Source organism: Mobula birostris, chromosome 19 (genome assembly GCF_030028105.1).
Source record: "Mobula birostris isolate sMobBir1 chromosome 19, sMobBir1.hap1, whole genome shotgun sequence".
Classification (NCBI taxonomy): domain Eukaryota; kingdom Metazoa; phylum Chordata; class Chondrichthyes; order Myliobatiformes; family Myliobatidae; genus Mobula; species Mobula birostris.
The window spans coordinates 46,491,719-46,614,810 of NC_092388.1; the positions used below are offsets into that span (position 1 = coordinate 46,491,719).

Consider the following 123,092-nt stretch of genomic DNA (forward strand, 5'->3'; position numbering starts at 1 on the left):
TCTCTCATCATCTTATACACCTCCATCAGGTCACCTCTCATCCTCCGTTGCTCCAAGGAAAAAAGGCCAAGTTCACTCAACCTATTCTCATAAGGCATGCTCCCCAATCCAGGCAACATCCTTGTAAAGTTAATATGTTTGTATATCATGAATGAAAAATTAAAAATTAAGAATACATGTAGCTGTGGGATATTGTGTGTTTGTTAAATTCCTGATGTATGTATGTTTTTCCCGTTCTGTTGGTGCTTACAGCAAACTTCAGAATCCATTTAATGAGATGTCTGTTCTTATTAGGCTGTTTTATGGAAAAATAACCTAGTATTTTATTTGAAGGAGGTTCAGCTGAGGCCTTGGTCCTGTGCAAATTTAATGGAAATCCATACATGAGCAAGGAATTTCTGAACCATGACCTGCCTTGAAGCTTTGAAATCCATTCTCAAATCTATGCTAATAGGAAATCTCTAAAGGCTTCTCCTTCTCCAAGAATCGATCATGAAAGGAATGCAGCTCCTTGAATTACATTGTTCAGTGCATTTGACTTCATGGCATAATTCATTGATTTCACTAACTAAAGCACAGCTCGAGAATCTGATAACTCAATGAGTACCTTATCTGGCAATTAGAGCCAAGTGTTTACTGAACTAATACAAGAAGTATAACAGTAAAACATGAGATTAAGAGTTTAAAAAGTGTTATTTCCAGTTTGCTTCACCCAAAGCCGTTCCCGGTGAAATGGAAGGTTTTGCCTATGCAGCAGATACAATGAGACTTTAAACTTGTTCATGAAAAATAGGCAATGTGACTTTACAGTTTTCTTAGGCACTGAGGAAGTCCTGATATGTCATTCCTTTATTGTATGGGGAGAGGATAATGTCTTCCTCAAAAGAGATGGAGAATGAGTATATTTTTCTTTCTGTCAGATGTTTGAATCCTGAGTTATCATGGGAGAGATTATTCTTCTTGTTACTAGAAACTGCATGTTCTTCCTCTGGAGAAGCATTGATTGCAAAGGGTGGGTTGAATTCAGCCTTCACTCAGTCAGACCTCCACGACGTGGATCAGCATGTTAACGTCAGTTGGAGGTTTGCGTGCTCCGAGGCGATGGCAGCTCAGAGCCACCCACGTTGGAATGGCTGCGGATGAAGATGGATCCAACCCCGGCTCCTGAACGGACAGACTTGAGTCTGCCCCTCCCGGGCCACACGTCATTACGCTTCATCAGCCACGGATAGACTCAGAGGTCAGCACACCATAACAGTACAAACTCTACACCGATGAGGCACCTAACGGGCCTGGCTTGCCCCTGTAGTGCCCCAGCCCAGAACGTCCTCCACCTGGCCTGGACATGCCCTATTACGAGATGGCTTTGTCATGGACCATTAATGTGGCCACGAGCTGGAGGGGCGGCTTGACAAAAAACAATTAGAAGGGTGAGGAGAAACAACAAACTCAGACAGAGAAACTGTTAGTGTCCTCTTTTATTACTTACTGTTATGTGAATGTTCACACTGTTTATGTAAATGATAGATATTATTCACAATGTGTTCTAGTCTCAAATTGAAGTATTGTGACAATTAGCTCCTCTCCTCAGCTGCATCACCAGCTTTATCTTTCTGTGTTCAGTGCCATCTGTTGAAAACCAGGATGACGCTGAGGGTTTGGGGTGAGGACGATGTTCCCAGGGCTGATAATGCAGCCCTGGTGAGCAGGGGAGTTCCAAGGGGGATAAAACTGAATTTGACCTGCTAACTCTGTTTGGTTCCTTTTGGTATACCTCTGAGTTTAAGTTACATGCCCCTCCATGGACTTAAGTACATAATCTAGACTGAGACTTCCGTGTGGTATTGAGGAAGTTCATTGCCTTTGACACTAAACAGAAGTGTCATTTGTTCTCTCAGATATTTGCAAGGGATCCAATGGTGTGATTCAAGTAAGAACACTGGAGGTCTCCCACTGTCTTGGACAATATAAAACCCTCAAGCAAAATCAGAAGAACAGTTTACCTTGTCTTAAGACAGATGGTGGAGATTGGATCATTGAATGTATTTAGAATGGAAGTGAATAAACATTTGATAGATTGAGGAATAGAAAGGTCTTTCACATTTGACCGCAAAAGTGACTCCATCTCTAAAGTACTCTGTTACCTGCAGTGGGATTGGGTACATCCTCAGGAGCTGATTCCATTGCTCAATAAATGCAAATGTTTCCTTCCTTTGATTTTCCAAATTTCTTGCAAGACATCTAAGCACATTTTTGGATGTGACCTGATATCCCTAACAGCTGCAGGAAAAGGAAATGGGTACAACCTCTTCGAGGTGAAGTGAATGCTTTAGGGGGTAGCTTTCTGAGCACCTTTACTGTTTTCACATTTATCTTTGACTCTCACTGTTTCAAAAGAGAGTCCCTATAAGGTGTGTACAGAGTGGTTGATATTGCTGGGGAAACAGAACCCGGGTCAGAATTGTTGCCTAGATTCCAGGCCTCCTTTCTCATTAGACAGAAATGTGCCATAACTGAGAGTGACTGACTGGCTCAGCCAAAACCCGATCATAACCCATAGACTTGTTAAGGAGGATGTCAATTCTGTCGTGTTTATACTAGTTTCTAGTATAGAAATCCCAATAACCTGTCCCCCTCCAACTCCCAACTTTCCCCAAAAGCCTGCAAATTACCTTCACAACACGCTGGAGGAACTCAGCAGGTCGGGCAGCATCCGTGGAAAAGGAGTTCCTCCAGCGTGTTGTGAGTGTTGCTTTGACCCAGCATCTGCAGATTATTCTGTGTCTGCAAATTACCTTGTTCCTTTCCAATTCCCTTCGATTCTGTTTCTTGGCAAGCAGGGGAGTCAGATTTCAAGTACTCCCTCACCTCACAAGACTTTTGCAGGGAACCCAGTGGAAGGGTGTTCAATGCTGAATTTTGCACAATCTAATTATGCTCTGGTCACACTTGTGAGGGTGAAGAACACTACCCACCTGTTTCCTCTGGTTCCCAGTAATAATTGAGATTTTAAAAAGCAATTTTAATATCATATTCACAATCATAAAGGCCAAAAATATGTAATTCAGAAAATGGCGTGATTTGGCAGAAGCTAAAGAAAGGAGACAGTTATATTTATATAATTGCCATGGAGGGCATTGGCTCAGAGCATATTTTGTTTCTATTGTTTATCTCTTGTGTTGTCCTTTGTGTCATCAGAAAGTTGATTCTTTCTACCTCTCAGGTTATTATGTTATTCCATTGTCTACCATCATCCAGCAAGTAAAAACGACCTCTGACATACATCCAGCAACTACAAACACACTGTAGATTGATATTAAATTCATAGGTAATGTCAATGGAGCAGTAACAATATTTGGGCATAAAGCAAGCTAGATCCACAAGGGAAGCATTCTTGTTTTATTGATAAACCATCTTTGCAAGGAAGGCGAGCTCTCTGGAGACAATCTGCTCAGATAATCTTTTCTTTTAATTTGGATGAAGACAGCATAGGGAGAAACGGATGATAAAAATGGTGGTTCAGTTGTTCAAGCATGCTTTTAAAGAGAGTCCAGCTTCATTAAAACAAGATGGGAGAAATCTTCCTGGCTCTAGATAATTAAAATAAGACTGAAGCTGCTGTCCTGCAGGACTATCATTGATCTGTTTTTGAATTTTGAGTGGATTGCCTCAAGGTACTTGCATGAATTTTGCAAATTGCCAGACCTGTTAAAAAGATATTTTTTCCTCTTGCGGACGTTTATTAAGATCCTTAGTTAAAATCTCACTCTTTGATAGCAATGGGAAAATGTCAATTCTTTCATCACTCTTTGGCAGATCTGGCTGCTGTGTTACACGGTCGGGTTTCAAAGACGAGGTTGGCCGAGGTGTTTAGAAGCACTGCATATTGAAATATTTAGTAGAAATTTCTGATAAATAACACAGTTCTGACTGTTAATCAAATTCATGTCAAGAAGTTGTTGGATCCCCACTGAGGGGTCATTGGTGGAAAGTGTGAGCAGCTTCAGGCTCCTAGGTGTCAACATTGCACCGCAATATAGAAGATTGTACTGAAGTTGCCAGCAGATATACTTCATTAGAGGTTTGAGGAGACGTGGCATGCCACCAAAGACTCTATCAGATTTCTACGAAAGCATTCTGGCTGGTGGCATCACTTCCTGTTATGGAGGCCCCGGTGCACAGGATGAAAAGAAGTGGCAGAGGGTTATAGTCTCAGCCAGTTCCATCATGGGCACATCGAGGACATCTTCAAAAGGAAGAGCCTCAAGAAGGCGGCAGCCATCATTCAGGACCCTCCTCATCTGGGACATGCCTTTTTCTCATTGTTATCATTGGAGGAGGGAAAGGAGCCGGGAGACACACACACTCTATGTTTTAAGAACAGCTTTTCCCCCTCTGCCATCAGATTTCTGAACGGTCCATGAATACTACCTCGTTGTTCCAATTTATTTTATTAATGTAACTTACCAATTTTTTTCTGTCTTGCACTGTACCAGTGACACAGAACCACAAATTTCACAACATACATGAGTGATAATAAACCTGATTCTGATTCTGATTACCGAGAAAGCTTACAATGCATCTCCCACATCACCAACAGCGACCAAAGATCAAAAATACTCCATTAGCTGCACAAAGTTCTTTGGATTATTCTAAGATTGCTCAATCAGAAATGCATTTTTTTCTCCTCTTTAATACTGACTACAGTTCAGAGTCATAAACTGGTTGTGAAGCATCAAGAACATGGTAAAGCATTAAATAATGTTCTTGCCTTCGAAATTACATAGTTTGCATGCCAGACTCTTTTGTAATGTGGCTGATGTGTGTTTGCAGTCAGTTAAATACTAGCTGTTTCGTTAATGCAAACAAAAGCTGAATGTCACAAACGAGCTAATGGAAAGGTGCAAATAAATCATTCCCATAGTTACCAGTAGCACAATGAAGAAGCTTTTTCTCTTGCATTATGTGGCCCAGGCTTTCCAGAGGCTTGTCGTGGACATTTATTACCAGAGAGTGGTATTGTGCAGTAGAGACAGATTGATAGAGGACTATAGTCTTGCAGACATTTAATGCAGGATCCATTCTCTTGTATTCTCAGTGAATTTGGAGCTCAGCTTTTGAATGAATGCATATGCAAGCACCATCTTGGATTGGAGTGATCGAGTTTATGGAGTGAAGGTAATGTAAATTGTAAATTTCCCATTTATCCTTGCAGACTAGACTCAGTTCAAGAGAAAGATTGTTAAGGGTGATAAAAAAGGTTGAGAAATGACCCTGATTTGAAGCCTGGCTTGAATGTCATTGTGTAGCAGACAGAGATGGTGATGAATTTTTGTAGACAGCAAATTTAAGGATTATCCATAGTTCCTCTCAGTGGAAGGGTCAAAGGTTTTTGTAACAGCGAAGTTCTCCTTCAATACTGATGACCTCTCACACTTCTTCCAAAATAACAAGTCCTTGCACCTTTATCCTTGGAGACCACCTCTTCTTCTTTAACCTCGCTTCCTCTACAGGCTCCTCTGTCACCCTGGCAAGACCCTATGCCCATCGTTACTGAACTCTCCAAAATTCAATTCCTACAGTCGGTTTTAGCAAGAAAACTAATCTTCCATGATAATAGTCAGAGTTTCTCGTGCAAGACCCAGACGACAGGGCAGAACGGTGGTGTAGTGGTTAGCACAACGCTTTACAGTACAGGCGACCCAGGTTCAATTCCCCCCGCCGCCTCAAAGGAGTTTGTATGTTCTTCCCATGACCATGTGGGTTTCCTCTGGGTGCTCCAGTTTCCTCTCACAGTCCAAAGACCTAATTGTCCCATGATTATGCTAGGATTAAATCGGGGGATTACTGGGCAACATGGCTGGAAGGGCCTATTCTGCACTGCATCTCAATAAAATAAAAAAAGTATCCAGGGAACACTTTACATTCTATGTGACTATAAAAATAGGGATCTATCATTTCACAAGTCACAGTGTGTAGACAGGAAGCCGCACACTAGCCCAACTGTCGAAGCCTGACATTGCTGTTAAATTCCTTAAAGAGACATTTCCTGATTGATGCAATCTTTTTTTAATGCAATAATTATTTGCAATTATAAGCATCCTGATCTATCAAAATGTGGTCAGCAGTTTAACTTGTGGTCAAGTATCTTTTTAGCAGTATTAATCCTGTGGAATTTTAAACCTGGGAGAGAAAAAAATCCCCAAATTGGAGTTGGGTAATCTGCAATTTTACAGAAAATCAGAAAAATCATTTTTTTCTAGGATGAAAATTGAATTAGCAACGTTGTATAATACGCAGGATATGCAGAATTGTCAGATAGGTACTATTTCTTACAATACAATACAGCCCATCATTTTTGTTAGTGTCCTTTAAGATCTTAAAAGATATTCCTGTCATAAACAAATATTTACTGTATAAACTACCTCCATCCCCAGGGCACATACAGACCTCCATCTGTCCAGTCAGTCTTCACATCACTTGAGTCTTCTGGCTCTCCACATCTTGACCTCTGACAATTGTTGTTTTAACGTTCAATGTTCTCTTTCTATGCTATTGATTGCTATGAATAGCTTTTGCCCTCCTTAAATATTTTATGATGGAACAACCCCCGAACCTGAAACAAAGTTTTCATTTTGCTATTTTTCGGTGCACAGTTACTGAGTTACTTGTGGATAACGTGCGCCTGATCAGTGACTTATCTTGTCAGTTTTATCTAATCTTGTGCTCCAATCACTTGTGGATTTTGTAGAGTGCCCAGCTGGTGTGAACAAGATTACCTTTAAACTAGTAAATTGTCACATGTACGGAGATACAGTGAAAAGCTTTTGTGTGCATGCCTTCTAGACAGATGATGCCATACACAAGTACATCAGGATAGTACAAAAGGAAACTAGAACATAATGCAGAATGTAGTGTTACATTTAGTTACAAATATAGTGTTACATTTAGTTACAAAAGTGCCAATAATTAGTATGCAAGGTCCATGACAAGGTAGACTGAGAGAGAGTTATTGGAGATGGATTGTTCAATTTTTTCTTACATCAGTGGGATAGACACTGTCCTTTAGTGTTGTGGTATGTGTTCTCAAGCAGTTGTACCTTCTTCCCAAAGGGGGTGGGGGGGGGGAGAAGAGAGAGTAACTGGGGTTGGAGAGGTCACTAATTATGTTGGCTTTTTCCCAAGGCAGTAGGAAATGTAGAGTCATTGGAGAGAAGGCTGATTGATTTGGTGTACTGAGGATACCATTTTCAATTAAGTAATTTTGAATAATTAGTATTTCTGTTTTGTGTCAGTTCTGCTGAAAGTTACATTTGTTTCTCTCTTCACAGGTACTGCCTGTCCTGCTGAGTATTTCCAACTTACTCTGTTTTTATTTCAGATTTCCAGCTTTACAGCATGTGACTTCTCAACTTGGAACCTTATTGCTTTTTATTATCTTTTTTTCTGTTTCTGTTCTAATTTATCTCATTCTCTTTATACTTTAACATAGATCAGCTGTGATTAACAATCCTTCACCTCCCACTCTCAGCCAACATTCCTTACACTTCTGCCCCTTGTAAATAGAACCAGAAAACACTGGGAGTACTCAGCAGTCAAGCAGCGCTTTGAGGGAAGAGAAACAGAGCCCATATTTCATCTCAAAGATTTACAGTGCAAGTTACTTATTGTGACATACAATCTCTCCTGGCCTCCAGCCTATCGCAGACATTTCATTCATTCCCTCCACCCTTCCACTTCACTGTACCTTAAAACTTGTTTGAGTTCTAAACATTTTAGTTCTAATAATAGGTCACCAACCAGATCAGTAGTCACATTTCTCTCCCCACAGATGTTGCCTGACCTGCTGAGAATTGTTAGCATTTGCTGACCCATAGCTCAGATACCGGTTTAACCTAATCTGAAGCTTGGCATCCCCAAGGCCTGAGAAATATATTCCAAAATCAGTCTAGATGTTGTAGTCAATTCCTGGAGTGAACCTGGAGCCCAAAACCTCCTGATTCAGAGCCAAGAGTGCCAGACACTAAGACACAGGGGACTGCAGATGCTGTGTCTGAGTCAAAAAATAAACTCCCGGAAGAACTCAGAGGGCCGATCAGTATCTGTGTGGCAAACATGATGGTCAATGTTTCAGATCGAGACTCTGCATCACAACTGCCGTCCCGTGAGGTTGGCTAGTATCTGAGCCCAGCAACATTTCACAAAAAATGGGGAGATTAAAAAACAAAATTCTGTATGTGTATTGCATATGGCAGGCAGGTATAAATGTCAGGAATTTCAGCTCAGACTATATCCATTAAATCCTTGAATTTATTAGGTGATTTTAAATACCAGTACTCTTCTAGTATAATCCAAACTGTAGATATATCAGGTACCTTTGTCTAAAAGATAATCACAAACAAGAGAAAAATATGCAGGTGCACCTCCTGACTCCCCAAAGCCTGTCTACCATCTACAAGGCTCAGGTCAGGAGTGTAATGGAATACTCGCCACTCGCCCGGATGAGTGCAGCTCAATCAACCCTCGAGAAGCTTGACACCATCTAGTAGAAGGCAGCCGATTTGATTGGTTCCCCTTCCACAAGCATCCAATCCCTCTACCATTGATAAACGTTTGCAGCAGTGTGTACTGATGTATTGTAACAACACACCAAAGTTCCTAAGGCAGCACCTTCCAAAACCACAACCACTACATCTAGAAGGATGAGAACAGCAGATACCTGGGAACACCATCACTTGGAAATCCCCCTCCAAGTCACTCACCATCATGACTTGGAAACATATCACTGTTCCTTCATTGTCTCTGGGTCAAAATCATGGAATTCCCTCCCTAACAGCACTGTGGGTCTACCTACACCTCAGGGACTGCAGTGGTTCAAGAAGGCAGCTCATCACCACCTTCTCAAGGGCAACTAGGGATGGACAATAAATGCTGGCAACACACACAAAATGCTGGAGGAACTCAGCTGGCCAGGCAGCATCAACCTGGTCAACTGTACCTTTTTCCTTAGACTCTGCCTGATCTGCTGAGTTCCTCTAAAAGATAATGTTGGTTTCACATTTATTGATTTCTTTACAAAACACTTTGCAAATAATTTACTTACAGAATCAGATGCTGGAAAACCCTGGAAATAGTCAACAGATCATTTTCTTACTGTGAATGCCTGCAAGAAAATGAATCATTTTCATAGTATAGTATACATACTATAGTATACATAGTACACATACTTTGATAAATGTACTTTGAACTTCAGATCAGGATTACATGTGGAGAGAGAAATAAACCGTCATCAAAACTTATATCAAATGGAACATCTGCAGATATAAAATAACTGAATTCACCATGATGTCTAAATGATTATATCATGCCTATCATAAGAAGTCTGCTATTCCTTGAGCTTACCTCAGGCAGACTTGAAATGGTTACCTTTTGTCAGGATAACTTTGTTCATTTATAGACCAACTAATACACATTCCTTCAAGTTTATTGTTCGTATGACTGTGCTTCTATTGTTGAATTAGTATCCAGGGAAGATGGATACCATGACAGTTTAAAAACATTGAATTTATTTTAAAAGATTTTGCAAGTTAAAACGTGGTGTCAGTGAAGGAACCATTACATTGGTTGGCAGTTATAAAAGATGACTGGTTCAATACCCTACAGGGAAGATGATTGACATAAGATACCAATCTTTATCTGGCTCCATGCCCATTATAATGGGCCAACTGTTGCCTGCCAAAGCTGCCTAGTAAGACACCTAATGATATCCAGTTTGGGATAGCTGGCAGGAACAATAGAAGTCCCTTATTGACTTCTTAGGAAAAATCCTAAAAATAATTGAACCATTGAATATTGAAGTCATTATTAATATTGACTTCCTGCTGTTTGAAAAATTTTAATTACTGTACTTATACACCAATAACAGTTTCCTATGGAAATCAGAAAAATTAATTGTCAATTTATGCACTGCTCTGCAGATTATGAAACATTCTTTGGATGACTAGCCACTGAAGGGAAAGAACAAGCAGAAACAATAATGAATGAAAAGATTTACATGCTGTCTCTGGGTATATTGCACCTTGCTCTGCAAATTGCCAATAATGTTTAATGCTGATTTTTGTAGAACAACTAGCAAAGTTGTCTGCGGTCTGCACCTAAGCACATATAACGTAACTGTAGCATAGAGTATAGACCATAAGACCATAAGATATAGGAGCAAAAATTAGGCCATTTGGCTCAGCGAGTCCGCTCCGCCATTTATCATGGCCAACCCATTTGCCTCTCAGCTCCAGTCTCCTGCCTTCTCCAATATCTTTTCATGCACTAACTAATCAAGAATCTTTCAACCTCTGCCTTAAATATACCCGATAACTCAGCCTCTACAGCCACTGTGGCAACAAATTCCAGAGATTCGCCACTCACTGGCTAAAAACTTCCTCCTCTTCTCCATTTTAAATGGATGTCCCTCTATTCTGCGGCTGTGTCCTCTGGTCTTAGATTGGTATTCTTTGAGAAGATTACAGGCTGCAGAAGGACTTAGACAGATTAGGAAAATGGGCAAGAAATACAGTGTTGGAAAGTGCATGGTCATACACTTTGGTAGTAGAAATAAATGCGCAGACTACTTTCTAAACATGGAGAATCCAAAAATCTGAAATGCAAAGGACTTGTGAGCCCTTGTGCAGAACACCCTAAAGGTTAACTCGCAGGTAGAGTCAGTGGTGAGGAAGGCAAATGCCATGTTAGCATTCATTTCAAGCGATCTTGAATACAAGAGCAGGGATGTTATGTTGAGGCTTTATAAGGCACTGGTGAGGCCTCACCTTGAGTATTGTGAACAGGTTTGGGCTCCTCATCTAAGAAACAATGTGCTGGTATTGGAGAGGGTTCAGAGGAGGTTCTACTACTACGTCAACTCAGGCCTAGGGGGCCGGCATCGGGCACGATGACGGACTCTCCACTTCTCTCTCTCCCTCATCAGTTTGTTCAGTTCATCTACATTAGATGCACCGCTGTCTTCTAGGAGCGTGTTGACCATAGTCTTGGGAGGGCGCCCAGGGTTCATCCTCCTGTGCTTGGGCTCCCATATGATGACTAGGCTGGCAGGTAGCTCGGTGTGGCGTAGACAGTGCCCCACTAGTTGCAGTCTTCTTGCCTCAATTTTAGTGGTGAGCATCGGTAGGTCGTCATATAGCTCAACGTTCATCATGTGCTGTTGCCAGCTCACATCAAGAGCCATCCGGAGCATTCGTATATAGCAACCATCTAGAGACTTTCACATAGTCTTGGTGAATGTCCACATCTCGCATCCATACATGAGAATGGACTCTATGACTGCTATGAAGATCCTCTTTTTAAGCCCTCTGGTCAGGTTCGACTTCCAGATTTCCTTCATGTCGTTCATAGCCCTCCACGCCAGCGCCTTCCATATCATGTCTTCACAAGGATGATTCTGGGAATGAAAGGGTTATCAAACAAAGAATGTTTGACAGGAATACTCACTGGAATTTAGAAGGATGAAGGGGGATCTCACTGAAACCTTTCGAATGTTGAAAGGCTTAGACAGAGTAGACATGGAAAGGATGTTTCCCATGGTGGCGGAATCTAGGACAAGAGGGCACAACCTTATGATAGAGGGGCGTCTATTTAAAACAGAGATGTGGAGAAATTTTTTTAGCCAGAGAGTGGTGAATTTGTAGAATTTGTTACCACAGGCGACTGTGGAGGCCAGGTTGTTGGGTGTATTTAAGGCAGAGCTTGATAGGTTCTTGATTGGACACAGCGTCAAAGGTTACGGGGGAGAAGGCTGGGGAGTGGGGCTGAGGAGGGGAAAAAGGATTGGCCATGACTGAATGATGGAGCAGACTCGTTGGGCCAAATGGCCTATTTCTGCTCCTATGTCTTATGGTCTTATAGGAAAAGAAGAATTGCCTCCTTTAACTATCACACGCAGACAAGGCAGACATCCCACTGACCTTGAATCATTCATTTCCTCGGAGGTAAAAGAACCAGCTGATGAAGTTGAAACCCATGTGTATGTAAGATTATTAAAATTGGCAATCAGAATGCTCAATACAACGGCACGATTTGATAGATTGCTGATGTAATGCAAGGAGTTGAGATAAGGGACTAAGAGGGATAACAACAGCAGCTCATTAAAGAGAAAGGAAGAATCAGCGAGCAGAGATAGCATTTTGTAATTTAATTTCAATTTACTCAGTGATAGCAAATTAGGTATTGGCTCAAATATACAAAAATGATGGAAGTGGACAGAAACTGAAAAAATGGAGATCTTTGAGGAGCTGATCAAAATCTTATCAAAGGAATATAATTGAAAGAGTGTCTTGAAGGAGGAGATGTAGTGAGCCAAGAGACTTGGGAAGAAAACTCTAAGCTGAATGACCATTGTAGCTGCAGTTGCCAATGGTACATGGTAAAATGGTGGGGACAGGCAGGAGGCCTGTTGGGAACTGTGCGAAGGAATTGTGGAAAGCAGAAGTGAGCAGTGTTGGTGGAACAGAAACACAACGTGCTGGAGGAGTTCAGTGGGTCAAGCAGCATCTGTGGATGCAGGAAGATGGTCCAGTTCCTGCAACAATCTGCCTCTTTTTTTCCTTCAGATTCCAGCCTCAGCAACTCCTCGTGTATTCCAGCCTCAGCAACTCCTCGTGTCTCCAGTGTTGATGAAGTGTACAGATCTGGGCAAAGTGAGTTAAAGGTGAATGAGGAGGCACGGGTAGAGAGAGCTTGGAGGCCGAGGAATTACATAACACTTGGATGTACTCTTAATTGGGGATACTAAAGGAAACAACAGAGGCAGGAGTATTTGGGAATGGTGCAAGGTGAATTAAGACAATGGTGTATTTAAATGCTGGAGGTTAGAGGATGCAAGATAACCAGAGGAGCTTTGCAATAGTCAGATTGGGAATCCACAGAGGTATGGATGAAATCATAACTGTATCTGGCCAATTGTTAAAAGAATCCTCCATCTTTTTCTGCTGAGACGTGTTCACTAGTGGGAGAGTCTGAACAAGGGGGCACAGTTACCAGAGAAGGGATCAGAGATGAGGTGCAGAGGAACCTCTTTGTGCTGAAAGTGGTGAAACACTGGAAATCTCTGCCTCAGAGGTCTGTGGAATGTAGCTCATTACTTAAAGCCAAAGTAGATCAATAGTTGAAAGTGTGTGGATTTGAGGACGATGGCGAACTGGGACAGATAGGGAGTTGAAGCCAGGTAGATCAGCCATGATCATGTAGATATGTGACACAGGCTTGAGGGACCTTGTGGCTTACTCCTGCTCCTATTTTCTCATGTTCTTGTTGTAATGTTTTGTAGCTCCAAGACATCAAACTAATTTAAAGATGAAGATGCGAGCCCAAGAGATGTCCTTTGCTTTAAGCACATATTACTTCTTCTCCCAGATGGTCATGTGAGTGTGGAACGAGCTGCCAGAGCAGGTGGTGCACGTGAGATCAATTTCAACATTTAGGGGAAGTTTAGATAGGTACATGGATGGTTGGGGTGTGGAGGGCTATGGTCCCAGTGCAGGTCGTTGGGTGTAGGCAGTTTCAATGGTGCAGCACAGACTAGATGGGCCAAAAGGCCTGTTTCTGTGATGTACTTTTCTATGACTCTGTGACTTGCTAATGTCATGATTCACATATTTTTACATATAACCATAATAATGAACAACAAAGAATCAAACACTATCTTTCCAAGATTACTTAAATATTAAGGTTCGTCCATCGTCATCGATGAAGACCTCGACACCATTTGATAGCGTCGAGACTTGCGCTTGATTTGGATTTAAGTGAGGGACCTTACTCTCTCTTCCCAATTCCCATCTGGATCCAGTGGCAAGACAAGAGTCAAGACGACTGGAGATGGGACTAGGCGCAGTGGATGACCAGGACGTCTTCTGTGTCTCGTCCTGCTCTACACGTTCCACGACACTTGCAGAGACCGCCTTCTTGACCATTGGACCTTCCATTGGTCTCTTCCGCTCAATCTGCCGGAGTCTGTCTTCACATGCCGGGATAGGCAACTCCCGAACTCACCGAGGGTTTGAGACCCGTCGGCTACCCTCACCTGGTTTAGCCGGCTTGTCGAAGCCATTGCCCGGGGTGTGGCCGTTGTCACATGCAAACAGCTATGGGGAGCCACAGGTGAGAGCTGAGTTCCAGGTGGGGACCAAAGGTGGACAAAAAATATTACTGGAACATTAAATACCTAATACTTGTACGTTTATATGTTGCCATGCGGAAGTTCCAATATGATTTGAGGCAGTGGTATGAAAAGGCAGGGAACGCCTGGCAACCTGTGATTACTACTTTTGTCACCTAATGCCACTGAATGAGTAAGCCTACCACCACTGGTTATAAAACTATCTATCTATCTATCTATCTATCCATATATATACATTGAGCAGGCCAGGTCTCATCTATGAGAAGGAAGAAAGTGTTAGTGTTTCAGGTCAAAGAAAGTTCAAACAAAATTCTCAAAGTTTTTACTTGAAACAATAACCCTGTTTCTCTTCCAAAAGATGTTATCTGACCTGCTGAGCTAGCATTTTCCATTTTTGTTTTAGATTCCTGCATCTGAATTTTTAAAATTTTTCGCTTGGTTAAACCATTATTTAGTTCTTAAGTACTGGAAATATGTGATAAAAGAAACCTTTAAAATCTACAATATCTGCTTTGTGTGCACCACTTTCCCACTGTCTGGTTACAAGTTCTAGACAAATGTTGAATAATAATCACAAATAAAAGCAGGCGAAGGAAGCACGCAATATAGTTAATGTGCCGGGGAAACTCATGCATATATTTTCCTGCTTTTGGTCTAGATAATTGAAAACACACTTTCCTCATGGGTCGCTCATAAAGCAAAAAAGATTCAAGAGTACTTTCATTCAGTAAAATGATAGATTCAGTTCATCATGAGTGGGAACAAAGATGATGAAGAAAAAGCTTTTTCAAGGGACTCCTATTGATCTCCTTCTCAAATGCACTCTGCTGGCTGCTAGATAATATATCAAACTAGTGTACTGTTAGACCAAACTGGAATAATAATGCATAAGAATGTAAAGAATAATACTGTGTCTCAGATTTCTCATATTCAGCAAAATCCAGTAGATTACATGCAGAATATATAATAAATCCACCTTAAAACACTAAAAATCATAAGAGACTACAAAGGCTAGCATCTAGAGCAACAGACCATTTGCTGGAGGAACACAATGGATCTAGCAGCATATGTTGGGGGAGAGGATGCTTTGCATAAGCATCCAAAACACATATACATAGATCAAAATTCAAGATTCAGCTTTGTTTATCTTGTGTATAATGAAGCATAGAATGAAACGCATCTTTTGTGTTAACAACCAAAGCACGTGAAGGTGTGCTGAAGGCAGCCTGCGAGTGTTGCCACAGGTTCCACGCCGACATTGCACGCCCGCAGTCCTTGACAGTACAACACAGAATGCAGCAAGCAACGAAACAACAACACCATTCCTCCCTCCCACCCCTGCACATACACAGTCCTTTAACCACAGGACGGGCCTCCAGTTTCCTGCGGACTTGCAGACATTTCCTGAAGCTATTAGGGTTCAACCTCCCACAGAGATTCGCAGACTTGGCTCTGGCCAACAGGCCCCGAATTCCAGACTTCTGATTTGTCCCTCAGGCCTTAATCCTCGGCATTGATCCCAGGATAGGTCAATGGATAATTGGGACAATAGATGGGACAAAAAGTTGAGAAAAGAACATACAGTAGCAGTAGACCACAATCTGAAAGTTTAGATTAGATTATTTAGATTAGATTATGAGGCCACACAGTCCTCTTTTATTGTCATTTAGTAATGCATGCATTAAGAAATGATACAATATTCCTCCGGTGTGATATCACAGAAACACAGGACAGACCAAGACTGAAAAACTAACAAAAACCACATAATTATAACATATAGTTACAACAGTGCAACAATACCATAACTTGATGAAGAACAGGACATGGCACAGTAAAATTTCAAAGTCTCTGGAAAGTCCCACACCTCACGCAGACGGGAGAAGGAAGAAAACTCTCCCTGCCATACCCGACCACAGTCCAACTCTGAGTCGTCCGAAAACTTCGAGCTCTGATCAGCCCTCCGACACCGAGTACCGAGCACCATCTCTGCCGAATGCTTCGACCTCAGCCTCGGTCGCCAGCAGCAGGCAAAGCCGGGGATTTTGGGGCCTTCCCTCCGGAGATTCCCGATCGCACAGTAGCAGCGGCAGTGAACTGGGCATTTCAGAAATTTCTCCAGATGTTCGTCTGCTTCTCACGTCTGTCTCCATCAAATCTTAGAATTTCGTATGGCATCCTACTTACAAATACGATATCATTTCACCGGAGAGCTGCGCGTGCTGCGTCACGCCGCCATCTTCTCTTCCCGTGTACACCTATAAAATGCACTTTCTATTCCAATCAGGTGCTGCTTAACCCACGTTCTCATTAAAGAAAGAGCTTGTATTTATTTAGTCCCTTTTATGATTACACAACGCTCGGGGGTGCATAAATATGTATACTGAAGTGTAATCAGGTTGGGAAATCCAACCAGTAACATACAGATAATGGCTACAAGCAGCATCATATAAGCAACTAGCTCATTTACAAGCTCTTTTAGTGGTTAATAGAGTAAAAGTTGACCCCTGCTGTCAATATTTCCACATCACGAGGAACCTTTAGATTGATGTTTTCTGATTAAATATAAAATTGACGGTGCTGTGCAATAACAGCAGGAAGCATCCTGTTCTCATATATGGAAATAATCCTCCTAAATAGAAACACTCACTGTATATATTTGCAGCTGCTGTAAGAGGTTCCGGAAAGTCATACCTGAGAGTGACTGTCAGTGTGTGCCTATTTACACTGACCCCGGACCTCTAACTAACTAGCAGAAAATCAACGCAGAATATCGTGTAGTTCTATTGGCAGCTCTTGTTCTAGTTCTAGTTGCCTAGTGGTGGGTGTAACTTGGCAACAGATAAGGACTGGGAGAAAGGGAGTAAATTTGGCTAGTTCTTCTAGTGACTTAACAATGTGTTAATTATAATTTTGCTTTTACAGTGCTCTGCTAGCTTCAAGCATTAGATAGAGAGAAGGCATAAATGCACTGTTTGGCAACTAGAATAACAAACATAACTAGGATGGTATGATGTAGAAAATTCACAGTGAATTAGTTTCAAGTGTGGTACGCCCAGCTACAAGTCGTCAATTCTAAGTGTATGGCTCATTAGGGTATCTACCCAAATGCGCCAAGCATTGTTGGTACACCCACAGCGTCGTGAACTGAACTTTGCATGTAGGCTTTAATAAGATCACAAATGTTAAATGACATATTGTCACAATGGAAAATAATCAAAACAATCATGCCATGCACACAGGTGTCAGGGAGATTAATGCACATATATGCCTGGTTTCGGTCTAAATTATAGTGGAAACACTTAGTTTAATAATAAACACCAAAGCAAAGGAATTCAAGAGTCCTGTTGTTCATTAAATTCATTACCAATAGTTTCTGGCATTATTGACTAACATGAATAACAGGGGATCAGTAACTATCAATGAAAAGTCTCAGCAATGGAATATGTCATGTTGCCCCTCAGCTATCTGCAAAAAGAGAATTTCTGATTACGTTTGTACACAATGCTTTAGTGATATAAATGTTCAAGGATTGTCCATGGCTGTTGTCGTGGATTTCAGCTGTAGCAGTCTAAAACGGGAATATTTGATGATTTCCACTAGAACTGCTCGCACAAGTCATCTTCTTAATGGTGCCCGGAAGTTCCTAGGTGTCAACATCTCTGAGCATCTATTCTGGGGCCAACAAACTGATGCAGTTACAAAGAAGGTACGAGAGCGGCTATATTTTATTAGGAGTTTGAGGAGATTTGCTATGTCACCAAAGACACTCAGAAATTTCTACGGGTGTAGTGTGAAGAGCATTCTAACTGGCTGCATTACTGTCTGGTATGGGGATGGGAGCGGTGGTCACTGTACCGGATCGAATTAAGCGGCAGAAAGCTGTACGACTCAGTCAGCTTCATCACGGGCACTAACCTCCCCACCATCCAGGACATCATCAAGGAGCAATGACTCAAAAGGTCAGCGTCCATCATTAAGGATTCTATTCACCCAGGAGTCTGAAGGTACACACTCAACAGCTCAGGAACAGCTTCTTCCTCTCTGCTATCAGATTCCTCATTGGACATTGAACCCATGAACACTACCTCACTACATTTTTGCACTACTTATTTAATTTAATTTATATTAAACTGTGAACTCTCACTGTAATTCACACTTATTATTATGTATTGCAATGTACTGCTGCCACATAACAACAAATTTCACAACATATATCAGTGATATTAACCTGATTCTGAGAAGGATAAGGGTGAAACAGCATCTAAAAACCATGTTGCCTATTGACAAATATTGTGTGCAGTTTGGCATAAAGGAGTGTTAGTGCGAGGCCAAGTGGTTAAGGTGTTCCTCTAGTGATTTGAAGGTCGCTAGTTCGAGCCTTGGCTGAGGCAGCATTTGTGTCCTTGAGCAAGGCACTTAACCACACATTGCTCTGTGACGACACCGGTGCCAAGCTGTATGGGTCCTAATGCCCTTCCCTTGGACAACATTGGTGGCGTGGAGAGGGGAGACTTGCAGCATTGGCAACTGCTGATTTTCCATACAATCTTGCCCAGACCTGCGCCCTGGAAACCTTCCAAGGTGTAAATTCATGGTCTCATGAGACTAACGGATGCCTATTACTATTGGCATAAAGGAGGCACAGCACATGGTACATGAAGCTTCAGATCAACAGTGGTTTCATTTGTAATCTCCCCTGCCTTCTTCAAAAGGTTACAACAACAAATTAGCAAATAAAAAAAAATGATTTGTAATGGATGATACAGGCAAAGGAACTCTCAGACCTTACTTTGTCCTGTTAAATATGAACACAGAATACAGAAGTTGAAAAGGCTACTAGGAAAAACTGCGGTGCATATGAAATCTTTATGCATATTTACATTTTAGAAGAAAGACTTTCCCGATCCAGTTATAGCTTGAAAATCAAAATATGGAAATTGGGAAAAAAGCTGCACATGCTGTAAATCCGACATAATAACAGAAAATGCTGAAAAATAACTCAGCAGGTCAGACAGCATCTGTGGAAAGAGAAACAGTTCAGATGAAAAGATCCTGCAACAGAACTGACAAGAAGAGAAAGCAAGAAAACAAACTGCTGCAAGAACTCAGCAGATCAGGCAGCATTTGTGAAACTGGAGGGATGATTGACACTTCGGGCCCCAGACCTGCATCAGGACATCAGCTTTGTTGTAACCTCCAACCCAATAGCACATTCGGGCAGCCACACTCTCTATGTGAAACATGTGCTGCCAACATCTCCATTGACCCATATCCTTCTCACTTTAAATGCAGGCTCTCTACTATGAGACATTTCAGCCGAGGGAAACAGACATCAGCTATCTATCTATGCCTCTCATAATTTTATAAGCTTTTGCTAGATCTCTCCTCAATCTCAGCCATTCCAGAGGAAACAGCCCTGATTTGCCCAACCTCTCCTTATAGCCCATGCCCTCTAATCAAGACAGCATTCTGGTAAAACTTTTCTCCACCCCCCACACCCTTCTGCTAACTGGTGACCAGAATTGAATGTGGTACTCCATATGTGGCCTAACCAGAGTTGTATAAAGCTGCAATTATGGTTTCTTATTACAAATTTTCTGAGAGCAGGCCTGGAGTTGAGAGGGGATTCCTTGGCAACCATGCTTCTTGATAATTTTCTTAAAAGCAATAATGGAAGGAGGACTTAGAAAGGTCTTATGCCCTTTATTTCTGAAATATCATGCTGGCTCCTGTAGCCATTACAACGGAATACTGCGCAACTTCTGCAGCAACATGTTAATAATCACAGAGAAACACAGTATGCCATCAAGCCCTTTGACCCACTGAGACCACACTGTCAACCATCAACCATCCATTTACACTAATCCCATCTTTCTGTCCAGGCTCAGAATCAGAATCAGGTTTAATATCACTGTTGTGTTGTGGCAGCAGTATAGTGCAATATATAGTAATAAAAAAAATTATACGATACAATAAGAATATATGTATATGTGTATGTACTGGGCACGTGGCCAAGTGGTTAAGGCATTCTACTAGTGATCTGAAGGTCATGAGTTCGAGCCCCAGCCAAGGCAGCGTGTTGTATCCTTGAGCAAGGCACTTAATCACACAGTGCTCTGCGACGACACTGGTACCAAGCTGTATGGGTCCTAATGCCCTTCCCTTGGACAACATTGGTGTCGTGGAGAGGGGAGACTTGCAGCATGGGCAACTGCCGGTCTTCCATACAACCTTGCCCAGGCCTGTGCCCTGGAGCGTGAAGACTTTCCAGGCGCAGATTCGTGGTCTTGCAAGACTAACGGATGCCTTTACTTACTTTATATAGCAAATAAAAATAAATTAGTGCAAAAAGAGAGCAAAAGAAGAAAAAGATGTTCATTCAATGTCCATTCAAAGTGGAAGAAGCTGTTTCTAAAATATTGAGTGTCTCTCTTCAGGCTCCTGTACCTCCTCATTGACGGTAGCAATGAGAAGGAGGCACGTCCTGGGTGATGGAGGTCTTTAATGATGGATGCAGCCTTTTCGAGGCATCACCGTTTTTTTTGCTGGGGAGGTCATCCCCCTGATGGAGCTGACAGAGTCTCAAGTTCTGCTCCCAGATTCAACCACTCACTTACACTTTAGGGGCAATTTACAGTGGCCAGATCATTTGAAAGTGTATCTCCATCAGGGCAGCAGTTCCTCAGTGTTTAGAAATTAGATTGTCTATTCAGACACAGCAGGTGAACATCCAGCCATTGGACAAAGCCTCTAAGTCTGCTGTTCTGTTACTCCAGTTAATTATAACCACACGCACTATAATGATCATCTCATGAAACATTACTGTTGTAACCGCATTTAAAGCATTATCAGTCAGAATAGGCAATGCTGAATAGATTCCTGTATAATTTCAAGGAGCAGCATTATAAATGGGAAAAGTTAAATTATTGATTGTCAATCAAGATAGCACTGAGCTGCGGTTCGTTGTCGAGGTTGGGGCTCAGACAGTTTTTTTAGATTTTTTAGGTTTATGTTTTGGGGCAGAGGAGGGAGTTAGGGGGCAAGTTTGGGTTTAGGGAAGGATTATGGGGAAATTAGAGGACAGAACCTGCATGTTTTGAAGACCAGTGGCATGGACATGATTGGATGTTGGGCCAGCAGACTTGGGGGAATGAGGCTTCTGTGTGGGCAGGAGTCATGGGCGTCAGTGAGCCCTTAGTATGAAAAACCATGACGCAGGAGTTCAAGACCTCATTCATCATTATTGGTGAGTCCTGGGTTGATACTGAAGATTGAGTACTGATATCAAAGCCCAAAGGTCAATCAGAAGACCAGATGGAAGCCTGGAGATAGATAGGAAGTCTAGAAGTTGAGGCCTGATGGCTGGAGTCCTGAGTCAGGCCTCTGCGAGTCTGCTGGGGAAGTTGAAGGCCCAATGCCTGCAAATCCATGAGTCCACTGGAAGCTGGCAGGCAAAGCTGGCCTGTCCTTGTATTAGAAAATAGCACGTGAATGGGTGATGGATGGCTGGGAGGGAGGAAGGAGCCAGACTTGCTTTGCCGCTGCGGTTTCTCACCTTGTATGTTCTGTGTCGTACTGCTGAGCATAGTGGCCATGCTATTTTGGTGTCGGAAAGTGTGTCAACACTTGCGGGCTGCCCCCAGTACATCCTTGGGTGTGTTGTTAGTGCAAATGGTGCATTTCACTATATATTTCCAAGTACATGTAATAAACAAACCTGAATCTGAAGGGCCCTAAAGCCAGGAACAGTGGAATGATACTGATTTTGATGTACATGCGATTAATAAATAAATCAAATCTAATTAAGAGATTTCCTGGTGCAACATGTTGACGCTATGTCCTGGATATTTCTAACTAGTGAGAAAGAATGAAAATCGTGAAAGAGCAAATGGCTCTCTATATTATCTCAACATCATCCATTGGAACTTTATTCATAGGACCTTCATATTGTGTGGGTGCGAAAAAAACTGAGTCACTCATCTCTAGTACTGTTTTAACTACCAGGTCATTTATTTTATCTGGAACATCTATTGTGCTTGTTGGCTGATACGAGAAAAATCAATTATCTGTATAAACTTCCATCCATATCTTTGCTGAAAGGCACCACTCTCAGCATGTACATTAATCTATCCAAGAGCATCTGACTAAGCACTCAAGGTACTGGTGCAGTTCTTGCTTATGAATCAGAAGAATACGAAGCAAGGACAGTGAAAAATGCTGTAAATTGATTTGAAGTGGTAACGATGCTGGTATTAATAAATCTGCTCTTGTGTTTAGTGCTTTTGTGTCAATGGTCCACTTCAAAGTATAATCATTTTATAGAGTTTGAACATAATTATAAGGACATAAGACCTAGGAGCAGAATTAGGCCATTCAGCCCATTAAGTTTGCTCTGCCATTCAATCATGGCTGATTGATTTTCTCTCTTAACCCCATTCTCCTGCCTTTAATGCCTTTGCTAATCAAACATCTTTAGACCTCTGCTTCAAATATACCTATGACATTTGCCTCACAGATGCCTGTGGCAATGAATTCCAAATGTTCACCACCACGTGGCTAAAGAAATTCCTCTTCTCTGTTCTAAAGAGATGCCCTTCTATTCTGAGGCTGTACCCTCTGGTCCTCGACTCTCCTATCATTGGAAACATTCCCTCCACATCCACTCTATCAAGGTCTTTTAATAATAACTGGCAGATTGTATCACTCATAATTAATCATGAGCAATGCCGGTGTAGAAGAAGTGAAGAAAGCTAAGGAGGAAATTCCATACCTCCGGTGGAAGAATTTGGAAACAGCTGTGAAAGAGATTGTAAGCTCCTTTGTTTCCGATTAGCTCCTAGAAAGTAGGCAGTAATTTTCTGAACATACCTAGATGTAGGCAGAAAACATCTCTTCCATGAAACATTTGCACAACATGAGCTCTTTGCATGTGGTGTGCAGGAATTAGATTTTCACATTTACTGCCTGGCATTTGGGCCGAGAGTTTTAGTAACCAAATAAGAAAAATAACATAAAATAATAATCAATTTCTCTTGAAGTTTTTGTTTAGAATACTTCTTTACTTCTGTTTTAGCATTTCAAAGTAAGCAGTTGAAATGAGTACCAATGAAGATCACTTTGCATAATCATTTAGAATTTCAAATACACTTCCCAAGTTTCTTTACTATCACCCCAGCTCCCCTCTGCAATTGCAGTAATTTTGCATGTAGGTAACACGAGGTTCCTTCAGATTGTCATAGCCAAGGTGGGGCAGAGGTTGGGGGAGTGATTAGTGGGGATAAGATCCCACTGTCTATTAAAATGCTCCCAATGGCGGCGTGCGTCTCAATTAACCTTTAACAGCCAAGTCCAGCTACTGGCCTTCACGCGCAGCTTAACTAGTAAGCCCAGCGGAACCGTTTCTAATGACAAGACAAGGGACAAAGGCAAGTTACTGGCACCTTAAAGCCAGATGCTTCAGGCAGATAGGGCTTCTCAGACGTAGTTGGCAGCTAGAAGGAAAACTCAGATCTCAAACCTCCATTGCCTTGTGGCTATACTCACTTAAGTGGAAGGCTTCAGGAGTAAACCCCAAGGAAAAATCTGGAGCAGGTGTCCCTAAGCCAGTCCTACACTGAGTTCAATGCTGACTGACAACTCTGCTGCTGCCAAACTGCATTGGTCTCTGCCGTTCCTTTGAGTTCATCTGCTATGTGGACAGGGCAAGCCTGTTGCATGGGCAACAACAGAACAGAAATGCGGAGAAATTTTTTTAGTCAGGGGGTGGTGAATCTATGGAATTTGTTGTCACAGGCAGCAGTGGAGGCCAAATCATTGGGTGTATTTAAGGCAGAGATTGATGGGTATCTGAGTAGCCAGGGCATCAAAGGTTATGGTGAGAAGGCAGGGGAGTGGGACTAAATGGGAGAATGGATCAGCTCATGATAAAAAGGCAGAGCAGACTCGATGGGCCTAATGGCCGACTTCTGCTCCTTTGTCTTATGGTCTAGATATTGAAATGTAATTAGATCTTTCAACTTGTTCTTGCATAAACCACACTGCTGCTCTCAAAGAAAGATAACTTTTCCAGCTGGATTTCTTATTAATTTTTTTTAAATTTTAGATAAAGCTGCACATTTTCAGCCAGATATTTCCAGGTATAGGACTTAAAATGATAATACATAAGGTGACTTAAAGCAGAAAACCTGGTTCTATTATTTTGCTCTAGAAATGAGGGAAACTCTGGCAGGCAGCATTTATTGCCTTTCTTGTTAGTCTGAGGCTATTAATCATCAACTGTGTAACACACGGGCTAGAGTAGGTGTTGTCATTTGCCCTGAAGAATGTGCAAAATATCAACTGAATTTTTACTTCAAAATGAGTATTATCCTATATGTTCTACCTCCTACAATTGGCAGATTTTATTGAATCCAAATCATTACCTTTGAGTTACTAACCCAGTTCCAAGTCACCATTTCTCTTTTCATAAATATTGCACTTTCCTTTTCAGCTGATGGTAATAAACCTATTTAAATAAATGTCTGGCAACATTTATGCTTAAGACAATCCCTGCAAGGAAAATAATTAATTGTTAACTTTTAGCTAAATCCCTTGGTGACTTGCATTCCAGACTTCATGCAGCAAGATAATGGATGGCTTGGTTCTGATGTTCCAGAATTCCTTAAGTACCAGATCAGTCCACATGGACTGGAAGGTAGGAAATTTAAACTCTGCTGTTCCAAAGGGAGAGGACTAAAATGTTCTGAAATCAGAAGCACAAACAGAATTTTACATTTGCCAGCTTCTGGAAGGAAACATGCATGTCTATGAGTGTTTCACGGAAAATAAAAATGCCTGAGGCAACTCATAACCAAACATATTGGGCAGGTGACACCATCGATTGCCCTCCGTGTTCATTATCCCACTTAACATTTGTAGCAAAAAAATGTTAGAATCTTATTAGCATTAATTTCGTTTGTAAATCATATTCTAATCAGTTCTATAAAAATGTGCATAACATGTTCACATTTGTTGACTAAACAAAGTGTCAGAAGGAAAGTAAGCCATCAGGATGTTAAAACTAGTTTACATCCTATTTCTGTAAAATGATTGGACAATGTGGCAGATAGAATAAATGATATGAGGACCTAAAATACTTCTCTATAAAATTGCATAAAAAGTACATTAAAAGGACTAAATTTATAGGTCGTCTGGGATATTTGAGAAACCCTGAACAGAAATTAGAGAGTAAATATGCAGGTAAAACAAGTACTTTAATTATATACCAACCTCCTAGAGTTTGAAAAGTCTTTATTGGCTAAGTTACAGCAATGTACTGAAATAATAGCAAAAATAGCAACTATTACTTTATTAAATTAATAATTTTAATGGCTCATGCAATTAATATTTGATAAATAACCAACAGAATAAAAATAAAATTCAGAGCCCAGAGGGACAAGGAGGGAAACTTTAGAGCAGATAAATTTGAGTTTGTATTTAATAGATAGTGGGCACTTTTGTCCTCTTGAAGGCACTTCTAATGTTGTGTGAAAACTATAGCATATTCCTCATGGCACTGACAGCCATGTGCAACAAGGACTGTCAATAGAAGCAGCTCAAAAACTGTGAGACAGAACGTCAGTATACGAAGAACCAATTCTACACCATGCATTAGAGAACAGAGCAATTGGGAAATCAATGCAAGGCATATTTCGGGGCTCTAGGAGATATTATCAGGAAGAGGAAGCTTCCTGTGAGTATGGGATATCATTGCATGGGCTTCACAGAGCAAGGTCTCGATCTAAGGGGGACCAAAATGAGAGGAGACCAGGACCTGCAGCTTTGGTATTAATGCTGATAATGAAGATGAGCATACATGCAGCTGATCTGCAGGAACATGTATTCCTTCTCACACACATGGACTCAGCACTGGACACCTTGCCAACTGCTTCCCTCCTCACTTCCCCTATCAGTCACTAGTGCCTGAGCCTGGTTGCCCACTTGCTTACCTTCTGGATTAAGACTTCAGCCACACTCAGCTCATGTATTCAGCCCCAGCCACAGACTGGGCTCACGTCTTTGAGTGGTGATTCCAGCCACACATCTGGTCCACACCTCTGATCTGATCCCAGCTGCCCACCTGACCACCAGCCCCTCCTCCCAGCCTCCTCAAATGTTAATCTCCAGCTTTGGCAGCAGACCTGTCACGGGATAAATATCAACAATGCTACCCATGCAACATCCACCAGATTTCCAAATTCGTCAACAGCACAAGCAAACCAACATCAGTATCCTCTCCCAGGACAATGTCCCTAGCACTGGGGCTCTTTTACCTCTCAGTCTAATGGGCTGCATCGCTTGGGTTTGAAGACTCCTGAAACATATATTGTATTCCGAGCTCCATAGTGGCATATTACCAAATAGAAAGAGGAAAGAATTCAACGACCTCAAAGCATCTTTGAAGAAATGTAATATTCCCACTAATGTCTGGGAATCTCTAGCTAAAGTCTGCTTAAAGTGAACAAGCATGAGGCGTGGGCACAAGTGCCTCAAGGTAATGGATCAGGAGCATGCAGAATGTGACATAAGTGAAGGAGGGAGTAGATCAATTCACAAATTATCCACTTACTTGCTTCATCAGCCACCTGTGAAACCATAAAACTGGAGTGGATCCAGATGGAGCTCCTCTCAGTAGGAAGACAAAATCAAGTTTGTCTTTTCTTGCTGAGCCCTTTTATTGGTATTTTGTCTCCTTTGCAATATGGAAAATGGCTGCCAAGGTGTCAGATGACTAGAGACAACGTGATGACAGAAGATTGAAGAGCTGAATCATCTCCCTTGCCAGTCAAGTTTGCACCACTAAAAGATCATAGCTGGTGCTGTGCTGTGCTTCAATCCACTTTACCACCCCGTCCCCTTGGAATTTACAGAAGATAATTCAATCTTGAGCCTCAAAATCCAAAATGGTTTTAGCAGCCTTAGAGATAACAGGACAATTATTTTTTTAAAACTTAAGGACAGTACTGAAAGAATCCTTAATAAGATGCATTGACATTGGATGGAGTTGTTAAGTATCCGCATTGAGTTACGATATGTTGGACTCCGTAAGACATTCTAGGGTGGATAATATCACAATAAAGTTTCCTTTCTCTACCAATTATCATATTCGGGTCACCCTTTGCCAGTTGTGTAATTTTTGCTGACAGCAGCTCAAAGCAAGAGGCAGTGGACTGGACTATCGAAGGTCAGACGTTCCTCTCTAGTTGACAGCTCTCACATTTATTTGTAAAAAAATAACTTTCACGTATCCAGTTTATCACAAAAATCTATATTTTATACTGATGAGGAAACATAGAACATAGAAATCTACAGCACATTACAGGCCCTTCAGCACACAATGTTGTGCTGATTATGTAACTTACTCTAGAAACTGCCCAGAATTTCCCTAGTGCACAGCCCTCTGTTTTTCTAAGCTCCATGTACCTATTTAAGAGGCTCTTAAAAGACCTTGTTGTAGCCACTTCCACCACCGCTGCCAGCAGTGCATTCCAGCACCCACCACTCTGTATGAAAAACTTACCCCTGACACCCCCTCAGTACCCATTTCCAAGTACCTTAAAACTATACCCCGTACAGAGAGGAAATTAAGGACTTGGTGGCATGGTGAAAAGACAATAACCTATCCCTCAACGTCAGCAAGACGAAAGAATTGGTTGTTGACTTCAGAAGGAGTAGCGGACCGCACAACCCCATTTACATCGGTGGTGCACAAGTGGAACAGGTCAAAAGCTTTAAGTTCCTTGGGGTCAATATCACAAACGACCTGACTTGGTCCAACCAAGCAGAGTCCACTGCCAAGAAGGCCCACCAGTGCCTTTACTTCCTGAGAAAGCTAAAGAAATTTGGCCTGTTCCCTAAAACCCTCACTAATTTTTATAGATGCACCGTAGAAAGCATTCTTCTAGGGTGCATCACAACCTGGTATGGAAGTTGTCCTGTTCAAGACCTGAAGAAGCTGCAGAAGATCATGAACACAGCCCAGCACATCATTCAAACTAATCTTCCGTCCGTGGACTCACTTTACACGTCACGCCGTCGGAGCAGTGCCGCCAGGATAATCAAGGACACGACCCACCCAGCCAACACACTTTTCGTCCCCCTTCCCGCCAGGAGAAGGCTCAGGAGCTTGAAGACTCGTACGGCCAGATTTGGGAACAGCTTCTTTCCAACTGTGATAAGACTGCTGAACTGATCCTGACCCGGATCTGGGCCATACCCTCCAAATATCCGGACCTGCCTCTTGGTTTTTGCACTACCTTACTTTCCCTTTTCTATTTTCTATTTATGATTTATAATTTAAATTTTTACTATTTACTATCGATTTGTATTCCAGGGAGTGCGAAGCACGGAATCAAATATCGCTGTGATGATTGTACGCTCTAGTATCAATTGTTTGGTGACAATAATGTAAAGTAAAGTAAAGTGTTAGCCATTTCAGCCCTGGGAAAAATCCTTTGGCTATCCACACGCCCAATACCCCTCATCATCTCAGACAACTCTATCAGGTCACCTCTCATTCTCCATCACTCCAAGGAGAAAAGGCTAGGTTCACTCAAACTATTCCCATAATGTATGCCCTCCAATCCAGGCAACAACTTTGTAAATCTCCTCTGCACTCTCTCTATAGTATCCACATCCTTCCAGTAATGAGGTGACCAGAACTGAACACAGTACTTTAAGTGGGGTCTGACCAAGCTCTTATATAGCAGTAACATTACCTCACCATTCTTGAACTCAATCCCATGGTTGATGAATGCCAACACACCATACACCTTATTAACAATACCATCAACCTGTGCAGCAGCTTTTAGTGCCCTGTGGACACAGACCCCAAGATTCCTCAGATCCTCCACACCACTAAGAGTCTTACCATTAATATTATATTCTGTCTTCAAATTTGACCTACCAAAATAAACCACTTCACACTTATCTGGGTTGAAGTCCATCTGCCATTTCTCAGCCCAGTCCTGCATCCTATCCCTGTCGCGCTGTAACCTTTGACAACCCAACACACTATTCACAACACCCCCAACCTTTGGGTCATCAGCAAACTTACTAACCCACCCTTCTACTTCTTCATCCAGGTCATTTATAAAAATCACAAAGAGAAGGGGTCCCACAACAGATCCCTTTAGAACACCACTGGTCACTGACCTCCATGTAGAATACGAACCCTCTAAAACCATCCTTTGCCTTCTGTAGGCAAGCCAATTCTGGATCCACAAAGCAAGGTCTCCTTGTATCCCATGTCTCCTTACTTTCTAAAGGAGCCTGGCATGGGGAACCTTATCAAATGCCTTATTGAAATACATATACACTACATACCTTCATCAATATGTTTTGTTCTTCCTCAAAAAATTCAGTCAGGCTTGTAAGGCATGACCCACCCTTGACAAAGCCATGCTGACTATCCCTAATCAGATTATGTCTCTCCAAGTGCTCATAAATAAAAAATTGACAGAATTCATGGCATACATTGATTATCAGTTGCCATAGGAAATATTTAAGAATGGAAGTTAGTATTAAAGGAGGAACAGACTCTTAAATATAGGTCTAGCTGTGAAATCATAATTCAATTAACTGCAATTTTATTTAACTAATTTGCATTCTTAATTGTAACCAGTGTCAGGAGATTACCTCCTAAAATTAAATTTACATAGAAAGAAAAAACATTGATAAAATGAATGCCAGGAACTAGACCATGAGATATGAATCTTAGACAATTTGACTAAAACAGTGACTGATCTGCTCATCAATGATTAGAAAATGAAGATTTAAAAGTCCAAACAGTTTGTGAATCCACATTTCTAGGTATTGGTGGGGGATGGAACAGCTGAATGGAAGTGAAGCTGTTAAGAATGGAGATGCAAGATGACAACATGACTAGAGCAGTGCAGTACTATAGGAACTCAGTGTTCATGGCATACATTGATTATATGCCATGCATATGCCTTTTATATTCTCTGCTTTATTAGATTTATTTATCCCATTTTGTTAGAAGTGGGATAAATAAATCTGGTGTTTATTGCATTAACATTTTCTAATTTACAATAGTAACTGTAATTAAAAGTTACTTCATTACTTGAAACAAAATTCAGAATATCCATAAATTTTAAATGATAAGATTCCTTCCTCCCTCCACTTCAAGTTGCTAGACTAGTTATTAACTAGTCATGGCAATTAATTTAGAACTAATTCAGATATTACTCAAGCAAACCAGTCTATGAAGATTTGACAATTTTCACATTTCATTGCTGAACAGACCATTTAACGCATTAAATCTATGCCAGCTCACGCGGCATATCTATCAATCCCATTTGGAGAGAGGACAAACTTTGTTTTTATCTCTGGAGCAGTGAAGGCTGAGGGGAAATAAGATAGAGATTTTTAAGATTACAAGAGGCATAGGTAGACACTACCTTTATCCCCAGAGGAGAAAAATCTAATTCCAGAGGACATGCATCTAAGATGAAATGGAGAAAGTTCAGGAGAAATAAACAGGGTAATTTTTTTAATACACACAGAAAGTGCTAGGTACCTGTGGTGGAGACAAATGCAAGAGAGGCATTGAAGAGGCTCTTAGATAGGCACATGAATGTGCAGGAAATTGACGGATATGGACATTATGTAGGCAGAAGAGATTAATTTAGTTGGGCATTTGATAGCTAATTTAATTAGTTCAGCATAACATTGTGAGCCAAAGTGCCTTTTCTTGTATTGTAGTGTCATGTGTTCTATTTCCCTGCTCAACTTGCTTTTCCTCATACACAGTCCAATAATACTCTACAAATTTTGCCACCACAGATAGTTTACAGTTGCCAATTAACCTTCCAATCAACACTTTGTTGATATATGGGAGCATAGCCACATGATAACAGAGAACAAACTCCAGACTGTGGTGAATGTAAGAATCAAACCCGTGTTGCTGGACCTGTGAGAAAGAGGCACCACCTGCAGTGCCACTGTGCCTTCTATTCAAAGTTACTGGTGCTCTCAAACATGCTGTATTTCAACACTTCACATCGCCCATTTCTGTATGAATTGTTGAGTGTAGTATAATTACAAGCATTGAAGTTTAATTAATACATGAGTATACATTTGAGGTAGTTTTCCATTTTAAAGCACTTTATTTTAGACAACTTGCATAAGAATGTTTTATAATACATTTAAAGGAACTAAATAAAATAGCACAAAGACACAGAACAAAGATGAAGGACAAAAGAATATATATATATATATAAAGTACATTTTTCCACTTAGTACACATTAGTGTGAGATTACAATAATTATTTGGTACATCTGTTTAATTTGTGAAAATGTATGGAACAATAACTGTGTGAACAATTTGACACATTCTTTGATGGCATCACATATTTGGGTTCAAATTTTTTTAATGCTAGTTATCAGCATAATCAAGAATTATCCAACCTAAAATTCTTACCACTGCAGTTCACGTTATTGTACAAAATAGCTTAATTAGAGGCAAGTAAAAAACAGACATGGACATATTTTCAAAAATTAGATTAAAAAATTGACAATGATGTTCAAAATAAACATAACTGTTGGAATTTAATCCAACTTCCCAAAAAAAAGTCCATCCAATTCCTTTTAAGTTGACTCATATTAAAGTCTTTATATTTGCTAAAGTTAAATGTCACAGCCTGCAAGCATAAAGCAGGTAATACATAGCAGCATAATTAGAAAGACATTTAAAATCATTGCATAGTGTATTCTGGTACCTCTAGTGCATCAAAATGCAGTCTACACAAACATGTGTTTGTATATTTAACTTAACATTTTCTGGAATCAATCCTGGGGCCAGGTCAACAGCCTTATAAGTCTTAACAGCACAAACAGACCTTGTGTGTAAACTTTGCTAGCTCTTGAATGGACTAATAAGTGGGGAAGTGTTCCCCATGGAGGAGGGGTTAGGGTAAGACCTATCCAAAACAAGCATTGGCTGACGAGGAGCAGCAGCACAATTAATAATCCATATATATTTAATTGTTTTGGTTTATAACTCCATCACAATTTATCATCAAATATTTGCTCTGTGTAGTTTCTTAAAAAGTAATCTCAAAGCCAAACTGTATAAGCAAACACCCACTTTGCAGATATAACTTTTGCAAATATGATCAAGTTTTCAAGAGGTATAGGGCATTTTTTCAATCCCCAAAATGATTTACTGTCTTTCCTCTTTCACCTAATAAAAGTTACTGCGGGATTAATCTGTACTGGTTTGCTGTAAAAAAAAACATTCTCGGCAGACACATTTTTTGCCTGTGCCCGATTATTCAGTAACATAACATACAAAGTGTCATCACATATTTGCACTTGTTCAGTACTCATTCCATTGCAGGATTAAATTAAATCATATATAAACCTGGTTAACAACGGTCTTCAACCTCTTTTAACAGGATATGAGGTGAATAGCAGGCACCTGGTTGCCAGGTCCGCAGATCAATTAGAGCTCTGTTCAGTTTCTGCATCCAGAGATTGCGTTCCTCCTTGGTATCAGCAGATAGCCAATTTCTGGAAAGGGGGGAAAAATTTTTAAGATTGCTTAGAATGCTAGGGTGCCATTTAAAATGCACATTATATCTATTATAATGAATAAACAATAAATTCATTTGAATTACACTAATTTTAAGCTTGGTCTTCATTGTTTCTAGTCAGTTTTCAAATTTCTCTGTCTACATGTAGTCTCATTCACCTCCAAAATCAAAGAGCAGTACACTACTGAACAGGCGTTTCAGCCCAATGTTGTGCCAATCTTGATGCCAATTTATTCTAAATGCCCTTTTCCTGTGGTCATTCATAGCCCTCCATATTCATGTATCCATCTAAATGTCTCTTAAACTCAAAACTGCTTGATTTCACTAATCTATAACTTACCCCCTCTTACTTTCAAAGCACACCCTCTGGTGTTTGACATTTCTATCCTGAGGAAAGGGTTCTGAATGTCTATCTTCTCTATGCCTCTCAATTTTAAAAACCTTCATCAGATCTCCTCTTCGTTTCTGATGCTCCAGGGAGAACAATTCAAGCTTGTCCAACCTTTCCTTGTACTGTAGCTCATTCCCTCTAATCTAGGCAGCATCCTGGTAAGCCTCTTCTATACCTTTCCACATGCTTCCGATAATGGAACAGTTAAAAATACTCCAAGTGCAGTCTGAATAATGTTTCATATAGCTGCAGCATGACTTTCTTACTTATACTCAACATCCCTACCAATGAAGGCAGGCATGCCTGTGCCATTACCACCATATCCATTTGTGTAGCCACCTTCAGTGAACTATGGATCTGGACGTCAAGATCCCTCTGTACTGCAATGCTATTTCAGTGTCTATCATTAACTGTATACTTTCCCCTTTCATTTAACCTCGCAAAGTGCAACAGCTCACACTTGCCAGTATTAAACTCCATGGGCCACTTCTCTGCCCATATCTGTAAATATTCTACAACCTGCTGCATTCTTTTCTAGTCCTTTACACTGTCCACAATTCCACCACCCACAACCTTGCTAATCAATCCATCTACAACTTTATGCAAATCATTGATACATATCACAAACAATACCCAGCACCTATCCTTATGCAACATCACTGGTCACAGACCTCCAGCCAGAGTAACAGCCTTCCACCCATACATTTCGATTTCTGTGGGCTAACCAGTTCTGAACTTAAACCTGCATCTTTATCTTCAGAATCAAACTACCACGAGGGACCTTATCAAATGCCTTACTGAAGCCCAGGTGCATAACACCCATTACCTTACACTTATCAAGCAGCTTTGTCAAGGCATAACCTGCCTTGCATAAAGCTATGTTGGCATGACCTAAGCAGGCCAGGCCTTTTCAAACGTGCATAAACCCTATACCTCATAATCCTCTTCAACAGCTTCCTTACCACTTACTTGAGGCTCACTGGTTTATCATTATCTGGATTATTCCTTTTTTCATTCTTGAACAAAGACACAACATTTGCTACTCTCCAAACCTTTAACACCTCGTCTGGTGCTAGTGAGGCTTTGTTAAAGCCTCAGCAATCTCCTTGCTTCTTTCACTATTCTGGGATAAGTGCCATCAGGCACTGGGAATTTATCTATCTTAATGCTTTTGAAGACCCAGCACTACCTGTTCCTTGATTTAAAAATATCACAGCACATTAGCAAGCCCCATTCTGCCTTCACTATCCTCCAAATCCTTCTTGGTTAATACTGACAAACTCCTCATTTAATACTTCAGCTACTTGCTCTAACTGCAAGCACAAATTCCCTCCTTTCACCCTCTCTTTAGTTAACCTCTTTTTCTTAATACAAGTGTAAAATGCCCTTCTATCCTGCTTGCCAAGGATATTCCATGGTCCCTTTTGGCCTTCATTGCCTGCTTCAGCACTACAATGGTCCAATATCATTTTATTTATAGTTTTCTAAATGTTACACATGCTTCTTTTTTCTTCCCTTGAGTCATCCAATGTTCCCTTATCTTCCTACCCTTGTCCTTAATTCTTACTAGAAACTGCCAACCCTGAACTCTGATCAGCTGGTCTTTAAAATATCTCCTATATGTCAGATATGTACTTGTCGAATAGCAGCTGCTTCCAATCAATGCCCGTTAGCTCCCATCTTACCTGTTGTAATTTGACCTCTCCCAGTCTCATACTTTTCTGCAAGATCCATACTCATAACCATCTTAAAATGCATTGTGCTCACTGTTCCTAAAATGTTCACCTACTATCACCTGGCCTGGTTCATTTCCCAAAACCAGGTCCAGGTTGTTTTCTTCTCTAGTTGGACTCTCCACACACTGTTCAAAAACCCCTCTTGAATGCACTGAAGAAATCACACTCCATCTAAGCCTCTTATAATAAGGAACCACACCACAACAATCGTGTTGTTCTTACACCTTTCTATAACTTGTCTGCAAATCTGTTCCTCCACCTCTCAGTGGCTATTGAGGAACATATAGTATCTTCCCTCCATGTAATTGCACCTTTTTTATTTCGGGGCTCCACCCAAATTGCCTCTGCGATGAGCGTTCCAGTGTGTCCTCTTGAGTACTGCTGTGACCTCTATCTCTTTAACCTCATCTCGCCACCATCACATCTAAAGCAACAAAACCCAGGAACCTTGAGCTGCCAGTCCCTCATGTAACCAGGTCTCTGTAAAGGCAACAATATTGTAATTCTATGTACTAATCCAGGCTCCGTTCATCCTCCTTAATGAAATAAATATCCTATAATATTCTTAATGCTGAAATAAACACATTTCAGCCCATTAGTCCCACCAGGTTTATCAGCCTATCTCTTGCTATCCTTCCTTTCACAGTCTTGCTTGCCATACCATCTTACTTCTCCTCAAACCTACCACTTATTGCCCTGCTTTGGTTCCCATTTCCGTCACCCCCCCCCCGAGTAGAACTAGCAAACCTCCCAGTGAGGATATTGTTTGCCCTCCAGTTCAGACACACACAGTCTGTTTGTATATGTCCCACCTGCCCCGGAAGAGTGATAAATCTGAAGTCCTCCCTTTGACAACGCATCCTTAGCCATGAGTTGAATTGCACTCTGTATCCATTTCTCATTTCACTAGCACACGGCTCAGATAGTAATCCTAAGATTACAACCCTGGAAATTCTGGTCCATTTGCAGGACATCAACCCTGGTCCTGCCTATGTCTGCTCACCCTCCACTCTCAGAATGCCCTGAACCCATTGTGAGGCATCCTTGATCCTGGTATCTGGGAGGCAACATACCATCCTGGAGTTTGACTGTATCCACACAAACCCTTGTCTGTACCCTTTACTAATGAGTGGCTGCCCTTGCCCGATTTCATCCTTACCATCTTAGCCTCAAAGCCAGGCACAATGCCACTAACCTGGCTTTTGAAAGGTCATCCCTCCCAACAGTATCCAAAAGGATACATCTTCAAGATGCCACCAGCAACCAATGTGACTAATGACGACATCCTGCAGACAGCTCACAAAAACTATTTCTTTTAAATATGTTTCTTCCCCTGAACTGTGAACGACTGCAGCCTGTAATTTCGATTTTGATTATGTATTTTTGGACTGACTGAGCAACTTGGCGCTTTTGCCATCTCCTGGGGGATTTGGGGAGGTTCAGACCAGAGTGTGCAGCCATTGTTTCCTAATGGCAGAACATGAACCTATCGTCGCTTTCATTATTCCTTGCCGATTAAAGAGTCAATCAAGATTGAAATTGGCAAGGGCGAGAGCTTGTTCAGAGGCATTTGCCTGTGTTTGACTGGTCTCCCTCTTGCTGCTGTCGGAGGAGGTGCAGCAGTCTTGGCCTCACAGTACAAGGTTCGATCATAGCTCGTGGCTGTGGGGCTCTTTTACAGGGGACTTCACGGTTTGATGTTTTATGTCCTCAATGCTGTATGTACTTTGTGGCTGTGGACTGTCTTTTGGTGGACTCTGAAGTTCATGTTCCACGTACTTCTGGTTACTCTTTTTTGCTATTTGTGTGATTTGATTGAGGCAATTTGACACAAAACTATCTCTATAGCTGTGCCTTACAGTCACTAACACAGCGCTAGAGTGAAATAACTCAGTGGCTGTCACTCCTGGACCGTTTCAGGGATTCCATGGCTTGATGCGTAATATTCTGTGTGTTTTTTGTTTGCTTTTTCCTGTTAGCGCTATTTGTTCTTTTTTCATGCGTAGGGTATTTGATGTTTTCTTTAAGTGGGCACAATCGTGTCTTTTTTGTGTCTATTTGCGAGAAGACAAATCTCATGGTTGTATACATACTTTGAGAATAAATGTACTTTGAACTTTGCTACTGTGGGGAATGACCACAAGGGAATCTAGCATCATCATGTTTATTCCCGTCACTTCTCCTGGCACTCATACATCAATAGCCTACACCTGAGGTGTAACCACCTCACGACCTCAACTTTCAACCTTAGCCTGCTGAGTAATCCAAGTACATCCTCGTGCATCTTCAATTTCTTCACCTAGTTTGTCAAGAGCTGGGTGCATTTCCCACAGATGCAGTCATCAGAGAGAATGCAAAGTTCCCTGACTTCCTACATCTTGCAGGAGGAACATTCCTCATCTTGTATAATAGTTTGACTTCCATTTTATCTACAATAAGTCAAAGGTCTCAGATCAACATGAAAAACATAACTTGATTCTTAGCTGCTACTTATCTTTGCCTTTTTGCTGAAGCTTTGAGTCAAAGCCTCAGTTCCCTACTCCTACACTGGCCCACCTTACCCTACCTTCCTTTTATTGGCTGAGTTGCCACACAATTAGGCAATCAGGATAAACTCTGAAATGTTGCTGGTTCATCCCCTCTGCTGCTCTGGCTGCTGCAACTGTGAAGATCATTCCAAAAACTGAAGTGCAGTCTCCCCATATTCCTTCATCTTAATAAAGACTTTAATTAGATCACCACTCAGTTTCCAAATCACAGGAAAAACAAAGCAAGTTTTGGCAATCTGTCCTTAATTAAACTTCTGAAACCTGGTTATCATCGGGATAATATAATGTACAGAGTGACTGTTTATCAAGACACAGATGTTTTTTCAAAGAACTTAGTTCAAAGTAATTGATCCTATTGCTCACTTGGTGACACAGAGAGTGTTCTTGCATCGGCTAACAAGTGTTTCTCGATCATCTTCTCGCTGAGGTCTTGCAGTGATAAGTTCAAATGTCTGTGGTCGAGCACAGAACTCACGGTTAGCTGGCTCTATTCTTCTGCTAGTACAATTAGCCAAGTTTATACGGCCAAGTGGGTTCTGCAATAAAGTAAGGTGTTGTTTAATCATACTGATTTGTACACATTAGCATTAAATAAAAATCAGCTAAGTTCATAAGATAAAAGATTTCATAGAACAGAAAGTTAAATCACACTTCTCAATATTATAAAACATTAATACTAAAAAATAATTTTAAATATAGATTTTTAATTTCAAAGAAAAATGAAGTTTCTTGTGTAATTTCCATTTGTACACCATGTTTTACTTCTTCAAAATTACCTTGTTGTTTTTATTGCACACTACAATACAGTGGTGATGATTCATTGTGTTGGGCACATACGAATGCAATTTTTAACCAATCCAGACTCTTGTGTTTCTGCACCGCCCCCCCCCCCATCAATTTCAGTTATTAGGTACCTGAATACTCAAACTTAATCGACTATCTACTTGAAAAGCTAGAATTGATGTTAATGCCTGAAAATGTTAATTTTAAAGTAGAACTTGAGAGTCAAAGTACAATCAATAGCAAAACACTGAACGTGATAATGTCAGCAAGGTGAAAAGGGTCCTGGTGATTTGGAATTAAAGGGAAAGGACTAAATACTCAATGGAGAGCCTTTAAGAAGAGAGCTCTTGCTGCAAGAGCAAAAAGGCATCAAAAGGTCGAGGGTCCAGATAATTAAATCTATTGATAATGAAATAAACAGAGGGAAAAGCTTTCAACAAATGTCAGGCTCCTATTAAGAAATCAAGTTAGAGCAGAGCTAAGAAAGAAAATATCAAGGACAAAGACATGAGAAAAAATATGCAGGAGACATGCAAGGCAAGACCAACTTTTTGATTATAGTAAATGAAAAAGATTAGTCAAAGGGTTGTTTAGATCCAAAAATAATCTTATGGAAAGAGAGCATAACGATAATTTGACTGTGTATTTTGTATTGGTCTTTTCAAAACAAATAATGTAACAGTAAAAGACAAATGAAAATTGGGTATGAAGAAGAAATTAACAGCATTCAGGTTGAAGGGAAACAATAGGATTAGAGTAAATGGAAACATAAGGTCAATGCAGACTCAGTGGGCTGAAAGATCTATTTTTGTGTTGTACATTTATTATAGCTCTATAACTACAAAAGTCCAGACAAACAAATTTGAAAATAAAGGAAGGGGAAGTAGAGAATTGATAAACAGTAATCATAATAGATTGAAAGTTGAACAGAAAAACACTATAAAGAAAAATAAAAGAATTAGACAAATTCAGCAAGTGAAGTGTTTCATATTTTTCTCCTTGGCACACTTCTACTATATCTGCAAATATTCAATTTCTCAGTAATCCAACAACCTCTGTAGCTATTGTTTACTCAGGCTTACAAAATTCTTCATGTATTCTTTTACAGCAGTTTATTTTATTTGTTTCATTTTAGTAATAATTTACATCTACATAACATTTTTAAAGTATAAAAAGTGGGAAGATACTTCAGAGGAATAAATAATAACACTGACTCCGAATTATACAGGTATAGGATGGGTTTTTAAAAGAGTACCATTAAGTGTAAGAGAAGCCAAAGTCTAGGCAGAGAAATTCCATAACTTGGGTTTTGAGAATCTTCATTCAGAAGAAGTTTAAATAAATTAAACAGGTCAAGATCATGGAGAGACCCAAACAAAAGTTAACAATTTTAAAGCTGTTACATTGCCAAACCATTTCAAACTCCCTGTCGTGGACTTTGCATATTTTTTTCTGTAAGCATGCTAACCAACTGTAATAAATAATGAACAAATAGGCTAATGGATTAGCATGTGAAAATCTTCACAATCGAAACAGCCAAATATAAATAGAAATGCTGAAAAAGGCAAAGTGCATACACCAAACTGAACTAATACCCAAAATGGACGTTTAAGAAATTTGTATTTACTCAAACTGGATGTCTAAGAAATTGCCTCTGTTGAAAGCCATTTGTCTATTGTGAGAAAATAGCTTATGAGGGCAAGGATATGAATTCCAAGATGTTTTAATGTTGAGATTCCATTTAATTCAACAGCTCTTTCAGTGTAATTTGTTAGCCAACACAGCATTAAATACATTGAAACAGGATGAAAATTACACTATGTTCTCCTCCTACTATTGTTAATTTTTGGTCCTCCTTCAGTCTCATAAGTAGACCTAATGCAAAATAAAAATAGCACTTTAATTTCTTAATTTTGTAGGATTAGAAAAAAAACTGACAGGAGAAACACAAAAGGTGCACAGGGGTATCTTGAGCATTTCTAGGTTTTGCAAGTTTTCAATTTTTTAAAAAAAACACAATTTGGATGAAATGCTACCTTGACAGATACAAGAGTATGACTGAAAAGCAGTCCAGTTCTTTACATAAAATGGCAGTTTATAATCTGACCTAGCATCAAAACTCTGAAATGAGGTTTCTGCTGCAAATGTCATTAGTCACAGGAATAGACATGAAGACTCTTCTGCCACCTTAATATAATCATGATTGATATGTGAAAGACTGAAGGTCAGAAATAAATAACCTGTGAATGGTTAAGCATCAGTGGCAGGTTTTGATGCTGGATGGTATATCATTAAAAAGGTAGACATATTCAATGGTGAATAGAAGCAGTGAGGCTAAGCTCTTTGGCATGAAAAACACACTGTGAAAAACACAAATTTTCTTTTTGTAATGCAATATGATACAGGTATTGATGGAGAAAAGAAGAAAGTGCATGTAGTAATTGAATTAGATGAATCATTTTCTCTACTTTCCATCAAGACCAGCAAGATATTGCATCACAAAAGATTACTGATGAGATGCTTCATTTTTACACCAAAAAGCTATTAGCTTCACCGCTTCCATTCACTGCTTAATAAGTCTATTTTTTCCTTGATTTAACACTCAGCATCAGAGGCTGCCACTGGTGCCTAAGCATGTATAGGTTTGCCATTTCAAGAAACATACATTGGACCTTGAAAAAAATACGGATAATCACATTTGGAGAAAGCTTCAAGTGAAAAAAAAAATTTATTTTTTTTTTTTTTTTTTTACATTTCACTTCAGCTGATCACTTTGGGCATTGCAGCAATAGCTGCTGTACTACAAACCTTGGATTTTTCATCATCTGGATAGGTCCAGTATGAGATGCAGTTTCCAGATAAGACACACCAGCGTCGATGCCAAGCTCCGAAACCACTAACATCATCAAACATGGTCTACAAAGAAAGAAATCCATCGAGTTGGTTCAGAGGAAAGTATTAAGAATCTTATTGCTACCTATGAAGCATTAGATAAATAGTGTAAGTATTAGTTTGTGACCATGTCTGGACCATACTAAAATCTCTACCTTATCCTATTTCATTCACTTCATAATACATTGTGTAATTAACATGCTTTAAACACCAGATTTTTTTCTAGAATTGCTTATTAATGTACCTTCAAAAAGTAGATAAAGCCTGCGGAAAGCTACAAGAACACAGAATCATTCTGGTAAGAGTGCCTAGAGATTGGATTGCGTACCATGATGTTACTAACTCTTCCCTCCCACATAATCCAATTTTTTTCCCTGTTATCTATGTGCCTATCTAAGAGTTAAAAAAAATGTCCCTAACAGTGCATACAACCGCCAGTGGGACTGCCAATCTATTGCTTTCTTTCTCCCTTACATAGACCATCCCCAACTCACTGTAGGTTTGAATATCTAAGGGTGCAGGATTGATCCCTGGGAAACCCTAAATGTTGTTTCCAACTTGGAAATATTTATTTCTACTCAGCAGGTTAGGTAACACCTATGAAGAGAAATAGAGCAGGTTGTTAAATATATTTTTTGCTCCAAAAGTACTGTCTGACTATTAGTTTCTGCTTTATTTCAAATTTGGAATATCTGCAGTTTATTTTTGCTTTTTAACAAATATCTATAGTATGCGACCATTGATACCAAATCCACTATGACTTTATTTTAGATAATAACCTTCTGTGTGGCATCTCAAAGTGTATTTTAAAAATTCAGATATACTATATCTACCAGCATTCCTTTATCCATCTTTTAGGGGTAGGCACCTGAAACAAGATGCCAGTCATGGTGATGGAAGCTGAAACTGGCACTTAAGAGGCATTTAGATAGACATGTACAGAAAGGAAATGGATCACATGCACACAGATTGATTGGCTTCATTTGGCATAATGGTTAGTGTAAGTAGTATGGACCAAATGGCTATGTTCTTTGCTGCATTGTTCTATATTCTATCCTCTCATTAACTTTGGCAATTCCCTAGCAAGCCCCCTACCAAATGCTGTAGAGAATAACAGACTTGGCTCCTTTGGAGATACTCATAAGAGACCACAAGTAGCACCAGCATTTTAGATAGTGGGAATGGGTCCAAGAATGCAGCAAGTAGACTGATGGAAGGCTTGAAAGCCTGAGTTAGGCGATCAGTACTCTTACTCTTTGTCACCCGCCAGCACTTATCCCTTTAGCAGCTGAAACATAGCTGATCAGAGGTTAAATCTATCACCTAAAATTAACCCAAGACATGCAGTCTTACAATAATTATTATATGACCAACCTAGCTCCTGAACTTACTTGAGGTCAGGTTTCAATTTGAAATGTTCCAATTCTTAGCAGCTCCAACCTACTAATTGAAGGCTGAGAAGTTCCCTTGGTCTATAATAGACTTAACACCATTTAAAGTCCAAGTCAAACCCAATTATCTTCTTCCTGCAGTTTAGTTTATTATTTTATCATAGGCAAGAGCACAAAAAGAATTTAATCCTTTTAAATTGTGTGCAGAATGGGAAGGTGTCTTTAAATCAAGCTTTTATATCGAAGAAAAATGACCATGATGCCATTTGCATATTGGAAAAGTTTCAATACCACCTCTCAATTATCACAAACACCCAAATCTATTGCTGTGCTATGTGGGGAATAAAAAATCTTTGTTATTAGTTGGTTGCTGCAAAATAGAAGCGATAAAAATAATAAACCAGATTTTGAAAAAATTAATCCCCTATACACTAAAACATGAAATGTGTTAGCATCCAACAGAATCCGAGGATACACTCGGGACAATTTGCAAGTGTTGCCACACATTCTGGCACCAACACAGAATGCAGCCAACATACAACAAGCAACAGCAAGACAACACCACCCCCCCCCCCACACAGACAAGCCTCCAACCCCAGGACAGACCAATGCTCCGGCTAGACAGCACATATTATTTATTGATTCAAAGGAAGAATCTGTAGTGATATGTGCATATATATTATTTCAGTTTAATTCAAGGATTAGCACTGACAATTTATTTTACATTTCACTAGATGGTGCTGTAATATTTCTATTGCATTTCTGATAAATATCCAAATACCACTGAGATTCTTTGGTGCTTTATAAGATCTAACTCAAGATAAATAAATGAACTGTGTGAACTCCCAGAGAACTCTGGAGTACAGAATACTAAAGACACACCACCCTCTGGGAGAAGAAATTATTCTTCATCTTAGCTCTAAATGGTCTGTGCATTATTTTGAATCTATGACCTCTGGTTCAAGAGTCCTCAGGCACGGAAAACATTCTCTCCATAATCCCCTGTCGAGCCTTCTACGAGTTTCAATAAGAGTACTTACACTTGAAAACCTAGTCTACTCAGTTACAGGATACAGCTGCCAAGTCAGGAACATACGGTATCTACTGAAATTTTACTGCATATTCTATGGCAAGAATATTCTTTTTTTTTTTTAGGAAAGAAAAGGAAAATTGTATACAATATCCCAAGTGCGTATTTTCACTAAAACCATGCCTTATAATAAGACAGGCAATTGTAATAAGTTCTCTTGAATGTTTTTTCCCTTCCCAGAGATGCTGCTTGACCAGTTGAGTTCTTCTGTTAATTTTCTTTTTGCTTGTTGTAAATCTTGCCCTTGTACTCAGATCTTCTTGCAATCAAGGCCAATATACTATGTACTATGCTAATTGCACCAGTACACTAGATTCTAATGACTTCTGTGCATGACACACAGGTCCATTTGGACATCAATATTTTCCAGTCCCTCACCATTTTTCCACATGCACTTTAACACATCGTTGATTGCTTATGTAATTTGTGTTGAAACCTCTTTGCATCCTCTACACACAATCCCACTCATTTTCATGTCATCATGTCAAAACAGCAAATGCATTATTTGATCCCTTCAGTCAAACTACTGATGTAGATTGCAAATAATTGGGAAAAAGCATGTAACCCTACTGTACCCCAGCCAATATAGCCTGCCAACTTGAGAATAACCTAAACACAAGGAAAGCTGCAGATGCTGGAAATTCAAGCAACACACATAAAAAATGCTGGTGAATGCAGCAGGCCAGGCAGCATCTATAGGAAGAGGTACAGTCGACGTTTCGGGCTGAGACCCTTCATCAGGACTAACTGAAAGAAGAGATGGTAAGAGATTTGAAAGTGGGAGGGGGAGGGAGAGATCCGAAATGATAGGAGAAGACAGTAGGCGGAGGGATGAGCTAAGAGCTGGAAAGTTGATTGGCAAAAGGGATACAAGGCTGGAAAAGGGAGAAGATCATGGGTCAGGAGGCCTAGGGAGAAAGAAAGGGGGAGGGGAGCCCAGAGGATGGGCAAGGACTTATAGTGAGAGAGACAGAGGGAGAAAAAGAGAGAAAAAAATGATAATAATCAATCAATCAATAAATAAATAAGGGATGGGGTACAGAGGGGAGGTGGGGCATTAACGGAAGTTAGAGAAGTCAATGTTCATGCCATCAGGTTGAAGGCTACCCAGACAGAATATAAGGTGTTCTTCCTCCAACCTGAGTGTGGCTCCATCTTGACAGTAGAGGAGGCCGTAGACAGACATATCAGAATGAGAATGGGAATGGGACGTGGAATTAAAATGTGTGGCCACTGGGAGATCCTGCTTTCTCTGGCAGATCTCCCCCTCCCCCCGCACTTTCAAATTTCTTACTATCTCTTCCTTCAGTTAGCCCTGATGAAGGGTCTCGGCCTGAAACGTCGACTGTACCTCTTTCTATAGATGCTGCCCAGCCTGCTGCGTTCACCAACATTTTTTTGTGTGTGTTGCTTGAGAGTAACCTGTTTATTTCAAAACTTAGTAAAGCAAAATATGTACTCTCATAAAAGTTTGGTTTGACCACAACTGGAGAAGTTTGCCCAGTTAAGGTTGGCACACTTTAAGTAAGATGCAATCTTCACTGTTCCAACGAGTTCCACAAGATGTATTTAAAATCACGAAGAGTACAGCCAAAGTAGGAGAGGAAAACTATATGGTAAGTGGTTTGGTATAAAAGGGATAGCAATAGAAACAGATTCATATAATAGCATTCAAAGCTTACCAAAAATCCACGCTCCTCGATCATGGAATCAACTCGGCACTGCAGTTTTACACAAATATGACCTTCAAGAGGGGACAAGAAGGGAACCTACAAAAGTCATCATATTACATATGATTTGTACTTTTAAAAATAAGTATTTTGATGGGTCTTGTCTTCTATAAATAAACATACTTCATTCTGTATTTTGTTTTGCATTATAGATCTGTAAACTTAAGGTCGTCAGATAACAATGTCTGCAAAGATATAATTTAGAATATCAAAGACAAGAATGCTGTTGCTTTAAAAGCTAGCAGTACTGTTTGATAACTACTAGCTTTTTCAAAAATGTTAACAGCTACCAACTATTTCCAAAATCACTAATGATATTGGAAATTATATTTATTAACCAAAGTAATCTCAAATTTAGTTCTCAGAATTAAACACATCAAAGAATTAACACAGATATCCAAGACTACTTTATGACTATCGCATTTACACAAAACATATCAAACAAGACACTTAACTGCTAAGAATATACATGCTAAAACAGAATTTAATCCATTTAAAAGTATTCTGATAGGCTAACCTTATCTAGTTGGAATTTAGAATTTCCTACAGAAGTGAGCGAGAATTTGTGGGATCCGATCATGCTGAAATTACTAGTGCGCACTGCACTGGGACCTCCAGGACTTGCCAAAGCTACAAATGAAACAATATTTTGAGGAAAAATTGTTAGCATTTTCAGTCACCTTCAAAAATTACCTAAAAAAAAAATCAGTATCACATGACTATATTTAGAACCAGGGAGATGCACCTCTCCTTCATACAAATTTAAGCAGTATTGATAGCTACTCTTTAACTGGCCACATCACAAATGAATAAACTCAATGGAGCTAGTAGAAATCATATCCAAAATAGATCCAAGGCCTATTTTAGATTGCTATTAGTAGGAGGACTTGAAAAATTGTCAATGGCTAATGTGGCATTGGCAATGTTTCAGGGTTCCTGGGGCACAATACACAACCTGTGAATTTGGTTAATTTGCTGTTTGACAAATACATGTAATGAAGATCAATCACTATACTAGTTTCAAATACACATACTTGTGCTTAGCAACACAAGCTCCAGGCAACCTTATGAACATCTGAAGCTTATCAACAGCCATCTGGTACTCCCCTTTAAAAAGAAACTCTAAAATTCAGATTATTTGGAGCATCTTTCATCACCATGTATAGAAATCAAAACCTAGTGCAAGGCAATGAAGAGAATTGCTGCAGAACGATGTTTATTGTCTCACAGGATATTTATTTGTTTAAGACATGCATGTTGGAACTTAGTGGGATTGGGATCTTATCTTCAATTGGAAGTTTGTCATTTCTGTTGAAGGAAGTTCAAACATCTTTGGCAGAGTTATGGTTAGCTGAACACATATTCAAATGGGAGAAGCAGAAGGGAAATGAAGGCAAAAACTTTAAGTATGAAAGGTTGCGATAACACAATAGCGTAAGGCAGTGCCTCAACATACTTAATGCTATACATAGGAAAAGTTTGGTTATCTGACACTTCTGAGTCAGCATCCAGGCCAACTGAGATGAACCATTCTCCCACCAGATACCCCACTGCCAAGTGCAAAGACACAACGGTAGTAACAATAGAGGATTTAAATTACAGTAATTTTAAATATGAGACACAGTAAATAAAACTGATGGCTCAGAATTTCTAAACCTCATTCAGAGGAACCTTTTTTGCCATAATGGAGAAAGCTAGAAAAGAGAGTAATACAATTTTATTTTAGGAATTAAAACTGGTCAGATGGGAGCACTGAGGGAAAGCATATCTGATTCTCTTACAAATATTAGTGAACATCCCCAGCATTTTATTTTCATTTCAAATATCCAGCATCTGCAATTTATTACTGTTCATTTTTTTTTATACTAGTGATCACAACTAAATTAGATCTACCATAGTTATACATAACAACAAAGCTTAAATAGCTAACATTTTAAATTGTGGGTAAGGCCAATTTTACTGGACCAAGGTCATCTTGCAAAGGTAAACTGGAAACAGTGCCGTGGGAAGCACTTAAGAGAGAGCTGTGAAAGTCTTAGAATAAATAGGTTATCCAAAAAAAAACCCACCCTTGAAGACAAGATACTTTAAGTGAAACCTATGTCAGACATTAATAAGTTAATAGTACAGAAAATCTAGAAAAGTGTAGAAGTGACGTCAGGTTGGAAATTATGAAAACAAAGTCTTATTACAAATATATTGGCAAATAACTTCAAAGAAAATAAAACGATGTTTTCTGACTGTAATTTCCAGTCCTCCCTAACTGTATGAGCACTACCAATTGATTGGAAGACTGTCAGCAATGCACTTGTTTTCTTTCAAATGGGAAGAGAGAATAAATCAAATAATTACAAACTAATTAAATTCCAGTGGTAGCCTTTGCAAAGCCTTTTCAGATTTTGCATCGTCAGAGTGGATACCCATGAACAATTATTGACAGGCATTCCAGGAAATGTGGGATAAAGTCAAAATGAATATATTTATTGAAAACTGCAGACAGCAATTGGGGTCATTCAGGAAGCCTGAGCACACAAGAACTAAAAGCAGTAATAGACTTGTAGGTCTTTTATATCTGCTCCTCAATGCAAAAAGATCATGGTCTGATCTCTCAGTTTAGCACTTATTTGTACTAACCCCATATCCAAAAATCCCTTAATCTGTCGCAGTATGCAAACTTCATAGCCCTTTTGGGAGGAGTTCCAAAGACATGCTATCCTTCAGATTCGTTTTCACCTCAATCCTGAATGACTTGCCCCTTATCCCAGCACTTTGCTTCTTAGTTCTCAACAACTCAGCCAATACACCTACCCTGTGAGATACTATATCATTTTTGTGCATGTAAATCCATAACATTGCTTTTCATTCCTCTTAAATTCAGGATCAAAAGCCCATTCTGGAGGTAGCCAAGCGAAACAGCCATTGGTTATAGATGAAGAGAAGTGACAGCAGCTGGGCCCTAAAATGACCCATGGGCAGCTAGATATGGAGGGGGATGCTCCTGGGATGCCGGATTGCACTCGAGCCCTCTGGAAATGTAGTGGGTTTAAACTGATGAAACATCTAAGAAGGGGGGTGCCCACTTGATGACCCCTGGGAAGCATCGCCACCCACCAAGCCCCACCTCAAGATCGCTATGCTAAGACCTGAGTTGGGATCTGCTTATCAAAGAGATTGAAACATCTAGTCCTATGAGCTTGAACGTCTCTTTAATCTCTTCTCATAACCTACTATTCCACCTCAGGAACCAATCTGTTGAATCTTTTTTTACAGTTCTCTGTTACAGATAAATTCTTGCTAATGGCATATTATTTGCCTTTCTAATTGCTTACTGCAGTTGAACATATTTTTTTTTTAATTGACTTGCATAGAGGAACATCCAGGTTGCACTGAATACCTTAACCTTACGATTTTCAGCAATTTTAAATTAACATTTTTACATTTACTATTTGCCAAATTGGATTACTTTGCATTTTTCCAGGTTATAATTTTATTCCATGTAAGCACCCATCCCTTAGTCTACTACTAAACCTCTGATTTATCACCGAAGCTCACAATGCCCTTTGACTTTCCAACACCAACAAATATGCATTTAGAGAGCTCATTTAAATCATTGATGTAAGTTGTGAAATAGCCATGGCACCCCACTGGACACACTTCCATTTATTCTCAATGTTTTCCGTCTTTTAACCTACCCTTAATTTACATTAGTATTTTAGCCCCAATCTCATGTTTCCCAATTTTATTTAATAATCTGTACGTGGTAAATGAAGGCATTCTTAAAGCCCAAATACAACACAACCATCAATTCTTTTTGGTAGCAAAAACTTAAAAAGCAGATGTATCACACATTATTTTTCGCATAAACCTTTGCTTACACTACCCTTTGCTAGTATTATTTTCCAAAGGCCCTCATTACCACTTCCTTAATAATAGATTTTAGCATCTTTCCCCATGTTTTTATCATGATTACAAGAGAAAACCCAACTCAAATTTTAAAGTAGTATGTAACCTACCTGGTGTGTGCAAGTTGCTCTTCTGTTTGGAATGAAGGAAGAGTATACATTAAATTATGCAAAAAGTATATATATACACCAGAAAACAAACAAAAGTATTTTCAAGCTGGCTTTAAAAAAAAAAGTGGTTTTCAAGACTTTGTCTCTCCTTTGGGGATTATTAGGGCCCAATCGAATATACAAGAATTCTGTTCATATATTCTTTTTATTAGTCTTGAACAGATGAGGGATTTTCACAAGTGGCATTCTGAACTTCACCAAATCTTCTGTATCCTCACATGAAATGAGATATCACATACAGGAAATCCATCTCATCCTCTTTTACTCCGTAATCTGCAGAGTCACAGCCAACTTAAACAACAATTGGAAGATATGGGAAATGTTGTTTAAAGCAGGACAAAGGACACTCAAAGTCACAATGAAACATAGCTCACTTATGGTGTCAGAGAAACCAATATATCGGAATGAAGGAAAAAGATCCATGCCAAAATGGAGACGTAGTAAACCCTTGTAAAGATTAACTTAAGTGAATGAGGATGCCTACGCTGAACAAAAAGCATTAATTAGGCACTTCACCTATGTATTTCACAATTCTGGATGTAAATGTGGCAGGAGTTTTACAGAATTGCTAAGTTTCTACAAGTGTGTTTAAATTATGTTTCTAAAATATTCCAATATTCTTCTAAAAAAAATTTAGAAGAATTTTTTTCTTCTAAAAAAATTGGCCAGCTCATACCATGTTCTCTCATCTTGGAGCGGGATGTTTTATGCTGGTTAAGGCCAGTACTTGTTTTGCAAAACAAATGCACTTCCATTAATTCCTCGTTACCATGAAGAAAAAAAGATAACGGATCAAGTTCAACAAAGCATGAATTAATTAACTATCAGTCCTCACAAGATAGAATGAAGGATGAAATATCAAACCCTATTTGTGGATCATCTTGTGACTGCTCCTTTAGCCTACTTTGTATTAATGACTTTATTGATTTTAATTTAAAAAATACATAAATCTAGGCAATATTTACCTTTCTACTAATTTCACTGCTATACATAGAGATGGGTTAGTAATTTATCAGTCTCAGTGCTCTTTAACAAGCTGCTATATTTGTCCAGAATTTCACTGTATATTTCTGCTTTAAATACTGAGAATTGCATTTATCTGCTGAGATGGTTTATAAATCTGCATTCCATTATTTACCTTTTATTTAAAAGGACAAAAAAATCAGTAATAAATGTACTTAATTTTCTTATTCACATAATTTTTAGTTGACACAGAATTCCTGAGTGTCAACTAAAGCACGCAAAGTGCAGTGTATTATCTAATGTGACAATATTTATTCACATTAAACTTACTGTAATTGAAGTCAATAGCCTCTTTGGAGTAATGGCCTAAGAGAGAAAAAAATTCTATTAGTCACTGGACAAAGGGATGTTGTGATTAAAAATGCTCTCCTGTATCTGCATGCAACCACAACATTACCACAGCTGCGCAAAACAATTCTGTTAGTTTAAGGTTGGTTACAATGTTATTTTGTTTCTAAACGGAGGACAGGGGAGAGCAAGGCCCTTCTTCAAGTGAAAAATATTCCACAATTACAGAACAATTATCAAGCTGTACATACTGTACTACCTATTTTTTGCCCATATAGAAGTATTTGAGTAAAGTATTCAGAGAATTAAATCTACTAATTAAAACCACCAGCCAACCAAAAATACAGGCTAAAGATATTAATTACCATAAATAATTACCATAAAATTTAAATATTTCCTGCTGGAACTTTCTTCTCTCGGTATAGACCTCATAAGCTACAAGAACCACTACCTAGATGACTTGGCAAAGCCCCCCTTTTGCCTTCTGTTTCAGCAGTATTTAATTTTAATAAGAGACAACAATCAATTAAGAAACACAATAATCACCTAACAATTATTAATCTAGTTGTTCCATTTTAATTTCCTGTTTGATTAGTACTAATGACACAAATATATTGACACGCAAATTTTGCTACCTGATTCTGGGTTCTATATTGATTATAATAAGACTACAAAGTACACTGACAATGCATCGATATTATTTTTACTATAATTGTGGAATGATCTGTCTGGTATGATAAAATGTTGATTACAAGATGAATAAATTAAATCACAGAATATTGATTGTTATGCATGATAGAATTAATAGTTTAGTACGGCAATAGTCAGAGGAACCGAACAAAATCTATTTCTTTTTACATCATTGCCACCATTTAATTAAAATAAGGCATTACTTACCAAAATTTCAAATGAGATTGAGAACATTATACTATAATCAATCTTGAATTGCTTGCAGGTAGCTTGTGCATTTCGTTTTCACCCAAACATCTCATACCAATATATTCATCCCAGCATTGCATTCCTTCCTTCACTCTGCTCTAACTAAGACTTTGTTCTACGTCCTCCTCTCTTTTGCTCACGCTCTCCCTAGTATTCTACTCCTGCCTTCGATCTGCTACTACATCCTCTCCATATACCTCTTTACTAATATGAAGGGGAAAAATAATGCATTAATCATAAAAGGTAGGTCTTAATTTTTAATCAGGTCCTTACCCATTATGTGTTGTTTATAAAAACCGTTCCAATGTCAATCTCAGCCTGGATACTTATTCAATATACTCAATATTTTCTAGTTACTTTCAGCTTCTTCAACAAGTTCTCAGTATACAGGCATAAATAAGTCTCCTGAACCCTTATTGAAAATTAAGCTAATATTTCACTAATAGACATGGAACTATTGCCTACCACTTTTCAATTCCACCAAAAGAGAGTAAGAATATCATTACAATGTTCTGATACCCCACTTCTATCAAGAAAATGAAAGCACCATTATTTAGGAATTATACAGTTACATGATAGGTTTTAAAGACAGATCTTAAAGGAAAAGGAAATGGAAGAGCAAACCTGTAAGCACAGACGTTCAGAATGTGGGGCCTGAGCAAAGGCATAGTTGCTACTAAGGTGTATAAAAGCTAGGGTGCAGAAGAAGCCATGTCAGATGAGTAAAGAGGATTAGCAAAAGAGGATGTTAGAGCACTGGGATGGATATAGCAACCAAGACAACAATTTTAAAATTGCTGGCGCTGTATAGAAAACATACCCTTTAAAATAAATAGGGCAACTGCTGACAATGACATGATTAAAATCTGACATGCAACTGAATTTGGGGTTCAAGAATTTGAAATTGTGGTAATTTATAGAATATTAGTTGATTACAGAAACCCAGAAATCAAATAGTGGTGATTAACTAGTATTACAGAATCTGTGCCCGAATCTAGTCTTTCTCACTTAGCTGAACTGAACCATGTCTTTGAAATTCTCACTTACGTACTTGGCAATCAAAAGCAAGTTTCTTTCACCCCATTCTCCAAATCTACCTCAGGATACTAAGGACCATTTATTGTGTCCCAGAGACCACTATTTGATCTCAAAGTTAAAAATCAAATACACAATGAACAGTTCATGTGAATAACCCTTTAAAGAGGTGCTGTGTCACATAATTTGCATAAGTAAAACAAATGGAAAACATCTTTAGGTGAAGGGGAGTCAGAAATTAAGGACATCAGGTTGGGGTTTTATTACTGAAATGTGAGAAGAGATGAATTTTGTTATATTCAAAATGTGAATCATACCAAAGAGCAAATCAGTTTTCGAAAGTAATGAAATACTCCCAGATGAAGCGCAGACATTTTGCATAGAAACTACGGAAGAAAATATATTTAGCTAGCTTTTTGAGTTTGTCAGAATTTTAATAATTAGTTTCAGACCCTATACAAACTGATATTCCAAGAGAATTGAACTGTTTAAATGGAATGCGCAGAGAAATTCCATTATTCTATTACCAAACCATAAAAAAGATCTTAAAATAATGTAAGTATGCGACAAAAGTTCTTAAAGCATTAAAAATAAATGAAAATATTGGTTTGATTCCTCTTCTCTAATGAGAAATCAGCAGCAGCTTTGCTGTACTAATTTTTTTTTAAATTAGTATTTTAGTGTTAGTTGTAATTGTTTCCTCACCTTTCTGTTAGCCAACTTAAGATATACAGGTATTATTGTTAAAGTAAGGCAATTTTATTTTGAAATAAACAGAAAAACAAACACACTCCAATGTTCTGTTCTAGATCCAGGGTTTTAATTCTTCAAAGCTATTTTATTTTTTCATGTTCAGGTATGTGTCTAATCATTTATTTCCTTCAGTTAAATTTCAGTAGGTAATTTTACAATTTTGCATTTATAATCCTACTTGATAGTGGTTCAAAAAGACATGGAAACAATTTCATGCAAAACTTCCTCTTTACCTTAGACTTATTAGGTTTCTTCTTCTTATCTGTAACAGCACTCTCCCGGTGCAATGCCTAAAAATAATAAATAATGAAACAGCATTAATAAAGAACAGCATTGTTTCTTGGTGTATTACAACATTCTGCACTTATGGTCTTTTGGATTACAGAAATTTACTTTTCTAGAATTTGCAAATCATTACCCAGAAATTTGAACTATGGAATAAAATTCACCCACAAATTTACATAAAATAAAAATCATCACAAAATTTACATGGAACGCAAGTACCCATTCCCCCTAACATGTGACAGGTGGGGGTGTGGGGGGGGGGGGGGGAGAGTGGGGGAGGGTAATATACTGTAGACTTACCAGACTATAAATTTCTGTCTCAATTTCAAAATCATTTGAGACATCTTCCCTAAAATTAAAAAAAAACAAATTTAAAGCCCATTCTCCCTTATAAAAAGTAAAATCTAGTTTTTGTAACTAATAGAACAAAAGCACTTTATTTCAGCTAGTTCTGGAGGGAGTTTGAACTTGAGATTGAATGAAAAATTAGAGCCGATTTATATGCCCACATTTCAGAACCCTATTCATATGAACTAGTAGTCAACAGAATTCAAGACTTATTAAATAAAGGACAAGATTATGACATAAAAATAAAGCTTTATTACAGCTTGCCAATTAATTATTTAATTAAAAGTTATGCAAATTACCAATAAAAATAACTAAACACAAGAGATTCTGCAGAGGCTGGAGGTAAAAATGCCTATGCTTTTTACAGAAAAGAGACCACTTAGAACAGACTACTTTATTTAGAATTGCATGCTAGGTTCAATTTACCTAATAACTTCAATGTAAATGAGCTACTATCCTAATCTGCAGAATAGTTAAGAGTTAAATTTTAAAAAGCAAGTTGAAACAAGTGTTTGCAAATTTTTATCACATTTGTTACTTACAGAGTAAATTTTGTGGGAAAACTAATTGCATCACCACAGAGTGCATTTTGGATGGTGGCCAGTGGTGTGGCCACTATATTTAATGCTCCTGCTTTAATTAGTATAAAAAAATAATAGTTGGTAACATCTGAAAGAGACAAATAAACCATACATTAAAAATATTTCCTGATATAAACCTATTATACTATCTTCACTACTTAATTGAAACAATATATTGACTGTAAAATTCCAGTCAATACAAAATTATTTATACACATGACCCATATTAGTAAATTACATATAATTGATTAAAATATATTTGAGAAAAAGGTGGTTATATGAAATACAGATGTTAAAACTACAAATGCTACTTTTACCTAGTATTCTATTAACTCTTGATACTCAGGAATAAAGCAACACAATGTAACATTTCACTGAATTCTATCCATACAAAGGTGAATATTAAATTAATACAGTCAAAATGATTATACTTCAGCCAAAATCAATTAAGTCAATTGGAACCAGATTCAAAACCATCTATTTTAAAGTTATAACATTTTAAAAAGTCACCAAAGAATGGCTCTGAAATTGACATGTACTATTAAAAGAATGCAAAAGAGTTATACAACACACCAACAACCATTGAACTCACGCCTATCATTGCAAAATTTGTTAATGCTCAGTGGCAACTGATAACTTATCACATATTCCTTGCACTCTTTGAAAGGTACAGCAAGCAAGGGTGGCTCCAAGAACAGAGTGGGGCAAAGAGAGCCAGAGATTAGGAGCCCAGCTGGGGCAGTATGTATGTGTTTACGTGCATGAGCATGTTTACATGTGCACATACATAGGGGCGTGCTGGATAACTGTAAGGGGTTAGCATCAGTGTTGTGCAGAAAGACTGGCTTGACAAGGGCAGGCTATGTTTAAAAATATACTGCAGAGCATCTACCTGGTTAGGGATCACAGCTACAGCTAATGCCAGTGGCATCCTTTATAGTTGATACAGCTCCAAAGGAGTGTTGTACAGGGAACAACTTTGTTTACTGCTGAAACTTATCAGTTAAATTTCTGAAGTTGTGCAAATCAACCAAGGAAGTGCAGCAAGATAACAGTGCAATGTATCTGAATTTCTAGATTTTAAATAAACCACAAATATGTTTGTAGTTACAAACGATTACAGCATGGATAAATGATAGAGTGGGGAAATCTGAGTAACAATTTATTACATGGTTCAGCTTTAATGAGGGGTTGACAAATTAACAGTGAATTTAGGGTTCCAAGTGAGCATTAGTTAGGCCTACCAGTTTTTTGAGCTGTTGAACAGATGAAATCTGCCTTTAAAGGAATGCGGATATCTGAAAGTGCAATACAGCCTCTAGATGGAGCACATTCACCAGATGATTTCGCTGCAAGGCCACCTCTCTTAAGATCATGTACTCCTTCACCCTTTAATTTGTTTAATTCAGCAAGAAGTGCCAATCTCTTTTCACCTAAGTGAAATGAAGCAAGATAGAAGAGTTAAAGAATGTAATTGCTTGCACATATTATTTCAATCATGAAATTATATTTTATGCTGCAGTGAATCATATTCATTTTGCTCAATATTCTTATCTGCTACCTATCAAGTTCAAAATCAACTTCATCCAAGCTTAATGCAAAACATCCCAATAGATATTCATAACTTGGCCGAGGTAAATTTACCGTAGCTAAATTTGATTTCAAACTTTCTCACTTTTTAACTGTAATACATATTACAGGTTTTGGAAAGTACTAAGCTGAACAGATATTTTCTGGAACCATTTACAAATTTCTTGATTTATTACATTTAGTTACACCCCAGATATACGTATCCACACGGAATTTCATTTTTGAACATCATTCTTCACTGATGTGCAACAATGCACTTCTAAAATGTATATTCTGTAAAACAGAGTGGTTCAACTATGTTATTCTGAATAAGCACGAAGAAAGTTAGAATGGTTCCTGTTCTTGCTTCAAGGCTAACAAAGGCATGATTGTTCAGAAGCAGCAAGTACTCCAGAAGCATCAATCCCACATTATTAAGGGCATGTTTTCCTAGAAGATGATTCATATCATGATTTCCCATAACACACAACTCTACTTCCCTTTGCATTCCATGTTACTAGTGGAATGCACCCTTTGCAATGTTAGTCTTTGTATACAAACAAATAGCGCCACATCAGGGGACCACTTAAGAGCTCTGTATTGGGAAATAACAAGACAATCTCATAAGTGGCCAGCAGCTGCATTTGGAGACACAAATGATTGCAGATGCACATCACCATACAGCCTACAGATGGGATGAAGATGTACATTTTTAAACACATATCAAATATAGGTAAGAGAGTTTAGTTACATAACTCTCAACAAATAACCATGCTCGTGTAGGGCTACAACTTGCTGGCTCTGTTTCAAACATGAGGGTAAATAATATGGAAAACTCTTGAGGAGAAAAAAAAACACTTCTGAGAACAAACTGAACCCACTGCCTTATAAAATGTGTCAAGAATTGCAGGTTAAAAAAAATAGATAAAATTTGTTTCTTTGGCATTCCATTTATTTATTCCCCACTCCCATCTGTTAGAGTAATTTTTGTGTTTAGGTCATTTACACTTAGCAAATGGCTTTGGCCACCAGTCTTCTGTTCCTAAAAGCTATGAATACCAGAATCCCAGTCCATTTGTAACAATGCATTTCCTAAAAGCTGTGAATACTGAAATACCAGTCCAGACGCTGCTGGTGCCTGTGGGATGGATGTAAACCAGAAGGTGTGAGGTTTGCAGGTAGTTTCAAAGACAGCATTATCTATACTTTGTAAGTATGGATTGTCCTTCATGTTAAGCACATAAAATACCAAATAAATATACTGTGGATTCAGTTTGGAACAATGGATTCCTGAATACCAGTCCAGATGCTGCTGACGCCGGCGGGATGGATGTAATCAGGTGTGAAGTTTTGTAGGTAGCTTCAAAAGAAAGCATTATCTATACTTTGTAAATATGGATTACTCTTTGTGTTTAGCAAATAAATATCGAGCCCCACACTGGGCCAGCAGACCTTTCCACTGAAAGCGTCTGGATGCCTGCTGTACCTTGTTTTGTCGAATAAAGAAGGTGCTTTGTACCTACCAGTAACTCTCTCTCTGGTGATTTCATTCACACAACAACCCCACCCACCTCCTATAAATTTCACGTGTGAATTTTATTACATATCTAGGAGTTCTGGTTTATGATTTATAAATTCCATAAGGATGAATTTCCATTATCCAGGCTGTTTGGGGGGGGGGGGGGGTTCACCTGTAGTTTTTAAAATATATAGCATAACGGAATTCACTGTTATTTGAATATCCAATACATCCATAAAGAACTACTGGTGAATTGGTCTGACACATTTGAATTTGATGTTTTGCCATTTTCCTAACAGCAGATTTGATAAAGCACACCTATTTAGTTGTGCAATTAGTGCTCATGCATCTGCCTGTTTAAATGTGTACTAGACTCTGCAGAGTCCATGATATCACAGATTTGCATGTAAAAGTATATATTCTATAAAGACAGTGCACCATGTGTTTCTTACTAGCAATCAGTAGCAGCCTCTCAGCTTCAGCCTCCTGTTGAGAGCCCTTCCCATGATCTTCATCTGTACAACAGCTTAAAGCCTGGCTTGCCTGGTGGATAACACTTTGCTGGATATTTATTTCATTGTTCAGATTCTTGGAATAATAAAGTGAAACAAATTTACATATAAGGGAAAGAAGCATTCAAGTGAAGGATTTTTACTGTCCGCACAGTAAAATCTGTCAGCTCAAAAAAAACCAAATTGCCCCATGCAACTTAAGATTATAAACTTAAAACTTCTGACAAACACAAATAGACTCCAGTTGTTCACTTTCCATTGAATTTTAATGATTTTACTTCAAAATTCATTACTTTTGAGGCATTCCAGTTGATGTACTCAGCATGCAATTGTCCTTTTGTAGTTCGGACATTACCTTCATCTTCTGTTTTATGTTAATTGAACTTGGAGTTGCATTAACTTTTTCCTCAAGTCTTTGAGAAACATCCTCTCTACGGACAATAACTTGTTTCACTGAAGGACGCTCAACAGTTTTAACTCTTTGTGATCTGTAGGCAGCAATACTACAGGGAAAAGATTAATGGGCAAAAAGAAAACAAATTAAAATCATAAATACAACACAAAATTAATTAAAACCCAAAAATATACCAATCTAATAACAGAAATATAAAAGGCAGTAAGTTCATTGTCAGAAATCTAATAAAGCAGCTTGCTGAACAAATTAATTTAAAGACTAATCATCAAGTCACAAAGTAATTCAAAGGAAAAATCTTCAACTGCCGGAAATGTGAAAAATAAAAGCAGAACAGCCGGAAATACTCAGCTGGTTAGGTAGCATCAATGACCATAAATATTAACTTGGCATCTCTCGAAAGAGAGACAGAGTATCTCCAGCACTTTCTGCTTTTATTCCCTGACATTCCTGTATACTGTCTCTATCTTTTACAGTTGGGACAACCTGCATAAAATATGTCAATTTTCTATCTTGCCCAGCATCTCACCAATAGATTGAAATTGGCTTAATGGTCCCCTGGGCTCAACATCTGGGCCATTGGAAATCTCCAAGCCTTTTGATAATCACCCACATTTCTGACTCTCAGCACTGATAATGTGCAAAGGTTGAGGCAGTTTCAGGTCTGCCCTTTTTAGGGATACCCATCCCAAAGAGAAGCGTCAAAGTTCTTGCATGTCAAGCCTCCTGGGAGAAAGATTTTCTTTGAAAAAGTAAAATTCATCAACAATTACTCCTCCCCCACCTCACCATCAATCCAAACAATAAGACAAAGATTCAGCTCATTATTTCTTCCTTGACTCCTCATTTTCAGACCAAGCCAGGAACCCTGCCCCAGATGTGCCAAGATATCCAGAAAGAGTTTGGATCACTAAAAGAGAATACTTCCAACCAATTCACAGGCTAGGGGATTAAGCCACTAGCATGTGGCAAGTGACACGGTTAAACCAATGGGCAGGAATTACTGAGAAACAGAGCTATTTTGGCCTTTTGCCCAGAAACAAAATAGTAGCTACTTTAATAACTGCTAATCTGTGGTTCAGACAATCCAGCCCAATCTTTAACCTGTGCCTCTCAAATCTCTGATTGAGAAAGTTTAAACATTGTCATTACCCAAAGGGAATTATTGAATGTAACAAGTAGTGTCTGGTTCTGTTCATTTAATGGATACTGCTGGATGAAGCTTAAGACATACTGGTAAAATTTCCCATTAAGTTTACAGAAAAGTCTACCCAGTTCCCAGGTGTTTTTGCCTCAAAGAAGGAGAAAGTTAAATGGAGAAAAGCAAGGTTAACAAATATATACAAACGTTTGTAAATACATCAAAAAACACCAAATGCACTTATTAATCTAACAAACTCCAAACTGATCTCAGACCACCTAACTAGAGGAAAGTACTTAAGGAAATAAAATATTCCCCTACATAATTCAATAGCAACACAAAACACAAAATCTTTGTATTACCTGTATAATAAATTGTGATCATCAGCTGCAGATCCTACATTGTCAGTTGATGTTACTCTAGTTATGGATTCCAGCTGACATTTGCCTTCCTTCACATTATCTGAAGGTTTACCATTCTTCTGTGTGGAGTAAACAAAATATTTATCAAATAAGCTTATATATAAAAGGTTAAATCCCACAGTAACTCCCTCCATTAATTAATTTTTTTAAAATTCCATCCATCCAACTAGATTCTTTAAGATAGCTAAATAATTGTTGAATTGAAATCAACAATTTACTTTACTTCAAAAACAAAATATATCTTTGTAAAATGTACAGTTGCTAAGCTCCCATATTACAAAACAGAAAACAATCAAAATATTAACTGTAGGAAAGGAAGTAGATCTGTGACAGAAATATTTTCTAATTGTCAATAGAATTAATAGTTTATATTATGCAGACTAGAAAAAGCTGACTGCTTAAAGCCCAATAGGTTGTCAATAAGGAAGCAGGAAATGTTTCAAAACAAGTTTCTGTATAGCTTGCAACTTGGAGAAGGCAAATTGACGGAAAATATGAAAATGAAGGGTGAAAGAGGCTAATGAATGTTGAGTGAAATGAAATTTTAAAAGAAAGGGTAAAGGTTGTAAATAAGAAAATAAACAAGGCTTGTCAATTTTGCCTCTTTAATCAATACAAGTATAACCAATTAACATAAAGCTAGGCTGAATCATAGCACTCTGGAGCTACTCAATCGTTCGCCAATCTGCAGTATTAGGATGGTCAACTACACATTATAAAAATAATTCCAGGAATAAGCAGATCAAAATGCATTGGATAGGTCCATGGTTTAGAGGGATATGTGCCAAAGATGGGCAAACGGGACTAGTTTTACATGGAAATCTTGTTTACCAAAAACTAGTTGGGCCAAAAGACTTGTTTTGTCTGGTATGACTCTATGAACTTGCTTTATCTTTGAATTCAGTGCCAAGTTTAGGAGCAGAACTTGGCTGTTCCAAGCTGTGGACTACAGATGTAGTTTACAGGAGACATAGCATTTCTATTGCAGCCACATGTATTTCAATGGGATTGAAAAGGCAAGTATTATTAATTCACCTTATTGTTTTAAATTCAGATTAACTTTATATCCAGATCTGCAGAGCCAGTCTGCAGGTTGCTGCATTTTTGCTTTTTTTTTTAAAAAAAAATCAGACATGGCTCTGATTTAACCATGGGATGTCACCTCTGATTATTCAGCACTCCCTCCTATAGTTTTAGGTAAGATTCTAGGAGTTCAAAATGTTTGGTGTTAAATTGATAACCATACACATGGTACAAGCACCACTAGTGAAAAATGTAAGTTTCAATTTTGTGTGTTTGTTGCAGCTCTTCTACAGATGGGGCTACAGTACAGCAGGAGATTGGAGTGGTGTAATGGGCGGTGCTTGAGCAACACAGAGAGCTTCCATGTTGTACAGTGCATGTAGAAGATGTTCCAGTTTCCAGTACTAATGACTGTTGGTTTTATAGGTAATTGAATTCTCCAGAAGAGGAAAAAAATACACAAATGAAGATTATCTACAAAACTATAATCTCACCTCTGGATTTGTAACTGCATCAACTGTTTCTGCCAATGGTGTGAGGAGTGACATTGAGGATATGTTTAACTCATCATTTTTCTCCTCTAGATCACTTTCAGTTTCCTTGTTGCACACCTGTTTCTCCTTCATCCCACCATCTTCTTCTTCATCTTCGTCCTCCTCTTCCCCTTCCTCCAAGACGCCATCGAACAGTTCATTAATGACCACAGAACTGTTAATCTCATCAACACTCATCTCAATCTCACGTACTACTTCAACTTTATCTGCCAGAAAGATATTAACATGAGATTAATAGCTAACAACTTAAGCACCTCTTGGTTTACAAACACTTAGAATATATACACAAGGGAAACAATTTCACAAGCAAGACCCGATTCAGATCAAAATGTGTGTTCTGTCAAAATTCTTCAGTGATTTTCAAGATAATTTATTCCGCACATCAGCTAACATTATGGTTTCAAATGGAGCTGCCAATGCACTGTCATACTGAGTACAGATACATTTTATGAATCTGTGCTAATTTATAGTCTGTAGACAGAAATTCCCTAGTTCTATATGTTTGAATAATTTTACATTTATTTTTAAAGACATTTCAATAGATGACCTACTTGCTCTCCTTCCCACTGCCCAATTCAAATCAATATTCCTCAGCATGAATACAGATGCAGTTAAAAGTGTAATCTGCTGTGCATGAAAACATTTTAATCCATTGTTTCACTTGGGCATACATAATTTTCTAAATCTGCAGCTTAGTCCATTTCTTCCTTTCAAGAACTAACACCAAATCATCAGCTGAGGAAGGCCATGGTGTTATCTGCAGATTTTCTACCCAAACTCTGATGATGCCATTCACCTAGAATCATAGGCAACGAATCCCAGATAAGATACCTCTACGCAACTGCCTCAGGTAGGTCATCCTGCAACTAAGGCAGAGATTCTTATAGGAAGAGGTCAGGGCATTGACAATGGATTCAATTTATTGAAGAATCCATTGATAAACTTACCAAAGAAACAGAAATAGGGTCAAAAAGATGCTTCTATGAAAACCTTATGGCTTGTTCAATGCTGATGGTCCACCTAGCTTTATTTTTATTATATTATGATGCATAGCAATTTCATATATCATCAACTAGATTGCTTTGGATTTGGAGTCAGGAGCCTGGTTTATTTTCCAAAAGAGCAGTAATGAACCAGACGTCTTGTAAGATAATCCAAAGTTCAAAGTAAATTTATTATCAAAGTAAATGGAGAGTACATGTTGTCACTATATACCATCCTGAGATTCATTTTCTTGCAGGTATTCACAGTAGAACAAAAATATACAGTAGAATCAATAAAAAACTAAACACAAAGACAAACAAATATGCAAATGAAGTCAAAATATACAATTTAAAAAAAATAAATCCAGAATTTTATAAATCATCCCATAAGTGATGCTAGCTTTTTACCCCACATAGTTAATTTACAGATATAAACCTCCCTTTTTGCCATGGTGGGATTCAAAATTGCATCTCCTGATCATTAGTATAGAGAAATAAAATAATCATAGTATTTCCATTCATATGCAATAATTATCAGCTTTTCTTTAATTTCTTCATAACACAAAGACTATTACAAGCTGCTGCCCAGATAGAAACATATGGCTATCAAAGACGGTAATAGTAGTGAGGTCTTGAAACATATGCATATTATAAGGAAGGTGGTATTGCTGCCTTGAAGCACATTAGCTGGGGAAGGGGAACAAATTGCCAGGCCTAATGAGTGTATCCCCAGATCTTATGGGAGGCCAGGGAAGAAATCATGGAGTCCCTTGCAGAAATATTTGCTTTGTGTTAACTACAGGTGAAGTTCCAGAAGAGTGGAGGGTGGCTGACATTGGTCTATTTTTTCCCCCAAGAAGAGCAGCAAGCACAGGCCAGTGGGCTGAGTTCAGTTGTAGGGAAGCTAGTGGAGGGAATTCTGAGGAACAAGATCAACCATGGCTTGGATAGTCAAGGTCTGATCAGGAATAGTCAACGTCTTTGTGGATGGAAGGTCATATCCAACAAATCATTTGGAATTTTTAAAAGACGTAACAAAGGGGATAGATAAAGGTAGGCAGTAGATATGAGGAAATCTGCAGATGCTGGAAATTCAAGCAACACACACAAAATGCTGGTGGAACGCAGCAGGCCAGGCAGCATCTGTAGGAAGAGGTACAGTCGACGTTTTGGGCTGAGACCCTTCATCAGGACTAACTGAAAGAAGAGATAGTAAGAGATTTGAAAGTGGGAGGGGGAGGGGGGAGATCCAAAATGATAGGAGAAGACAGGAGGGGAAGGGATGCAGCTAAGAGCTGGAAAGTTGATTGGCAAAAGGGATACCAGGCTGGAGAAGGGAGAGGATCATGGGATGAGAGGCCTAGGGAGAAAGAAAGGGGGAGGGGAGCATCAGAGGAAGATATAGTGAGAGGGACAGAGGGAGAAAAAAAAGAAAGAAAGGGAGGCAGTAGATGTTTTCTGTATGGATTTTAGTAAGGCCTTTGACAATATCATGACAGGTCCATCTTGAAAATTAGGTCACATGAAATTCAGGTGGAACTAGTGAGACAGATTGAGAATTGGCTCAATGATAAGAGGCAGAGGTTGATGGTTAAAGGCTGATTCTCCAACTCAAAGCCCGTCACTCATGGGGTGCCTCAGGGGTCAGTGTTGTTCATGCACGATTATCAAGTTTGTTGATTATACAAAACTGAGGGGGTCTTGTTGATAATGAAGCAGGTTACAATGAATTACAAAAAGATCTTGAACAATTAGGGAAATAGGCTGGGGAATAGGGAATAGATTTCAACTTGGATAAGTGTGAGGTGATGCATTTTGGACATTCAAACCAGGTAAGAGAATAGAGTGAAAAGTAGTGCCCTAATAATTATGATGGAACAGAAGAACCTGGTATAAACACACAGTTCCCAAAAGCAGTCATGCAGTAGACAGGATGGTGAAGAAGGGAATTAGCATGTTGGTCTTCATCAGTCAGGTATTGAGTTTAGGATCAGGGACATTATGTTGCAGTCATACAAGTTGTTTGTAAGTCCACACTTGGAGTATTGTGTACAGTTTTGGTCATCCCACCATAGGAAAGTATTGCCAAGATTTACAAGGATGTTGCCTAGACTGGAAGGCCTGAGTTATAGGGAGATGCTGACAATGCTGATTTTTTATTCCTTGGAACAATGAGAGTTTCTCCTGAGGTCAAGTGACACTAGAACTAGAGGTTATGGGTTTAGGGAGAAAGGCGAAATATTTAAGGGGAAGCTTCTTCACTCAGAGGGTGTTACAAGTGTGGAACAAGCTGCCAACAGAAGTAGTAGATGCAGGTTCAATTGTAACATTTAAGTGTGGATAAATACACGGATGGAGGGATTTAAATGGATATGGTCCAGGTACAGTAGATGTGACTAAGCAGAAGAACAGGTTAGCTTATAGGTAAGATAGACGGTCCTAATCTTTTCCCCTGGTATGGGGAGTCCATGATAAAAAAGGAGGGAGCTGAGAGACCTGAGAGGTAACTTCTTTACACAGAGTGTAGTGAATACCTGGACTGAGCTGCCAGAAGCGTAGTCAAGGCAGGTAGAGTTGAAACAGTGTAGAACTATTTGGATAGGTACGTAGACAGGAAGCGCTTGGAGGGTTACGGGCTGAATGTGGACAACTGGAACTACCTGAGAGGACGATGTCATCAGCATGGACTAGTTGGACAAATGGGCCTGTATCTATCCTGTATGACTATTGTACAGAGTGGTCTTGATCAATATCTGGAAACAGCTTTGAGACTGTGGTCACAGAAGCACCCTCTATGGGTTGAAGGCACTGGTTCAGTTCTCACTACTGGGCCTAGAACAAAAAACTTAGTCTAACACTCCAATGCGGCACTGAGGGCAAGTTGTACAGTTGAACACACTATTTATCAGCTGAATTATTAAACTAACTCTGCATCTACCCACTTGAATAGAAGGTTCATTGTTTTATGTTGAGAAGCAAGAGATCTTCAACAATACATGAAGGCAGCTTACCTGTCCAGTTATGAATGGATAAGGATGTCAGTTTCACCTGCAGTACTTGTATCTCAAAAATTTTATAGCTAATTTTCAATTTTTTATTTAAGAAAGTATGGTTATATCAGTAATTGATGCTAAAAGCTCAAAAATATTAGTACAACTAAATTTTCCAGAATGAATTACTACTTCAGAGATTCTAAAACTATTGCTGCAAACAGAAATGACTTCTTACCTGTACTTCTATCGCAATTCCCCTTTTCTCCTTCATCTACAGCAATATGCAACTGCTCATAAACACTGGATATCCTTTTGAAAGGGCTTAATTTAGCAGGGTTATTAGGGACCTCCTTCACATTTTGGTCTTTGAAAGTAACTATAAAAATGAAAGCAAAAAAGTCTGTTGAAATCCAAGAAACATCACAAAATCACAAGCTATTTAAAATACCCTAAAAATCAAGTTTTTTATTATACAAGTGCTTTTATTGAATTTTTGCTTATTCCACTTGTATTTTACAGCAAGAATATCCATATCAAAAGAAGATGCTGAAGAAAAATGCGTACAAATTAATTCTTAAAAACTCAGACAGGTAAAGATACATTAATACATATTCTTATAACCTGCCTAAGGTGGTGGAACAAGATTCTTTGGTCAGTTTGGAAATAAGCTTGAAGGTGCTTTTGAAAAGGATTATTTTTAAAGGGAGGATAGGAACAATTAGCTAACTCTTTCAAAGATCCAGTAAGGTCATAATGAATAATTACCACCTTTGCTGTTGGATTTTCTTTCTATACTCTGATACTCAGGCATCTCTAATTCTTATTAATTAGATAATTCCTTGAAAAGAAGCATCGACCCTTTGTTCAACACTTCACGAACACTGGAAATTAGATGTGCGTACTTTATCAAATTCATTGACACTACTGTATCCTTTGAATACAATACTGATAATTCTGTTTTATGCATTCCAGGTAGACCATTGGATATTTAGACATATACAGCCATTTCACATTTATTTTAAGATATTACAAATAACTTTAATATCATTAGTTGTGAAGAATCATCTTTGATTCCCTTTAAAAATGTGCTAATATATGATGCTTTCCCAGTCCATAATAAATAGCACTTTGCGCAGTGGATAATGCCCCATTCACATTCTAAGCATGAAAATATTATACCTTACAATGTCAGTTTCAAAATGCGAGAGGGTGCTTATAAATGGAAGCAATTTTCTGCTAAAGCTTTCAAAAGGCTTTAGCCCAGTAATTGCTACATGCTTTTACTTGGCATTAAAACAGCACTATGAAACACCCCAACATAGTTCATGGAAGCTGCATAAAGAACACAAACTTCAATTGCAAAGTTCTTAGAATACAATGTCAGCTTTCACCTGCATCTCTAAATGGTGGAAAAAAAGGTTTTCCGGTGCAAAGTTGTGCTAAAGTATTGTCTCTGTGCTCCTAAAGGATTAGAGGGAACTGGAGAGGCTGATGAAGAACCATCTTCCAGGGGATCTGTTCCTTGTGCAAGAGCATGAGTGCAGCTAATGAATGCCTGCACTCTGTTGCACCTTGCATTGTATACTTGCATTGCTTATGAGTGCTGAAAGAAAATTATATCACTGCTTCTTCCCTTTAATATAGAAATTTCACATAATTCAGCCTTGAGTAATAAACTGAGAGACATTTCAGAACTACAGCAGCTTGGAATGATCCCAAGGCCAAAAAGCTGAATATAACTGTGACCCTGCCCTCTGTGCTCATTCGTTATCCTCAGGAGAACTAAATGTGGGCCAGTTGAGCGCCTAGAGCCAGGAACATGGACAGGTTTTCAACCAGAGCCTGGGTTGGAAATGTGGACAGGTGTGTGCTGCTAGGATTAACCAAGTCAAAGGTGGGGGTGCGGTGGGGGGGTGGAGGTGAGGGGGTCAAGAAACAACGAGGGAAGAAATGAAAAAAAAGTGACTGGCACAAGACGTGAGCCTATGAATAGGTGAACATTGAATCACATGCATCAGGGTACTGTCTCCAGTCATCTCTGAGTCCCGTTGCCACTGAATCAAGATCTGTCAAGTTCAGGTAGCTGAATGCTATCACAGACAAGCAATTTATTATTCCTTTAATTAAGCTTCTGCAAAAAAAAAAAAAAAGCTCTGATATTTGCAACTTTCTTTGGAAATGATGTGTTTTAAAAGTGAAAGCACTATTGTCTAACTGCACCAGAAATGATCATGTCAAAGGTTTCTTCTAAAATGTTAAATTTAAATATAAAAACTATTTTTGTTTTATCTTTACTAAATAAGGTGCGTTTCAGATTATTCATCCTAATCATACTCCAGTGCTGAATAAGATGTGAATGCTTACACCAGAAAAGAGAAGGCTCATTTTAAAATCGTTTTTCCAAGCTGCTAAAGGGTAAAAGACAAAGATACATTTTTAAGCTTTCCAAATTCAGCGAGGGTGTAAAAGCTCACATACTAATATACAAAGAGATGCTTTTTAATTTAGCTATAAACACAAAGGCTTTTAATATCTTAAAGCAAACTACCCAAAAAGCAACAATTACAATCTGACAAAATTAAAATTGGCTGCCAAAGAGAATCATCATGATACTTTATATTTGAAAAAAGCCAGATGAACCAAAATTGACCTCTACTTTTTTTTAAATATGTTGCACAATTACCAAATCACACATTTACTTTAAGGTTTTGTAACCTTGTTCTTCAGAGACTTGGTAGTAATCCTGAGGTGAGCACAAATAGAAACATAGAAAACCTACAGCACAATAAAGCTGTGCCAAACATGTCCCTACCTTAGAACTACCTAGGCTTACCCATAGCCCTCTATTTTTCTAAGCTCCATGCACCTATCCAGAAGCCTCTGAAAAGACCCTATCGTTTCTGCCTCCACCGCTGCCACCAGCAGCCCATTCCATGCACTCACCACTCTCTTGACATCTCCTTTGTACCTACTTCTAAGCACCTTAAATCTATGCCCTCTTGTGCTAGCCATTTCAGCCCTGGGAAAAAGCCTCTGACTATCCACACGATCAATGCCTCTCATTATCTTGTACAACTCTATCAGGTCACCTCTCATCCCCTGTCGCTCCAAGGAGAAAAGGCCAAGTTCACTCAACCTATTCTCATAAGGCATGCTCCCCAATCCAGGCAACATCTTTGTAAATTGCCTCTGCACCCTTTCTATGGTTTCCACATCCTTCCTGTAGTGAGGCAACCAGAAACGAGCACAGTACTCCAAGTGGGGTCTGACCAGGGGTCCTATAAAGATAGATAGATATACTTTATTAATCCCGAGGGAAATTTGGTTTCGTTACAGCCGCACCAATCAAGAATAGAGCGTAAATATAGCAATACAAAAAACCCCAACAGTCAAACAACAAAATGCAAAACTATGCCAGATGGAAAATAAGTCCAGGACCAGTCTATTGGTTCAGGATGTCTGACCCTCCATGGGAGGAGTTGCACGTTCGATGGCCACAGGCAGGGACGACCTCCCGTTCCGCCAAGTGTTGTATCACGGTGGAATGTGGCCGAAGTCCAAAAGTAAGAAGCTCAATATCCAGTCTGCAAACACATTCCTCGATCGTAATATACCCCGGATTGCACCATCCGTTGTTAGCCAGATCAGTAAGCACCCCAACCCTTCACGCTTACCGCTCTCGGTGCACTTCCGGTCAGCCGGGACGGTATTACCCACCGAACTCCTCTTCTCCAAAAGTCTCTGTTGTCTCGACCTGGTCCTCCTTCCTATATAGCTGCAACATTACGTCTCGGCTCTTAAACTCAATTCCACGATTGATGAAGGCCAATGGACCATATGCCTTCTTAACCACAGAGTCAACCTGCATAGCAGCCTTGAGTGCCTTATGGACTCAGACCCCAAGATCCCTCAGATCCTCCACACTGCCAAGAGCCTTGCCATTAATGCTATATTCTGCCATCATATCTGACCTACCAAAATGAACCACTTCACACTTATCTGGGTTGAACTCCATCTGCCACTTCTCAGCCCAGTTTTGCATCCTATCAATGTCTCACTGTAACCCCTGAAAGCTACCCACACGTTCCACAACACCCCTAATCTTTTGTGTCATCAGCAAATTTACTAACCCATCCCTCCACTTCCTCATCCAGGTCATTTATAAAAATCACAAAGAGTGGGGCTCTCAGAAGAAGAGATCCCTGGGGAACACCACTGTTCACTGGTCTCCATGCAGAATATGACCCATCTACAACCACTCTTTGTCTTCTGTGGGCAAGCCAGATCTGGATCCACAAAGCAAGGTCCCCTTACTTTCTCAATAAGCCTTGCATTATCAAATGCCTTGCTAAAATCCCTATGCACTACATCTATGGCTCTACCTTCATCAATGTGTTTAGTCACATCCTTAAAAAATTCAGTCAGGCTCATCATGCACGACCTGCCTTTGACAAAGCCATGCTGACTATTCCTAATCATATTATACCTCTCCAAATGTTCATAAATCCTGCCTCTCAGGATCTTCTCCATCAACTTACCAACCACTGAAGTAAGATTCACTGGTCTATAATTTTCTGGGCTATCCCTACTCCCTTTCTTGAATAAGGGAACAACATCCACAAACTTCCAATCCTCCGGAACCTCTCCCGTCCATATTGATGATGCAAAGATCATCGCCAGAGGCCCAGCAATCTTCTCCTTCACTTCCCACAGTAGCCTGGGGTACATCCCGTCTGGTCCCAGTGACTTATCCAACTTGATGCTTTCCAAAAGCTCCAGCACATCCTCTTCCTTAATATCTACATGCTCAAGCTTTTCAGTCTGCTGCAAGTCACCCTACAATCACCAAGATCCTTTTCCGTAGTGAATACTGCAGCAAAGTATTCATTCAGTACCTCTGCTATCTCCTCCGGTTCCATACACACTTTTCCACTGTCACAGTTGATTGGTCCTATTCTCTCACGTCTTATCCTCTTGCTCTTCACATACTTGTAGAATGCCTTGGGGTTTTCCTTAATCCTGTCTGCCAAGGCCCCTTCTGGCTCTCCTAATTTCATTATTAATTCCTTCCTGCTAGCTTTATAACCTTCTAGATCTCTATCATTATCTAGTTTTTTGAACCTTTCGTAGGCTCTTCTTTTCTTCTTGACTAGATTTACAACAGCTTTTGTACACCACGGTTCCTGTACCTTACCATCCTTTTCCTGTCTCATTGGAATGTATCTACACAGAACCCCATGTAAATATCGCCAAACATGAAATGTAACACTATCTCTGATCAACAGTGCCACGCCCCCACCTCTTTTGCCTCCTTCCCTGTCCTTTATGAAACATCTAAAACCTGGCACTTGGAAGTAGCCATTCCTGCCCCTGCACCATCCAAATCACAACATCATAGCTCCAAGTGCTGATCCAGACTCTAAGCTCATCTGCTTGATTCATAATACTCCTTGCATTAAAATAGGCACATCTCAAACCATCGGTCTGAGTGCGTCCTTTCTCTGTCACCTGCCTATCCTCCTTCTCGCACTGTCTCCAAGCTTTCTCTATTTGTGAGCCAACCTCCCTTTCCTCCGTCACTTCAGTTCAGTTCCCACCCCTCAGCAATTCTAGTTTAAACTCTCCCCAATAGCCTTTGCAAATCTCCCCACCAGGATATCGGTCCCACTCAGATTCAAGTGCAACCCGTCCTTTTTGTACAGGTCACATCTGCCCCAGAAGAGGTCCCAATGATCCAGAAATCTGAATCCCTGCCCCCTGCTCCAATCCCTCAGCCACGCATTTATCCTCCACCTCACTCTATTCCTATTCTCACTGTCACGTGGCACAGGCAGTAATCCAGAGATTACTACCTTTGAGGTCCTGCTTCTCAACTTCCTTCCTAACTCCCTGTAGTCTGCTTTCAGGACCTCCTTCCTTTTCCTACCTATGTCGTTGGTACCAATATGTACCACGACCTCTGGCTGTTCTCCTTCCCACTTCAAGATATTGTGGATGCAGTCAGAAACATCTCGGACTCTGGCACTTGGGAGGCAAACTACCATCCACGTTTCTTTCCCGCATCCACAGAATCACCTGTCTGACCCTCTAACTATAGAGTCCCCCATCACTGCTGCCATCCTCTTCCTTTCCCTACCCTTCTGAGCCTCAGGGCCAGACTCTGTGCCAGAGGTGCGACCACTGTTGCTTCCCCCAGGTAGGCTGTCTCCCCCAACAGTACTCAAACAGGAGTACTTATTGTTAAGGGGGACAGCCACAGGGGTGCTCTCTAGCATCTGCTTGTGCCCTTCCCTCTCCTGACTGTTACCCACTTATCTGTCTCCCCAGGCCTCGGAAAACTACCTGCCTATAGCTCCTCTCTATCACCTCCTCACTCTCCTTGACCAGACGAAGGTCATCGAGCTGCATCTCCAATTCCCTAATGCGGTCGCTAAGGAGCTGCAGCTCGATGCACCTGGTGCAAATGTTTGTTTCCCCTCATGCCCAATAGATTCATTGGTCAGTTCTCAAAATTAATATGGAATTAAACAACTAATTTATTCGAATAAAGTCTTATACCTTCTGATTCTGTGCTAGATATTTTCACAGCAGATGGCTCAAGCACCTCTGTTAATGTAGATTGACATAGTGACTTTGTGGTTGGTTCCAATATTGATTGAGGTGAATGCTGCACAGTACTCATCTGGGTTCTGTGAATTTCTGCAGTCCTCTGCTCAGATGACCTAAAGAGGGGTTCACTGGAATCCTATTTTAAAATTTAAAAGTAGACACAATTAACTCCTCCATATGTTCTCATTTACAAATGGAACATGAAACATTACAGGTTTACATTTACTGAAACATACAGTACACGATCATTTCTGTCATCCAAGATCAGTACTGCAAATCCTCTGGCTTAACCATTACATCTCACATATTTGGAATAACAATCACATTAACAGAGCATACTTCACTCAAATCCCTATGATTTGTTCTGTTTTAAATGGCAAATTTATGTAAAATATCAAATGAAGAGTTTATTTCACTAAGAAAGTAAAACTTCCAATATGCACATGTCTGCTTTGTTTTGACACAAAAGGATTTTGAATGTCTGACAACATCAGATGATGTCTGCCCTGAGTGGCCCCAAGTTGTGAGCCAAGGCTCAGATTAACGATGAAAATTGAATCTGATCTTCTAAACATTAAGCAATAATTTGAAAATAAGATAATATTAAATCTGCTGTTGGTAATTTTTTTAAGTTACATGACATGATCAGACAAGAAATCAACTGTAATGCCTAACCAGTTGGAGATTACTATGTTTTATATCAAATCAAAATTTGGCAAACTTTGTCGTTCCCACACTGAACTCAAGTTTGATAACCAAAACTCTTGCTCATATACTAACTTGCAGCAAGTCCCATTCACCATTAGCACAAACCAATGGCCCTTTGCTGGATCAGTCAAGCAATTGTTAGGGATTTTAAAATTCTCAATTTAATTTCCAAATCATGAAAATTCTGCTGTCCTCATCATCTATGTAGCTTTCTGCAGTCATATAGCTCTAATTCCAGCAGTTTAGTATTTTTAGCCTTGCAGACCACTATTTTGTTTTACGTCACCCCTGATGGTGATGTTTCAGCTGTTTTCATCCTGTTCCAGAATTAATTCCCCAAAAATTCCTCCTTTCCCTTTCTTTAACAAAATTTAAAAATTACCTTTTAGCATCCTAGTATTTTCTCATGTTTCAGTGTCAAAAATAATTTTATAAAGTTTGTGCTATTTTGTTACATGAAATCGTGCTCTAAAATGCAACTTACTGTTGTTAAATTGATACCCAGGACTTCTTTTTAAGAACACTAACCCTACAAAATCATTTATTAACGAAATTAACATCAACAAGTTTCTTAAAAGAGCTTAGCAATTTTCTAAAAATCTGAAACAAACATTGCAAATCATCATTGTGCTGGCTCATCAAGAGTCTGATTTCAGACCTAGATTTAAGAAACATCTAAAAGTTCATCAGTTAAGATTGGATAATGCAAGCTAGTACCATCTGCAAATTAAATTAGTGGTTGCAAGACTGATGCCATGACTCTCGACTCTTCTCAGAAGAGTCAAATGTCATGGCATCTCTCATCACTATGCAGCTCTTTTTTAAGAAAAAGAGTCACATACACACCTCACGCAGACTGTTAGGACAATTTTCTCTCTTATCAGCACTCCATAAGTTGTTTTTCTGAAACCGATTACGAATACCTTGCAGCTCTTTTTCACGCTCCTAGAATACAATTATAATAGCAAAGTCATAAAGAGGGAACATTTCAGGTATATTCAAAATGCTGTAGATGGAATTCAAAAATCATTTCAGAATAATAGTCCTCAATGTTAAGAAAAATCACAATGTTAATTATGCAACCAGAATTTAAAAAACAAAATTCAACTGAGTTGAAATGTTTTTGAAATAGGCATTCTTAAAAATTTTATAGAGTAATCTTCTGCTACAGAAATACCCAAATTCATATTATACATTGAAAATTGAGGAGAGAAGTTGTGTATTTCTCCCATTAAATGTGGCTCTTTTAGCACATGCAAAGGTATAGCATCCTAAAGCTCATGCTATGTAGATACAAAACTTTACTTTCAATTATCGTTTTGACTAATATGTGCAGCTATTGTTAAAGCAAATATTAACACAAGAAAAAAAATTATATCATCAGTAAAGTACTTTTAAGTGTTTTGAGATTTTCAAACTAATGGATGGGGTTTCAAATATGCAAGCTTTTCTCTCCACTACACCACACAGCCCCACCCCAAGCTCAAACATAAGCTGAGACATTGTGGTCTTCATCTAGAAGCAAAGATAGAATCTGGAGTGAAGTCCCTAATTCAGACCTGTTTAAGTTGCTGAGTTAGATTTGCTGTACTGGAAAGCTCCTGTTGTTTAAGTAGCCGCTCCTGGATTGCTTTAGTGCTGGGAGTAACATTGGGAGTTCTCTGTCCGGGAGTGGATGGCGTAGGACTTGTCCCACTGTATTGTTGGCAGCGCTCACCGAAACGTTCCAGAAAAGATTTCACTCCTGAACCACCTTTAATTTATTTGAAAATAAGAAGCATGTCACTTTATAATCCAACAACAGGTGAAAAGTGCATCAAGTGCACCCAATATGCCAAATACATTGCATGTCTTTAAACTTAGTTTTGTAACTACCAAATTTTAAACAGAAATAATTTATCGAATGTAAGAAGCAACTAACTTTTCTTTTAAGTGGATGCACCACATACATTTCCTCAAAAGTAATTGATAATATAAGGTTGATCCTAAAGTTAATTGTCCATAGAAAGCATTGTTTACATTTCCTGTAGCCCTTTATTTTCTTATCTTTAAGATGTATCAATTTCCTCTAAAAACTTGCAATGATCAGTATGCATAACCCTCTTAAGTACAGAAATCCAGAAAGTCATCACTCTCTACAAGAAGTTGTTATGCACCTCAGTTGAAAATGCCTGCCCCAAATCTTTTAGCAATGTCTCCTTATTTGGGATTCTCACTTGTAAAAACACCTCAAAGTAAACCCTGTCACACCCCCTAAGGATCTTAAATTATAATAAGATCACCTCTTATTCTTCCAGACTCCAAATAATATAGATCTAAATTCTTTAGCCACTCAGAAGCCAAGCCATCACAGAAATTAATACAGTATATTTTAATGCCAGTACTATCTTTTTAAAATATGGGGACCAAAATTGTACAGAGTACAATTTGGGGCAACATAGTGACACAGGTGATGATTGTTATCTCACTGTGCCAGTGACCCACTTTCAAACTTGACCTTCCATGGAGTCCCTGCAGCCATGTGAGTTTTCAACAGGAGATCCAGTTTCATCCCGCATTCCAAAGATGTGCCCGTTGGTTGGTTAATTAGTAGTTGTAAATTGTCCCGAGTGTATAAGTGAGTAATAGAATCAGGGGGAGTTGATGAGAGTGTGGAGAGAATTTTAGGTGTTGATGGCTGACATGGTCTCAGTGGGCCAAAAGCCCCATTTCATTGCTGTATCTCTCTATCATTTTATCAACACTTTCTATCAGCTGGAGCTGATGTGTGGCCTCACTTGTACCCTGTACAAATGTAACAATGCTTCCCTACACAGAACTGAAGCAAGCCACCATCCAAATGTAATCACCAATCTGTAGCAACATAATCTTCCCAGGCAGTGAGCCAGTTGGAGCCTTTTCAACTCGAGCATTCAATATGGGCAAAGATTGTAGAATACAGAAAACAGTTAAAACAAAGCTAGTTATTAAATATGCAAATACTAAAACAGAAAGTCAAATTAATTATTTGCACAAGGCAAATATCTCCAGATAATTTGTTCCTTTGAGCCACATCTTAAAATTTTTTGGAAACTATCTTACCTGGGGTGGTCAGGCTATTTCCAGACTGAGCCTGAGCAACTGTATCTCTCTTTGGTTGATCCTTAAACTCACTCTGACTCTGGGAACTTATCACTCTTGTTGCTAATGATTGTGCCTTCTCAGTTTTCGTTGGACCTGGCTGGAGCTGATGGGGGGCAAGTGCCCCTTTAGGTAACGGTGGCTTATTCTCTTGAGTTCTCTTTGAAGTGGGTGGAATCACCTTTGGTAAATGACTATTAGACTGAGTTGATTCCTGACAAAATAATTACCCAGAACAATTAGAATAACACATTGATTTTCATTCATAAATCTCTCATTAACAGCTATCAGAGATTTTATTCGTTTCTATACATTTAAAGTCACTATTGCACCAAAAAGGGATTGAAATTTCCAGAAATCCCAACTTTTTTTTCCAGTGGATTGAAGTTATAGTTATTTTCTTATAGTTATTTGAATGAAGCCCCCCATACCTTCGACTACCAATCCATGAAATACAGTACTCTCTAGTCAAGGAGGCTTTACTTTGTGACTTGGGATCCATGGATCCCAAAAAATTCTGGCAGATAGATTTGCACACTGTCCTTTCCTTCCAGATGGAGCTTTAGACTCAAAAATTCTTACTGCCTGCTGAGGTGGAGGTAAAGGTTCCGAGCTTTGCTTATTAGTAAAAAGGCTGTAGCAGCTGACCATTTGGGAAATGTTAGCATTGATTGTTCTTCATAAATGTTCAAACTAAAAAAACATTGTACTAACATTCCTAGTCATTATGCATTTTTAACTATACTACAGGACTCTATCAATAGTGATATACCAGTTATTATGCAAACACCATATGTGACGTAATTGGACTTAAATCAGGAAGCTACAAATAGGCTGCTATCCAGCAAACATTAAAAAAACCTAGCAATTATCGATAATTAGTCAATAGTTTCATGTCAGAAAGTCCATAGGAGGGCATCCAGTGAGGATAAATAACCTCAAGTACAGTGGCAACTCAATCTTACATTCATTGTCGAAATTTAATCAGCATTTACTTTGAGTCATCTTTAAAAGCAGTAATTGGAACAATTAAATAGCAGGGAGTTGGTGCAAACAAAATGCAAGTACGCAAAAGGCATGGTATGCATTGCGGCAAATTCAAGGGAATAGGGAAACGTACTCAAGTAATATACATGACTGAGGACAGGCAACCCATCTTATTTAAATAATACAAACAGAAAAGAAAAGCAAAGCATTTCTTTAAGGATATCAGCTCATAAATCGCCATAAAGTATGGGGCAGCAGTTAAAGGCAAACACCACAGATCTAGCTAATTCGAAAATACTAAAACATCTCTTAGTGAGATGTACATTTTAAAGAATAATCCATTTACTTCTGGGATTTGAGCTTATTTGCAAACAAATTCACCTACCTGCGAGATGGTAGAAGTTGTTTTATTAACTGTATTTTCCAGAGGCCGTTGTGAGGAAATTACAGCCTGCTGGATAATACCGCAGCTTTCAGTAGTAGCAGGATCTTTGTTCGTTGCAGAGGAAGCTGGTAAACAAGCAGTACCAGGCTGTCCTGGTGCCTTGTTATGCTTAATGATCGGATGGCTCAAGTCATCGTCCCAGGAGTTAATTGCTGCAGCCAGATTTGCAAGCCGTCCTTTCCTTCCAACTGGGGTTTTAGATTCAACAGTACTTACTGCCTGCTGAGGTGGAGGTGGAGGTGAAGCAGGCTTCCATGACTGTGTAGGTGTTACAGGTGAATCAATCTCATTACCTGTTGTGAAGATGCAAATCATGAAAAAAGAAGATACTTGAGGATCCGAATCTTTGTTTTAACAAACAGAATTAATGAACGTTATGTCCTGAGCAGATAGGATTTGTAAAAATGTTAATGCATTTCTGCTAATCTAGAACTAGTATAATAAATAGAATTATCACCAGGTTACATTGCACCTTTGTCACATTTGTAAGTTTAATCAAGATATTAACAGTATATTTTTATGTCTCTAGCACACATAAAAGAAGAGTGAAGAATATTTCTAACACAAATTATTCTCTTCCAACTAAAAGGTTAAGACTTTTAGTTCAGGAAATGACTGCAATTTAAAATAATTTTCTTAGGTCCATTGAGATCCCTCTCATTTCTGGCTTTCCAATGAGGGAGTGGCTCCACGTTAGAATGAAAATTCGCTCCCAGCAAATACTTTCTCCTTTGACCATAACACTGCTGTCAGCAAAACACACTTTATTAATTACTTCACACACTAATAAAATGATACATTTCTCAACATATTGAGACAAAAATTGCATTCAAATTATATAATCTACATCCTAAAAGCCTATTTCATTATCTAATATATTGGTGCCCTCCATATCAATCCCATGAAAAAGCTGAATTCTGCAACTAATAAACTGAGGAATACCAAAGGATTCAACTTGAGCACTCCTTTAATTTGTTTGCTGCATCAGTGTTCTCAAAACTTATTCATTACCTAAACAAAAAATAAGACCTTCCTCAAATGGCATGGACTACAATGATACAAATGAATTACGTCAATTCAGTGCACCCCCTGCATGTCATGAAACAAACAGCATGTTGAACAAAGACAAGACAAAAATATATAAGGCACTTAATCCCAAATCTTTTCTTGTTAACAGTCAGCTACGTGGAGTTACAGACAGCACAGCTGCCTCATGGCTTCAAAGACCTGGATTAAATTCTAAACTTTAGTATTGTCTGTATGGAATTTGCACATTCACCTTATTACCACAATGTTTGCTCAAGTTCTGTCCCAAATCCCAAAGGCATGCTAGTTGTTATGTTAAATTGGTTACAGTAAATAACCACTACTGTAGAGAGAGAATCACAGGTTGTGCGCGAGAGAAAAAGTTGTAGAAAATAGGAGGTTTAAAAGTGAATAGGATTGATGGAATTATTCTGAGAAGTGACAGACTGAATGGGTGAAATCACTTCTTTCTATGTCAAAGAAATGCAAGATAAAAATCCTAATATTAGTTTGTATCTTAGATTTTACAGTTCATCCAAACTCTTATTTTCCATTACTTCAAAACAAAAGAACAAAGGCTCAAGTATACATAGAAACATAGAAAACATAAGCACAATACAGGCCCTTCGGCCCACAAAGCTGTGCTGAACATGTCCCTACCTTAGAACTACCTAGGCTTTACCCATAGCCCTCTATTTTTCTAGGCTCCATGTAACCATCTTAAAAGACCCTTTCATTTCCACCTCCATCACTGCCGCCGGCAGCCCATTCCACGCACTCACCACTCTCTGCGTAAAAAACTTACCCCTGACATCTCCTCTGTCCCTACTTCCAAGCACCTTAAAACTATGCCTTCTCGTGCTTGTCACAAGGGGTGCTGGGAACGGACCCAAATGCGAGACACAGACACTGAAGTACAAGGAACAGGACTTGACTAGAGTAGGGACGTGACAGGATTCTGCCAAGGAGCAGGGACAAGAACGCAGAGTTGGGCTAGGGAAAGCAGGACCAGGGTTAGGAACCATGGACTAGGAGACAAGGCTTGGACTCCGAGCCCGAGACTGGACAAGGACCCAGAACCTGGGTCTTGCCTCGGGCTCGGACCCCAGAACCAGGCAAGGACATGACATGGCTTGAGGCTGGGGTCTTGGGTCTTGAGCTTGGCTTGGGATCCTCGAGGCTTGGGGTCTTGGGTCTTGAGCTTGGTTACGGACCCTCGAGGCTTGGGTTCTTGGAGCTTGGCTTGGGATCCTCGAGGCCTGGGATCTTGGAGCTTGGCTTGGGATCCTCAAGGCTTGGGTTCTTGGAGCTTGGCTTGGGATCCTCGAGGCTTGGGTTCTTGGAGCTTGGCTGCAGAATGGTCAAGGCTAGGGTTCTTGGAGCTTGTCTTCAAAATGCAGAGGCTGATAACTCGGAGACCGGAGCTGAGAGACAGACTGGAAACTGAACATCAACATAGAGCTGGGACTTATCCTTTGACAAGCCAGGACTCATCTTTAACACAACACAAACATGAGACAGGACAGAACATAGACATTGAGCCGGGACTTATCCTACGACAAGCCGGGACTCAACTTCATCTCCACACCAAGGTGGGACAGGTCTCTCCATCAGGTAACGGCAGAACGGCCAGACTTACCCAACAGAGGCAAGGACAAGACAAGACAGGTCCTCCCCCTGCAGGGCAACAGCAAAACGGCCTGGCTTACCCCACAGAGGCGAGGACAAGACAAGACATGACCCCCGCGGGGCAACGGCAAGATGGCCTGACTTACCCCACGGAGGAGAGGACAAGAAGAGACAAACACCAAAGAACAACAGACAGTTCCATCTCTGCTCCGGGGTAGCTCCAAGTCTCAGTTGAGCCAGCAACCTCAGCTGGCTACAGAAACAGCCAGATCCCTAAATAGCTCGGAGTGGCTGGCAGCCACTCAGCTGGCCCAGGAAACAGCCAAATCCATACTGGAAAGACTACTCCTACAAGTGGCAACAAGGTTCCATGAAGCAGTTGTCGTCCAACCAGGCCTAGAGATCACAAATGGTTTCATCGGCAGGTTGCTCCAAGGGGAACTGACAAGACAAACCAGCAGCCCACGCTCAATCCCAAGGCTACTTATATTGCAAGCCCAAAGATGGGAATCAGGTGCCAATGATTAACTCAAACAATGGACAGCTGGAAGACCCGGAGTCCTGAGCCCACGGACCGGACCGTGAACTGGAATGCGGACATCACGGACCGGACCATGACAGTGCTAGCCATTCCAGCCCTGGGGAAAAGACTCTATTACCTTAAGTATGTAAGGTATTAAATATCCATGTTTTTAAAAAGGCATCAGCTTCCTTTTAATACTGAATATAGCTAGTTTTCTTTTGGTAGGGTTGCCCTTAATTTCACTACGGATGCTAAGATTTATAACAGTATGATTTTTTTTAGAGTAGTGATGCCTCTGTTATTTCAAATCATGGAAAATACAAGATGTGCTGAAAGTTCAATAATGCCTCGCTTTACAACCTAGCTTAACACACAGTTACTGAAAAATATGTTGATTGTAGTCTTTATACAGTATACATTTTTTAAACATTTCCTCTCCCACAATCCAGTGTGATTATTATAAGAACCATATTGCAATATGGACAGGTATTGCCATTTCTCACAGTGAATTGGTCAAAATTCTGGTACTCCTCACTAAGTAATCTTGCAGTGATTCAACAAGGCAGCTTAGGACAATCTTCAATTACTAGAGATGCTGATTTTATTAGTAACATCATACTTAAGAATGAATTAAATGCTCACTGAGCTCTAATGAAGAGCTGTGCTGCAGCTTCAGTGCATTGAATTCATAACCGTCAGCCTCATCTTCCAACATTGTCCCCTGGCACAATACCCTCTTAAGGGTATTTTATTCATTTCACCCCTTTGTGTCTAATATATCAAAGACTTCTCTGCAGTCCTTTGAAATACTCCCCAAAGGCATTTGACCTTATAGAGCAGTTAAACATGGGGGGAGGGGTAAAGTATCTTTTTAACTCATCTCAAATACATTCCAAAGTATTTTACTGCTGTTCATCTCAATCCTATTACAAGCTATATTAGCTGGCAGATTAAAAGCTAGTATATTCAAGTCACTCTAAGATGTTATATTGGCAATATTAAAAGGCCACAAGAAGGTTACTAACAATTTTCATATTGAATAATGAGATGATTGCCTTCAGTTATACACAAATTCTTGCAATATCAGTGTTATGTCACACCCTAACAGCTGCATTTTCACCACATTGTCAGAAGTTCAATCCTCAGACAAATATGAATTATCTGGAGATAGGAAAATCCTCACCATTTTAACTTTGCATGCCTTTGCTCTTCTCCCTTCTCAAGAGCAATGGTTGTTCCTTTTATCATCATACCTTGATCTTTAGAACCCTCCATTAAATTGTCAAGTCTCCCCCTTTTACCAGGCAAGTGATTTTTTTTTGTTCCTGCAAGGATGAGCAGCACAATTTTTTTCTCTGTAATGATTCTCCCACTGAGGTATAATGATGAGACAGAAAATATGATCGATGATAGAAGTGGCACTATTGTCCATTGTAGCTCTACCCCAATACCTTTGACCTTACTATACTACCGTTGAGTGCGGTGGGAGCGAGTGCAGTCCATGTGAAGTATTTTTATAATTTGCCTTAAATACTATTCCAAAGAATAGTACTGCAGCTCATCTGCATCCTGAACTATCACAAGTAATATTTATTTATTGAAATACAGTGCAGAATAAACCCTCCCTTCCAGCCCTTCGAGCTATGCTGCCCAGCAATCCCCCGATTTAATCCTAGCCTAGTCACGGGACAACTTACAATGACCAATTAACCTACCAACCGGTACATCTTTGGACTGCGGCAAGAAACCAGAGCACCCAGAGGAAACGCACGTGGTCATGCACAAACTCCTTACAGGCAATGGTGGCAATTGAAACCAAGTCGCTGGTACTGTAAAGCATTGTGTTAACCACTACACTACCATGCCCACCCTTGTATTAGTTAGTACGTTAAAAGATACTTAAGGCACGCAAAGATATTATATTAGCACTAGGGTGCAGAGCCCTCTGGTGGTTGACATGTTCTACTATTACTTGTTAAAGAAGAGATTTTGTAATACCAGCTTGAGTTGGATGCTTGTAACCCTGGGAGGAACTGTACTTCTTTTCTAATCTAGAATGCACTCCCCCACTACTTCCCTCCCCCCCGCCCCATTCAGTGCTATTTCCATCTTAGCGACAGCACTAAAGGGATCCCTGGCATTCATTAGTAATGTCATTAACTAGACTGAGCAGTTATATTGAAATTTCATAAAAACAAATAAGCAAGTTTTTTTTAAACTCATTCACTTACAAAATCTATTATAGAAGCAAGATGTTAAAAAAAACTAAGACCGATGAAATTTCATTATTGAAAAGAAGTCTGTCACAAATAGAAATAAATTCTATTTATTTACTTATTGAGATACAGCACGAAATAGGCCCTTCAAGGCATGTTGCCTAGCCTAATCACAGGACACTTTACAATGACCAATTAGCCTACCAACCGGTAGGTCTTTAGACTGTAGGAGGAAGCCAGAGCACCCATGAGGTCATGGGGAGAACATACAAACTCCCTTCAGGCAGCAGCAAGAATTGAACCCGGTCTTTGGTATCGTAAACACTGTGTTAACCACTACACTACTATACCACCCAATTTTTCAGGGCTGAGAAATTATATGGCAATTATGATGCACGTATTTGGAAGCAAGGGACAAATCTCCCGGTGCATTGTACTTAAAGTGATACAACAGGTACATGCCACCTTCTGGTTAGCAATCCAACCAGTCCTGTTCACCTTTTCCTTATTAATCCCTCTATCCCTGAAACCTTTTTCATTGTGTCCATTATTTCCCCTTTGATTTCTTTTGACATTAGCCTATTCTAACGAGTAACGTAGTAGCTATAGAAGATAATTAACCTATAGGCATACTTTTGGGATGAGAGAGAAAATCAACATTGTCACGCAAAGAATGAGCAGACAACACCAAAGTCAGGATTGAACCTACGTTCCAGAAGCTGTGAAGGAGCAGCACTAACAGCTCAGTTCTATGGTGCCCCTGACATGTTGCAGTGAGCCATTTCCAAAAGCGTTCCACAAGCATTTGGCAAATCATGTCTCAAGATTACTTCTGACCCATTTATAAACCTACAATGTGATGTACCATCCTCTGAGCAACATCATGTGACTAAAAGACACTCAATGATTACAAATGTCAAAGTTCTTCTTTCCTTTGACCGGGACAAATCAAGAACTGTATGCATATATTCCTTCCTGGATACAAGATTTTGGGAAAATTAGGTAATTCTCACTGTTTCACTGTTAGACAACTTAACTTGAATAACATTTTCTTAACTTCTAAGATAAAAATTCAAAGCTACTTATTTTCATTTTAGATTTATTTTGCTGCTTGCCACATAAACCTCAAATTCATGCCTTTTGCCCAAGACAGATTTTCTTTGTCCTATGACGCGTGACCATACCTTCCAGCTGCTAATACTCTACATTCTGGAAGTGCATCCTTAGACATTTCTACATATTTGTCCTCATTTTTGACATTCCTTGAAACTTGATTTGACCAAGCTTGGTCAGTTGTCCTATCATGTCTTGGGTTCAATCTTATTTTCATTTTTCTCTTTTAAAACTGCTCAGTAAGGCATCTTGGGATGATTTAAAGTACCATCTGTGTACTTTACAAATGCAAGTAGTCTTGGGAAAGACCCAAATCCAATATTACAATTCTGAATATCTGAATGAAGCATTATTTTAAAAGAGAAAGCAAGAAACAAGCCACATTGAAATTGATAGTCATCGTCTAACAGAATCGAACTATACCTTCAGAATCCCATGTACGCAACTGCTGTGCTAGCTTTTGCATCCGATTCTTCAGGGATGTAACTGGGAGTGCATCTTGTTTCACCTTCTGTTCTTCCTGTTCGTTAATTAATTGCCTCGGTTGACTTGAAGATTGAGCAACAGAAGCAATCAGAGATGGAGATTGTGCAACAGGATTGATGGCGGGTGGAGTCTGTGCAACGAATTCAGTTATGGGAGTGTTTGGTTCTTCATTTTCTATGTCTTGGATTGGGGTTTCCATTTTATCTGAACAACGTTTTTTAGATGGAGAAGGATTGGTTGATGTTTTTGCTGAATATAAAAAAAAATCAATTAAATACGCAAAATTTTGTCGAAGATAGAATATGCCATAAATTATGGAGACTATTTGCCTATGGAGACAAAATATATAAAAGTACAACTTGAAAATCATGTATAAATTATAATTTAGTGTGTTTACATTATGATTTCTTTAATAATTAGAGGTTCGTCTTTTAATTGCGTTCACATCTCATCTCTCCCAAAGTCCATTCAAGTGCCTCTGATCAATAATCCCCATATTTGTGTGGATATTACCCACTATTATTAATCTTACACTCAAATAATACTGCATCCATCTTGATGGCAAAAGTAATTACATATCTTAATGCAACAGCAGTAACTAGTGGCAACAATTTGAGTTACATCACTCAAAGTATGTTATTTTACGTAAAATCATGGATTTATTTTCCCCACAGAAATACTTTTGGCATATTCTTCATTTGTCATGACCACCAAAGGCTTTAACAGTCAATAAGATATTCATAAAATAGTATCACAGAAATTAGTTATTTGTGTTAACATGTCTATATAATTACTTACTTACACAAGAAATTGCAAAAAAAAACCAAGATCAAGCAGCACATGGAGGCAACCAAAGTAATCTATCCTGCTTCCATCTCTTGTTTAACAATTTTCTCCTTATCCTACAATCTAAAAATCGGAAATATTACAAGTAGCTCTATCAAAAAAAAACAGAAAAGGTGATGAATTCCTTATTTTACTGTCCTTTGCTCTTGGGAAAACCTATCTGGCTTTATAATACAGTAAATGCAATATTTGCCAGTGGCATGCACACCCCAATAAGAAAAAAACACTAAGTAACCAAAACCAGTGTTTTATTTTTCTTTCTTGCCTTCACTTTGCTTTAAATATCTATACAATTTTGCCACAGAATCTGTTGTTCTGAAGGAAAAAGACTTTCATGTTCTTCATATTTGTAATTTATCATAACAAGCAATACACGAGTGAATCATATTAACCCTATTAAGAAAAAAAGCTGGTTAAGCACCGGGAGTAAAGGGACTTTCACCTACGTGTCATCACAGTACATCATTGTTTAGATTTTTTAAGGTACATTATGAATATTCCATTCAGTTAGTCTGCTCTGAGCTCAAAAGGAACAGTTCAACTAGAAAAATACAGCTATCAAGAGGCATACAATAGGATATTATGTTTAACTCAAAGACACACTTAGGAGAATAAAGACCAATCTATATTGGGTTGACTTGGTTTCTGATTCCATGCCATTAATTATAAAGTAGAAGCTGTGGCCTAACACCAGTTCCCCATCCAGATTTTCTTCCATTCTCATGATTCCTGCCACCCAATCCTATAACCAAGGATTTTTCCTTGAATCCCCACAACTTCAGCTTTAACTGTTTCCCTCTGGTTTAATTTAGACAGTCATGTTTAATTTATTTGTTGAAGTACATGCCTCAGAATTATAACAGTCCCTCAAGACACTGAATGAGGTACATATTTCTAAATCTACATGAGGCAGGAGGAGAAGATGGCGGTGCGACGCAGCACACGCAGCTCTCCGGTGAAATGATATTGTATTTGTAAGTAGGATGTCATACACAATTCTGATTTGATGGAGACAGACGTGAGAAGGCACAGAGGAACATCTGGAGAAATTTCTGAAATGCCCGGTTCGCTACCGCTGCTACTGTGCGATCGAGAGTTTCCGGAGGGAAGGCCCCAAAATCCCCGGCTTTGCCTGCTGCTGGCGACCGAGGCTGGGGTCGAAGCGTTCGGCAGAGATGGTGCTCGGTACCGGTGCTAGAGGGCTGATCGGAGCTCGAAGTTTTCGGACGACTCAGAGTCGGACTGTGGTCGGGCATGGCAGGGAGAGTTTTTTTCCTTCTCCCGTCTGCGTGGGATGTGGGACTTTCGAGAGACTTTGAACTTTTTGACTGTGCTCACGGCCTGTTCTTCATCGTTATGGTATTGATGCACTGTTGTAACTATATGTTATAATTATGTGGTTTTTGTTAGTTGTTCAGTCATCCTGTGTTTCTGTGATATCACACCAGAGGAATATTGTATTATTTCTTAATGCATACATTACTAAATGACAATAAAAGAGGACTGTGTGTACTCATAACCTAATCTAATGATTCAAGCAATAATCAGATGAAACAAATCTTGAACCAATGATAGAGACTACATAAGCACAAAATGCCAAGTTTTGGGGGGTGGGGAGAGGGAGAGATGATTACAACTTCAAATATTCAGATATTTTGCATGATTCAATCAATATCTGAAGAATTGAACTGCTTTTGAATGATAGAAAGCAAAAACTCCATCCAAACAGTTGGACCTTTTAACCCATTGTTTTAACCCATATTATACCCAGTTCCCCTGCTCAGCTAGAAGTTCATCACATTGAGAACACATCACATAAATTTAGTACCCTGTGAATGAGCTGGAAAATCATAACACAAGATGAATTTGAACCATTAAAACCATTTTAGTCAACTGTAAATACACATTACAGAAGGGAGCACCTTCACTTTTCATGGTTAAGGCTTCAAATAACTAGTAAATGGTAAAACTTCCCTGTAAACTGTAAATTGAGTAGATGTAGTGTATTACTTCTTCAAAACAAAGGATCTCTGTTACAATTCATATAAAGACTTCAGGATATCCTTCCTCAGAATCAAGTACACAGCAACAAAGCTCTTACCTTCCTCAGAAACTTCCGATGGTTGGTTGTTAGCCTCAGACAAAGGGTCCCTAGATCTTTTCACAATTTGCCGAACGGCTTTTGATGGCCTCTCAGCCATTTTCCTCTGCAGATTCTCTCGTCGAGCTCGAGTTCGTTCAAGTAATTTCTAGAATAGGTAACAATTCAGTGTATTGTCCACAGCCTCAAAATCAGATCACATTATACAAACATTAAGCAAATTGCATTACTTCATTCAGTTAAAACAATAAGCAAATCACATTACTTCATTCAATAAAACAATAAGCTTTTATTTTATTTTTAAAAGACAAGCTGAGTACAGAAACATTCTTCGTACATCAGGAATGACATCTATAACAGTAGTTATATGAGGAATCAGCCCATATTTTAGCTCAGCTTGATTAGAAATAGTGTATCCTGAAAAAAGTCATGTGTAGATTTCTAATATTACATATAATGCACAATCATGGATTTAAATGAGGTTTGGTGTTTCTGTAGTCATCATAAATACTTCTGATATATTAATCAATATTGCAGAGTAAGGCTTTCAGTAGATTAGTACATTTCTAACAAAAGTTTAGAAAAGATTGTTAAACCATTTTTTAATCTTTTGGTCTTGTGAAAAGCAGTGTGAGAAAAATCACAACAGAATTCTCTCTTTAGGAGGAAAGCTGTGTAAAAAAAAATGAAGTAGAATGTATAAATGCAAATCCAAACATTCTTGCTCATTTGTTCACTGCTGTAGACCCGAATTATTACAAAATATGATGACAATTAGCTCATAATGCATGTACATTCAGAGCATTCATCTTACATTTAGCAGCACCCTACAGTTAAGAGTCAAAAAAAACCACAGTATTAAGGGTGTGGTACAAGGAGTAAAGTCCAGAACATTTCCTGAGTGCCAATCAACAGCACATTTGTTGTTTTCTCTGCAAGATAGGTAAGATTTGTTGTTGTATATTAATGTATTAACAACTAGATTTCAGCTTTATGGATGTAATTAAAATCCTTCTCCAGATGAAACAATATGATTTTCTGTAGTGGCATTTACCTTGTTAAGAATGATGACAAGTTGCTGTATGTAGGTGAGTTACTGGCAGAAAAGTGGTTTGAAGCTAGCAGTGCAGTCATTAGCAAATTAAGGTGCTGAGTTAAAATGTGTAAATTTGTTATTTTTCTTGTATGCTAAAACTAATAAAATAAATAAGGTAGAAGAAAATGGTGATGAAACACTAGTGAATCAAATATGATATTCTTATTTTTCTCAACTAATTTCTACTTTGTCTGTTCAACATGTTTAGCATACAGAAAATGATGCCTCCAGTATCTTCTGCTTATTCAGAAATTTTCCCCAAACCAGTTTGAAACCACTGTTTAAGGTACAAAACAATTGTTTCAAGAGGATAGCCTAAAGAAGCATACAATGACCTCCATCAATCCACTTTCTTTCTGGTAATTCACCTTCACAGATTATAGTTCAAGGCTAGGTGAAAAGTGATATAAAAGATCGTCATGGTATATTGGTTTCCAAATGCTTATTTTCTTCTGTAGTTGTTCACATACCAACTGGTTCAAGAACACAACAAACTAAAAGGATGATAATAAGAGATCATTAGAGTACAGCCAACTAGGACATTGGGAAGGATGAAAGGACAGTAAGCCTGCTATCATTTTGATTGTTCATAGCTTCTCTTTCCAGTTAGCTGCCTAATTATCCATAACTATTCATGACTGGGTGTGTCAGAATTAAGTCTTTGATCTGATCATGTTTTGTACTTAGGCAATCTCTTGGGGTCAGGAATTACATGATTCTACAAAACTTAAAACATGGAAAAGGCCAAACAGTAAATTCCTGACAAACTGCTTTTATTGTTTGGCACCCTACTGTTTAATCATGCGCTGAAATTGCACTGCAGGTTGGTGGATTTGGGGGCAGACAGGAACATTGTTATTGACCAAAGCCTGTATTTATTGCTTTTGGTGTGGTCTTCGTATTCATCAATTTAGGATTATGACGATGACAAAGTATTCTGCTAAACTAGAGAATGAGAAGACATACAATACTGCTGCTACTTATTCCAGCAACACACACAAAATGCTGGTGGAATGCACCAGGCCAGGCAGCATCTATAGGAAGAAGTACAGTCGATGTTTCAGACCCACACCCTTCGTCAGGACTAACTGAAAGAAGAGATAGTAAGAGAGTGGGAGTGGGAGGGGGAGGGGGAGATCTGAAATGATAGGAGGAGACAGGAGGCAGAGGGATGAAGCTAAAAGCTGGAAAGTTGATTGGCAAAAGGGATACTGAGCTGGAGAAGGGAGGGGATCATGGGATGGGAGGCTTGGGGAGAAAGAAAGGGGGAGGGGAGCACCAGAGGAAGATGGAGAGCAGGCAAGGAGTTACTGTGAGAGGGGGGGAGGGGGGGAGAGGGGAGGGGGGAGGGGGGAGGGGGGAGAGATAAAAATATAAATAAATAAGGGATGGGGTAAGAAGGGGCATTAACGGAAGTTAGAGAAGTCAATGTTCACGCCATCAGGTTGGAGGTTACCCAGACGGAATATAAGGTGTGGTTCCTCCAACCTGAGTGTGGCTTCATCTTGACGGTACAGGAGGCCATGGATTGACATATCAGAATGGGAATGGGATGTGGAATCAAAATGTGTGGCCACTGGGAGATCATGCTTTCTCTGGCAGACAGAGCGTAGGTGCTCAGCAAAACGGTCTCCCAGTCTGCGTTGGGTCTCACCTCCACCATCAATTCTGCTCTCAAACACATTTCTCCCATTTCACGCACATCTGCTCTCACCCCATCCTCCCGCCACCCCACTAGGAATAGGGATCCCCTTGTCCTCACCTACCACCCCACCAGCCTCCAGCTCCAACATATGTTTCTCCGGAACTTCCGCCACCGCCAATGAGATCCCACCACTAAGCACATCTTTCCCTCCTCCTCATCTTTCTGCTTTCCACAGGGATCACTCCCTACGCGACTCCCTTGTCCATTTGTCCCCCCCAATCCCTCCCCACCGATCTCCCTCCCGGCACTTAACCTTGTAAGCAGAACAAGTGCTACACCTGCCCTTACACTTCCTCCCTCACCACCGTTCAGGGCCCCAAACAGTCCTTCCAGGTGAGACGACACTTCACCTGTGAGTCGGCTGGGGTGATATACTGTGTCCGGTGCTCCTGGTGCAGCCTTCTATATATTGGTGAGACCCGATGCAGACTGGGATACTATTTCGCTGAACACCTATGCTCTGTCTGCCAGAGAAAACAGGATCTCCCAGTGGCCACATATTTTAATTCCACATCCCATTCCCATTCTGATCTGTCAATCCATGGCTTCCTGTACTGTCAAGATGAAGCCACACTCAGGTTGGAGGAACAACACCTTATATTCCACTTGGATAGCCTCCAACCTGATGGCATGAACACTGATTTCTCTAACTTCTGTTAATGCCCCTCCTCCCCTTCTTACCCATCCCTTATTTATTTATTTGTTTGTTTGTTTGTTTATTTTTCTCTCTCTCTCTGTCCCTCTCACAATGACTCCTTGCCTGCTCTCCATCTTCCTCTGGTGCTCCCTTCCCCCTTTCTTTCTCCCCAAGCCTCCCAACCCATGATCCTCCCCCTCCTCCAGCTTTGTATCCCTTTTGCCAATCAACTTTCCAGCTCTTAGCTTCATCCCTCCCCCTCCTGTCTTCTCCTCTCATTTTGGATCTCCCCCTCCCCCTCTCAAATCTCTTACTATCTCTTCTTTCAGTTAGTCCTGACGAAGGGTCTCGGCCCGAAACGTCGACTGTACTTCTTCCTATAGATGCTACCTGGCCTGCTGCGCTCCACCAGCATTTTGTGTGTGTTGCTTGAATTTCCAGCATCTGCAGATTTCCTCGTGTTTGCTACTTATTCCACACAGCTTTTCATATTTTTAGTTTCTGAATCTAACTGATATGACATGATGGGTGTGGTACATAATATGGGGTGGTCGCAGTGAGAAAACACCACAATATTTCAACAGGAAACATGGAATGATCTTCCAATCCATAGGTACAGACAGGTGCATTTTCAGCTGGTTGAAGTGACAAGGAAATCAAGTAACTTTATTCATTGTCTTTATTCTCTCGCCATCCGCAGCACATCCAATCAGAATGTGGCCAGCTTATTTGGTGATAATACTACCAATTCATACCAGAAGCTTAATACATAAGTCTTCCACCCAGACTACAATGACATTCTGTGCATTTGTTTCCAGAGATGGAGAAATGGGATGGAGGTGTCAGAAATGGGCCAAGAGAATTTAAGGGCAGGATGAAAGATGGAAGAAAATTATTGAAATTATGAGCTCAGTATGGGTGCATAAAGCAACACCAATGCAGTCATCTGTTGAGGGTGAGGACCAGTTCTGCCAGACGGAGGCTGGTGGTGGTGGAAGGAATTGGTTGGTTCTTTTATTGAGAAAGAAGGGGAGAGTTTTAAGGCCTTCTTGATGGGGGATAAAAGTGTAGGAGGACTGGACATCCATTGACGAAAATGGTAAGGGCCAAAGAATTGAAAGTTAGTGAGGAGGTCAAGAGCATGAGAAGTGCCGCAGAGGTAATTGGGAAGATACTGAACCAAGGGGATAGAATGGAGTCAAGGTATGAGGTCATGAGTTCAGTGGAGCAGGAGCAGGCAGAGATAATGGGCCTACCCAAACAGTCAGATTTGTAGATCTTGGGTAGGAAGTAGAAGCTCTGGGAAAAGGAATTAGTGAAGACAAGGACCTGTATTTGGGCTATATGGCTCTACAACAATGGAAAAAAAGTACACACCAGTGTATACATTCCACTTCATTCTATCAACAAGTTCTTTGTACTGGGGAATTAGGTAAGTACAATCAGACCCTGTGGTCAGGAGTTCCATATTTTCCACACTCATCATCAAAAGAAATTCCTCTTTAATTCTTATAAGGCTGGTTACTATTAAATCTAATATTTATGATCAAACTTCAACTACCCCAAATACACACAAGTATTTCCTTAAAAAAAGAAAAAGAAAACTTCAATTTCGACCTTTATATAACATCACAATTTGGCATATGCCATTTTCCAATGATTCATCAGGTTTGCTTGTAATCAGCTGCATTTACAGCATTTCACCACGTTGAATCACATTCCAGATTTGTTAGACTGCACTACACCAGAATATTTTGGTTGAAGCAGCTGGATCTCATTCAAGAATACAGTTCAGCATGTGACTAGAAATTCAAATTCTATTGGAGCAAACAGCATACTGAACCAAAGTTTCAAAGACATTGGGTGATACAATAAGCTTGAAACATTTTCCAATCTCTCAGAGCCACCATATACATTAGTCAAGAGGCACAAACCACTGACATTTCATTAAAAGAATCACTGAGGAATGGAAAAATATCTTAAATCAAATTATTTATTGCTTATTCTATAAATCAAAAGAAGTTGGAACTCAAAAAGGAAAGTGAGAATATACCCTTCCAAGTTAGACTGTTAAATGAAGTGCACCCAACAGTCAGTATTACAGTTTTAAATGTTATTAAATTTTGAATAAAAATAATAGAACTAATTAATACAGACCAGGTTGCATAAAGCAAAGGGAATATGGTCTCACCTAATCAGAGATATTTAATTTGTTCTGCTAATTCTTGTCCACCTTCTCTTAGGTTCTCTTTCCTAGTTCTGATGAAGTGTTCCTATCTTGAAGTGTTATCTCTTTCTCTTTCCAGACAATCGATATGATATGTTGTACTGTATACGTTATGTAGCACTTTCTATTTCAGCATCTAGTTTTCTGATTTTATAAGAAATAGACTGTGACCAAACACTGTCACTTCAGTCTCCACTGCTTTCAGAGTTAGGGCTCCATCTGAACAAGAAATGGGCAATTTAAAAAAAAAATCTTATTCTCAGAATCTATATTTTATTCACTTTAATACATTATGCCAATCCATGCCATCCTTCTAGATTGGTTCACTCACAACACGCTGGAGGAACTCAGCAGGTCGAGCGCATTCGTGCAAAAGGTTGGTCGACGTTTCAGGCCGGAACCCTTCGTCAGGACCTGCTGAGTTCCTCCAGCGTGTTGTGAGTGTTGCTTTGACTTATTTTGTGTTTACTTCTAGATTGGCTTATGCCTGTAGAAAGCATTTGGAGCTATAAGACCTAGGCATGTGTGGTGGAAATATTAAGTTGCAAATTAACAGGTTAAAACTTAATTATTATTTTTCTTGGGAACATTCGTACTGACTCATAGAAAATGATAAGAAATCAATGTTCATAAGTAACTCAAATTTAACTTTAAACTAACTGAGCTTTCTTAATTTTGAACTGTTTAAAATTAACTTCCTTAATTTTAAAAATGAACTGCTGATTTCACTTTCTCTTTATTCTCTTTGTATATGCAGTACAATAACAATAGGAATCAAGATGGAAAATTTAGAATCTCAAAAGAATCCCCTGTGACCAGTAATAAAAGAAATCCCTTCAAAACAAATCCAACAATTACAGAGTAAGAAGTCATCAATCATTAGGATGTCAATATAACTGCAAGTGCAAATGGCCAAGAAAAAAAACACACATTAACTATGTGGAGGGCTGTCAGAGGTTACAGCAGCACATTGATAGGATGCAAAACTGGGCTGAGAAGTGGCAGATGGAGTTCAACCCAGATAAGTGTGCGGTGGTTCATTTTGGTAGGTCAAGTATGATGGCAGAATATAGTATTAATGGTAAGACTCTTGGCAGTGTGGAGGATCAGAGGGATCTTGGGGTCTGAGTCCATAGGACACTCAAAGCTGCTGCGTAGGTTGACTCTGTGATTAAGAAAGCATATGGTGCATTGGCCTTCATCAATTGCGGGACTGAGTTTAGGAGCAGAGAGGTAATGTTGCAGCTATATAGGACCCTGGTCAGACCCCACTTGGAATACTGTGCTCAGTTCTGGTCGCCTCACTACAGGAAGGATGTGGAAACCATAGAAAGGGTGCAGAGGATGTTGCCTGGATTGGGGAGCATGCCTTATGAGAATAGGTTGAGTGAATTTGGTCTTTTCTCCTTGAAGCAACGGAGGATGAGAGATGACCTGATAGAGGTGTATAAGATGATGAGAGGCATTGATCATGTGGATAGTGTGAGGCTTTTTCCCCGGGCTGAAATGGCTAGCATGAGAGGGCACACTTTTAGGTGCTTGGAGGTAGGTACAGAGGAGATGACAGGGGTAAGTTTTTTTTTTAAAACGCAGAGAGTGGTGAGTGCATGGAATGGGCTACTGGCGATGGTGCTGGAGGCGGATATGATAGGATCTTTTAAGAGACTCCTGAATAGGTACATGGAGCTTAGGATAATAGAGGTAACCCTAGGTAATTTCTACCGTAAGACATGTTTAGCACAGCCTTGTGGGCCGAAGGGCCTGTATTGTGCTGTAGGTTTTCTATGTTTCTATAAGCAATCTTGCAAGTAAAAGCACTAAAAGAATTGGTGAAGCTTTTCCATTTCATTTGTGCATCATGGATTACCATAGCCAGTATAACCTCAAACGTGAAAATAGGTACCATCTTTTCCAAACCTTCATTGTTATGGATACCACGCACCTAACTAACTTCACAGAACGAAACACAAATTCAAACTGTTTGGAAAATAGCAGCTCTGCATTTCTATGAGAGAATCAGTGAGCTAGTGTATGCAATAGTATCCCATTAGTGGTATTTCCTACTCGAACAAACCCCATAAGTACCTTATGAACAAACACAAGACATAACTGAAATTTCAATTTAAAACCAACCAATTGTGCTTTTGTCCATGTATGGAAACATGACTCAATCTTATTTTAGCTACTGACTCACTGTACTGTCTGCTGTTCATTAGCTCAGTCAAAATTTGTATCTCTTCCCCCACCCAGATACATACGATCTATTATGAAAGATCAGCCCCAATACTTCCTAATTACAAGAGCAAAGCATGAGGGATTGAAATTCTCATAATAATCTTATTTGGGGGAAAAGCTGCAGATCATTTATTCCCTAATGAATGCCAGCTGTTAATGTTGCTGCTTCACATTCCAAGTTTGATCCCAACTTTGGCTACTGTCACTGGAGTTTGCACATTCTCTGTGATCACATCAGTTTAACACAATTCCAAATTTTTAACAGGCTAATGGCAAAAAAAAAGAGTTGATGGGCATGTGCAAGAGAAAATAATACTCTAGGGAGGGAAATAAAGGGGATTGCCCTTAGGAGAACCTGCAGTGATCCAATACTCTCTTAATATGTCATAAAATGACACTGAAGTGGTCAAAAATCAAATGCTGGTAGCACATCATATGAAAATTATTATTAATGGAAACTCAAGCTTAATGGAAGTATTATAAAACAAAAACTGAGCAACATGCAAGAAACAAAAGTAAATGTTCAAAATCTGAATGGTGTGCAAAATAAGGGCTAGATATTGTCAAGTCTTCCAGTCTACAGGGACAAAAAGCAAATGACATTTGCATTCAGCCCTCATGGTGGGTACACGCCCAAAACTACGTAGCTGTCATTTCAGTTAACAGAAGTTGGACAACCCTCCCTATGCTCCCAAGAGATTATCAGCTGCCGTTTTGCAAGTCTGAATAAAAGGGTTCCTGCGGCAAAAAAAGTACTTCCTATTATTCTGGACATCCACGGTATTAAATGCTACCGAATAATACTCCGCATTTAATATGACATTGCCCATAGGCTATTTCACTCAGGGCTCCAATGCATTCTCCGATGACTGATATATTATTGATCTGGAAGTCTGTTTAATAACTACCTTATTCGGGATATTTGATCCTTACTTTAGGGAGAACTGATTATGCATGAATAAGAGAACCTATACCCTGGATTTGGGCCAGTGAAATTCATTATGCAGAATAAAGCGAATCTAGTGCTGGATTATTTTAATGGGGCAATATTTAATGGCGTTACTAAATTGAGATTGGGGCTCTTGCAGAATGGGGGGGGTGGAGGGATCGAGTTGCCCCATGAATCCATTACACGGCAGGACCAGAAGAATAAGTTAGTTCATGATTCGGGGGAATCGCCGGTGCAATCCTGACCGACAAAGAGGTGTGCCCGACCGAGTGATGACTAGATGCGGTGCTATGGGGTGACTGCCCCTCCACTTCGCCCGAGCTCATGCCTCAGGGAGTTGCGGGCGGACAGGTCTCACCTACCTCGGTAAACGGATCCATAGTGCCTGCGTGACGCGACAACCCGACCCTCTGCTGCCGATCGCTCAGTCGCTCCGGCTCTTCCGCTCTCCTCGCGCTGATCCGCTCCGGCAGTTCAAAATTTGAAATTGGGCGCCGCCAACCGTGAGACTGAAGGACGATGGGAAGCAATAGCCTGCGCGAGCGCCGAGTGACGGACAAACACCTGCGGACCAATTGAAAGCGGTGAGCGGGCAAGGCCTGCGTTTTGATGGACACGTGAAGCAGCCAATCACAAGGCGGCGACTATCCTCGTTCACAATGGTGAGTTTGTGGACGGTTCACGGCTCATGACAACGAGGGGCTGCTGTTGACGGATAAAGCTATAAATGGGAAAACTGTCGGGAGTTTGTGGGTTTGGTTTTTGCTGAATAGTCGCAATAGGGCAGGAAGCTTGTCGAATCCGAGTAGGATTTGTAAATGAAAAATGAAGCGCTCCCCACTCCCCTCAGCTAGGCAGATTCTTTCAGGAAACGTATTCTCCTGATCACATCATTGAATCCATTGCAAACTGGAAAAAACATCTAAAAATCTAACCCCCTTGCTGCTTAAAGTAATTTTCTCTTTTGTTAGTTTTCAGTCTCAATTCATTATATAATCCTCTTGGAACAGTTTATCTGAACTCGAGTAATTTGAAATCCCTCTGTCAGATCTCCTTGCAACTTTTTCCAAAAACAACCTTAACTTCACAAATCTAACTTTCTTTTAATAAATTTCCTTTGCACCTTTCCAAAGGCCTCTACAATCTTTCTTAAATGTGTACCGCAGAACTTTGCACAATATCTCTGAGAATATAATGAGCAATATGGATAGAGGGAAATGGATGGATGTTATATGCTTGGAAGGCATTTGATAAATTTATTGCATATAAGACATCCATAAAGATAAGGATCCATGAATTGGAGATAATATATTAGCAAAGATAGAGGATTGGTTAACCAACAGAAGGCAGAGAGTTGAGATAAATGTGTATTGTTTTCTGGTTGGCACTCATTCTTGAGCTGGTGCTCGACCCTTAACAATTTGGAAGAGGGGACTGAATATAGTGAACCTTAAGTTTACTGATACGACTAGATTGAGTGGAAAAACAAAATGTGCAGAGGCATCAGAATCAGGTTTATTATCACTGGCATGTGACATGAAATTTGTTAACTTAGCAGCAGCAGCTCAATGCAATACGTAATCTAATAAAATAAATAAATAAACAAACAGACAAATCAGTTACAGTATACATATATTGAATAGATTAAAAATGTGCAAAGAAAATACTGTATATTAACAAAAGTGAGATAGCGCCCAAGGATTCAATGTCCACTTAGGAATTGGATGGCAGAGTGGAATAAGCTGTTCCTGAATTGCTGAGTGTGCGCCTTCAGGCTTCTGTACCTCCTACCTGATGGTAACAATGAGAAAAGGGTATTCCCTGGGTGCTGAAGGTCCTAAATAATGGATGTTGTCTTTCTGAAACACCGCTCCTTGAAGATATCCTGGGTACTTTCTTGGCTAGTACCCAAGATGGAGCTGACTAGGTTTACAACTTTCTGCAGCTTCTTTCAGTCCTGTGCAGTAGCCCCTCCATACCAGACAGTGATGTAGCCTGTCAGAATGCTCTCCATGGTACATCTATAGAAGTTTTTGAGTGCATTTGTTGACATGCCAAATCTCTTCAAATTCCTAATTAAATATAGCTGCTGTCTTGCCTTCTTTATAACTACATTGATATGTTGGGACCAGGTGAGATCCTCAGAGATCTTGACCCCAGGAACTTGAAACTGCTCACTCTCTCCACTTCTGATCCCTCTATGAGGATTGGTATGTGTTCCTTTGTCTTACCCTTCCTGAAGTCCACAATCAGCTCTTTCGTCTTACTGATGTTGAGTGCCAGGTTGTTGCTGTGACACCACTCCGCTAGTTGGCATATCTCACTCCTGTACACCCTCTTGTCACCGCCTGAGATTCTAACAACAATGGTTGTATCATCAGCAAACTTATAGATGGTCTTTGAGCTATACCTAGCCACATAGTCATGTGCATATAGAGAGTAGAGCAGTGGGCTAAGCACACATCCTTGAGGTGCACCGGTGTTGATCATCAGCAAGGAGGATATGTTATCACCAATCCACACAGATTGTGGTCTTCCAGTTAGGAAGTTGAGGATCCAATTGCAGAGGGATGTGAAGAGTCTGCAGAGCGATACAGATAGGTTAAATGAGTGGGCAAAGTTCCAGCTGGGTAAATGTGAGGCCATCCACCTTGAAAGGAAAAATAAAAAATCAGCTTGTTACTTAAATGGTGAAAGATTGCAGCATGCTATAGTGCAGAGAGTCTTAGAGTCCTTGTACATAAATTGCAAAAAGTTGGGTTTTTTTAGATTATGAGAACACTCAGTCCTCTTTTACTGTCATTTAAAAATGCATACATGCATTAAGAAATGATACAATGTTTGCAGGTACAAGTAATCAAGAAGGAAAATGGAATGTTGGCCTTCATTGCTAGAGGGATTGAATTTAAGAGCAGGGAGGTTATGCTTTAATTGCATATGGTACTGGTGAGGCCGCACCTGGCGTTCTGTGTTCTAGTCTTCTTACTTGAGGATAGATATACTGGCTTTAGAGTGATGCAGATGAGGTTCACCAGGTTGATTCCGGAGATGAGGGGGTTAGCCTATGAAGACTGTGCCACCTGGGACAATAGTTCGAATTCAGAAGAATGAGGGGGGATCTTTTGAAACATACAAAGTTATGAAAGGAGTAGATAAGATATAGGCGGGAAAGTTGATTTCACTGGTAAGTGAGACATATCCTCAAAATTCAGGGGGTTAGATTTAGGATAGAGATGAAGAAAAAGTGCTTTTCCCTGAGAGAAGTAAATCCATGGAATTCTCTGCCCAGGGAGGCAGTAGAGACTACCTCATCAAATATGCTTAAGATACAGTTACAGTGGATAGATTTTTGCATAGCAGGGGGAATTAAGTGTTACAGGGAATGGTAGTGCAGATTCATCAGGGCCTACTTCTATTCCTAATTCTTATGTTCTTATCCCAGTTGTGTTTGAATCACCATTTTATAGTTGGATGTCGTCTTCCAAAGTTGAATGCATTTTCTTACTTTATTTGATAATGTCTATTGGTTTTTGAGGGGAGGAAAGCCTCTGACTTTAGTTTCCATTTTATTTGCCCTCAATTTATCTGCTCTCTCCCAAGTTCTCTGGTAGTCTGTGTTAGTACCAAAGTACTCTTCTATTACAAGAGACATTTCATTATTTCAAAGGGAGTACATGCATGGAAAATGGGTAAGAGATATCTCTGTTTCCACCTTTCCTCACCCTCCCCTCAACTAGCTCTAGGATTGACCTAAAAGGACAGATCAATGATGATGATATGCTTTTTGTCCTGAGGTCATCCAATAGAAGTAAGGGCCTAGGATTTTATGGTGAATATCAGTTCCCTCCTGTTTTTTTTTCTTTTTTAATGGTAGTTTGCCATAGAGACAGAGCATCTTTGAATTGTCTGAGTCTTCAGAATCTAACTGATATGCTTTTAGGAAAATACTTAGTATAACTTCATCCTCACTTTTCGTACCTAATAGAATATGGTATGTTAAGAAAGCTCACTAGCGTCGCTACTTCATCAGGAGGCTAAGTAAATTTGGCGTGTTTCCTTTGACTCTCACCAATTTCTTTTTTACTGATGCTCCATAGAAAGCATCCTGTCCAGGTGTATCACGACTTGTTATGGCAACTGCTCTGCCAGTGACCACAAGAAACCTGTGAGAGTTCTGGACACAGCTCAGCACATCATGGGAACAAGCCTCCGCTTCACGAACTGTGCTTTCGTTTCCTGTTTTCTCAGTAAAACAGACAGCATGATCAAAGACATCCCCTACCCTGGACATTCTCCTGTCTTCACCCCCTCCCCCCCCGTCAGACAGAAACCTGAAAGCACAAATCACCAGGCTTAAGGACAGCTTTCTTCCAACTTTTATAAGACTATTTAATGTTTCCCTAGTATGGTAAGATAGACTCTTGACATCATGATCTACCTCATTGCGACCTCGCACCTTATGTCTAACTGCACTGCATTTTTAGCAACACTTTATACTGTATTCTGTTATTGTTTTAACTTTCACTACCTCAATACACCTTTGTAATGGATTGATCTGTATAAAGGGTATGTAAGACAAGTTTTTACACTGTACCTTGTTACATGTGATAATAATAAACCAAATAACCTATTTTATTTCCTTACTATTCATTGAATTTACATTAGATTCTTCTATAGAACCCACTTATTTATATAGAAATCAGTTGTCTCATGATAGATCCTTTAACTTATAGCTTAGTTTTTATCAAAAATTCACCAGTTGGTTTGAAACTACAAAAACCATGAATTTCAAGAGTATTCATTAGAGAACTAATAATCAAACTTCCTTGCAGAAAGGGCTGGAGATACTCCTGGAGGTGTACCTGGATACAGTTACTTTCCCCAAGCACTAAGGCTGATCAACACCTCCACTAACCCATCCCTCTACACCCTGACCACCACTACTTTATCATTTTCTGTCAGTTACCTTACATACAGACACTCCTATACCTAGCATCACTTTACGGACATACAATCAATCTATGTATATGTTATCTCATATATTTATATTTATTGTGTTTTATTACTATTATTGTGTTCTTTATCTTATTGTGGTTTTTGTGCTGCATCAAATCCAAACTAACAATTATTTTGTTCTTCTTTACACTTGTGTACTAGAAATGACATTAAACAATCTTGAATATACTGTATCTGGTAAGCTGCATCAAAATTGTCAGACGGCTGGCTTAATATAAGTACTTTTAGTCTGTGTAAATCATCTTGGAAGGTCTACATGGCAACTCAACTGTCCTTAATAACAGAATTGCACTTTTTAAAAAAAAACAAATCATAAACAAAGCGATGCAACTGAAAACTAACTGCCTTTTAGTTCTGCCAGTTTTATGGCCATGATTCATTTTAGAAACAAACATCTTTGTCACAATTTAACTTCTGTAGATATTATACATTCTTTGTTTAATGGAAAATATTTCAGTGCTTTTAATTAACTTTCAGTGATAATGCTGCACATTAAGCTGAAGAGCTATTTAGATGTGCTATTTTGCTGTTTAAGAGATTGGATGCCTTTCTATAGTGGGCAAAGCAGTGAGCCAGTACAGGCATTGTACTTCCCCTAGAAGTGGCAGTTGAGCAGTTACGATCTTTCGATAAACAGCAGAATTGTGGCGCCTGGAAAGTATTGTTGTAACCTGAGAATTGGAAAACATTGTTTCTTGGGGAAAGACTGAGAGTAGAATCATTATGTTAGAAAATCCTTCTCAGACCAAAATGGGGATAAAATAAATTTTAAGTTGGCTTTTGAGGCTGATATTCTGCCAGTGGTGGAATTTCTTTAAACTTTAGTATATTTTTGATACATTGTTTATAAGTGGTGTTTAGAAAAGCTTAAATTTTATTAGAGACAAGTTGCATTCCTCTGTAATTTCTTCAAGGATGTTTACTGATCTTCAGCAAGATCTCTGCACAAGGAATCTAATCATTCAACAAAGTTATTGGGTTTTATGTTGTGCCAAATAACCTTTTCACCCCAGTTTCCAAAATGATTGGAATGCTGACCATATTGGTGACAAAGATGTCCATTACATACAATATTAAATTTCACGACACATGCCGGTGATATTAAACCTGATTCTGATTACTGTGTCTAAGCAGTCGCTTACACTTCACAACACTGAATACCGGTCTCATTTTCTATTAATACCTCCTACGTTTCAGATTGGTTAGTACCATATGACATTTTCTAACTGCTCCTTCTGCCCTCTGTGGTATGGTTCCAATTCCCTAGCCAAATGCTTCTGTACTTTACAGACCTCCACAATTTATCCCTGGTTCCATTGCCCAATTACACGGGTGGCACATAACTGATCCCCTCCCCAGCCATGACAGATAAAATCCATAACCCTTGCATTATCTGTTTTTCTCTCCCTCCCCCCTTTTACTGAATTTCAAAGGTAGATGCGTAAAACTGGCAGAATACACTTGTTTATTGTTCTTCCAAAGGTAGACTTCTTGATCATTAGTCCTAAAGTTATCTATGAAGGCTCTTTCCACAGATGCTGCCAGATCTGAGTATCCCCAGCATTTTCTGTTTTTATTTCCAATTTCCAACATTTATAATTTCATTTTTATTTCAATAGCTAGCTTGCCTGAAACTGAATTCATTGAATAGGCTCACATTAACTTTCTTCAACAGATTGGAAACTCAGGTTATTGTAATGATGTTCTTTGTAATTTGATAAAATAGATTCAACTTCTTTATCAACGATCTCCTGCTTCACATCTTATCTCTTGATGTAATTTCACAGCAGGATGGGAAATATTACTTCCAAAAAATAGAAATATGCTTACAAAGATCACACAATAAGCTCTATAGTTTTCAAACATTACTTGTATTATGTTAAAGAATTCAAAAGCATACATTCCTTAAGATTCACACACACAAAGCTCAAAATAAACCAAATAATTAGTTGAAGTGACTCAATTGTTTAACTTATTTTATAGTCCTGTTTAGTTAATACATATGGCATATTTCAAATAGCACAATGATACTTAGATAGAAAAAAATATCAGCTTAAATCTTACACTGAGAAACAAAATAACACTGCTTTTCTGCTAGAACTGAAAATAGATCTTTTGACTATATGCATTTTCTTCCAGTGTTGTTGATCTGATAAGGAAAACTCATATAAAAGGTGTCTTTTTGCCCCAAATGTCAGAACAAAATAAATTATTGCTTTTGTGATTTCAAACTGCAGCCCGATTCTTTTGTTATTCTGCTGCTATTAATTGCATTTTCTACCATGTTAACTGGGCCTTGTGAGCAGTCACTCTATTTGCTAATTTTTTTTTGCACAGCTTCTGATCAACACCAGATGGGAAAGTAATTAGAAAGCGAGAGTAATGCTTGGAAACCAACGTTCAATAATTGATACTTCAAAGTAATAAAACTTGTCTACATTGCAGAAACCAAATACACTTTACAGAAACTTAACCCTCTTGGTTCAATCCTCCCCTACCTACATCCGCAACACATCTCATGCTCTCAATTTCCTCACTAGCTTTCAATTTCCTGGCTTTGACCACTTCAATTTCACCATGGATGTCTAGTCCCTATACATATCTATCCCCATCAAGAAGGCCTTAAAGCTCTCAGGTTCTTTCTCAATAAAAGAACCATCAAATTCCCCTCCACCACCACCCTCCTCTGTCTGGCAGAAAAGGTCCTCACCTTCAACAATTTCACCTACTGCACCTGCCATTTTTTCCAATCTTGGGGACTAGTCATGGGTGCCAGGTATGCCTGTCTTTTCATTGACTATGTAGAACAGTCTATGTTACAAGCCCTCCATGGTAATGCTCTCCAACTCTTCCTCTGCTACATTGACAACTGCATTGGTGCTGCTTCTTGCACCCATGCCGAACTTGTCAATTTCATCAACTTTTCCTTCAACTTCTATCCTGACCTTAAATTCACTTGGTCCATTTCTGACCTCCCTCCCCTTTTTCAATCTCTCTGTCTCCACCTATGGAGACAAACTGTCGACTGACATCTCTTATAAACCTACAGATTCCCACAGCTATCTTGATTATACCTCTTCCCACCCTGTCTCCCGTAAAAATGGTAATACCTTTTCTCAAATCCTTTGTCTCTGTTGCATCTGTTCCCAGGATTAGGCTTTCCTATCCGGGACATCAAAGATGTCCTCCTTCTTCAAAGAGCAGTGTTTCCCTTCCTCCACCATTGATGGTTCCCTGACCTGCATCTCCTCCATTTTCTGGATATCTGCATTCACCCCATCTTCCCGACTCCTTAACAGTTCCTCTTGTCCTTACTTACCATCCCACGAGCCTTTGCATCCAACACATCATTCTTCTCAACTTATGCCATCTCCAAAAGGATCCTACTACCAAACACATATTTACCTCCCCCGACTTTCTGATTCCCACAGGGATCGCTCCCTCATTCCCTTGTCTTTTGACCCTCCCCATTAATCTCTCTCCTAGTACTTACCTTTGCACTTATCTCTGCAAGTGGCTGAGTGCTCTTCCCTCGCCTCCACCAGGGCCTCAAACAGTCCATCCAGGTGGGGCAACACTTCACCTGCAAATTTGCTGGGGTTGTCTATTGTATCCAGTGCTCCCGATGAGACCCACTGTAAATTGAGGGACCACCTTGTCGAGCACCTCTGCTCCATCCACCAAAGGCAGAGCTTCCTGGTTTCTAAACCTATTAATTTCAATTCCCATTCCGTTCTTGTGGCATGATGAGGCCACCCTCAGAGTGGAAGAGCAACACACTATCTTTTCTTTCAGTTATTCCTGACAAAGGGTCTTGGCCCGAAACGTGGACTGTACCTCTTCCTATAGATGCTGCCTGGCCTGCTGCTTTCACCAGCAATTTTTATGTGTGTTGCTTGACATTCCAGCATCTGCAGATTTCCTCGTGTTTTCCTTATATTCTGTCTTGGTAGCCTCCAACCTAATGGCATGAATGTTGATTTCTCCTTTCGGTAAAATAATCCCTCCTCTTCCTCTCTTCTTCCATTCCCCACTCTGGCCTCTTACCTCTTCTCATCTATCACCTGCCCCTGTCCTCTCTACCTTCCCTTTTTCCTATGGTCCACTATCTTCTCCTATCAAATTCCTTCCCTTCCTACCCTTTACCTTTCCCACCTATCTGGCTTCACCTGTCACCTTCCAGCTATTCTCCTTCCCCTCCCTGCCCCATCCTTTTATTCTGGCATCTTCCCCCTTCCTTTCCAATTGTGAAGAAGGGTCTCGGCCCAAGACTTCGACTGTTTGTCAATTTCCATGGATTCTGCCTGACCTGCTGAGTTTGTGTGTTAGACTTTGCAGAATACCTCTGTTCAACCTTCAAGGGTGATGCTGAGCTTTTGGTTGCCTGTCAGTTTAATTCTCCGTCCTAATCTCACGATGAAGTATCTGCCTTTGCCATTCTCCACTGTTCCAATGAAACCCAAAGTAAGGCTACGTCCACACTACGCCGGATAATTTTGAAAACGCCGGTTTCGAGTGAAAACGACAGGCGTCCACACTAAGCGTTTTTCAAAATATCTCCGTCCACATTAGGCGGATACTTGGGCGAATCTCCTCCTACTGGGCATGCGCAGGACACACACAGAAAACAAGCAAAGAGGAAATGATATACTTCGTGCGCGTTTGTCCAGTTACAGAGTAGAAAAACTTTAAAGGAATTGCTCTTGGCTCTCGCACAGGAGGACTTAAAACTTAAAAAAAACAAATACTGGAAAGTATGGAGGCAACCAACAGGGAGTTCACGGACAGTATGACCCAGCTGACGACGAACATTGAAAAACTAACTCTGTTACATTAATAAAGCACCTTGCTTGTATGAAGGTGGTTTACCTATTTATGCAAGTACTTCTCTGTCAATAGATGTGTAACAGCCTAATGTAACATTGTATGGAAATACAAGATAACACTGATGCAGACATTTTATACATTTAACAAGGTGCTTTATTAATGCAACAGAGTTAGTCAGTTTTTCAGTGTTCGCCCAAATATCCGCCTAATGTGGACGGAGATATTTTGAAAAACACTTAGTGTGGACGCCTGTCATGTTTACTCGAAACCAGCGTTTTCAAAATTATCCGGCGTAGTGTGGACGTAGCCTAATCAGCCTTTGCTGATTGCATCAGAACAGGCTGTTCTAAAGAAAGGTCATCAATGTGAAGCATTAACTTCATTTTTCTCTCTCTAATGATGCTGCCCAAGTACTTCTAGCACTTACATACATAAGAATAGAAACATTTGTAGTTTGTAAACACAACCTTTTCAAATGCATCCAACACTACAAATGTTTCTAGACATCCCAAAGCATATTTTAACCAACAGAGGTGCCTTCTGTTCTGTCTTGTGAGCAGTTGTTAACAGCTTTTGAGGGAGCCCCAATTTCCATTTACTTCTGAAAAGCAGTTGATTTTAAATGAAGCAAATTTCAATCACAGGCAGATGGAGTTTGCAAAAAAGAGACTTAAAGATCACACATACATTTTTGAACATTTAAATTGAAACATGCACCTGCCTAAAGCTGTGGCGGCACAGTAGCATAGTAGTTAGTGCAACGCTTTATAGTTCCAGTGACCAGGGTTCAGTTCCCGCAGCTGCCTGTTAGACGTTTGTATGTTCTTCCTGTGACCACATGGGTTTCCTCCGGGTCCTGCGGTTTCCTCCCACAGTCCAAAGACATACTGGTTAATTGGTAATTTTAAATTGTCCCATGATTAAGTCAGGGGTTACTGGGTGTCATGCCTCAAAGAGCCATGCTGTATGTCAACTAAAAAAAAACGCATGGCATAATTTTGAAAAAAAGTAGCAAAGGCTTAAAAGTTCTCTCTATGTAGCATCTTAATGAAATACATTTACTTACTATTAATCTTATTGTTGTTTATGGAACTTGGTATGCAGAAGGATTTACCTTTTTAATGGGCACATTTGAGATGCTAATTTACATATTATGTGATCCAAGTACTGTACTAAATTCGGTTTAGATATGATATGCTCCTCTTTTTAGATCCATTGGTGTCATAGATGACCTAGTTCTACAGGTTTGGAGGTCATTAAATTATATATAGGAGCTGCCGCTGCCACAGAGGTAACAGGGGGAGCTTGATTTGGTGAATTGACTGGGTTCTCGCATACTGATTGCTCTTGGCCCCCTTTTGCTTCTCGCTGGAGAAACTCAAAGTGCTTTTCTTTTTCCTGGACGCTCTATTGCTCTTCCACTTTACACAGCCTTGGATTGGTTACTCTGATGAATCAAAGGAGATGTTTCATTTCTTTTCAAGGGTTTTTTAAGATATTGTTAAAGTATTTTTTTTATCCTTCTGTAAATAAACATGATGGAGCTCAAAACCTGCTTTGTGAGTATGACGTTACGTGTGCGGACACATGTTGCCTCACCTGGAAGGTCTGTTTGAGGCCCTGATGGAGGTGAGGGAAGAGGTGAATGGACAGGTGTAGCAATTAGCCACTTGCATAGATAAGTGCATGGATAAGTACCGAGAGAGAGATTAATGGGGAGGGTCGAATAGACAAGGAAATCACGGAGGGAGGGAATCATGGGTGGGGGTGGGGTGGGGAAGGTAAGGTCATTGCAATGATATTCCTGAGTCGGAGAATTCTTTTTTCTTAGTAGTAGTCATAATTGTTGTTCGTCCATCGTTGACGTCGATGAGGACCTCGACACCATAATGATGGTGTCAAGACTAGCGTGTGATTTGGATTTAAGTGAGGGAGAGTTGCGCAGCGTCAGCCTCACTCTCTCTTCCCAATTCCCATCTGGGTCCAGTGGCAAGACAGAGGCTAGACGGCTGGAGATGGGACTAGGTGCAGTGGAAGACCAGGACGTCTTCTGTGTCTTCTGTAGTCATAATTACAACACCTCCTACTACACCAAGCAACTCCACAAAAAGGTTATTGAAAAGCACAAGTCGGGAGATGGATTCAAGAAAATTTCCAAGTCACTGAATATCCCTTGGAGTTCAGTTAAGTCAATCATCAAGAAATGGAAAGAATACAGCACGGCTGTAAATCTGCCTAGAGCAGGCCGGCCTCAAAAACTGAGTGACCATGCAAGAAGGGGCCTCGTGAGGGAGGCCACCAAGAGACCTATGGCAACTCTGGAGGACTTACAAGCTTCAGTGGCTGAGATGGGAGAGACTGAGCATACAACAACTGTTGCCCGGGTGCTTCACCAGTTGCAGCTTTATGGGAGAGTGGCAAAGAAAAAGCCACTGTGGAAAAAAAACTCACATGAAATCTCAGCCAGAGTTTGCCAGAAGGCATGTGGAAGACTGAAGTCATCTGGAAGAAGGTTCTATGGTCTGATGAAACCAAAATTCAGCTTTTTTAGCCATCAGACTAAAAGTTATGTTTGGCGTAATCCAAATACCACACATCATCGAAAACACACCATCCCTACCATGAAGCATGGTGGAGGCTGCATCATGCTGTGGGGACGCTTCATTATCGCAGGCCCTGGAAGGCTTGTGAAGGTAGAAGGTAAAATGAATGCAGCAAGATACAGGGAAATCATGGAGGAAAACCTGATGCAGTCGGCAAGAGAACTGCAACTTGGGGGAAGATTTGTTTTCCAGCAAGACAATGACCCCAAGCATAAAGCCAAAGCTACACAGGAATGGCTTAAAAACAACAAAGTTAATGTCTTGGAGTGGCCAGGTCAGAGTCCAGACCTCAATCCAATTGAGAATTTGTGGCTGGGCTTGAAAAGGGCTGCTCACTCATGATCCCCACGCAATCTGACAGAGCTTGAGCAGTTTTGTAAAGAAGGGGGAAAAATTGCAGAGTCTAGATGTGCAAAGCTGATGGAGACCTAGCCACACAGACTCAAGGCTGTAATTGCTGCCAAAGGTGCATCTACTAAATACTGACTCCAAAGGGGTGAATACTTATGCAATCAATTACTCTAGGTTTTATATTTGTAATTACTTTAGATCGCTTTATAGCAATCTGTTTTCACTTTGACATGAAAGAGTCTTTTTCTGTTGATCAGTGTCAAAAAAAATTAAATCCACTGTGATGCAATGTTGCAAAACAATAAAACATGAAAACTTACGGGGGGGGGGGAATACTTTTTGTAGGCACTGTAAGAGCTTCAGAATGGATAAGATCCCTTAAGTATTAAAACTCAGTGGAGAAACACATCTGACTCACCTGAGATAGCAAAATATCTCAGAAGTGTTGTAATCATGACTACTACTAAGAAAAAAGAGAATTCTCTGTCTCAGGAATATCATTGTAATGACCTTACTCAAACATCTGCTCCCTGTATTCTAAGAGTTTCTCCTAATGTGGATTACACACATCAAGAGGCACAATGAGTATGTTCTTCACAAGGTGACAAATTGGAGAAATGTATAGAGAATGGCTTCAACTTTACACAAGGCTTCACCCCAGCTCAGAGAGAAGAATTATAAAGAATGCTTATATTTGTCAGTTCCAGAAATTCATTACCATCCTTTGCTGCTCTGTGGTATGTATTCCAGCCCAAACCTCTTTGTTGCTAAATTCTCATTAGTCCAATCAAATGCTATGATGTTCTATTTTTCTGAAAAATTCTGAGACATAAATTCTCCTGTTAATACTCAGATACTCTCAGTTGACAGCTAATAAATGAACAGCTACAGCCGTCAAAGACCAAAGATACTTTTGAGATTAGATAGTATTTATGAAGCTCATTGATATTTTCTAACTGGGTCTAGATGCAGGCATATCATTTCTTTTTATCTATATTTCTCATGTAATAATTGTATTGCTGCAGGAAGAATGTTAGTTTTGATGCTCAGTTAAAACTGGCAAGATAAAAAAGAAAAGGAAAGACTCGTTACAATTCCCCATATTTTTGCAATTGATATGCAATTTTCTCCATTCTTATTTTATTTGTTTTTTTTTGGCATGTGCCTGCGTGCGTGCGAACCTGTGCGTGTGCGTCTGCATGTGCGTGCGTGCACGTCTGCGTGTGCGTGCGTGCGCGTCTGCGTGTGCATGCATGCATCCGTCCGTGATGATGTCTTTTTCATGGCTTTTTTACAGGGTGTGGAATGAGAGAGAGAGACTGTGTGGCACACCACTCCCCACACAGACATTTTCGCAGCATTTTCCCTTTATTTTATGAGTTGTGATCTCGACACTCAACCCGGCATGGATGGAAAGCGTACCCGGGAGTGGACCCGACTGGTTTCGAACCCCGGAACCTCCACTCCCGGGTCCAGCACTGGTGTCATTGCGCCACCAGCCAGCCCAATTTTCTCCAATTTTAAAATAAGAACTGATAATAGTTTTCTTCCTTCTGTCACCTCATTTCTTACCTTTCTGTTCTGCCTGAGACTGAACCAAACATACTGCTTGCCTGGAGTCTTCCTTACTTTCTTGTTTTGTTCCGACTTCATATCCTTTCTATTACAACGTTAATAAATTCCCTTTGTAATAATATTCACTTACATTGCTGCCTCACCCATTCTGCAGCTGAATCACCCATTCGTACCGCCATCACTTCCAGACTCATTAATCTAATAAATTCCTGGCCAACATCCTATCTTCCACTCATATATACATAACTGCATCCAAATCTCTATAGCTCTTGTCCTTGGTCTTGTTATTCATATAGGTTACCAAAAAGCCCAGCATCTTAAATTTATGTTCACATGTAAAAATCACTCTGTGCCTCATCTCACCCTACGTCTATAACCACATCTTGCTCTACTGTTTCCCTATATTCTCTCTTCCTCTCACTTTGGTCTCTTTTGTATTTTAAACTCCTTTGCTATATACTGGTACTTTGTCGTCCACACAGATATCTCTGGAATTCCCCTTCTAGGTACCTTTGCTTCTTCAACTCCCTCTCCTCCTTTGTTACTACTAAAAATTATAAATATTACTCTCCCTTTTGGTCCACTTTAAAAATGGCCTTAAAACATTTTTCTGCATTGTATTAAAGTCACAATATGATTGCAGGTTGTCCTTCCTTCCTTCACACTCTTTCATCTCCTTTTCCTTCTTCCATCAGTTTCCTTTCCGTTCTTCAATAGTTACCCTATCTTAGCTTTCGCTGGCCCTCCCCCAACATCTTTTCCTCCTTTTAACTTTATTTCTGCCATTTCATGTCCTTTTTCTCAAATCAACATATATGTATGTTAAATATTGTTTTAGGTTATAACTTCATAGTCATCTGTCATATAGAATTATTAAGGCAGATACACTCATATGATAATGTATATATACATTTTAATTGGTTACATTATTTCTGGGCTGACAACATTTTAATAGATTAATGTTCAGTCTACTGGAATATTGACCTATGCTCAATTGATCTTCTAGGATGAAATGGATATGTAATAGGTAGAAGAAGCTACAAGTGATCTGAGAGCCAAGTCTTCACACTTCAAGGACTTTCGGATTTGATTTGTGCTATTGATTTTTACATTCAAACAATCAATCAAAATGGTAAGCATTTTAACACTAACAATTATGTACGAAATGTGTCAGCATTTGTTAAAAGGATATTTACATTACAGCTATCTTCTATCAAAAGTGATAGAAGTGAATTCTTGCAGTAATTTAATTAGAATTCTTGTTGGCTGTCTAGTGTAAAAGAAAAGCTCATTCATTTATGAGAAGCATTATGAACCCATTTTTAGTGCTGCAATCACAACTAATCTTCAATAATTCTTAGTACATTGAGAAACAACACAAGGGAATTTTGACTATAATGTTATTTGATCAGAAAACATTAAGAGATTACGATGTCTTTATGTAATAGTAACAACAGGATAACTAAGATTAATATGATCTGGAAATAAGACATAGTGTGAATCATGAGGCAGTCATAATATTTTATTTAAGAAAGATTAACTTCAAAAATATGAGGTATCAGCTGTGTATGCAGATCTGAGAAAATCTGCTCAATGCTGCACCTTGCTAAGTTGGGGTGTTTAATGAATATGGGAATTTGTCGCAGAGGCAAGTGTTGTTAATAGAATTCAACTGCATCAGTAAATAATTGGAATAATTCACCAAAAGATTCAAAAGCTCCAAAGATTCCAAGGAGACATTACCTCCGTATTTATATTCCCTGTAATATCAAAGATTGAAAAGTAATTTAATTGTGTATTTTAATTTGTTCATAAGATGGATAGAGAAAAACATTTTATGTTGGTAGAGGAATTCATGACAAATAGTAGTTAACTTTAAGATAAGAGCCAGCGCATACGGAAAGTAAATTAAGAAACAATTTTTGACACTAAAGGAATAGAGAATTTGAACTCTTTCTCACAAACTTGCATTCATTTGTATTTGTGTTAAAGCAATATCCTTAAAACGCGTTAATTTTGCATGTTTACAAAAAAGGCATAAAAATAAAATTTAAATATTCTGCTTATTTTTTTTTCCACATTAGTTGAAGCAGACGGCTCAAGCAGAGTGAATTATGTCCAACATTAAGGGTTAAGTGAAGATCCTGAAAAACACAGTCGTGTCTTTGCTTCTTGCAACCTGGAAAAGAAGTCTCCGGATGGCAAGCAGCTACATAGTTGCAGCACATTTCTTCTCTTCCTTACTCTTTTGCAGGTGAGAATCACTGTTATGCATGGGAGTATCCTGCAAAATGGTGTCTGCCTATAGGTAAAATGGACATCCAGCAACAAGGATCTTGGCTGCTGCTTTGTTCAGCCTCAGCTTCCATGCTTAATGGCATGAGGACTGCTGGCTAACAGGTGCACCAGAAGCGGCTCCCTTCACATGATCTTCTGTTCTTGGAATTACAAACTGGCTAACATTAAAACATTACATCCCACATCAATCCTGACCCTAGAGAACCTGAATTCCCAGCATAACCAGCAATGATTAGTAGCAGGAGTGACCCAAGTGACTGCCGATGCTGGAATCTGGCGCAGCAAACCAATCTGCTTGAGGAAATCAGCAGTTTGGACAGCAGCTGCTAGGGAAGAGAAACAAAATTACGGCATCAATGTTCACCAGTTGTGAAGCTTGGTCTTGGCTGAAATATCAGCAATTCCTTCCCTCCCACCACAGATACTGTTTGACCGACTGAGTTCTTCCAGCAGGTAGTTTGTTGTTCCGTGATTAGTAGTGAGTATGAATTAATCCCTTATTTTAAATAACTAAATTAAATATGATTATATTTAAGAATTAAAGATGTACTGAATTACTCTTCTTAAATCAGAATTTGCCTGTTATTTAGTTTCGGGTTGACAATTTCCAGTTTTGGGCAGTATTCTACTGGAATGGGTCTTTAATCTCCCAAATATTGTTAGATGGAGACTGAGGCTTTCCACAAGCAGTGAACAAAGGCTCTGGTGGCTTTCAACCAAACAGACTGTGTGAACCCTGCTGGTGTCTGATTTTGAAAAAAAACAGTTTTATTACTGGTTGTCATAATGGCACACTTTGTCAATATGTAGCCAAGTTACTTGCTAATCATCAGTTACCAATAGTGAAGAGAAGGAATTTAAGAGATTCAAATTTGAGGAACTCTGACACTTGGAAGCTATAGGACTGGAAGTTACAGAACTGGGAAGGATTAAGCCTATCGATAGATTTGACCACAAGATGAGAATTTGAAATTATCCATTTAGAGCTTTCCATTCAATAGACAATAGACAATAGGTGCAGGAGTAGACCATTCAGCCCTTCGAGCCAGCACCGCCATTCACTGTGATCATGGCTGATCATCCGCAATCAGTATCCAGTTCCTGCCTTATCTCCATAACCTTTGATTCCGCTATCTTTAAGAGCTCTATCCATCTCTTTTTTGAAAGCATCCAGAGACTGGCCTCCACAGCCTTCTGGGGCAGAGCATTCCATGTATCCACCACTCTCTGGGTGAAAAAGTTTTTCCTCAACTCCGTTCTAAATGGCCTACCCCTTATTCTTAAACTGTGGCCTCTGGTTCTGGACTCACCCATCAGCGGGAACATGCTTCCTGCCTCCAGCGTGTCCAATCCCTTAATAATCTTCTATGTTTCAATAAGATCCCCTCTCAGCCTTCTAAATTCCAGAGTATACAAGCCCAGTCGCTCCAATCTTTCGACATACGATAGTCCTGCCATCCCGGGAATTAACCTTGTGAACCTACGCTGCACTCCCTCAATAGCAAGAATGTCCCTCCTCAAATTTGGAGACCAAAACTGCACACAGTACTCCAGGTGTGGTCTCACCAGGGCCCTGTACAGCTGCAGAAGGACCTCTTTGCTCTTATACTCAATTCCCCTTGTTATGAAGGCCAGCATGCCATTAGCTTTCTTCACTGCCTGCTGTACTTGCATGTTTACTTTCAGTGACTGATGTACAAGAACACTTAGATCTCGTTGTGCTTCCCCTTTTCCTAACTTGACTCCATTTAGATAATAATCTGCCTTCCCGTTCTTACCACTAAAGTGGATAACCTAATATTTATCCACATTAAGCTGCATCTGCCATGCATCTGCCCACTCACCCAGCCTGTCCAAGTCACCCTGCATTCTCATAACATCCTCCTCACATTTCACACTGCCACCCAGCTTTTGTGTCATCGGCAAATTTGCTAATGTTACTTTTAATTCCCTCATCTAAATCATTAATATATATATTGTAAGCAGCTGCGGTCCCAGCACTGAACCCTGCAGTACCCCACTGGTCACCGCCTGCCATTCCGAAAGGGACCCATTAATCGCTACTCTTTGTTTTCTGTCAGCCAGTCAATTTTCAATCCATGTCAGTACTCTGCCCCCAATACCATGTGCCCTAATTTTGCCCACTAATCTCCTATGTGGGACTTTATCAAAGGCTTTCTGAAAGTCCAGGTACACTACATTCACTGGCTCTCCCTTGTCCATTTTCATAGTTACATCCTCAAAAAATTCCAGAAAAATAGTCAAGCACAATTTCCCCTTCGTAAATCCATGCTTACTCGGACTAATCCTGTTACTACTATCCAGATGTGTCATAATTTCATCTTTTATAATTGACTCCAGCATCTTTCCCACCACCGACGTCAGGCTAACCGGTCTATAATTCCCTGTTTTCTCTCTTCCTCTCTTATTAGTTCTCTGTTGTCTAATAATGCAGAAATTTCAGTGATAACATAATGATTAATCTTAACCTGGCAATTGATTAGGATATTTTTATAAACACATTCAGAATCAGAATCAAGTTTCATATCACCGGCATATGTCGTGAAATTTGTTAACTTTATGGCAGCAGTACAATGAATTGCATGATAAATAAATATAGAGAAGAAAAACTGAATTGCAGTATATATATTATTTAACTGACATACACGCACATATATGTCTTTTAAATAGTTAAGTTAAAATAAGTTGTGTAAATAAAAAAGTAGTGAGGTAGTGTTCATGGGTTTAATGTCCATTTACAAATCAGATGGCAAAGGGGAATCACCCCTCTAAGGGTGTATCTTCAGGCTTCTATATCTCCTTCCTGATGCTAACAATGAAAACAGGCCAAGTCCTGGGAGGTGGGGTCCTTAATGATGGACACTGTCTTCCTAAGGCACCACTCCTTAAGGATGTCTTGGATACTACAGAGACTAGTACCCATGATGGGGCTGATTAATCTTACAAGTTTCTGCAACTTACTTCAATCTTGTGCATTAGCCACCCCACCTCTCCCTCCCCCACCCGCCCGCCCCCCCGTAGCAGGTGGTGATGCAGCCAGTAAGAATGCTCTCCATGGTACACTTGTAGAAGTTTTCGCGTGTTTTAGTTGACAAACCAAATCTCCTCAAACTCCAAATAAAGTATAGCTGCTGACTGGCCCTCTTTGTAGCTGCATCAATATGTTGCATCCAGGTTGGGTCCTCAGAGAAATTGACACCCAGGAACTTGAAATTGCTCATTCAATAGCCCCACCAAAATTTACTTATAATGTGAGATCAATGATTATCTGTTTGATAGAGGAATATAAGGAATGCAACATTCAGACAAGTTCCACACCACAGGTTTCCAATGTTTGAACCTGTGAGAAATCAGAGTTAATCTTAGCAAAGACTGAGGAAGTGAATGAGGCGATTAAGAAGTTGAGTGTTTTCAGGAATTCATGAGAGAACTGGGAAAGAGAACGTGGTGGAGAGGTAGTTGGTGAGGGTGTTGACTGGTTCTGTGGAGGAAGTGCTGCTCTGCAAAGGAGTCATGGCTTTTCAAGTATACTTGAATTCAGAAATGCTCTGGAATTTGGTCACATAATGTCAAGACAAGTGTGGCAGTTGATTCTGACCAGCCAAAATCAATATGAAAGAATAAATCCCCGGTTGTAATGGTCATATTGCCTATTTCTGGATGAGTTAAGTTAGATCAATTGGTATTCATTTGAACATGTCATATGATTCAATTTGCCTGTAGTTTTTGTTGCAACTAAAATATAATTAAAGAACAAGGAATCCGCTAGAGGGCATTAGCTAAACTCAATCAATGCTGACACTGGAACAATAGCTAGATTTGCTGTCTGAAACAATGATTGACAACTTCTTCTTGACCTTGGAAATGGGAGTATATTTGTAATGGACAGTTTGAGGCAGACTATGATCATCAGCAATGAAAACTTTGGAATTTTGAATTATTGATGAACTTGTTTATTGATGATAACATTCTCAAACTGCAAATCCAAAATTTATCATGGTGTTCATGGAATAATTTGTAAAGCTAATGAGATGTTGCTGTCGTAGTCTTAATTACACAGTAATTTGCATACTTAAAATAGCATTATAAATTTTATTCCAGAATTTGCTTTTGTATTAAAATAATGTTTCTATCTTCTCCCCTTTCTTCTTGTAAATGTATGCTTATACTAAACATCCTACACCCCCACACCAAATAGTCCAGTTCATGGACATTCTCCAACTTTGTTAAGTTTTCCCATCTGCCATTGTGTTTTAATCATTCACATCTCATTAACATAATCCTTTCACATGTTTTATTGATCCTATTTCATACTGTTACCTTTTTAATTTACTCATCACTCCTCTCTGTTTCAGCCTACTCTTTTTCGTTACCAAAGGGATTCCATCACTGGTCTATTCGCTTTCCTCATCCTTCAGTATTCCAAAGGTGTTATTCCCTCCACAATTCCCAATCCAGTGTACTCTACAATGGAGAGAAATCAGCTGCAAATTGGCTGACTGCTTTGCAGAGCACCAGCGTTCAGTCTACATGAGCAACCCAAGGCTTTCAATTGCCAGTCACTTTAATTCTCCATCCCAACCCCACTATGACCTATCTGTCTGTGGCCTTCTGCTATAATTCTCCTTCCGTTGCTTCCTCCATTTGGTTTTGAACTGGTAAGTTCTTCTGCCGGTCATCCGTTTGTAATATTGACATTTCTCTCTCTCTCTCTCTCTCTACTAGCATAACCTGACTTGCTATGCATTTGACAGTTTTTACATGTTTCTTTGTTTATGTTTTCTTTCTCTAACCTCCCTCACTAATCTATCATGGCTTTATCACCACACAGCCTGGCCTTGCCCAATGAGAGATTCTTCCTTTATCGTAACCACACCCTCCCTCTCTGCAACTCAAAACCAACCTGCTTTCTATCTTCCCAGTTTCTTACAATTAGGTCTCTTTGACCTAAAATGTTAATGCTTTTCTCATTCCACAGACAGTGCCTGACTTGCAGAGTGTTTCTAGCATGTTCTGTTTCTATCCGTATTTCGAGAATCCGTAGGTTTTTCTCAATTTTCATCTCTGTACATTCTTCTTTCCTCTCACTTTATCTTTTAAGCTTTAGTCTCGTGGTTACTGATCTCAACATATTGAAGACCTGACTAGGATATAAAGGATTCTGGCTTCTTCTCCCTTGATTTCTGGTCCTGAGGAACATCTTGGCCTGAAATGTCAACTGTTTGTTTGTTTCCATAGATGCTGAGCTCCTCCAATGTTTTGTGTGTGTTGCTGTGGATGGATTTCCAGCATCTGCAAAATCTCTTGTGTTTATGAACGATTCAGTATGATATTTGCAAATAACAGAAAATAGAGGGCATTGCCAATTTCAAAGAAAACTAAGTGACTTCCAAACAATAATAAGTTAGATATGAGAGAGGAAAGAGGAATAGTGAGATTTTGAAATTCAGAATTTTAAAAGTGGAAGGACAAGTCAATGAAGCTGTATTAAGAGAATATGTGATTTAATATTCACTAAAAAGAGTATGCATTTACGAAGTTCACCCATAAATAGGCAGCAGTTAGCATATTGTAATAAAGCTGGGGCATTGTCCATTAGGAAAAGTCAAGGCCATGTTAAAGTGCCAATGATTTTCACAGAAACAAAACCAAGATGAAAGGCTTTCAGAGAAAAGAACTGAACCTTTTAATCCCCTTTTCACTGGCGTGAAAGAAGTTCAATAAAAGATCTCACTAGCTGTTTAAAATGACTAGGGCTTTTGATAAAAGTAAATCTCTGACATTTATATTGTCTTATTGTTGTAACCCTAATTATAGGTCTTAAATTTAGTTTATCACCACAAAGGGTAAGGTTAAGATATTTTTATATCATAGATGGGTGTTAGGGCAATTACCTAGAATAGTATGTACAGTAGAATTGATAATGCCTTTTAAAAGAAGTGAATTGATATTCGAAAAGAAATATTGAACGCAAATATAATAAGGCCCATAACTAAATCCTTTTCAGAATCAAGCAGGTGCAGTAGACTAAATAACACTCTTTTATAATGTAATATTCTACCAATCACTTTTGAAAATCTGCCCTAGTTTAACACTTATTTAGGTGACCATGGGTTCAGTTCAGTTGAATAACTTTACACTGCAAAATCATTCCTAATATTTATATACTGTAATTAGAAGAGTCTCCTATAAAGTATCCTAAACAACTAGGTGTTTCCAAAATCAGATGAGAGTTGCAATGTTGCAATGGAAAAATAAAATTCATGATGTTCCCTCAGTGTAAAACATAACCACCCAAAATTACCTAAATAATAATGAGCACAGAAGTTGTACTACAATGATTACAGTATATTCAGTGCAACAAAATCCTCTGTTATCCCGGCTTGTTTAGGATAAGTTCCTTACTTTTTAAACAATTTTTTAATGTGAGTGTTAATTCACATAATAATTTCAGTCATTCTCTCCTGCTCTTTTGTTCATCCCACACATTTTAGTGAATCTGATGGACTTACTTAACAATGTAATTTCATTCATAATGGTTTTCCCCTTCCGTTATATGTGCTGGTTGAAGCCTGTGACACACTCTGCATGATTATATCCTCATTTCTTTGCTGTTATGTTCAAGTTTTTGATTTATTTTTGCACTTAATCCTTTTGAAGTTTCTCCAACAATCCCTGTTTACCGCACATAACATTTAACTACTGTACATGAATATCAGTCCGCATCAAAGGCTCTTTCTTGGCATAATATCCTAGCTTCAATTAGACAGGTACTTAAAAATGCATCTAATACTACTTGTAGTATTGATAGTCCCAGAGGCAAAACAGTTCAATGAGTTCAAAGCAGAAGCTTGAACTTTGAAATTTAATTCTATGGATTTTTTGTTTTTTTTTTCCAACTTCATATCCATTATGCTACTTCATTTAAATATTCCCCCTCAGTTTTCAATTGCAGATTGCTTATGTCTGTACCTTGTTTTCTCCTTTAGCATTACTTATTTTTTCATATGTTACCATGTTTCCTTATGATATAGGAGGCAGCTATTTGACCCATTGAATCTTCACCATCCCTCTCAGAAAATTCATGTCAATCTATTCCCCCATTTATTTCCCTATAATCAATTCTCTTTCACGTGCCCATTGATTCTCCTGCCACCTGTCTACACTATAGGCAATTTGCAGTCCCACCTGATGAAAATGAGTACAGCTTCATATTTTAAGCTACTTTGCAATCAGTATTGCCAAACCTCTCAGGTGTTAACATAGAAGAATTTCAATGAAAATAAAATTTAAGCAATCTAAAGTTAACCTTAAATCTGCTGGGATAATATGTAAGAAATCTACCTTTGTATATGTACCTTAACATATTCACTAAAATTCATAGAAATCTACCTTTTTATATGTACCTTAACATATACACTAAAATTCATAAAATATCTCTGTTTTCTCTGTTAATATCAGAAGATTCTATATGGAATTTGTGGATTGAAGCACGAAAAAAACATTTATAGTATTATTACAATCCTTAGGTTGTTCTACAGTGTTTTGAATCAATCAAGTACTGTTGACATTTTTGCAGTTTCATAATGTACCAAAAAGCACACAGCAAGATTCCAGAGGTAGTCCTGAAACACATAATCAGATAGCTAATTCTGAACTAAACAGAAAAAGTATTGTGTGTATTCAGTAAGTCAAGCAATAACCATGGAAACAGGGAAAAAGCAATTGTTTCAGGTTGATAATCTTCCATCAGAAATGTAAAAGGTTATAAAATGTTACAGGCTCTAAACAAAGACCGGGGGGGGGGGGGGGAGTTAATCTTATTCAACGTAGAGAAATTATGGAGATGATATATTCAATGTGATGACTGGTGGTGTGGAAAGTGAGACTGAGGACAATCTTATCCCTGCTCACTAAGCTTCCCCAAGATGAGAAAGAGTCAGAGATGGACTTTGTGAAAGTGGTTGAAAAATTGGTAGCAAAGATTCTGTGTGGATCTGGGAAATGCAGTCATTAGTATTTTGGAGAAAGAAATAAAGCAGGGGACTGAGTAGAACTAAAACATGGAAGGGAAGATCTATGAAATGTGGAAGGCAGACGAGACTGATTTAGTTGCCCTGTGGGCTTTAATTTTTAACAAATTCTGCTGCATAATGTGCTGATTTAGATAGAAGACATAAAAATCTCAAATAGAGTATGTTTAATTTATTCATGGGCTCTTCACAGATTGCCTTCACAAATTGTCACAACAGAGGGAAATGGTCACATGACACAATCCTTAAAAGAGTGGCAATCTTAAAGCAACAATTATTGTTCACTGTCAATATTACGTTTACTACAAACACTAAAGAAAGAATGTTCAAAGTGAGTTGCAGCGATGATGGCAGAACAGCACTGACTGGAGTTTCTGGGAGCAATTTGGAAGGTTTGGGATAGGTACATTCCGTAGAAGAAGAGGTAAAGGCAGTGTGACAGAGCTGACAAGAGAGTTCAAAGCCAATATAAAAGCAAGAGAAGGCACATAATAAGAGCATAAATTAGTCAGAAGTTAGAGGATTGACTATCTTTTAAAAACTATCAGAAGGCAACTAAAAAGCTATGGGGGGAAAGATGTAATATGCAACATGATCATAAAGCATGACAAAAATTTTTCATATATATGCAGTAAAAGAGGGGTGAGAGTAGATATTGGATCACTGGACAATTACGCTGGAGAGGTAGTAATGGAGGACAAGGAAATGGCAGACAAACTGAATTAAGTCTTTTAAAACAGTCTTCACTGTGGATGACACTATGCCGGAAGTTCGAGAGTGTCAGGAGGCAGAAGCAAGTGCAGTTGCTGATACTAGGGAGAAGATGCTTGGGAAACTGTAAGTTCTGAAGGTAGAAAAGTCACCTGGACCAGATGGACTAAACCCCTGGGTTCTGAAAGAGGTGGCTGGAGAGATTGTGGAGGCATTAATAATGATCTTTAAAGAATCACTAGATTCTGGAATGGTTCCAGAGGACAGGAAAATTGCAAATGTCACTCCACTCTTCAAGAAGGGAGGGAGGCGGAAGAAAGGAAATTGTAGGCCAGTTATCCTGATCTCAGTGGTTGGGAAGATGTTGGATTTGATTGTTAAGGATGTAGTTGAAGAGTACTTGGAGGAACATAATAAAATAGGTCATAGCCAGCATGGTTTCCTCAAGAGAGAACTTGCCTGACAAATCTGTTGGAATTCTTTGAGAAAGTAACATGGATGATAGACAAAGGAGTTTCAGTTGATGTTGTTTACTTAGATTTTCAGAAGCCCTTTGCTAAGGTGCTGCACATGAGGCTGCTAAACAAGCTGCAAGTCCAGGATATTACAGGAAAGATACTAGCATAGATAGAGCATTGGCTGATTGGCAAGAGGCAAAGATTGGGGATAAAGGGATCTTTTCTGATTGGCTGTCAGTGACTAGTGGTGTTTCACAGGGGTCAGTGTTTAGACTGCTTCTTTTTATGTTGTTTGTCAATTATTTGGATGACAGAATTGATGGCTTTGTCACTAAGTTTGCAGATGGAGGGGCAGGTAGTGTTGAGGAAACAGGGAGGCTGCAGAAGGACTTGGACAGATTAGGAGAATGGGCAAAGAAGTGGCAAATAGAATATTGTGTTGGGAAGTGCATGGTCATTTACTTTTGTAGAAGGAATAAACGCACAGACTACTTTCTAAACCGAGAGAAAATTCAAAAATATGAGGTGCAAAGGGACTTGGGAGACCTCGAGCAGAATTCCCTAAAGTTTAATTTGCAGGTCGTGTCAGTGGTGAGACAAGCAAATGCAATGTTGGCATTCATTTCAAGAGGACTAGAATATGAACACAAGGATGTCATGCTGAGACTTTATAAGGCACTGATGAGGCCTCTCTTTGAGTATAGTGAGCAGTTCCAGGCCCCTTATTTAAGAAAGGATGTGCTGACGT

General features: G+C 39.3%; 1 protein-coding gene across 1 annotated transcript; it reads right to left on the reverse strand.

Annotated features, from left to right (window-relative positions):
- Positions 1 to 31,339: 31,339 nt before the first annotated feature.
- On the reverse strand, positions 31,340 to 96,976 carry anln (anillin, actin binding protein). Its single transcript, XM_072283539.1, has 24 exons — positions 96,814 to 96,976; positions 87,603 to 87,750; positions 84,593 to 84,904; positions 77,603 to 77,955; positions 76,192 to 76,444; positions 74,670 to 74,863; positions 73,957 to 74,055; positions 72,352 to 72,538; positions 66,029 to 66,169; positions 61,758 to 62,023; positions 60,181 to 60,299; positions 58,621 to 58,768; positions 58,206 to 58,341; positions 55,910 to 56,098; positions 54,627 to 54,753; positions 54,037 to 54,085; positions 53,685 to 53,741; positions 50,707 to 50,742; positions 49,354 to 49,375; positions 45,858 to 45,970; positions 45,293 to 45,379; positions 41,046 to 41,153; positions 37,818 to 37,990; positions 31,340 to 32,755 (listed from the first exon to the last, which is right to left on the reverse strand). Exons 1-24 carry the CDS (start codon positions 96,829 to 96,831, stop codon positions 32,611 to 32,613), a joined length of 3,480 nt encoding a protein of 1,159 aa, XP_072139640.1. The 5' UTR covers positions 96,832 to 96,976; the 3' UTR covers positions 31,340 to 32,610.
- Positions 96,977 to 123,092: the final 26,116 nt, after the last annotated feature.

Bases quoted from the DNA above. Each gene is read 5' to 3' on its own strand.
- anln (XM_072283539.1), bottom strand. The intron at 53,742-54,036 runs GTAAGTCTACAG...TATTATTTTTAG, and splicing joins AGACAGAAATTTATAGTCTG to GCATTGCACCGGGAGAGTGC. The intron at 45,971-49,353 runs GTAGGTTACATA...TTTCATTTGTAG, and splicing joins GAGCAACTTGCACACACCAG to CTTTGGCAAGTCCTGGAGGT.